Here is a 144,179-nt window from a genome sequence, read left to right as displayed (position 1 = left end):
AAACCAGAAGTACGACACCAGTGCCTTAGCTTTTGTGTATTCAACTATTTGGGTAACGTGAGCTTTATCCTCTAATTCATGGGCCTGGATTTTTTTTTCCAAAATTTCAAAAAACATGGGCTATAACCCATCGTTTTTTTCATTTTTGTCAAATCATCAAAAATGATGAAAAACGGCGCGCTATAGTATGCCGTACGATATGGGCTATAGCCCATGGTCCAAAATGATGAGAAACGAGGATAACTTTTTTTTTCAAAATTTCAAAAAACATGGGCTATAACCCATCGTTTTTGTCATTTCGTCATTTTTTTCAAATCATCAAAAATGATGAAAAACGGCGCGCTATAGTATGCCGTACGATATGGGCTATAGCCCATGGTCCAAAATGATGAGAAACGAGGATAACTTTTTTTTTTCAAAATTTCAAAAAACATGGGCTATAACCCATCGTTTTTGTCATTTCGTCATTTTTTTCAAATCCTCAAAAATGATGAAAAACGGCGCGCTATAGTATGCCGTACGATATGGGCTATAGCCCATGGTCCAAAATGATGAGAAACGAGGATAACTTTTTTTTTCAAAATTTAAAAAAACATGGGCTATAACCAATCGTTTTTGTCATTTCGTCATTTTTTTCAAATCATCAAAAATGATGAAAAACGGCGCGCTATAGTATGCCGTACGATATGGGCTATAGCCCATTGTCCAAAATGATGAGAAACGAGGATAACTTTTTTTTCCAAAATTTCAAAAAACATGGGCTATAACCCATCGTTTTTGTCATTTCGTCATTTTTTTCAAATCCTCAAAAATGATGAAAAACGGCGCGCTATAGTATGCCGTACGATATGGGCTATAGCCCATGGTCCAAAATGATGAGAAACGAGGATAACTTTTTTTTTCAAAATTTCAAAAAACATGGGCTATAACCCATCGTTTTTGTCATTTCGTCATTTTTTTCAAATCATCAAAAATGATGAAAAACGGCGCGCTATAGTATGCCGTACGATATGGGCTATAGCCCATGGTCCAAAATGATGAGAAACGAGGATAACTTTTTTTTCAAAATTTCAAAAAACATGGGCTATAACCCATCGTTTTTGTCATTTCGTCATTTTTTTCAAATCCTCAAAAATGATGAAAAACGGCGCGCTATAGTATGCCGTACGATATGGGCTATAGCCCATGGTCCAAAATGATGAGAAACGAGGATAACTTTTTTTTCAAAATTTCAAAAAACATGGGCTATAACCCATCGTTTTTGTCATTTCGTCATTTTTTTCAAATCCTCAAAAATGATGAAAAACGGCGCGCTATAGTATGCCGTACGATATGGGCTATAGCCCATGGTCCAAAATGATGAGAAACGAGGATAACATTTTTTTTCAAAATTTCAAAAAACATGGGCTATAACCCATCGTTTTTGTCATTTCGTCATTTTTTTCAAATCCTCAAAAATGATGAAAAACGGCGCGCTATAGTATGCCGTACGATATGGGCTATAGCCCATGGTCCAAAATGATGAGAAACGAGGATAACTTTTTTTTTCAAAATTTCAAAAAACATGGGCTATAACCAATCGTTTTTGTCATTTCGTCATTTTTTTCAAATCATCAAAAATGATGAAAAACGGCGCGCTATAGTATGCCGTACGATATGGGCTATAGCCCATGGTCCAAAATGATGAGAAACGAGGATAACTTTTTTTTTCAAAATTTCAAAAAACATGGGCTATAACCCATCGTTTTTGTCATTTCGTCATTTTTTTCAAATCATCAAAAATGATGAAAAACGGCGCGCTATAGTATGCCGTACGATATGGGCTATAGCCCATGGTCCAAAATGATGAGAAACGAGGATAACTTTTTTTTTCAAAATTTCAAAAAACATGGGCTATAACCCATCGTTTTTGTCATTTCGTCATTTTTTTCAAATCCTCAAAAATGATGAAAAACGGCGCGCTATAGTATGCCGTACGATATGGGCTATAGCCCATGGTCCAAAATGATGAGAAACGAGGATAACTTTTTTTTTCAAAATTTCAAAAAACATGGGCTATAACCCATCGTTTTTGTCATTTCGTCATTTTTTTCAAATCATCAAAAATGATGAAAAACGGCGCGCTATAGTATGCCGTACGATATGGGCTATAGCCCATGGTCCAAAATGATGAGAAACGAGGATAACTTTTTTTTTCAAAATATAAAAAAACATGGGCTATAACCAATCGTTTTTGTCATTTCGTCATTTTTTTCAAATCATCAAAAATGATGAAAAACGGCGCGCTATAGTATGCCGTACGATATGGGCTATAGCCCATGGTCCAAAATGATGAGAAACGAGGATAACTTTTTTTTTCAAAATTTCAAAAAACATGGGCTATAACCCATCGTTTTTGTCATTTCGTCATTTTTTTCAAATCCTCAAAAATGATGAAAAACGGCGCGCTATAGTATGCCGTACGATATGGGCTATAGCCCATGGTCCAAAATGATGAGAAACGAGGATAACTTTTTTTTTCAAAATTTCAAAAAACATGGGCTATAACCCATCGTTTTTGTCATTTCGTCATTTTTTTCAAATCATCAAAAATGATGAAAAACGGCGCGCTATAGTATGCCGTACGATATGGGCTATAGCCCATGGTCCAAAATGATGAGAAACGAGGATAACTTTTTTTTTCAAAATATAAAAAAACATGGGCTATAACCAATCGTTTTTGTCATTTCGTCATTTTTTTCAAATCATCAAAAATGATGAAAAACGGCGCGCTATAGTATGCCGTACGATATGGGCTATAGCCCATGGTCCAAAATGATGAGAAACGAGGATAACTTTTTTTTTCAAAATTTCAAAAAACATGGGCTATAACCCATCGTTTTTGTCATTTCGTCATTTTTTTCAAATCCTCAAAAATGATGAAAAACGGCGCGCTATAGTATGCCGTACGATATGGGCTATAGCCCATGGTCCAAAATGATGAGAAACGAGGATAACTTTTTTTTTCAAAATTTCAAAAAACATGGGCTATAACCCATCGTTTTTGTCATTTCGTCATTTTTTTCAAATCATCAAAAATGATGAAAAACGGCGCGCTATAGTATGCCGTACGATATGGGCTATAGCCCATGGTCCAAAATGATGAGAAACGAGGATAACTTTTTTTTTCAAAATTTCAAAAAACATGGGCTATAACCCATCGTTTTTGTCATTTCGTCATTTTTTTCAAATCCTCAAAAATGATGAAAAACGGCGCGCTATAGTATGCCGTACGATATGGGCTATAGCCCATGGTCCAAAATGATGAGAAACGAGGATAACTTTTTTTTTCAAAATTTCAAAAAACATGGGTTATAACCCATCGTTTTTGTCATTTCGTCATTTTTTTCAAATCCTCAAAAATGATGAAAAACGGCACGCTATAGTATGCCGTACGATATGGGCTATAGCCCATGGTCCAAAATGATGAGAAACGAGGATAACTTTTTTTTTCAAAATTTCAAAAAACATGGGCTATAACCCATCGTTTTTGTCATTTCGTCATTTTTTTCAAATCATCAAAAATGATGAAAAACGGCGCGCTATAGTATGCCGTACGATATGGGCTATAGCCCATGGTCCAAAATGATGAGAAACGAGGATAACTTTTTTTTTCAAAATATAAAAAAACATGGGCTATAACCAATCGTTTTTGTCATTTCGTCATTTTTTTTCAAATCATCAAAAATGATGAAAAACGGCGCGCTATAGTATGCCGTACGATATGGGCTATAGCCCATGGTCCAAAATGATGAGAAACGAGGATAACTTTTTTTTTCAAAATTTCAAAAAACATGGGCTATAACCCATCGTTTTTGTCATTTCGTCATTTTTTTCAAATCATCAAAAATGATGAAAAACGGCGCGCTATAGTATGCCGTACGATATGGGCTATAGCCCATGGTCCAAAATGATGAGAAACGAGGATAACTTTTTTTTTCAAAATTTTAAAAAACATGGGCTATAACCCATCGTTTTTGTCATTTCGTCATTTTTTTCAAATCCTCAAAAATGATGAAAAACGGCGCGCTATAGTATGCCGTACGATATGGGCTATAGCCCATGGTCCAAAATGATGAGAAACGAGGATAACCTTTTTTTTCAAAATATAAAAAAACATGGGCTATAACCAATCGTTTTTGTCATTTCGTCATTTTTTTTCAAATCATCAAAAATGATGAAAAACGGCGCGCTATAGTATGCCGTACGATATGGGCTATAGCCCATGGTCCAAAATGATGAGAAACGAGGATAACTTTTTTTTTCAAAATTTTAAAAAACATGGGCTATAACCCATCGTTTTTGTCATTTCGTCATTTTTTTCAAATCCTCAAAAATGATGAAAAACGGCGCGCTATAGTATGCCGTACGATATGGGCTATAGCCCATGGTCCAAAATGATGAGAAACGAGGATAACTTTTTTTTTCAAAATTTAAAAAAACATGGGCTATAACCAATCGTTTTTGTCATTTCGTCATTTTTTTCAAATCATCAAAAATGATGAAAAACGGCGCGCTATAGTATGCCGTACGATATGGGCTATAGCCCATGGTCCAAAATGATGAAAAACGAGGATAACTTTTTTTTTCAAAATTTCAAAAAACATGGGCTATAACCCATCGTTTTTGTCATTTCGTCATTTTTTTCAAATCCTCAAAAATGATGAAAAACGGCGCGCTATAGTATGCCGTACGATATGGGCTATAGCCCATGGTCCAAAATGATGAGAAACGAGGATAACTTTTTTTTTCAAAATTTAAAAAAACATGGGCTATAACCCATCGTTTTTGTCATTTCGTCATTTTTTTCAAATCCTCAAAAATGATGAAAAACGGCACGCTATAGTATGCCGTACGATATGGGCTATAGCCCATGGTCCAAAATGATGAGAAACGAGGATAACTTTTTTTTTCAAAATTTCAAAAAACATGGGCTATAACCAATCGTTTTTGTCATTTCGTCATTTTTTTTCAAATCATCAAAAATGATGAAAAACGGCGCGCTATAGTATGCCGTACGATATGGGCTATAGCCCATGGTCCAAAATGATGAGAAACGAGGATAACTTTTTTTTTCAAAATTTCAAAAAACATGGGCTATAACCCATCGTTTTTGTCATTTCGTCATTTTTTTCAAATCATCAAAAATGATGAAAAACGGCGCGCTATAGTATGCCGTACGATATGGGCTATAGCCCATGGTCCAAAATGATGAGAAACGAGGATAACTTTTTTTTTCAAAATTTCAAAAAACATGGGCTATAACCCATCGTTTTTGTCATTTCGTCATTTTTTTCAAATCCTCAAAAATGATGAAAAACGGCGCGCTATAGTATGCCGTACGATATGGGCTATAGCCCATGGTCCAAAATGATGAGAAACGAGGATAACTTTTTTTTTCAAAATTAAAAAAAACATGGGCTATAACCAATCGTTTTTGTCATTTCGTCATTTTTTTCAAATCATCAAAAATGATGAAAAACGGCGCGCTATAGTATGCCGTACGATATGGGCTATAGCCCATGGTCCAAAATGATGAGAAACGAGGATAACTTTTTTTTTCAAAGTTAAAAAAAACATGGGCTATAACCCATCGTTTTTGTCATTTCGTCATTTTTTTCAAATCTTCAAAAATTATGAAAAACGGCGCGCTATAGTATGCCGTACGATATGGGCTATAGCCCATGGTCCAAAATGATGAGAAACGAGGCTAACTTTGTTTTCCAAAATTTCAAAAAACATGGGATATAACCCATCGTTTTTGTCATTTCGTCATTTTTTTCAAATCCTCAAAAATGATGAAAAACGGCGCGCTATAGTATGCCGTACGATATGGGCTATAGCCCATTGTCCAAAATGATGAGAAACGAGGCTAACTTTTTTTTCAAAATTTAAAAAAACATGGGCTATAAACCCATCGTTTTTGTCATTTCGTCATTTTTTTCAAATCTTCAAAAATGATGAAAAACGGCGCGCTATAGTATGCCGTACGATATGGGCTATAGCCCATGGTCCAAAATGATGAGAAACGAGGCTAACTTTTTTTTTCAAAATTTCAAAAAACATGGGCTATAACCCATCGTTTTTGTCATTTCGTCATTTTTTTCAAATCCTCAAAAATGATGAAAAACGGCGCGCTATAGTATGCCGTACGATATGGGCTATAGCCCATGGTCCAAAATGATGAGAAACGAGGCTAACTTTTTTTTTCAAAATTAAAAAAAACATGGGCTATAACCCATCGTTTTTGTCATTTCGTCATTTTTTTCAAATCCTCAAAAATGATGAAAAACGGCGCGCTATGGTATGCCGTACGATATGGGCTATAGCCCATGGTCCAAAATGATGAGAAACGAGGCTAACTTTTTTTTTCAAAATTAAAAAAAACATGGGCTATAACCCATCGTTTTTGTCATTTCGTCATTTTTTTCAAATCTTCAAAAATGATGAAAAACGGCGCGCTATAGTATGCCGTACGATATGGGCTATAGCCCATGGTCCAAAATGATGAGAAACGAGGCTAACTTTTTTTTTCAAAATTTCAAAAAACATGGGCTATAACCCATCGTTTTTGTCATTTCGTAATTTTTTTCAAATCCTCAAAAATGATGAAAAACGGCGCGCTATAGTATGCCGTACGATATGGGCTATAGCCCATGGTCCAAAATGATGAGAAACGAGGCTAACTTTTTTTTTCAAAATTTCAAAAAACATGGGCTATAACCCATCGTTTTTGTCATTTCGTCATTTTTGTCAAATCATCAAAAATTATGAAAAACGGCGCGCTATAGTATGCCGTACGATATGGCCTATAGCCCATGGTCCAAAATGATGAGAAACGAGGCTAACTTTTTTTTTCAAAATAAAAAAAAACATGGGCTATAACCCATCGTTTTTGTCATTTCGTCATTTTTTTCAAATCCTCAAAAATGATGAAAAACGGCGCGCTATAGTATGCCGTACGATATGGGCTATAGCCCATGGTCCAAAATGATGAGAAACGAGGCTAACTTTTTTTTTCAAAATTTAAAAAAACATGGGCTATAACCCATCGTTTTTGTCATTTCGTCATTTTTTTCAAATCCTCAAAAATGATGAAAAACGGCGCGCTATAGTATGCCGTACGATATGGGCTATAGCCCATGGTCCAAAATGATGAGAAACGAGGCTAACTTTTTTTTTCAAAATTTAAAAAAACATGGGCTATAACCCATCGTTTTTGTCATTTCGTAATTTTTTTCAAATCTTCAAAAATGATGAAAAACGGCGCTCTATAGTATGCCGTACGATATGGGCTATAGCCCATGGTCCAAAATGATGAGAAACGAGGCTAACGTTTTTTTTCAAAATTTCAAAAAACATGGGCTATAACCCATCGTTTTTGTCATTTCGTCATTTTTTTCAAATCCTCAAAAATGATGAAAAACGGCGCGCTATAGTATGCCGTACGATATGGGCTATAGCCCATGGTCCAAAATGATGAGAAACGAGGCTAACTTTTTTTTTCAAAATTAAAAAAAACATGGGCTATAACCCATCGTTTTTGTCATTTCGTCATTTTTTTCAAATCCTCAAAAATGATGAAAAACGGCGCGCTATAGTATGCCGTACGATATGGGCTATAGCCCATGGTCCAAAATGATGAGAAACGAGGCTAACTTTTTTTTTCAAAATTTCAAAAAACATGGGCTATAACCCATCGTTTTTGTCATTTCGTCATTTTTTTCAAATCATCAAAAATTATGAAAAACGGCGCGCTGTAGTATGCCGTACGATATGGGCTATAGCCCATGGTCCAAAATGATGAGAAACGAGGCTAACTTTTTTTTTCAAAATTAAAAAAAACATGGGCTATAACCCATCGTTTTTGTCATTTCGTCATTTTTTTCAAATCCTCAAAAATGATGAAAAACGGCGCGCTATAGTATGCCGTACGATATGGGCTATAGCCCATGGTCCAAAATGATGAGAAACGAGGCTAACTTTTTTTTTCAAAATTTCAAAAAACATGGGCTATAACCCATCGTTTTTGTCATTTCGTCATTTTTGTCAAATCATCAAAAATGATGAAAAACGGCGCCTATAGTATGCCGTACGATATGGGCTATAGCCCATGGTCCAAAATGATGAGAAACGAGGCTAACTTTTTTTTTCAAAATTTCAAAAAACATGGGCTATAACCCATCGTTTTTGTCATTTCGTCATTTTTGTCAAATCATCAAAAATGATGAAAAACGGCGCGCTATAGTATGCCGTACGATATGGCCTATAGCCCATGGTCCAAAATGATGAGAAACGAGGCTAACTTTTTTTTTCAAAATTTAAAAAAACATGGGCTATAACCCATCGTTTTTGTCATTTCGTCATTTTTTTCAAATCCTCAAAAATGATGAAAAACGGCGCGCTATAGTATGCCGTACGATATGGGCTATAGCGCATGGTCCAAAATGATGAGAAACGAGGCTAACTTTTTTTTTCAAAATTTAAAAAAACATGGGCTATAACCCATCGTTTTTGTCATTTCATCATTTTTTTCAAATCCTCAAAAATGATGAAAAACGGCGCGCTATAGTATGCCGTACGATATGGGCTATAGCCCATGGTCCAAAATGATGAGAAACGAGGATAACTTTTTTTTTCAAAATTTCAAAAAACATGGGCTATAACCCATCGTTTTTGTCATTTCGTCATTTTTTTCAAATCCTCAAAAATGATGAAAAACGGCACGCTATAGTATGCCGTACGATATGGGCTATAGCCCATGGTCCAAAATGATGAGAAACGAGGATAACTTTTTTTTTCAAAATTTCAAAAAACATGGGCTATAACCCATCGTTTTTGTCATTTCGTCATTTTTTTCAAATCATCAAAAATGATGAAAAACGGCGCGCTATAGTATGCCGTACGATATGGGCTATAGCCCATGGTCCAAAATGATGAGAAACGAGGATAACTTTTTTTTTCAAAATATAAAAAAACATGGGCTATAACCAATCGTTTTTGTCATTTCGTCATTTTTTTTCAAATCATCAAAAATGATGAAAAACGGCGCGCTATAGTATGCCGTACGATATGGGCTATAGCCCATGGTCCAAAATGATGAGAAACGAGGATAACTTTTTTTTTCAAAATTTCAAAAAACATGGGCTATAACCCATCGTTTTTGTCATTTCGTCATTTTTTTTCAAATCATCAAAAATGATGAAAAACAGCGCGCTATAGTATGCCGTACGATATGGGCTATAGCCCATGGTCCAAAATGATGAGAAACGAGGATAACTTTTTTTTTCAAAATTAAAAAAAACATGGGCTATAACCCATCGTTTTTGTCATTTCGTCATTTTTTTCAAATCCTCAAAAATGATGAAAAACGGCGCGCTATAGTATGCCGTACGATATGGGCTATAGCCCATGGTCCAAAATGATGAGAAACGAGGATAACTTTTTTTTTCAAAATTTAAAAAAACATGGGCTATAACCAATCGTTTTTGTCATTTCGTCATTTTTTTCAAATCATCAAAAATGATGAAAAACGGCGCGCTATAGTATGCCGTACGATATGGGCTATAGCCCATGGTCCAAAATGATGAGAAACGAGGATAACTTTTTTTTTCAAAATTTCAAAAAACATGGGCTATAACCCATCGTTTTTGTCATTTCGTCATTTTTTTCAAATCCTCAAAAATGATGAAAAACGGCGCGCTATAGTATGCCGTACGATATGGACTATAGCCCATGGTCCAAAATGATGAGAAATGAGGATAACTTTTTTTTTCAAAATTTCAAAAAACATGGGCTATAACCCATCGTTTTTGTCATTTCGTCATTTTTTTCAAATCCTCAAAAATGATGAAAAACGGCACGCTATAGTATGCCGTACGATATGGGCTATAGCCCATGGTCCAAAATGATGAGAAACGAGGATAACTTTTTTTTTCAAAATTTAAAAAAACATGGGCTATAACCAATCGTTTTTGTCATTTCGTCATTTTTTTCAAATCATCAAAAATGACGAAAAACGGCGCGCTATAGTATGCCGTACGATATGGGCTATAGCCCATGGTCCAAAATGATGAGAAACGAGGATAACTTTTTTTTTCAAAATTTCAAAAAACATGGGCTATAACCCATCGTTTTTGTCATTTCGTCATTTTTTTCAAATCCTCAAAAATGATGAAAAACGGCGCGCTATAGTATGCCGTACGATATGGACTATAGCCCATGGTCCAAAATGATGAGAAACGAGGGTAACTTTTTTTTTCAAAATTTCAAAAAACATGGGCTATAACCCATCGTTTTTGTCATTTCGTCATTTTTTTCAAATCCTCAAAAATGATGAAAAACGGCACGCTATAGTATGCCGTACGATATGGGCTATTGCCCATGGTCCAAAATGATGAGAAACGAGGATAACTTTTTTTTTCAAAATTTCAAAAAACATGGGCTATAACCCATCGTTTTTGTCATTTCGTCATTTTTTTCAAATCCTCAAAAATGATGAAAAACGGCACGCTATAGTATGCCGTACGATATGGGCTATAGCCCATGGTCCAAAATGATGAGAAACGAGGATAACTTTTTTTTTCAAAATTTCAAAAAACATGGGCTATAACCCATCGTTTTTGTCATTTCGTCATTTTTTTCAAATCATCAAAAATGATGAAAAACGGCGCGCTATAGTATGCCGTACGATATGGGCTATAGCCCATGGTCCAAAATGATGAGAAACGAGGATAACTTTTTTTTTCAAAATATAAAAAAACATGGGCTATAACCAATCGTTTTTGTCATTTCGTCATTTTTTTTCAAATCATCAAAAATGATGAAAAACGGCGCGCTATAGTATGCCGTACGATATGGGCTATAGCCCATGGTCCAAAATGATGAGAAACGAGGATAACTTTTTTTTTCAAAATTTCAAAAAACATGGGCTATAACCCATCGTTTTTGTCATTTCGTCATTTTTTTCAAATCCTCAAAAATGATGAAAAACGGCGCGCTATAGTATGCCGTACGATATGGGCTATAGCCCATGGTCCAAAATGATGAGAAACGAGGCTAACTTTTTTTTTCAAAATTTAAAAAAACATGGGCTATAACCCATCGTTTTTGTCATTTCGTAATTTTTTTCAAATCTTCAAAAATGATGAAAAACGGCGCTCTATAGTATGCCGTACGATATGGGCTATAGCCCATGGTCCAAAATGATGAGAAACGAGGCTAACTTTTTTTTCCAAAATTTCAAAAAACATGGGCTATAACCCATCGTTTTTGTCATTTCGTCATTTTTTTCAAATCCTCAAAAATGATGAAAAACGGCGCGCTATAGTATGCCGTACGATATGGGCTATAGCCCATGGTCCAAAATGATGAGAAACGAGGCTAACTTTTTTTTTCAAAATTTAAAAAAACATGGGCTATAACCAATCGTTTTTGTCATTTCGTCATTTTTTCAAATCATCAAAAATGATGAAAAACGGCGCGCTATAGTATGCCGTACGATATGGGCTATAGCCCATGGTCCAAAATGATAAGAAACGAGGATAACTTTTTTTTTCAAAATTAAAAAAAACATGGGCTATAACCCATCGTTTTTGTCATTTCGTCATTTTTTTCAAATCTTCAAAAATGATGAAAAACGGCGCGCTATAGTATGCCGTACGATATGGGCTATAGCCCATGGTCCAAAATGATGAGAAACGAGGCTAACTTTTTTTTTCAAAATTTCAAAAAACATGGGATATAACCCATCGTTTTTGTCATTTCGTCATTTTTTTCAAATCCTCAAAAATGATGAAAAACGGCGCGCTATAGTATGCCGTACGATATGGGCTATAGCCCATGGTCCAAAATGATGAGAAACGAGGCTAACTTTTTTTTTCAAAATTTAAAAAAACATGGGCTATAACCCATCGTTTTTGTCATTTCGTCATTTTTTTCAAATCTTCAAAAATGATGAAAAACGGCGCTCTATAGTATGCCGTACGATATGGGCTATAGCCCATGGTCCAAAATGATGAGAAACGAGGCTAACTTTTTTTAACAAAATTTCAAAAAACATGGGCTATAACCCATCGTTTTTGTCATTTCGTCATTTTTTTCAAATCCTCAAAAATGATGAAAAACGGCGCGCTATAGTATGCCGTACGATATGGGCTATAGCCCATGGTCCAAAATGATGAGAAACGAGGCTAACTTTTTTTTTCAAAATTTCAAAAAACATGGGCTATAACCCATCGTTTTTGTCATTTCGTCATTTTTGTCAAATCATCAAAAATGATGAAAAACGGCGCCTATAGTATGCCGTACGATATGGGCTATAGCCCATGGTCCAAAATGATGAGAAACGAGGCTAACTTTTTTTTTCAAAATTTCAAAAAACATGGGCTATAACCCATCGTTTTTGTCATTTCGTCATTTTTTTCAAATCCTCAAAAATGATGAAAAACGGCGCGCTATAGTATGCCGTACGATATGGGCTATAGCCCATGGTCCAAAATGATGAGAAACGAGGCTAACTTTTTTTTTCAAAATTAAAAAAAACATGGGCTATAACCCATCGTTTTTGTCATTTCGTCATTTTTTTCAAATCTTCAAAAATGATGAAAAACGGCGCGCTATAGTATGCCGTACGATATGGGCTATAGCCCATGGTCCAAAATGATGAGAAACGAGGCTAACAAATTTCAAAAAACATGGGCTATAACCCATCGTTTTTGTCATTTCGTCATTTTTTTCAAATCCTCAAAAATGATGAAAAACGGCGCGCTATAGTATGCCGTACGATATGGGCTATAGCCCATGGTCCAAAATGATGAGAAACGAGGCTAACTTTTTTTTTCAAAATTTAAAAAAACATGGGCTATAACCCATCGTTTTTGTCATTTCGTCATTTTTTTCAAATCCTCAAACATGATGAAAAACGGCGCGCTATAGTATGCCGTACGATATGGGCTATAGCCCATGGTCCAAAATGATGAGAAACGAGGCTAACTTTTTTTTTCAAAATTTAAAAAAACATGGGCTATAACCCATCGTTTTTGTCATTTCGTAATTTTTTTCAAATCTTCAAAAATGATGAAAAACGGCGCTCTATAGTATGCCGTACGATATGGGCTATAGCCCATGGTCCAAAATGATGAGAAACGAGGCTAACTTTTTTTTTCAAAATTAAAAAAAACATGGGCTATAACCCATCGTTTTTGTCATTTCGTCATTTTTTTCAAATCCTCAAAAATGATGAAAAACGGCGCGCTATAGTATGCCGTACGATATGGGCTATAGCCCATGGTCCAAAATGATGAGAAACGAGGCTAACTTTTTTTTTCAAAATTAAAAAAAACATGGGCTATAACCCATCGTTTTTGTCATTTCGTCATTTTTTTCAAATCCTCAAAAATGATGAAAAACGGCGCGCTATAGTATGCCGTACGATATGGGCTATAGCCCATGGTCCAAAATGATGAGAAACGAGGCTAACTTTTTTTTTCAAAATTTAAAAAAACATGGGCTATAACCCATCGTTTTTGTCATTTCGTAATTTTTTTCAAATCTTCAAAAATGATGAAAAACGGCGCTCTATAGTATGCCGTACGATATGGGCTATAGCCCATGGTCCAAAATGATGAGAAACGAGGCTAACTTTTTTTTTCAAAATTTCAAAAAACATGGGCTATAACCCATCGTTTTTGTCATTTCGTCATTTTTTTCAAATCCTCAAAAATGATGAAAAACGGCGCGCTATAGTATGCCGTACGATATGGGCTATAGCCCATGGTCCAAAATGATGAGAAACGAGGCTAACTTTTTTTTTCAAAATTTCAAAAAACATGGGCTATAACCCATCGTTTTTGTCATTTCGTCATTTTTTTCAAATCCTCAAAAATGATGAAAAACGGCGCGCTATAGTATGCCGTACGATATGGGCTATAGCCCATGGTCCAAAATGATGAGAAACGAGGCTAACTTTTTTTTTCAAAATTTCAAAAAACATGGGCTATAACCCATCGTTTTTGTCATTTCGTCATTTTTGTCAAATCATCAAAAATGATGAAAAACGGCGCCTATAGTATGCCGTACGATATGGGCTATAGCCCATGGTCCAAAATGATGAGAAACGAGGCTAACTTTTTTTTTCAAAATTTCAAAAAACATGGGCTATAACCCATCGTTTTTGTCATTTCGTCATTTTTGTCAAATCATCAAAAATGATGAAAAACGGCGCGCTATAGTATGCCGTACGATATGGCCTATAGCCCATGGTCCAAAATGATGAGAAACGAGGCTAACTTTTTTTTTCAAAATTTAAAAAAACATGGGCTATAACCCATCGTTTTTGTCATTTCGTCATTTTTTTCAAATCCTCAAAAATGATGAAAAACGGCGCGCTATAGTATGCCGTACGATATGGGCTATAGCCCATGGTCCAAAATGATGAGAAACGAGGCTAACTTTTTTTTTCAAAATTTAAAAAAACGTGGGCTATAACCCATCGTTTTTGTCATTTCGTCATTTTTTTCAAATCTTCAAAAATGATGAAAAACGGCGCTCTATAGTATGCCGTACGATATGGGCTATAGCCCATGGTCCAAAATGATGAGAAACGAGGCTAACTTTTTTTTTCAAAATTTCAAAAAACATGGGCTATAACCCATCGTTTTTGTCATTTCGTCATTTTTTTCAAATCCTCAAAAATGATGAAAAACGGCGCGCTATAGTATGCCGTACGATATGGGCTATAGCCCATGGTCCAAAATGATGAGAAACGAGGCTAACTTTTTTTTTCAAAATTTCAAAAAACATGGGCTATAACCCATCGTTTTTGTCATTTCGTCATTTTTGTCAAATCATCAAAAACGATGAAAAACGGCGCGCTATAGTATGCCGTACGATATGGCCTATAGCCCATGGTCCAAAATGATGAGAAACGAGGCTAACTTTTTTTTTCAAAATTTAAAAAAACATGGGCTATAACCCATCGTTTTTGTCATTTCGTCATTTTTTTCAAATCCTCAAAAATGATGAAAAACGGCGCGCTATAGTATGCCGTACGATATGGGCTATAGCCCATGGTCCAAAATGATGAGAAACGAGGCTAACTTTTTTTTTCAAAATTTAAAAAAACGTGGGCTATAACCCATCGTTTTTGTCATTTCGTCATTTTTTTCAAATCCTCAAAAATGATGAAAAACGGCGCGCTATAGTATGCCGTACGATATGGGCTATAGCCTATGGTCCAAAATGATGAGAAACGAGGCTAACTTTTTTTTTCAAAATTTAAAAAAACATGGGCTATAACCCATCGTTTTTGTCATTTCGTCATTTTTTTCAAATCTTCAAAAATGATGAAAAACGGCGCTCTATAGTATGCCGTACGATATGGGCTATAGCCCATGGTCCAAAATGATGAGAAACGAGGCTAACTTATTTTTTCAAAATTTCAAAAAACATGGGCTATAACCCATCGTTTTTGTCATTTCGTCATTTTTTTCAAATCCTCAAAAATGATGAAAAACGGCGCGCTATAGTATGCCGTACGATATGGGCTATAGCCCATGGTCCAAAATGATGAGAAACGAGGCTAACTTTTTTTTTCAAAATTTAAAAAAACATGGGCTATAACCCATCGTTTTTGTCATTTCGTCATTTTTTTCAAATCCTCAAAAATGATGAAAAACGGCGCGCTATAGTATGCCGTACGATATGGGCTATAGCCCATGGTCCAAAATGATGAGAAACGAGGCTAACAAATTTAAAAAAACATGGGCTATAACCCATCGTTTTTGTCATTTCGTCATTTTTTTCAAATCCTCAAAAATGATGAAAAACGGCGCGCTATAGTATGCCGTACGATATGGGCTATAGCCCATGGTCCAAAATGATGAGAAACGAGGCTAACTTTTTTTTTTCAAAATTTCAAAAAACATGGGCTATAACCCATCGTTTTTGTCATTTCGTCATTTTTTTCAAATCCTCAAAAATGATGAAAAACGGCGCGCTATAGTATGCCGTACGATATGGGCTATAGCCCATGGTCCAAAATGATGAGAAACGAGGCTAACTTTTTTTTTCAAAATTTAAAAAAACATGGGCTATAACCCATCGTTTTTGTCATTTCGTAATTTTTTTCAAATCTTCAAAAATGATGAAAAACGGCGCTCTATAGTATGCCGTACGATATGGGCTATAGCCCATGGTCCAAAATGATGAGAAACGAGGCTAACTTTTTTTTTCAAAATTAAAAAAAACATGGGCTATAACCCATCGTTTTTGTCATTTCGTCATTTTTTTCAAATCCTCAAAAATTATGAAAAACGGCGCGCTATAGTATGCCGTACGATATGGGCTATAGCCCATGGTCCAAAATGATGAGAAACGAGGCTAACTTTTTTTTTCAAAATTAAAAAAAACATGGGCTATAACCCATCGTTTTTGTCATTTCGTCATTTTTTTCAAATCCTCAAAAATGATGAAAAACGGCGCGCTATAGTATGCCGTACGATATGGGCTATAGCCCATGGTCCAAAATGATGAGAAACGAGGCTAACTTTTCTTTTCAAAATTTAAAAAAACATGGGCTATAACCCATCGTTTTTGTCATTTCGTAATTTTTTTCAAATCTTCAAAAATGATGAAAAACGGCGCTCTATAGTATGCCGTACGATATGGGCTATAGCCCATGGTCCAAAATGATGAGAAACGAGGCTAACTTTTTTTTTCAAAATTTCAAAAAACATGGGCTATAACCCATCGTTTTTGTCATTTCGTCATTTTTGTCAAATCATCAAAAATGATGAAAAACGGCGCCTATAGTATGCCGTACGATATGGGCTATAGCCCATGGTCCAAAATGATGAGAAACGAGGCTAACTTTTTTTTTCAAAATTTCAAAAAACATGGGCTATAACCCATCGTTTTTGTCATTTTGTCATTTTTTTCAAATCCTCAAAAATGATGAAAAACGGCGCGCTATGGTATGCCGTACGATATGGGCTATAGCCCAAGGTCCAAAATGATGAGAAACGAGGCTAACTTTTTTTTTCAAAATTAAAAAAAACATGGGCTTTAACCCATCGTTTTTGTCATTTCGTCATTTTTTTCAAATCTTCAAAAATGATGAAAAACGGCGCGCTATAGTATGCCGTACGATATGGGCTATAGCCCATGGTCCAAAATGATGAGAAACGAGGCTAACAAATTTCAAAAAACATGGGCTATAACCCATCGTTTTTGTCATTTCGTCATTTTTTTCAAATCCTCAAAAATGATGAAAAACGGCGCGCTATAGTATGCCGTACGATATGGGCTATAGCCCATGGTCCAAAATGATGAGAAACGAGGCTAACTTTTTTTTTCAAAATTTCAAAAAACATGGGCTATAACCCATCGTTTTTGTCATTTCGTCATTTTTTTCAAATCCTCAAAAATGATGAAAAACGGCGCGCTATAGTATGCCGTACGATATGGGCTATAGCCCATGGTCCAAAATGATGAGAAACGAGGCTAACTTTTTTTTTCAAAATTTAAAAAAACATGGGCTATAACCCATCGTTTTTGTCATTTCGTAATTTTTTTCAAATCTTCAAAAATGATGAAAAACGGCGCTCTATAGTATGCCGTACGATATGGGCTATAGCCCATGGTCCAAAATGATGAGAAACGAGGCTAACTTTTTTTTTCAAAATTAAAAAAAACATGGGCTATAACCCATCGTTTTTGTCATTTCGTCATTTTTTTCAAATCCTCAAAAATGATGAAAAACGGCGCGCTATAGTATGCCGTACGATATGGGCTATAGCCCATGGTCCAAAATGATGAGAAACGAGGCTAACTTTTTTTTTCCAAATTAAAAAAAACATGGGCTATAACCCATCGTTTTTGTCATTTCGTCATTTTTTTCAAATCCTCAAAAATGATGAAAAACGGCGCGCTATAGTATGCCGTACGATATGGGCTATAGCCCATGGTCCAAAATGATGAGAAACGAGGCTAACTTTTTTTTTCAAAATTAAAAAAAACATGGGCTATAACCCATCGTTTTTGTCATTTCGTAATTTTTTTCAAATCTTCAAAAATGATGAAAAACGGCGCTCTATAGTATGCCGTACGATATGGGCTATAGCCCATGGTCCAAAATGATGAGAAACGAGGCTAACTTTTTTTTTCAAAATTTCAAAAAACATGGGCTATAACCCATCGTTTTTGTCATTTCGTCATTTTTTTCAAATCCTCAAAAATGATGAAAAACGGCGCGCTATAGTATGCCGTACGATATGGGCTATAGCCCATGGTCCAAAATGATGAGAAACGAGGCTAACTTTTTTTTTCAAAATTTCAAAAAACATGGGCTATAACCCATCGTTTTTGTCATTTCGTCATTTTTGTCAAATCATCAAAAATGATGAAAAACGGCGCCTATAGTATGCCGTACGATATGGGCTATAGCCCATGGTCCAAAATGATGAGAAACGAGGCTAACTTTTTTTTTCAAAATTTCAAAAAACATGGGCTATAACCCATCGTTTTTGTCATTTCGTCATTTTTGTCAAATCATCAAAAATGATGAAAAACGGCGCGCTATAGTATGCCGTACGATATGGCCTATAGCCCATGGTCCAAAATGATGAGAAACGAGGCTAACTTTTTTTTTTCAAAATTTAAAAAAACATGGGCTATAACCCATCGTTTTTGTCATTTCGTCATTTTTTTCAAATCCTCAAAAATGATGAAAAACGGCGCGCTATAGTATGCCGTACGATATGGGCTATAGCCCATGGTCCAAAATGATGAGAAACGAGGCTAACTTTTTTTTTCAAAATTTAAAAAAACGTGGGCTATAACCCATCGTTTTTGTCATTTCGTCATTTTTTTCAAATCCTCAAAAATGATGAAAAACGGCGCGCTATAGTATGCCGTACGATATGGGCTATAGCCTATGGTCCAAAATGATGAGAAACGAGGCTAACTTTTTTTTTCAAAATTTAAAAAAACATGGGCTATAACCCATCGTTTTTGTCATTTCGTCATTTTTTTCAAATCTTCAAAAATGATGAAAAACGGCGCTCTATAGTATGCCGTACGATATGGGCTATAGCCCATGGTCCAAAATGATGAGAAACGAGGCTAACTTTTTTTTTCAAAATTTCAAAAAACATGGGCTATAACCCATCGTTTTTGTCATTTCGTCATTTTTTTCAAATCCTCAAAAATGATGAAAAACGGCGCGCTATAGTATGCCGTACGATATGGGCTATAGCCCATGGTCCAAAATGATGAGAAACGAGGCTAACTTTTTTTTTCAAAATTTAAAAAAACATGGGCTATAACCCATCGTTTTTGTCATTTCGTCATTTTTTTCAAATCCTCAAAAATGATGAAAAACGGCGCGCTATGGTATGCCGTACGATATGGGCTATAGCCCATGGTCCAAAATGATGAGAAACGAGGCTAACTTTTTTTTTCAAAATTAAAAAAAACATGGGCTATAACCCATCGTTTTTGTCATTTCGTCATTTTTTTCAAATCTTCAAAAATGATGAAAAACGGCGCGCTATAGTATGCCGTACGATATGGGCTATAGCCCATGGTCCAAAATGATGAGAAACGAGGCTAACAAATTTCAAAAAACATGGGCTATAACCCATCGTTTTTGTCATTTCGTCATTTTTTTCAAATCCTCAAAAATGATGAAAAACGGCGCGCTATAGTATGCCGTACGATATGGGCTATAGCCCATGGTCCAAAATGATGAGAAACGAGGCTAACTTTTTTTTTCAAAATTAAAAAAAACATGGGCTATAACCCATCGTTTTTGTCATTTCGTAATTTTTTTCAAATCTTCAAAAATGATGAAAAACGGCGCTCTATAGTATGCCGTACGATATGGGCTATAGCCCATGGTCCAAAATGATGAGAAACGAGGCTAACTTTTTTTTTCAAAATTTCAAAAAACATGGGCTATAACCCATCGTTTTTGTCATTTCGTCATTTTTTTCAAATCCTCAAAAATGAGGAAAACGGCGCGCTATAGTATGCCGTACGATATGGGCTATAGCCCATGGTCCAAAATGATGAGAAACGAGGCTAACTTTTTTTTTCAAAATTTCAAAAAACATGGGCTATAACCCATCGTTTTTGTCATTTCGTCATTTTTGTCAAATCATCAAAAATGATGAAAAACGGCGCCTATAGTATGCCGTACGATATGGGCTATAGCCCATGGTCCAAAATGATGAGAAACGAGGCTAACTTTTTTTTTCAAAATTTCAAAAAACATGGGCTATAACCCATCGTTTTTGTCATTTCGTCATTTTTGTCAAATCATCAAAAATGATGAAAAACGGCGCGCTATAGTATGCCGTACGATATGGCCTATAGCCCATGGTCCAAAATGATGAGAAACGAGGCTAACTTTTTTTTTCAAAATTTAAAAAAACATGGGCTATAACCCATCGTTTTTGTCATTTCGTCATTTTTTTCAAATCCTCAAAAATGATGAAAAACGGCGCGCTATAGTATGCCGTACGATATGGGCTATAGCCCATGGTCCAAAATGATGAGAAACGAGGCTAACTTTTTTTTTCAAAATTTAAAAAAACGTGGGCTATAACCCATCGTTTTTGTCATTTCGTCATTTTTTTCAAATCCTCAAAAATGATGAAAAACGGCGCGCTATAGTATGCCGTACGATATGGGCTATAGCCTATGGTACAAAATGATGAGAAACGAGGCTAACTTTTTTTTTCAAAATTTAAAAAAACATGGGCTATAACCCATCGTTTTTGTCATTTCGTCATTTTTTTCAAATCTTCAAAAATGATGAAAAACGGCGCTCTATAGTATGCCGTACGATATGGGCTATAGCCCATGGTCCAAAATGATGAGAAACGAGGCTAACTTTTTTTTTCAAAATTTCAAAAAACATGGGCTATAACCCATCGTTTTTGTCATTTCGTCATTTTTTTCAAATCCTCAAAAATGATGAAAAACGGCGCGCTATAGTATGCCGTACGATATGGGCTATAGCCCATGGTCCAAAATGATGAGAAACGAGGCTAACTTTTTTTTTCAAAATTTAAAAAAACATGGGCTATAACCCATCGTTTTTGTCATTTCGTCATTTTTTTCAAATCCTCAAAAATGATGAAAAACGGCGCGCTATGGTATGCCGTACGATATGGGCTATAGCCCATGGTCCAAAATGATGAGAAACGAGGCTAACTTTTTTTTTCAAAATTAAAAAAAACATGGGCTATAACCCATCGTTTTTGTCATTTCGTCATTTTTTTCAAATCTTCAAAAATGATGAAAAACGGCGCGCTATAGTATGCCGTACGATATGGGCTATAGCCCATGGTCCAAAATGATGAGAAACGAGGCTAACAAATTTCAAAAAACATGGGCTATAACCCATCGTTTTTGTCATTTCGTCATTTTTTTCAAATCCTCAAAAATGATGAAAAACAGCGCGCTATAGTATGCCGTACGATATGGGCTATAGCCCATGGTCCAAAATGATGAGAAACGAGGCTAACTTTTTTTTTCAAAATTTAAAAAAACATGGGCTATAACCCATAGTTTTTGTCATTTCGTCATTTTTTTCAAATCCTCAAAAATGATGAAAAACGGCGCGCTATAGTATGCCGTACGATATGGGCTATAGCCCATGGTCCAAAATGATGAGAAACGAGGCTAACTTTTTTTTTCAAAATTTAAAAAAACATGGGCTATAACCCATCGTTTTTGTCATTTCGTAATTTTTTTCAAATCTTCAAAAATGATGAAAAACGGCGCTCTATAGTATGCCGTACGATATGGGCTATAGCCCATGGTCCAAAATGATGAGAAACGAGGCTAACTTTTTTTTTCAAAATAAAAAAAAACATGGGCTATAACCCATCGTTTTTGTCATTTCGTCATTTTTTTCAAATCCTCAAAAATGATGAAAAACGGCGCGCTATAGTATGCCGTACGATATGGGCTATAGCCCATGGTCCAAAATGATGAGAAACGAGGCTAACTTTTTTTTTCAAAATTTAAAAAAACATGGGCTATAACCCATCGTTTTTGTCATTTCGTCATTTTTTTCAAATCCTCAAAAATGATGAAAAACGGCGCGCTATAGTATGCCGTACGATATGGGCTATAGCCCATGGTCCAAAATGATGAGAAACGAGGCTAACTTTTTTTTTCAAAATTTAAAAAAACATGGGCTATAACCCATCGTTTTTGTCATTTCGTAATTTTTTTCAAATCTTCAAAAATGATGAAAAACGGCGCTCTATAGTATGCCGTACGATATGGGCTATAGCCCATGGTCCAAAATGATGAGAAACGAGGCTAACTTTTTTTTTCAAAATTTCAAAAAACATGGGCTATAACCCATCGTTTTTGTCATTTCGTCATTTTTTTCAAATCCTCAAAAATGATGAAAAACAGCGCGCTATAGTATGCCGTACGATATGGGCTATAGCCCATGGTCCAAAATGATGAGAAACGAGGCTAACTTTTTTTTTCAAAATTTAAAAAAACATGGGCTATAACCAATCGTTTTTGTCATTTCGTCATTTTTTTTAAATCATCAAAAATTATGAAAAACGGCGCGCTATAGTATGCCGTACGATATGGGCTATAGCCCATGGTCCAAAATGATGAGAAACGAGGCTAACTTTTTTTTCCAAAATTTAAAAAAACATGGGCTATAACCCATCGTTTTTGTCATTTCGTCATTTTTTTCAAATCCTCAAAAATGATGAAAAACGGCGCGCTATAGTATGCCGTACGATATGGGCTATAGCCCATGGTCCAAAATGATTAGAAACGAGGCTAACTTTTTTTTTCAAAATTTCAAAAAACATGGGCTATAACCCATCGTTTTTGTCATTTCGTCATTTTTGTCAAATCATCAAAAATGATGAAAAACGGCGCCTATAGTATGCCGTACGATATGGGCTATAGCCCATGGTCCAAAATGATGAGAAACGAGGCTAACTTTTTTTTTTCAAAATTTCAAAAAACATGGGCTATAACCCATCGTTTTTGTCATTTCGTCATTTTTGTCAAATCATCAAAAATGATGAAAAACGGCGCGCTATAGTATGCCGTACGATATGGCCTATAGCCCATGGTCCAAAATGATGAGAAACGAGGCTAACTTTTTTTTTCAAAATTTAAAAAAACATGGGCTATAACCCATCGTTTTTATCATTTCGTCATTTTTTTCAAATCCTCAAAAATGATGAAAAACGGCGCGCTATAGTATGCCGTACGATATGGGCTATAGCCCATGGTCCAAAATGATGAGAAACGAGGCTAACTTTTTTTTTCAAAATTTAAAAAAACATGGGCTATAACCCATCGTTTTTGTCATTTCGTCATTTTTTTCAAATCCTCAAAAATGATGAAAAACGGCGCGCTATAGTATGCCGTACGATATGGGCTATAGCCCATGGTCCAAAATGATGAGAAACGAGGATAACTTTTTTTTTCAAAATTTCAAAAAACATGGGCTATAACCCATCGTTTTTGTCATTTCGTCATTTTTTTCAAATCCTCAAAAATGATGAAAAACGGCGCGCTATAGTATGCCGTACGATATGGGCTATAGCCCATGGTCCAAAATGATGAGAAACGAGGATAACTTTTTTTTTCAAAATTTAAAAAAACATGGGCTATAACCCATCGTTTTTGTCATTTCGTCATTTTTGTCAAATCATCAAAAATGATGAAAAACGGCGCCTATAGTATGCCGTACGATATGGGCTATAGCCCATGGTCCAAAATGATGAGAAACGAGGCTAACTTTTTTTTTCAAAATTTCAAAAAACATGGGCTATAACCCATCGTTTTTGTCATTTCGTCATTTTTGTCAAATCATCAAAAATGATGAAAAACGGCGCGCTATAGTATGCCGTACGATATGGCCTATAGCCCATGGTCCAAAATGATGAGAAACGAGGCTAACTTTTTTTTTCAAAATTTAAAAAAACATGGGCTATAACCCATCGTTTTTGTCATTTCGTCATTTTTTTCAAATCCTCAAAAATGATGAAAAACGGCGCGCTATAGTATGCCGTACGATATGGGCTATAGCCCATGGTCCAAAATGATGAGAAACGAGGCTAACTTTTTTTTTCAAAATTTAAAAAAACATGGGCTATAACCCATCGTTTTTGTCATTTCGTCATTTTTTTCAAATCCTCAAAAATGATGAAAAACGGCGCGCTATAGTATGCCGTACGATATGGGCTATAGCCCATGGTCCAAAATGATGAGAAACGAGGATAACTTTTTTTTTCAAAATTTCAAAAAACATGGGCTATAACCCATCGTTTTTGTCATTTCGTCATTTTTTTCAAATCCTCAAAAATGATTAAAAACGGCACGCTATAGTATGCCGTACGATATGGGCTATAGCCCATGGTCCAAAATGATGAGAAACGAGGATAACTTTTTTTTTCAAAATTTCAAAAAACATGGGCTATAACCCATCGTTTTTGTCATTTCGTCATTTTTTTCAAATCATCAAAAATGATGAAAAACGGCGCGCTATAGTATGCCGTACGATATGGGCTATAGCCCATGGTCCAAAATGATGAGAAACGAGGATAACTTTTTTTTTCAAAATTTCAAAAAACATGGGCTATAACCCATCGTTTTTGTCATTTCGTCATTTTTTTCAAATCATCAAAAATGATGAAAAACAGCGCGCTATAGTATGCCGTACGATATGGGCTATAGCCCATGGTCCAAAATGATGAGAAACGAGGATAACTTTTTTTTTCAAAATTTAAAAAAACATGGGCTATAACCCATCGTTTTTGTCATTTCGTCATTTTTGTCAAATCATCAAAAATGATGAAAAACGGCGCCTATAGTATGCCGTACGATATGGGCTATAGCCCATGGTCCAAAATGATGAGAAACGAGGCTAACTTTTTTTTTCAAAATTTCAAAAAACATGGGCTATAACCCATCGTTTTTGTCATTTCGTCATTTTTGTCAAATCATCAAAAATGATGAAAAACGGCGCGCTATAGTATGCCGTACGATATGGCCTATAGCCCATGGTCCAAAATGATGAGAAACGAGGCTAACTTTTTTTTTCAAAATTTAAAAAAACATGGGCTATAACCCATCGTTTTTGTCATTTCGTCATTTTTTTCAAATCCTCAAAAATGATGAAAAACGGCGCGCTATAGTATGCCGTACGATATGGGCTATAGCCCATGGTCCAAAATGATGAGAAACGAGGCTAACAAATTTCAAAAAACATGGGCTATAACCCATCGTTTTTGTCATTTCGTCATTTTTTTCAAATCCTCAAAAATGATGAAAAACAGCGCGCTATAGTATGCCGTACGATATGGGCTATAGCCCATGGTCCAAAATGATGAGAAACGAGGCTAACTTTTTTTTTCAAAATTTAAGAAAACATGGGCTATAACCCATCGTTTTTGTCATTTCGTCATTTTTTTCAAATCCTCAAAAATGATGAAAAACGGCGCGCTATAGTATGCCGTACGATATGGGCTATAGCCCATGGTCCAAAATGATGAGAAACGAGGCTAACTTTTTTTTTCAAAATTTAAAAAAACATGGGCTATAACCAATCGTTTTTGTCATTTCGTCATTTTTTTCAAATCATCAAAAATGATGAAAAACGGCGCGCTATAGTATGCCGTACGATATGGGCTATAGCCCATGGTCCAAAATGATGAGAAACGAGGATAACTTTTTTTTTCAAAATTTCAAAAAACATGGGCTATAACCCATCGTTTTTGTCATTTCGTCATTTTTGTCAAATCATCAAAAATGATGAAAAACGGCGCGCTATAGTATGCCGTACGATATGGGCTATAGCCCATGGTCCAAAATGATGAGAAACGAGGCTAACTTTTTTTTTCAAAATTTCAAAAAACATGGGCTATAACCCATCGTTTTTGTCATTTCGTCATTTTTGTCAAATCATCAAAAATGATGAAAAACGGCGCGCTATAGTATGCCGTACGATATGGCCTATAGCCCATGGTCCAAAATGATGAGAAACGAGGCTAACTTTTTTTTTCAAAATTTAAAAAAACATGGGCTATAACCCATCGTTTTTGTCATTTCGTCATTTTTTTCAAATCCTCAAAAATGATGAAAAACGGCGCGCTATAGTATGCCGTACGATATGGGCTATAGCCCATGGTCCAAAATGATGAGAAACGAGGCTAACAAATTTCAAAAAACATGGGCTATAACCCATCGTTTTTGACATTTCGTCATTTTTTTCAAATCCTCAAAAATGATGAAAAACAGCGCGCTATAGTATGCCGTACGATATGGGCTATAGCCCATGGTCCAAAATGATGAGAAACGAGGCTAACTTTTTTTTTCAAAATTTAAAAAAACATGGGCTATAACCCATCGTTTTTGTCATTTCGTCATTTTTTTCAAATCCTCAAAAATGATGAAAAACGGCGCGCTATAGTATGCCGTACGATATGGGCTATAGCCCATGGTCCAAAATGATGAGAAACGAGGCTAACTTTTTTTTTCAAAATTTAAAAAAACATGGGCTATAACCCATCGTTTTTGTCATTTCGTAATTTTTTTCAAATCTTCAAAAATGATGAAAAACGGCGCTCTATAGTATGCCGTACGATATGGGCTATAGCCCATGGTCCAAAATGATGAGAAACGAGGCTAACTTTTTTTTTCAAAATTAAAAAAAACATGGGCTATAACCCATCGTTTTTGTCATTTCGTCATTTTTTTCAAATCCTCAAAAATGATGAAAAACGGCGCGCTATAGTATGCCGTACGATATGGGCTATAGCCCATGGTCCAAAATGATGAGAAACGAGGCTAACTTTTTTTTTCAAAATTTAAAAAAACATGGGCTATAACCCATCGTTTTTGTCATTTCGTCATTTTTTTCAAATCCTCAAAAATGATGAAAAACGGCGCGCTATAGTATGCCGTACGATATGGGCTATAGCCCATGGTCCAAAATGATGAGAAACGAGGCTAACTTTTTTTTTCAAAATTTAAAAAAACATGGGCTATAACCCATCGTTTTTGTCATTTCGTAATTTTTTTCAAATCTTCAAAAATGATGAAAAACGGCGCTCTATAGTATGCCGTACGATATGGGCTATAGCCCATGGTCCAAAATGATGAGAAACGAGGCTAACTTTTTTTTTCAAAATTTCAAAAAACATGGGCTATAACCCATCGTTTTTGTCATTTCGTCATTTTTTTCAAATCCTCAAAAATGATGAAAAACAGCGCGCTATAGTATGCCGTACGATATGGGCTATAGCCCATGGTCCAAAATGATGAGAAACGAGGCTAACTTTTTTTTTCAAAATTTAAAAAAACATGGGCTATAACCAATCGTTTTTGTCATTTCGTCATTTTTTTAAAATCATCAAAAATTATGAAAAACGGCGCGCTATAGTATGCCGTACGATATGGGCTATAGCCCATGGTCCAAAATGATGAGAAACGAGGCTAACTTTTTTTTTCAAAATTTAAAAAAACATGGGCTATAACCCATCGTTTTTGTCATTTCGTCATTTTTTTCAAATCCTCAAAAATGATGAAAAACGGCGCGCTATAGTATGCCGTACGATATGGGCTATAGCCCATGGTCCAAAATGATTAGAAACGAGGCTAACTTTTTTTTTCAAAATTTCAAAAAACATGGGCTATAACCCATCGTTTTTGTCATTTCGTCATTTTTGTCAAATCATCAAAAATGATGAAAAACGGCGCCTATAGTATGCCGTACGATATGGGCTATAGCCCATGGTCCAAAATGATGAGAAACGAGGCTAACTTTTTTTTTCAAAATTTCAAAAAACATGGGCTATAACCCATCGTTTTTGTCATTTCGTCATTTTTGTCAAATCATCAAAAATGATGAAAAACGGCGCGCTATAGTATGCCGTACGATATGGCCTATAGCCCATGGTCCAAAATGATGAGAAACGAGGCTAACTTTTTTTTTCAAAATTTAAAAAAACATGGGCTATAACCCATCGTTTTTGTCATTTCGTCATTTTTTTCAAATCCTCAAAAATGATGAAAAACGGCGCGCTATAGTATGCCGTACGATATGGGCTATAGCCCATGGTCCAAAATGATGAGAAACGAGGCTAACTTTTTTTTTCAAAATTTAAAAAAACATGGGCTATAACCCATCGTTTTTGTCATTTCGTCATTTTTTTCAAATCCTCAAAAATGATGAAAAACGGCGCGCTATAGTATGCCGTACGATATGGGCTATAGCCCATGGTCCAAAATGATGAGAAACGAGGATAACTTTTTTTTTCAAAATTTCAAAAAACATGGGCTATAACCCATCGTTTTTGTCATTTCGTCATTTTTTTCAAATCCTCAAAAATGATGAAAAACGGCGCGCTATAGTATGCCGTACGATATGGGCTATAGCCCATGGTCCAAAATGATGAGAAACGAGGATAACTTTTTTTTTCAAAATTTAAAAAAACATGGGCTATAACCCATCGTTTTTGTCATTTCGTCATTTTTGTCAAATCATCAAAAATGATGAAAAACGGCGCCTATAGTATGCCGTACGATATGGGCTATAGCCCATGGTCCAAAATGATGAGAAACGAGGCTAACTTTTTTTTTCAAAATTTCAAAAAACATGGGCTATAACCCATCGTTTTTGTCATTTCGTCATTTTTGTCAAATCATCAAAAATGATGAAAAACGGCGCGCTATAGTATGCCGTACGATATGGCCTATAGCCCATGGTCCAAAATGATGAGAAACGAGGCTAACTTTTTTTTTCAAAATTTAAAAAAACATGGGCTATAACCCATCGTTTTTGTCATTTCGTCATTTTTTTCAAATCCTCAAAAATGATGAAAAACGGCGCGCTATAGTATGCCGTACGATATGGGCTATAGCCCATGGTCCAAAATGATGAGAAACGAGGCTAACTTTTTTTTTCAAAATTTAAAAAAACATGGGCTATAACCCATCGTTTTTGTCATTTCGTCATTTTTTTCAAATCCTCAAAAATGATGAAAAACGGCGCGCTATAGTATGCCGTACGATATGGGCTATAGCCCATGGTCCAAAATGATGAGAAACGAGGATAACTTTTTTTTTCAAAATTTCAAAAAACATGGGCTATAACCCATCGTTTTTGTCATTTCGTCATTTTTTTCAAATCCTCAAAAATGATTAAAAACGGCACGCTATAGTATGCCGTACGATATGGGCTATAGCCCATGGTCCAAAATGATGAGAAACGAGGATAACTTTTTTTTTCAAAATTTCAAAAAACATGGGCTATAACCCATCGTTTTTGTCATTTCGTCATTTTTTTCAAATCATCAAAAATGATGAAAAACGGCGCGCTATAGTATGCCGTACGATATGGGCTATAGCCCATGGTCCAAAATGATGAGAAACGAGGATAACTTTTTTTTTCAAAATTTCAAAAAACATGGGCTATAACCCATCGTTTTTGTCATTTCGTCATTTTTTTCAAATCATCAAAAATGATGAAAAACAGCGCGCTATAGTATGCCGTACGATATGGGCTATAGCCCATGGTCCAAAATGATGAGAAACGAGGATAACTTTTTTTTTCAAAATTTAAAAAAACATGGGCTATAACCCATCGTTTTTGTCATTTCGTCATTTTTGTCAAATCATCAAAAATGATGAAAAACGGCGCCTATAGTATGCCGTACGATATGGGCTATAGCCCATGGTCCAAAATGATGAGAAACGAGGCTAACTTTTTTTTTCAAAATTTCAAAAAACATGGGCTATAACCCATCGTTTTTGTAATTTCGTCATTTTTGTCAAATCATCAAAAATGATGAAAAACGGCGCGCTATAGTATGCCGTACGATATGGCCTATAGCCCATGGTCCAAAATGATGAGAAACGAGGCTAACTTTTTTTTTCAAAATTTAAAAAAACATGGGCTATAACCCATCGTTTTTGTCATTTCGTCATTTTTTTCAAATCCTCAAAAATGATGAAAAACGGCGCGCTATAGTATGCCGTACGATATGGGCTATAGCCCATGGTCCAAAATGATGAGAAACGAGGCTAACTTTTTTTTTCAAAATTTAAAAAAACATGGGCTATAACCCATCGTTTTTGTCATTTCGTCATTTTTTTCAAATCCTCAAAAATGATGAAAAACGGCGCGCTATAGTATGCCGTACGATATGGGCTATAGCCCATGGTCCAAAATGATGAGAAACGAGGATAACTTTTTTTTTCAAAATTTCAAAAAACATGGGCTATAACCCATCGTTTTTGTCATTTCGTCATTTTTTTCAAATCCTCAAAAATGATTAAAAACGGCACGCTATAGTATGCCGTACGATATGGGCTATAGCCCATGGTCCAAAATGATGAGAAACGAGGATAACTTTTTTTTTCAAAATTTCAAAAAACATGGGCTATAACCCATCGTTTTTGTCATTTCGTCATTTTTTTCAAATCATCAAAAATGATGAAAAACGGCGCGCTATAGTATGCCGTACGATATGGGCTATAGCCCATGGTCCAAAATGATGAGAAACGAGGATAACTTTTTTTTTCAAAATTTCAAAAAACATGGGCTATAACCCATCGTTTTTGTCATTTCGTCATTTTTTTCAAATCATCAAAAATGATGAAAAACAGCGCGCTATAGTATGCCGTACGATATGGGCTATAGCCCATGGTCCAAAATGATGAGAAACGAGGATAACTTTTTTTTTCAAAATTTAAAAAAACTTGGGCTATAACCCATCGTTTTTGTCATTTCGTCATTTTTTTCAAATCCTCAAAAATGATGAAAAACGGCGCGCTATAGTATGCCGTACGATATGGGCTATAGCCCATGGTCCAAAATGATGAGAAACGAGGATAACTTTTTTTTTCAAAATTTAAAAAAACATGGGCTATAACCAATCGTTTTTGTCATTTCGTCATTTTTTTCAAATCATCAAAAATGATGAAAAACGGCGCGCTATAGTATGCCGTACGATATGGGCTATAGCCCATGGTCCAAAATGATGAGAAACGAGGATAACTTTTTTTTTCAAAATTTAAAAAAACATGGGCTATAACCCATCGTTTTTGTCATTTCGTCATTTTTTTCAAATCATCAAAAATGATGAAAAACAGCGCGCTATAGTATGCCGTACGATATGGGCTATAGCCCATGGTCCAAAATGATGAGAAACGAGGATAACTTTTTTTTTCAAAATTTAAAAAAACATGGGCTATAACCCATCGTTTTTGTCATTTCGTCATTTTTTTCAAATCCTCAAAAATGATGAAAAACGGCGCGCTATAGTATGCCGTACGATATGGGCTATAGCCCATGGTCCAAAATGATGAGAAACGAGGATAACCTTTTTTTTCAAAATTTAAAAAAACATGGGCTATAACCAATCGTTTTTGTCATTTCGTCATTTTTTTCAAATCATCAAAAATGATGAAAAACGGCGCGCTATAGTATGCCGTACGATATGGGCTATAGCCCATGGTCCAAAATGATGAGAAACGAGCATAACTTTTTTTTTCAAAATTTCAAAAAACATGGGCTATAACCCATCGTTTTTGTCATTTCGTCATTTTTTTCAAATCCTCAAAAATGATGAAAAACGGCGCGCTATAGTATGCCGTACGATATGGGCTATAGCCCATGGTCCAAAATGATGAGAAACGAGGATAACTTTTTTTTTCAAAATTTCAAAAAACATGGGCTATAACCCATCGTTTTTGTCATTTCGTCATTTTTTTCAAATCCTCAAAAATGATGAAAAACGGCACGCTATAGTATGCCGTACGATATGGGCTATAGCCCATGGTCCAAAATGATGAGAAACGAGGATAACTTTTTTTTTCAAAATTTCAAAAAACATGGGCTATAACCCATCGTTTTTGTCATTTCGTCATTTTTTTCAAATCATCAAAAATGATGAAAAACGGCGCGCTATAGTATGCCGTACGATATGGGCTATAGCCCATGGTCCAAAATGATGAGAAACGAGGATAACTTTTTTTTTCAAAATATAAAAAAACATGGGCTATAACTAATCGTTTTTGTCATTTCGTCATTTTTTTTCAAATCATCAAAAATGATGAAAAACGGCGCGCTATAGTATGCCGTACGATATGGGCTATAGCCCATGGTCCAAAATGATGAGAAACGAGGATAACTTTTTTTTTCAAAATTTCAAAAAACATGGGCTATAACCCATCGTTTTTGTCATTTCGTCATTTTTTTCAAATCCTCAAAAATGATGAAAAACGGCGCGCTATAGTATGCCGTACGATATGGGCTATAGCCCATGGTCCAAAATGATGAGAAACGAGGCTAACTTTTTTTTTCAAAATTTAAAAAAACATGGGCTATAACCCATCGTTTTTGTCATTTCGTAATTTTTTTCAAATCTTCAAAAATGATGAAAAACGGCGCTCTATAGTATGCCGTACGATATGGGCTATAGCCCATGGTCCAAAATGATGAGAAACGAGGATAACTTTTTTTTTCAAAATTTCAAAAAACATGGGCTATAACCCATCGTTTTTGTCATTTCGTCATTTTTTTCAAATCCTCAAAAATGATGAAAAACGGCGCGCTATAGTATGCCGTACGATATGGGCTATAGCCCATGGTCCAAAATGATGAGAAACGAGGCTAACTTTTTTTTTCAAAATTTAAAAAAACATGGGCTATAACCCATCGTTTTTGTCATTTCGTAATTTTTTTCAAATCTTCAAAAATGATGAAAAACGGCGCTCTATAGTATGCCGTACGATATGGGCTATAGCCCATGGTCCAAAATGATGAGAAACGAGGCTAACTTTTTTTTTCAAAATTAAAAAAAACATGGGCTATAACCCATCGTTTTTGTCATTTCGTCATTTTTTTCAAATCTTCAAAAATGATGAAAAACGGCGCGCTATAGTATGCCGTACGATATGGGCTATAGCCCATGGTCCAAAATGATGAGAAACGAGGCTAACTTTTTTTTTCAAAATTAAAAAAAACATGGGCTATAACCCATCGTTTTTGTCATTTCGTCATTTTTTTCAAATCTTCAAAAATGATGAAAAACGGCGCTCTATAGTATGCCGTACGATATGGGCTATAGCCCATGGTCCAAAATGATGAGAAACGAGGCTAACTTTTTTTTTCAAAATTAAAAAAAACATGGGCTATAACCCATCGTTTTTGTCATTTCGTCATTTTTTTCAAATCTTCAAAAATGATGAAAAACGGCGCGCTATAGTATGCCGTACGATATGGGCTATAGCCCATGGTCCAAAATGATGAGAAACGAGGCTAACTTTTTTTTTCAAAATTTCAAAAAACATGGGCTATAACCCAACGTTTTTGTCATTTCGTCATTTTTTTCAAATCCTCAAAAATGATGAAAAACGGCGCGCTATAGTATGCCGTACGATATGGGCTATAGCCCATGGTCCAAAATGATGAGAAACGAGGCTAACTTTTTTTTTCAAAATTTCAAAAAACATGGGCTATAACCCATCGTTTTTGTCATTTCGTCATTTTTGTCAAATCATCAAAAATGATGAAAAACGGCGCCTATAGTATGCCGTACGATATGGGCTATAGCCCATGGTCCAAAATGATGAGAAACGAGGCTAACTTTTTTTTTCAAAATTTCAAAAAACATGGGCTATAACCCATCGTTTTTGTCATTTCGTCATTTTTGTCAAATCATCAAAAATGATGAAAAACGGCGCGCTATAGTATGCCGTACGATATGGCCTATAGCCCATGGTCCAAAATGATGAGAAACGAGGCTAACTTTTTTTTTCAAAATTTAAAAAAACATGGGCTATAACCCATCGTTTTTGTCATTTCGTCATTTTTTCCAAATCCTCAAAAATGATGAAAAACGGCGCGCTATAGTATGCCGTACGATATGGGCTATAGCCCATGGTCCAAAATGATGAGAAACGAGGCTAACTCTTTTTTTTCAAAATTTAAAAAAACATGGGCTATAACCCATCGTTTTTGTCATTTCGTCATTTTTTTCAAATCCTCAAAAATGATGAAAAACGGCGCGCTATAGTATGCCGTACGATATGGGCTATAGCCTATGGTCCAAAATGATGAGAAACGAGGCTAACTTTTTTTTTCAAAATTTAAAAAAACATGGGCTATAACCCATCGTTTTTGTCATTTCGTCATTTTTTTCAAATCTTCAAAAATGATGAAAAACGGCGCTCTATAGTATGCCGTACGATATGGGCTATAGCCCATGGTCCAAAATGATGAGAAACGAGGATAACTTTTTTTTTCAAAATATAAAAAAACATGGGCTATAACTAATCGTTTTTGTCATTTCGTCATTTTTTTTCAAATCATCAAAAATGATGAAAAACGGCGCGCTATAGTATGCCGTACGATATGGGCTATAGCCCATGGTCCAAAATGATGAGAAACGAGGATAACTTTTTTTTTCAAAATTTCAAAAAACATTGGCTATAACCCATCGTTTTTGTCATTTCGTCATTTTTTTCAAATCCTCAAAAATGATGAAAAACGGCGCGCTATAGTATGCCGTACGATATGGGCTATAGCCCATGGTCCAAAATGATGAGAAACGAGGCTAACTTTTTTTTTCAAAATTTAAAAAAACATGGGCTATAACCCATCGTTTTTGTCATTTCGTCATTTTTTTCAAATCTTCAAAAATGATGAAAAACGGCGCTCTATAGTATGCCGTACGATATGGGCTATAGCCCATGGTCCAAAATGATGAGAAACGAGGATAACTTTTTTTTTCAAAATATAAAAAAACATGGGCTATAACTAATCGTTTTTGTCATTTCGTCATTTTTTTTCAAATCATCAAAAATGATGAAAAACGGCGCGCTATAGTATGCCGTACGATATGGGCTATAGCCCATGGTCCAAAATGATGAGAAACGAGGATAACTTTTTTTTTCAAAATTTCAAAAAACATTGGCTATAACCCATCGTTTTTGTCATTTCGTCATTTTTTTCAAATCCTCAAAAATGATGAAAAACGGCGCGCTATAGTATGCCGTACGATATGGGCTATAGCCCATGGTCCAAAATGATGAGAAACGAGGCTAACTTTTTTTTTCAAAATTTAAAAAAACATGGGCTATAACCCATCGTTTTTGTCATTTCGTAATTTTTTTCAAATCTTCAAAAATGATGAAAAACGGCGCTCTATAGTATGCCGTACGATATGGGCTATAGCCCATGGTCCAAAATGATGAGAAACGAGGCTAACTTTTTTTTTCAAAATTTCAAAAAACATGGGCTATAACCCATCGTTTTTGTCATTTCGTCATTTTTTTCAAATCCTCAAAAATGATGAAAAACGGCGCGCTATAGTATGCCGTACGATATGGGCTATAGCCCATGGTCCAAAATGATGAGAAACGAGGCTAACTTTTTTTTTCAAAATTAAAAAAAACATGGGCTATAACCCATCGTTTTTGTCATTTCGTCATTTTTTTCAAATCTTCAAAAATGATGAAAAACGGCGCGCTATAGTATGCCGTACGATATGGGCTATAGCCCATGGTCCAAAATGATGAGAAACGAGGCTAACTTTTTTTTTCAAAATAAAAAAAAACATGGGCTATAACCCATCGTTTTTGTCATTTCGTCATTTTTTTCAAATCTTCAAAAATGATGAAAAACGGCGCTCTATAGTATGCCGTACGATATGGGCTATAGCCCATGGTCCAAAATGATGAGAAACGAGGCTAACTTTTTTTTTCAAAATTAAAAAAAACATGGGCTATAACCCATCGTTTTTGTCATTTCGTCATTTTTTTCAAATCTTCAAAAATGATGAAAAACGGCGCGCTATAGTATGCCGTACGATATGGGCTATAGCCCATGGTCCAAAATGATGAGAAACGAGGCTAACTTTTTTTTTCAAAATTTCAAAAAACATGGGCTATAACCCATCGTTTTTGTCATTTCGTCATTTTTTTCAAATCCTCAAAAATGATGAAAAACGGCGCGCTATAGTATGCCGTACGATATGGGCTATAGCCCATGGTCCAAAATGATGAGAAACGAGGCTAACTTTTTTTTTCAAAATTTCAAAAAACATGGGCTATAACCCATCGTTTTTGTCATTTCGTCATTTTTGTCAAATCATCAAAAATGATGAAAAACGGCGCCTATAGTATGCCGTACGATATGGGCTATAGCCCATGGTCCAAAATGATGAGAAACGAGGCTAACTTTTTTTTTCAAAATTTCAAAAAACATGGGCTATAACCCATCGTTTTTGTCATTTCGTCATTTTTGTCAAATCATCAAAAATGATGAAAAACGGCGCGCTATAGTATGCCGTACGATATGGCCTATAGCCCATGGTCCAAAATGATGAGAAACGAGGCTAACTTTTTTTTTCAAAATTTAAAAAAACATGGGCTATAACCCATCGTTTTTGTCATTTCGTCATTTTTTTCAAATCTTCAAAAATGATGAAAAACGGCGCTCTATAGTATTCCGTACGATATGGGCTATAGCCCATGGTCCAAAATGATGAGAAACGAGGCTAACTTTTTTTTTCAAAATTAAAAAAAACATGGGCCCATCGTTTTTGTCATTTCGTCATTTTTTTCAAATCCTCAAAAATGATGAAAAACGGCGCGCTATAGTATGCCGTACGATATGGGCTATAGCCCATGGTCCAAAATGATGAGAAACGAGGCTAACTTTTTTTTTCAAAATTTCAAAAAACATGGGCTATAACCCATCGTTTTTGTCATTTCGTCATTTTTTTCAAATCTTCAAAAATGATGAAAAACGGCGCGCTATAGTGTGCCGTACGATATGGGCTATAGCCCATGGTCCAAAATGATGAGAAACGAGGCTAACTTTTTTTTTCAAAATTTCAAAAAACATGGGCTATAACCCATCGTTTTTGTCATTTCGTCATTTTTTTCAAATCCTCAAAAATGATGAAAAACGGCGCGCTATAGTATGCCGTACGATATGGGCTATAGCCCATGGTCCAAAATGATGAGAAACGAGGCTAACTTTTTTTTTCAAAATTTCAAAAAACATGGGCTATAACCCATCGTTTTTGTCATTTCGTCATTTTTGTCAAATCATCAAAAATGATGAAAAACGGCGCGCTATAGTATGCCGTACGATATGGGCTATAGCCCATGGTCCAAAATGATGAGAAACGAGGCTAACTTTTTTTTTCAAAATTTCAAAAAACATGGGCTATAACCCATCGTTTTTGTCATTTCGTCATTTTTTTTAAATCCTCAAAAATGATGAAAAACGGCGCGCTATAGTATGCCGTACGATATGGGCTATAGCCCATGGTCCAAAATGATGAGAAACGAGGATAACTTTTTTTTTCAAAATTTCAAAAAACATGGGCTATAACCCATCGTTTTTGTCATTTCGTCATTTTTTTTAAATCCTCAAAAATGATGAAAAACGGCGCGCTATAGTATGCCGTACGATATGGGCTATAGCCCATGGTCCAAAATGATGAGAAACGAGGCTAACTTTTTTTTTTCAAAATTTCAAAAAACATGGGCTATAACCCATCGTTTTTGTCATTTCGTCATTTTTTTCAAATCTTCAAAAATGATGAAAAACGGCGCGCTATAGTGTGCCGTACGATATGGGCTATAGCCCATGGTCCAAAATGATGAGAAACGAGGCTAACTTTTTTTTTCAAAATTTCAAAAAACATGGGCTATAACCCATCGTTTTTGTCATTTCGTCATTTTTTTCAAATCCTCAAAAATGATGAAAAACGGCGCGCTATAGTATGCCGTACGATATGGGCTATAGCCCATGGTCCAAAATGATGAGAAACGAGGCTAACTTTTTTTTTCAAAATTTCAAAAAACATGGGCTATAACCCATCGTTTTTGTCATTTCGTCATTTTTGTCAAATCATCAAAAATGATGAAAAACGGCGCGCTATAGTATGCCGTACGATATGGGCTATAGCCCATGGTCCAAAATGATGAGAAACGAGGCTAACTTTTTTTTTCAAAATTTCAAAAAACATGGGCTATAACCCATCGTTTTTGTCATTTCGTCATTTTTTTTAAATCCTCAAAAATGATGAAAAACGGCGCGCTATAGTATGCCGTACGATATGGGCTATAGCCCATGGTCCAAAATGATGAGAAACGAGGATAACTTTTTTTTTCAAAATTTCAAAAAACATGGGCTATAACCCATCGTTTTTGTCATTTCGTCATTTTTTTTAAATCCTCAAAAATGATGAAAAACGGCGCGCTATAGTATGCCGTACGATATGGGCTATAGCCCATGGTCCAAAATGATGAGAAACGAGGCTAACTTTTTTTTTTTTCAAAATTTCAAAAAACATGGGCTATAACCCATCGTTTTTGTCATTTCGTCATTTTTTTCAAATCTTCAAAAATGATGAAAAACGGCGCGCTATAGTATGCCGTACGATATGGGCTATAGCCCATGGTCCAAAATGATGAGAAACGAGGCTAACTTTTTTTTTCAAAATTTCAAAAAACATGGGCTATAACCCATCGTTTTTGTCATTTCGTCATTTTTTTCAAATCCTCAAAAATGATGAAAAACGGCGCGCTATAGTATGCCGTACGATATGGGCTATAGCCCATGGTCCAAAATGATGAGAAACGAGGCTAACTTTTTTTTTCAAAATTTCAAAAAACATGGGCTATAACCCATCGTTTTTGTCATTTCGTCATTTTTTTCAAATCCTCAAAAATGATGAAAAACGGCGCGCTATAGTATGCCGTACGATATGGGCTATAGCCCATGGTCCAAAATGATGAGAAACGAGGCTAACTTTTTTTTTCAAAATTTCAAAAAACATGGGCTATAACCCATCGTTTTTGTCATTTCGTCATTTTTGTCAAATCATCAAAAATGATGAAAAACGGCGCGCTATAGTATGCCGTACGATATGGGCTATAGCCCATGGTCCAAAATGATGAGAAACGAGGCTAACTTTTTTTTTCAAAATTTCAAAAAACATGGGCTATAACCCATCGTTTTTGTCATTTCGTCATTTTTTTTAAATCCTCAAAAATGATGAAAAACGGTGCGCTATAGTATGCCGTACGATATGGGCTATAGCCCATGGTCCAAAATGATGAGAAACGAGGCTAACTTTTTTTTTCAAAATTAAAAAAAACATGGGCTATAACCCATCGTTTTTGTCATTTCGTCATTTTTTTCAAATCTTCAAAAATGATGAAAAACGGCGCGCTATAGTATGCCGTACGATATGGGCTATAGCCCATGGTCCAAAATGATGAGAAACGAGGCTAACTTTTTTTTTCAAAATTTAAAAAAACATGGGCTATAACCCATCGTTTTTGTCATTTCGTCATTTTTTTCAAATCCTCAAAAATGATGAAAAACGGCGCGCTATAGTATGCCGTACGATATGGGCTATAGCCCATGGTCCAAAATGATGAGAAACGAGGCTAACTTTTTTTTTCAAAATTTAAAAAAACATGGGCTATAACCCATCGTTTTTGTCATTTCATCATTTTTTTCAAATCTTCAAAAATGATGAAAAACGGCGCGCTATAGTATGCCGTACGATATGGGCTATAGCCCATGGTCCAAAATGATGAGAAACGAGGCTAACTTTTTTTTTCAAAATTTCAAAAAACATGGGCTATAACCCATCGTTTTTGTCATTTCGTCATTTTTTTCAAATCCTCAAAAATGATGAAAAACGGCGCGCTATAGTATGCCGTACGATATGGGCTATAGCCCATGGTCCAAAATGATGAGAAACGAGGCTAACTTTTTTTTTCAAAATTAAAAAAAACATGGGCTATAACCCATCGTTTTTGTCATTTCGTCATTTTTTTCAATTCCTCAAAAATGATGAAAAACGGCGCGCTATAGTATGCCGTACGATATGGGCTATAGCCCATGGTCCAAAATGATGAGAAACGAGGCTAACTTTTTTTTTTTAATTTAAAAAAAACATGGGCTATAACCCATCGTTTTTGTCATTTCGTCATTTTTTTCAAATCTTCAAAAATGATGAAAAACGGCGCGCTATAGTATGCCGTACGATATGGGCTATAGCCCATGGTCCAAAATGATGAGAAACGAGGCTAACTTTTTTTTTCAAAATTTCAAAAAACATGGGATATAACCCATCGTTTTTGTCATTTCGTCATTTTTTTTAAATCCTCAAAAATGATGAAAAACGGCGCACTATAGTATGCCGTACGATATGGGCTATAGCCCATGGTCCAAAATGATGAGAAACGAGGCTAACTTTTTTTTTCAAAATTTCAAAAAACATGGGCTATAACCCATCGTTTTTGTCATTTCGTCATTTTTTTTAAATCCTCAAAAATGATGAAAAACGGCGCGCTATAGTATGCCGTACGATATGGGCTATAGCCCATGGTCCAAAATGATGAGAAACGAGGCTAACATTTTTTTTCAAAATTTAAAAAAACATGGGCTATAACCCATCGTTTTTGTCATTTCGTCATTTTTTTCAAATCTTCAAAAATGATGAAAAACGGCGCGCTATAGTATGCCGTACGATATGGGCTATAGCACATGGTCCAAAATGATGAGAAACGAGGCTAACTTTTTTATTCAAAATTTCAAAAAACATGGGCTATAACCCATCGTTTTTGTCATTTCGTCATTTTTTTCAAATCCTCAAAAATGATGAAAAACGGCGCGCTATAGTATGCCGTACGATATGGGCTATAGCCCATGGTCCAAAATGATGAGAAACGAGGCTAACTTTTTTTTTCAAAATTTAAAAAAACATGGGCTATAACCCATCGTTTTTGTCATTTCGTCATTTTTTTCAAATCCTCAAAAATGATGAAAAACGGCGCGCTATAGTATGCCGTACGATATGGGCTATAGCCCATGGTCCAAAATGATGAGAAACGAGGCTAACTTTTTTTTTCAAAATTAAAAAAAACATGGGCTATAACCCATCGTTTTTGTCATTTCGTCATTTTTTTCAAATCTTCAAAAATGATGAAAAACGGCGCGCTATAGTATGCCGTACGATATGGGCTATAGCCCATGGTCCAAAATGAAAAGAAACGAGGCTAACTTTTTTTTCCAAAATTTCAAAAAACATGGGCTATAACCCATCGTTTTTGTCATTTCGTCATTTTTTTCAAATCCTCAAAAATGATGAAAAACGGCGCGCTATAGTATGCCGTACGATATGGGCTATAGCCCATGGTCCAAAATGATGAGAAACGAGGCTAACTTTTTTTTTCAAAATTTCAAAAAACATGGGCTATAACCCATCGTTTTTGTCATTTCGTCATTTTTGTCAAATCATCAAAAATGATGAAAAACGGCGCGCTATAGTATGCCGTACGATATGGGCTATAGCCCATGGTCCAAAATGATGAGAAACGAGGCTAACTTTTTTTTTCAAAATTTCAAAAACATGGGCTATAACCCATCGTTTTTGTCATTTCGTCATTTTTTTTAAATCCTCAAAAATGATGAAAAACGGCGCGCTATAGTATGCCGTACGATATGGGCTATAGCCCATGGTCCAAAATGATGAGAAACGAGGATAACTTTTTTTTTCAAAATTTCAAAAAACATGGGCTATAACCCATCGTTTTTGTCATTTCGTCATTTTTTTTAAATCCTCAAAAATGATGAAAAACGGCGCGCTATAGTATGCCGTACGATATGGGCTATAGCCCATGGTCCAAAATGATGAGAAACGAGGCTAACTTTTTTTTTCAAAATTTCAAAAAACATGGGCTATAACCCATCGTTTTTGTCATTTCGTCATTTTTTCAAATCTTCAAAAATGATGAAAAACGGCGCGCTATAGTGTGCCGTACGATATGGGCTATAGCCCATGGTCCAAAATGATGAGAAACGAGGCTAACTTTTTTTTTCAAAATTTCAAAAAACATGGGCTATAACCCATCGTTTTTGTCATTTCGTCATTTTTTTCAAATCCTCAAAAATGATGAAAAACGGCGCGCTATAGTATGCCGTACGATATGGGCTATAGCCCATGGTCCAAAATGATGAGAAACGAGGCTAACTTTTTTTTTCAAAATTTCAAAAAACATGGGCTATAACCCATCGTTTTTGTCATTTCGTCATTTTTGTCAAATCATCAAAAATGATGAAAAACGGCGCGCTATAGTATGCCGTACGATATGGGCTATAGCCCATGGTCCAAAATGATGAGAAACGAGGCTAACTTTTTTTTTCAAAATTTCAAAAAACATGGGCTATAACCCATCGTTTTTGTCATTTCGTCATTTTTTTTAAATCCTCAAAAATGATGAAAAACGGCGCGCTATAGTATGCCGTACGATATGGGCTATAGCCCATGGTCCAAAATGATGAGAAACGAGGATAACTTTTTTTTTCAAAATTTCAAAAAACATGGGCTATAACCCATCGTTTTTGTCATTTCGTCATTTTTTTAAATCCTCAAAAATGATGAAAAACGGCGCGCTATAGTATGCCGTACGATATGGGCTATAGCCCATGGTCCAAAATGATGAGAAACGAGGCTAACTTTTTTTTTCAAAATTTCAAAAAACATGGGCTATAACCCATCGTTTTTGTCATTTCGTCATTTTTTTCAAATCTTCAAAAATGATGAAAAACGGCGCGCTATAGTATGCCGTACGATATGGGCTATAGCCCATGGTCCAAAATGATGAGAAACGAGGCTAACTTTTTTTTTCAAAATTTCAAAAAACATGGGCTATAACCCATCGTTTTTGTCATTTCGTCATTTTTTTCAAATCCTCAAAAATGATGAAAAACGGCGCGCTATAGTATGCCGTACGATATGGGCTATAGCCCATGGTCCAAAATGATGAGAAACGAGGCTAACTTTTTTTTTCAAAATTTCAAAAAACATGGGCTATAACCCATCGTTTTTGTCATTTCGTCATTTTTTTCAAATCCTCAAAAATGATGAAAAACGGCGCGCTATAGTATGCCGTACGATATGGGCTATAGCCCATGGTCCAAAATGATGAGAAACGAGGCTAACTTTTTTTTTCAAAATTTCAAAAAACATGGGCTATAACCCATCGTTTTTGTCATTTCGTCATTTTTGTCAAATCATCAAAAATGATGAAAAACGGCGCGCTATAGTATGCCGTACGATATGGGCTATAGCCCATGGTCCAAAATGATGAGAAACGAGGCTAACTTTTTTTTTCAAAATTTCAAAAAACATGGGCTATAACCCATCGTTTTTGTCATTTCGTCATTTTTTTAAATCCTCAAAAATGATGAAAAACGGTGCGCTATAGTATGCCGTACGATATGGGCTATAGCCCATGGTCCAAAATGATGAGAAACGAGGCTAACTTTTTTTTCAAAATAAAAAAAAACATGGGCTATAACCCATCGTTTTTGTCATTTCGTCATTTTTTTCAAATCTTCAAAAATGATGAAAAACGGCGCGCTATAGTATGCCGTACGATATGGGCTATAGCCCATGGTCCAAAATGATGAGAAACGAGGCTAACTTTTTTTTTCAAAATTTAAAAAAACATGGGCTATAACCCATCGTTTTTGTCATTTCGTCATTTTTTTCAAATCCTCAAAATGATGAAAAACGGCGCGCTATAGTATGCCGTACGATATGGGCTATAGCCATGGTCCAAAATGATGAGAAACGAGGCTAACTTTTTTTTTCAAAATTTAAAAAAACATGGGCTATAACCCATCGTTTTTGTCATTTCGTCATTTTTTTCAAATCTTCAAAAATGATGAAAAACGGCGCGCTATAGTATGCCGTACGATATGGGCTATAGCCCATGGTCCAAAATGATGAGAAACGAGGCTAACTTTTTTTTTCAAAATTTCAAAAAACATGGGCTATAACCCATCGTTTTTGTCATTTCGTCATTTTTTTCAAATCCTCAAAAATGATGAAAAACGGCGCGCTATAGTATGCCGTACGATATGGGCTATAGCCCATGGTCCAAAATGATGAGAAACGAGGCTAACTTTTTTTTTCAAAATTTAAAAAAACATGGGCTATAACCCATCGTTTTTGTCATTTCGTCATTTTTTTCAAATCCTCAAAAATGATGAAAAACGGCGCGCTATAGTATGCCGTACGATATGGGCTATAGCCCATGGTCCAAAATGATGAGAAACGAGGCTAACTTTTTTTTTTTAATTTCAAAAAACATGGGCTATAACCCATCGTTTTTGTCATTTCGTCATTTTTTTTCAAATCTTCAAAAATGATGAAAAACGGCGCGCTATAGTATGCCGTACGATATGGGCTATAGCCCATGGTCCAAAATGATGAGAAACGAGGCTAACTTTTTTTTTCAAAATTTCAAAAACATGGGATATAACCCATCGTTTTTGTCATTTCGTCATTTTTTTTAAATCCTCAAAAATGATGAAAAACGGCGCACTATTAGTATGCCGTACGATATGGGCTATAGCCCATGGTCCAAAATGATGAGAAACGAGGCTAACTTTTTTTTTCAAAATTTCAAAAAACATGGGCTATAACCCATCGTTTTTGTCATTTCGTCATTTTTTTTAAATCCTCAAAAATGATGAAAAACGGCGCGCTATAGTATGCCGTACGATATGGGCTATAGCCCATGGTCCAAAATGATGAGAAACGAGGCTAACATTTTTTTTCAAAATTTAAAAAAACATGGGCTATAACCCATCGTTTTTGTCATTTCGTCATTTTTTTCAAATCTTCAAAAATGATGAAAAACGGCGCGCTATAGTATGCCGTACGATATGGGCTATAGCACATGGTCCAAAATGATGAGAAACGAGGCTAACTTTTTTATTCAAAATTTCAAAAAACATGGGCTATAACCCATCGTTTTTGTCATTTCGTCATTTTTTTCAAATCCTCAAAAATGATGAAAAACGGCGCGCTATAGTATGCCGTACGATATGGGCTATAGCCCATGGTCCAAAATGATGAGAAACGAGGCTAACTTTTTTTTCAAAATTTAAAAAACATGGGCTATAACCCATCGTTTTGTCATTTCGTCATTTTTTTCAAATCCTCAAAAATGATGAAAAACGGCGCGCTATAGTATGCCGTACGATATGGGCTATAGCCCATGGTCCAAAATGATGAGAAACGAGGCTAACTTTTTTTTTCAAAATTAAAAAAAACATGGGCTATAACCCATCGTTTTTGTCATTTCGTCATTTTTTTCAAATCTTCAAAAATGATGAAAAACGGCGCGCTATAGTATGCCGTACGATATGGGCTATAGCCCATGGTCCAAAATGATAAGAAACGAGGCTAACTTTTTTTTCCAAAATTTCAAAAAACATGGGCTATAACCCATCGTTTTTGTCATTTCGTCATTTTTTTCAAATCCTCAAAAATGATGAAAAACGGCGCGCTATAGTATGCCGTACGATATGGGCTATAGCCCATGGTCCAAAATGATGAGAAACGAGGCTAACTTTTTTTTCAAAATTTAAAAAAACATGGGCTATAACCCATCGTTTTTGTCATTTCGTCATTTTTTTCAAATCCTCAAAAATGATGAAAAACGGCGCGCTATAGTATGCCGTACGATATGGGCTATAGCCCATGGTCCAAAATGATGAGAAACGAGGCTAACTTTTTTTTTCAAAATTAAAAAAAACATGGGCTATAACCCATCGTTTTTGTCATTTCGTCATTTTTTTCAAATCTTCAAAAATGATGAAAAACGGCGCGCTATAGTATGCCGTACGATATGGGCTATAGCCCATGGTCCAAAATGATAAGAAACGAGGCTAACTTTTTTTTCCAAAATTTCAAAAAACATGGGCTATAACCCATCGTTTTTGTCATTTCGTCATTTTTTTCAAATCCTCAAAAATGATGAAAAACGGCGCGCTATAGTATGCCGTACGATATGGGCTATAGCCCATGGTCCAAAATGATGAGAAACGAGGCTAACTTTTTTTTTCAAAATTAAAAAAAACATGGGCTATAACCCATCGTTTTTGTCATTTCGTCATTTTTTTCAAATCCTCAAAAATGATGAAAAACGGCGCGCTATAGTATGCCGTACGATATGGGCTATAGCCCATGGTCCAAAATGATGAGAAACGAGGCTAACTTTTTTTTTCAAAATTTAAAAAAACATGGGCTATAACCCATCGTTTTTGTCATTTCGTCATTTTTTTCAAATCTTCAAAAATGATGAAAAACGGCGCGCTATAGTATGCCGTACGATATGGGCTATAGCCCATGGTCCAAAATGATAAGAAACGAGGCTAACCTTTTTTTTCAAAATTTCAAAAAACATGGGCTATAACCCATCGTTTTTGTCATTTCGTCATTTTTTTCAAATCCTCAAAAATGATGAAAAACGGCGCGCTATAGTATGCCGTACGATATGGGCTATAGCCCATGGTCCAAAATGATGAGAAACGAGGCTAACTTTTTTTTTCAAAATTTAAAAAAACATGGGCTATAACCCATCGTTTTTGTCATTTCGTCATTTTTTTCAAATCCTCAAAAATGATTAAAAACGGCGCGCTATAGTATGCCGTACGATATGGGCTATAGCCCATGGTCCAAAATGATGAGAAACGAGGCTAACTTTTTTTTTCAAAATTAAAAAAAACATGGGCTATAACCCATCGTTTTTGTCCTTTCGTAATTTTTTTCAAATCTTCAAAAATGATGAAAAACGGCGCGCTATAGTATGCCGTACGATATGGGCTATAGCCCATGGTCCAAAATGATGAGAAACGAGGCTAACTTTTTTTTTCAAAATTTCAAAAAACATGGGCTATAACCCATCGTTTTTGTCATTTCGTCATTTTTTTCAAATCCTCAAAAATGATGAAAAACGGCGCGCTATAGTATGCCGTACGATATGGGCTATAGCCCATGGTCCAAAATGATGAGAAACGAGGCTAACTTTTTTTTTCAAAATTTAAAAAAACATGGGCTATAACCCATCGTTTTTGTCATTTCGTCATTTTTTTCAAATCTTCAAAAATGATGAAAAACGGCGCGCTATAGTATGCCGTACGATATGGGCTATAGCCCATGGTCCAAAATGATAAGAAACGAGGCTAACTTTTTTTTTCAAAATTTCAAAAAACATGGGCTATAACCCATCGTTTTTGTCATTTCGTCATTTTTTTCAAATCCTCAAAAATGATGAAAAACGGCGCGCTATAGTATGCCGTACGATATGGGCTATAGCCCATGGTCCAAAATGATGAGAAACGAGGCTAACTTTTTTTTTCAAAATTAAAAAAAACATGGGCTATAACCCATCGTTTTTGTCATTTCGTCATTCTTTTTCAAATCCTCAAAAATGATGAAAAACGGCGCGCTATAGTATGCCGTACGATATGGGCTATAGCCCATGGTCCAAAATGATGAGAAACGAGGCTAACTTTTTTTTTCAAAATTAAAAAAAACATGGGCTATAACCCATCGTTTTTGTCCTTTCGTCATTTTTTTCAAATCTTCAAAAATGATGAAAAACGGCGCGCTATAGTATGCCGTACGATATGGGCTATAGCCCATGGTCCAAAATGATGAGAAACGAGGCTAACTTTTTTTTTCAAAATTTCAAAAAACATGGGCTATAACCCATCGTTTTTGTCATTTCGTCATTTTTTTCAAATCCTCAAAAATGATGAAAAACGGCGCGCTATAGTATGCCGTACGATATGGGCTATAGCCCATGGTCCAAAATGATGAGAAACGAGGCTAACTTTTTTTTTCAAAATTTAAAAAAACATGGGCTATAACCCATCGTTTTTGTAATTTCGTCATTTTTTTCAAATCTTCAAAAATGATGAAAAACGGCGCGCTATAGTATGCCGTACGATATGGGCTATAGCCCATGGTCCAAAATGATGAGAAACGAGGCTAACTTTTTTTTTTTAAATTTCAAAAAACATGTGCTATAACCCATCGTTTTTGTCATTTCGTCATTTTTTTCAAATCCTCAAAAATGATGAAAAACGGCGCGCTATAGTATGCCGTACGATATGGGCTATAGCCCATGGTCCAAAATGATGAGAAACGAGGCTAACATTTTTTTTCAAAATTTAAAAAAACATGGGCTATAACCCATCGTTTTTGTCATTTCGTCATTTTTTTCAAATCTTCAAAAATGATGAAAAACGGCGCGCTATAGTATGCCGTACGATATGGGCTATAGCCCATGGTCCAAAATGATGAGAAACGAGGCTAACTTTTTTATTCAAAATTTCAAAAAACATGGGCTATAACCCATCGTTTTTGTCATTTCGTCATTTTTTTCAAATCCTCAAAAATGATGAAAAACGGCGCGCTATAGTATGCCGTACGATATGGGCTATAGCCCATGGTCCAAAATGATGAGAAACGAGGCTAACTTTTTTTTTCAAAATTTAAAAAAACATGGGCTATAACCCATCGTTTTTGTCATTTCGTAATTTTTTTCAAATCCTCAAAAATGATGAAAAACGGCGCGCTATAGTATGCCGTACGATATGGGCTATAGCCCATGGTCCAAAATGATGAGAAACGAGGCTAACTTTTTTTTTCAAAATTTAAAAAAACATGGGCTATAACCCATCGTTTTTGTCATTTCGTCATTCTTTTCAAATCTTCAAAAATGATGAAAAACGGCGCGCTATAGTATGCCGTACGATATGGGCTATAGCCCATGGTCCAAAATGATAAGAAACGAGGCTAACTTTTTTTTTCAAAATTTCAAAAAACATGGGCTATAACCCATCGTTTTTGTCATTTCGTCATTTTTTTCAAATCCTCAAAAATGATGAAAAACGGCGCGCTATAGTATGCCGTACGATATGGGCTATAGCCCATGGTCCAAAATGATGAGAAACGAGGCTAACTTTTTTTTTCAAAATTAAAAAAACATGACAATGACCATCGTTTTTGTCATTTCGTCATTTTTTTCAAATCCTCAAAAATGATGAAAAACGGCGCGCTATAGTATGCCGTACGATATGGGCTATAGCCCATGGTCCAAAATGATGAGAAACGAGGCTAACTTTTTTTTTCAAAATTTAAAAAAACATGGGCTATAACCCATCGTTTTTGTCATTTCGTCATTTTTTTCAAATCCTCAAAAATGATGAAAAACGGCGCGCTATAGTATGCCGTACGATATGGGCTATAGCCCATGGTCCAAAATGATGAGAAACGAGGCTAACTTTTTTTTTCAAAATTTAAAAAAACATGGGCTATAACCCATCGTTTTTGTCATTTCGTCATTTTTTTCAAATCCTCAAAAATGATGAAAAACGGCGCGCTATAGTATGCCGTACGATATGGGCTATAGCCCATGGTCCAAAATGATGAGAAACGAGGCTAACTTTTTTTTTCAAAATTTAAAAAAACATGGGCTATAACCCATCGTTTTTGTCATTTCGTCATTTTTTTCAAATCTTCAAAAATGATGAAAAACGGCGCGCTATAGTATGCCGTACGATATGGGCTATAGCCCATGGTCCAAAATGATAAGAAACGAGGCTAACTTTTTTTTTCAAAATTTCAAAAAACATGGGCTATAACCCATCGTTTTTGTCATTTCGTCATTTTTTTCAAATCCTCAAAAATGATGAAAAACGGCGCGCTATAGTATGCCGTACGATATGGGCTATAGCCCATGGTCCAAAATGATGAGAAACGAGGCTAACTTTTTTATTCAAAATTTCAAAAAACATGGGCTATAACCCATCGTTTTTGTCATTTCGTCATTTTTTTCAAATCCTCAAAAATGATGAAAAACGGCGCGCTATAGTATGCCGTACGATATGGGCTATAGCCCATGGTCCAAAATGATGAGAAACGAGGCTAACTTTTTTTTTCAAAATTTAAAAAAACATGGGCTATAACCCATCGTTTTTGTCATTTCGTAATTTTTTTCAAATCCTCAAAAATGATGAAAAACGGCGCGCTATAGTATGCCGTACGATATGGGCTATAGCCCATGGTCCAAAATGATGAGAAACGAGGCTAACTTTTTTTTTCAAAATTTAAAAAAACATGGGCTATAACCCATCGTTTTTGTCATTTCGTCATTCTTTTCAAATCTTCAAAAATGATGAAAAACGGCGCGCTATAGTATGCCGTACGATATGGGCTATAGCCCATGGTCCAAAATGATAAGAAACGAGGCTAACTTTTTTTTTCAAAATTTCAAAAAACATGGGCTATAACCCATCGTTTTTGTCATTTCGTCATTTTTTTCAAATCCTCAAAAATGATGAAAAACGGCGCGCTATAGTATGCCGTACGATATGGGCTATAGCCCATGGTCCAAAATGATGAGAAACGAGGCTAACTTTTTTTTTCAAAATTAAAAAAACATGACAATGACCATCGTTTTTGTCATTTCGTCATTTTTTTCAAATCCTCAAAAATGATGAAAAACGGCGCGCTATAGTATGCCGTACGATATGGGCTATAGCCCATGGTCCAAAATGATGAGAAACGAGGCTAACTTTTTTTTTCAAAATTTAAAAAAACATGGGCTATAACCCATCGTTTTTGTCATTTCGTCATTTTTTTCAAATCCTCAAAAATGATGAAAAACGGCGCGCTATAGTATGCCGTACGATATGGGCTATAGCCCATGGTCCAAAATGATGAGAAACGAGGCTAACTTTTTTTTTCAAAATTTAAAAAAACATGGGCTATAACCCATCGTTTTTGTCATTTCGTCATTTTTTTCAAATCCTCAAAAATGATGAAAAACGGCGCGCTATAGTATGCCGTACGATATGGGCTATAGCCCATGGTCCAAAATGATGAGAAACGAGGCTAACTTTTTTTTTCAAAATTTAAAAAAACATGGGCTATAACCCATCGTTTTTGTCATTTCGTCATTTTTTTCAAATCTTCAAAAATGATGAAAAACGGCGCGCTATAGTATGCCGTACGATATGGGCTATAGCCCATGGTCCAAAATGATAAGAAACGAGGCTAACTTTTTTTTTCAAAATTTCAAAAAACATGGGCTATAACCCATCGTTTTTGTCATTTCGTCATTTTTTTCAAATCCTCAAAAATGATGAAAAACGGCGCGCTATAGTATGCCGTACGATATGGGCTATAGCCCATGGTCCAAAATGATGAGAAACGAGGCTAACTTTTTTTTTCAAAATAAAAAAAAACATGACAATGACCATCGTTTTTGTCATTTCGTCATTTTTTTCAAATCCTCAAAAATGATGAAAAACGGCGCGCTATAGTATGCCGTACGATATGGGCTATAGCCCATGGTCCAAAATGATGAGAAACGAGGCTAACTTTTTTTTTCAAAATTAAAAAAAACATGGGCTATAACCCATCGTTTTTGTAATTTCGTCATTTTTTTCAAATCTTCAAAAATGATGAAAAACGGCGCGCTATAGTATGCCGTACGATATGGGCTATAGCCCATGGTCCAAAATGATGAGAAACGAGGCTAACCTTTTTTTTCAAAATTTCAAAAAACATGGGCTATAACCCATCGTTTTTGTCATTTCGTCATTTTTTTCAAATCCTCAAAAATGATGAAAAACGGCGCGCTATAGTATGCCGTACGATATGGGCTATAGCCCATGGTCCAAAATGATGAGAAACGAGGCTAACTTTTTTTTTCAAAATTAAAAAAAACATGGGCTATAACCCATCGTTTTTGTCATTTCGTCATTTTTTTCAAATCCTCAAAAATGAGGAAAAACGGCGCGCTATAGTATGCCGTACGATATGGGCTATAGCCCATGGTCCAAAATGATGAGAAACGAGGCTGACTTTTTTTTTCAAAATTAAAAAAAACATGGGCTATAACCCATCGTTTTTGTCCTTTCGTCATTTTTTTCAAATCTTCAAAAATGATGAAAAACGACGCGCTATAGTATGCCGTACGATATGGGCTATAGCCCATGGTCCAAAATGATGAGAAACGAGGCTAACTTTTTTTTTCAAAATTTCAAAAAACATGGGCTATAACCCATCGTTTTTGTCATTTCGTCATTTTTTTCAAATCCTCAAAAATGATGAAAAACGGCGCGCTATAGTATGCCGTACGATATGGGCTATAGCCCATGGTCCAAAATGATGAGAAACGAGGCTAACATTTTTTTTCAAAATTTAAAAAAACATGGGCTATAACCCATCGTTTTTGTCATTTCGTCATTTTTTTCAAATCTTCAAAAATGATGAAAAACGGCGCGCTATAGTATGCCGTACGATATGGGCTATAGCCCATGGTCCAAAATGATGAGAAACGAGGCTAACTTTTTTTTTCAAAATTTCAAAAAACATGGGCTATAACCCATCGTTTTTGTCATTTCGTCATTTTTTTCAAATCCTCAAAAATGATGAAAAACGGCGCGCTATAGTATGCCGTACGATATGGGCTATAGCCCATGGTCCAAAATGATGAGAAACGAGGCTAACTTTTTTTTTCAAAATTAAAAAAAACATGGGCTATAACCCATCGTTTTTGTCATTTTGTCATTTTTTTCAAATCCTCAAAAATGATGAAAAACGGCGCGTTATAGTATGCCGTACGATATGGGCTATAGCCCATGGTCCAAAATGATGAGAAACGAGGCTAACTTTTTTTTTCAAAATTTAAAAAAACATGGGCTATAACCCATCGTTTTTGTCATTTCGTCATTTTTTACAAATCCTCAAAAATTATGAAAAACGGCGCGCTATAGTATGCTGTACGATATGGGCTATAGCCCATGGTCCAAAATGATGAGAAACGAGGCTAACTTTTTTTTTCAAAATTAAAAAAAACATGGGCTATAACCCATCGTTTTTGTCATTTCGTCATTTTTTTCAAATCTTCAAAAATGAAGAAAAACGGCGCGCTATAGTATGCCGTACGATATGGGCTATAGCCCATGGTCCAAAATGATGAGAAACGAGGCTAACTTTTTTTTTTCAAAATTTCAAAAAACATGGGCTATAACCCATCGTTTTTGTCATTTCGTCATTTTTTTCAAATCCTCAAAAATGATGAAAAACGGCGCGCTATAGTATGCCGTACGATATGGGCTATAGCCCATGGTCCAAAATGATGAGAAACGAGGCTAACTTTTTTTTTCAAAATTTCAAAAAACATGGGCTATAACCCATCGTTTTTGTCATTTTTGTCAAATCATCAAAAATGATGAAAAACGGCGCGCTATAGTATGCCGTACGATATGGGCTATAGCCCATGGTCCAAAATGATGAGAAACGAGGCTAACTTTTTTTTTCAAAATTTCAAAAAACATGGGCTATAACCCATCGTTTTTGTCATTTCGTCATTTTTTTTAAATCCTCAAAAATGATGAAAAACGGCGCGCTATAGTATGCCGTACGATATGGGCTATAGCCCATGGTCCAAAATGATGAGAAACGAGGCTAACTTTTTTTTTCAAAATTTAAAAAAACATGGGCTATAACCCATCGTTTTTGTCATTTCGTCATTTTTTTCAAATCTTCAAAAATGAAGAAAAACGGCGCGCTATAGTATGCCGTACGATATGGGCTATAGCCCATGGTCCAAAATGATGAGAAACGAGGCTAACTTTTTTTTTCAAAATTTCAAAAAACATGGGCTATAACCCATCGTTTTTGTCATTTCGTCATTTTTTTCAAATCCTCAAAAATGATGAAAAACGGCGCGCTATAGTATGCCGTACGATATGGGCTATAGCCCATGGTCCAAAATGATGAGAAACGAGGCTAACTTTTTTTTTCAAAATTTCAAAAAACATGGGCTATAACCCATCGTTTTTGTCATTTTTGTCAAATCATCAAAAATGATGAAAAACGGCGCGCTATAGTATGCCGTACGATATGGGCTATAGCCCATGGTCCAAAATGATGAGAAACGAGGCTAACTTTTTTTTTCAAAATTTCAAAAAACATGGGCTATAACCCATCGTTTTTGTCATTTCGTCATTTTTTTTAAATCCTCAAAAATGATGAAAAACGGCGCGCTATAGTATGCCGTACGATATGGGCTATAGCCCATGGTCCAAAATGATGAGAAACGAGGCTAACTTTTTTTTTCAAAATTTAAAAAAACATGGGCTATAACCCATCGTTTTTGTCATTTCGTCATTTTTTTCAAATCCTCAAAAATGATGAAAAACGGCGCGCTATAGTATGCCGTACGATATGGGCTATAGCCCATGGTCCAAAATGATGAGAAACGAGGCTAACTTTTTTTTTCAAAATTTCAAAAAACATGGGCTATAACCCATCGTTTTTGTCATTTCGTCATTTTTTTCAAATCTTCAAAAATGATGAAAAACGGCGCTCTATAGTATGCCGTACGGCGTACGATATGGGCTATAGCCCATGGTCCAAAATGATGAGAAACGAGGCTAACTTTTTTTTTCAAAATTTCAAAAAACATGGGCTATAACCCATCGTTTTTGTCATTTCGTCATTTTTTTCAAATCCTCAAAAATGATGAAAAACGGCGCGCTATAGTATGCCGTACGATATGGGCTATAGCCCATGGTCCAAAATGATGAGAAACGAGGCTAACTTTTTTTTTCAAAATTTCAAAAAACATGGGCTATAACCCATCGTTTTTGTTATTTCGTCATTTTTTTCAAATCCTCAAAAATGATGAAAAACGGCGCGCAATAGTATGCCGTACGATATGGGCTATAGCCCATGGTCCAAAATGATGAGAAACGAGGCTAACTTTTTTTTTCAAAATTAAAAAAAACATGGGCTATAACCCATCGTTTTTGTCCTTTCGTCATTTTTTTCAAATCTTCAAAAATGATGAAAAACGACGCGCTATAGTATGCCGTACGATATGGGCTATAGCCCATGGTCCAAAATGATGAGAAACGAGGCTAACTTTTTTTTTCAAAATTTCAAAAAACATGAGCTATAACCCATCGTTTTTGTCATTTCGTCATTTTTTTCAAATCCTCAAAAATGATGAAAAACGGCGCGCTATAGTATGCCGTACGATATGGGCTATAGCCCATGGTCCAAAATGATGAGAAACGAGGCTAACATTTTTTTTCAAAATTTAAAAAAACATGGGCTATAACCCATCGTTTTTGTCATTTCGTCATTTTTTTCAAATCTTCAAAAATGATGAAAAACGGCGCGCTATAGTATGCCGTACGATATGGGCTATAGCCCATGGTCCAAAATGATGAGAAACGAGGCTAACTTTTTTTTTCAAAATTTCAAAAAACATGGGCTATAACCCATCGTTTTTGTCATTTCGTCATTTTTTACAAATCCTCAAAAATTATGAAAAACGGCGCGCTATAGTATGCTGTACGATATGGGCTATAGCCCATGGTCCAAAATGATGAGAAACGAGGCTAACTTTTTTTTTCAAAATTAAAAAAAACATGGGCTATAACCCATCGTTTTTGTCATTTCGTCATTTTTTTCAAATCCTCAAAAATGATGAAAAACGGCGCGCTATAGTATGCCGTACGATATGGGCTATAGCCCATGGTCCAAAATGATGAGAAACGAGGCTAACTTTTTTTTTCAAAATTTCAAAAAACATGGGCTATAACCCATCGTTTTTGTCATTTCGTCATTTTTTTCAAATCCTCAAAAATGATGAAAAACGGCGCGCTATAGTATGCCGTACGATATGGGCTATAGCCCATGGTCCAAAATGATGAGAAACGAGGCTAACTTTTTTTTTCAAAATTTCAAAAAACATGGGCTATAACCCATCGTTTTTGTCATTTTTGTCAAATCATCAAAAATGATGAAAAACGGCGCGCTATAGTATGCCGTACGATATGGGCTATAGCCCATGGTCCAAAATGATGAGAAACGAGGCTAACTTTTTTTTTCAAAATTTCAAAAAACATGGGCTATAACCCATCGTTTTTGTCATTTCGTCATTTTTTTTAAATCCTCAAAAATGATGAAAAACGGCGCGCTATAGTATGCCGTACGATATGGGCTATAGCCCATGGTCCAAAATGATGAGAAACGAGGCTAACTTTTTTTTTCAAAATTTAAAAAAACATGGGCTATAACCCATCGTTTTTGTCATTTCGTCATTTTTTTCAAATCTTCAAAAATGAAGAAAAACGGCGCGCTATAGTATGCCGTACGATATGGGCTATAGCCCATGGTCCAAAATGATGAGAAACGAGGCTAACTTTTTTTTTCAAAATTTCAAAAAACATGGGCTATAACCCATCGTTTTTGTCATTTCGTCATTTTTTTCAAATCCTCAAAAATGATGAAAAACGGCGCGCTATAGTATGCCGTACGATATGGGCTATAGCCCATGGTCCAAAATGATGAGAAACGAGGCTAACTTTTTTTTTCAAAATTTCAAAAAACATGGGCTATAACCCATCGTTTTTGTCATTTTTGTCAAATCATCAAAAATGATGAAAAACGGCGCGCTATAGTATGCCGTACGATATGGGCTATAGCCCATGGTCCAAAATGATGAGAAACGAGGCTAACTTTTTTTTTCAAAATTTCAAAAAACATGGGCTATAACCCATCGTTTTTGTCATTTCGTCATTTTTTTTAAATCCTCAAAAATGATGAAAAACGGCGCGCTATAGTATGCCGTACGATATGGGCTATAGCCCATGGTCCAAAATGATGAGAAACGAGGCTAACTTTTTTTTTCAAAATTTAAAAAAACATGGGCTATAACCCATCGTTTTTGTCATTTCGTCATTTTTTTCAAATCCTCAAAAATGATGAAAAACGGCGCGCTATAGTATGCCGTACGATATGGGCTATAGCCCATGGTCCAAAATGATGAGAAACGAGGCTAACTTTTTTTTTCAAAATTTAAAAAAACATGGGCTATAACCCATCGTTTTTGTCATTTCGTCATTTTTTTCAAATCTTCAAAAATGATGAAAAACGGCGCTCTATAGTATGCCGTACGGCGTACGATATGGGCTATAGCCCATGGTCCAAAATGATGAGAAACGAGGCTAACTTTTTTTTTCAAAATTTCAAAAAACATGGGCTATAACCCATCGTTTTTGTCATTTCGTCATTTTTTTCAAATCCTCAAAAATGATGAAAAACGGCGCGCTATAGTATGCCGTACGATATGGGCTATAGCCCATGGTCCAAAATGATGAGAAACGAGGCTAACTTTTTTTTTCAAAATTTCAAAAAACATGGGCTATAACCCATCGTTTTTGTCATTTCGTCATTTTTTACAAATCCTCAAAAATTATGAAAAACGGCGCGCTATAGTATGCTGTACGATATGGGCTATAGCCCATGGTCCAAAATGATGAGAAACGAGGCTAACTTTTTTTTTCAAAATTAAAAAAAACATGGGCTATAACCCATCGTTTTTGTCATTTCGTCATTTTTTTCAAATCTTCAAAAATGAAGAAAAACGGCGCGCTATAGTATGCCGTACGATATGGGCTATAGCCCATGGTCCAAAATGATGAGAAACGAGGCTAACTTTTTTTTTCAAAATTTCAAAAAACATGGGCTATAACCCATCGTTTTTGTCATTTCGTCATTTTTTTCAAATCCTCAAAAATGATGAAAAACGGCGCGCTATAGTATGCCGTACGATATGGGCTATAGCCCATGGTCCAAAATGATGAGAAACGAGGCTAACTTTTTTTTTCAAAATTTCAAAAAACATGGGCTATAACCCATCGTTTTTGTCATTTTTGTCAAATCATCAAAAATGATGAAAAACGGCGCGCTATAGTATGCCGTACGATATGGGCTATAGCCCATGGTCCAAAATGATGAGAAACGAGGCTAACTTTTTTTTTCAAAATTTCAAAAAACATGGGCTATAACCCATCGTTTTTGTCATTTCGTCATTTTTTTTAAATCCTCAAAAATGATGAAAAACGGCGCGCTATAGTATGCCGTACGATATGGGCTATAGCCCATGGTCCAAAATGATGAGAAACGAGGCTAACTTTTTTTTTCAAAATTTAAAAAAACATGGGCTATAACCCATCGTTTTTGTCATTTCGTCATTTTTTTCAAATCTTCAAAAATGAAGAAAAACGGCGCGCTATAGTATGCCGTACGATATGGGCTATAGCCCATGGTCCAAAATGATGAGAAACGAGGCTAACTTTTTTTTTCAAAATTTCAAAAAACATGGGCTATAACCCATCGTTTTTGTCATTTCGTCATTTTTTTCAAATCCTCAAAAATGATGAAAAACGGCGCGCTATAGTATGCCGTACGATATGGGCTATAGCCCATGGTCCAAAATGATGAGAAACGAGGCTAACTTTTTTTTTCAAAATTTCAAAAAACATGGGCTATAACCCATCGTTTTTGTCATTTTTGTCAAATCATCAAAAATGATGAAAAACGGCGCGCTATAGTATGCCGTACGATATGGGCTATAGCCCATGGTCCAAAATGATGAGAAACGAGGCTAACTTTTTTTTTCAAAATTTCAAAAAACATGGGCTATAACCCATCGTTTTTGTCATTTCGTCATTTTTTTTAAATCCTCAAAAATGATGAAAAACGGCGCGCTATAGTATGCCGTACGATATGGGCTATAGCCCATGGTCCAAAATGATGAGAAACGAGGCTAACTTTTTTTTTCAAAATTTAAAAAAACATGGGCTATAACCCATCGTTTTTGTCATTTCGTCATTTTTTTCAAATCCTCAAAAATGATGAAAAACGGCGCGCTATAGTATGCCGTACGATATGGGCTATAGCCCATGGTCCAAAATGATGAGAAACGAGGCTAACTTTTTTTTTCAAAATTTCAAAAAACATGGGCTATAACCCATCGTTTTTGTCATTTCGTCATTTTTTTCAAATCTTCAAAAATGATGAAAAACGGCGCTCTATAGTATGCCGTACGGCGTACGATATGGGCTATAGCCCATGGTCCAAAATGATGAGAAACGAGGCTAACTTTTTTTTTCAAAATTTCAAAAAACATGGGCTATAACCCATCGTTTTTGTCATTTCGTCATTTTTTTCAAATCCTCAAAAATGATGAAAAACGGCGCGCTATAGTATGCCGTACGATATGGGCTATAGCCCATGGTCCAAAATGATGAGAAACGAGGCTAACTTTTTTTTTCAAAATTTCAAAAAACATGGGCTATAACCCATCGTTTTTGTTATTTCGTCATTTTTTTCAAATCCTCAAAAATGATGAAAAACGGCGCGCAATAGTATGCCGTACGATATGGGCTATAGCCCATGGTCCAAAATGATGAGAAACGAGGCTAACTTTTTTTTTCAAAATTAAAAAAAACATGGGCTATAACCCATCGTTTTTGTCATTTCGTCATTTTTTTCAAATCCTCAAAAATGAGGAAAAACGGCGCGCTATAGTATGCCGTACGATATGGGCTATAGCCCATGGTCCAAAATGATGAGAAACGAGGCTAACTTTTTTTTTCAAAATTAAAAAAAACATGGGCTATAACCCATCGTTTTTGTCCTTTCGTCATTTTTTTCAAATCTTCAAAAATGATGAAAAACGACGCGCTATAGTATGCCGTACGATATGGGCTATAGCCCATGGTCCAAAATGATGAGAAACGAGGCTAACTTTTTTTTTCAAAATTTCAAAAAACATGGGCTATAACCCATCGTTTTTGTCATTTCGTCATTTTTTTCAAATCCTCAAAAATGATGAAAAACGGCGCGCTATAGTATGCCGTACGATATGGGCTATAGCCCATGGTCCAAAATGATGAGAAACGAGGCTAACATTTTTTTTCAAAATTTAAAAAAACATGGGCTATAACCCATCGTTTTTGTCATTTCGTCATTTTTTTCAAATCTTCAAAAATGATGAAAAACGGCGCGCTATAGTATGCCGTACGATATGGGCTATAGCCCATGGTCCAAAATGATGAGAAACGAGGCTAACTTTTTTTTTCAAAATTAAAAAAAACATGGGCTATAACCCATCGTTTTTGTCATTTTGTCATTTTTTTCAAATCCTCAAAAATGATGAAAAACGGCGCGCTATAGTATGCCGTACGATATGGGCTATAGCCCATGGTCCAAAATGATGAGAAACGAGGCTAACTTTTTTTTTCAAAATTTAAAAAAACATGGGCTATAACCCATCGTTTTTGTCATTTCGTCATTTTTTACAAATCCTCAAAAATTATGAAAAACGGCGCGCTATAGTATGCTGTACGATATGGGCTATAGCCCATGGTCCAAAATGATGAGAAACGAGGCTAACTTTTTTTTTCAAAATTAAAAAAAACATGGGCTATAACCCATCGTTTTTGTCATTTCGTCATTTTTTTCAAATCTTCAAAAATGAAGAAAAACGGCGCGCTATAGTATGCCGTACGATATGGGCTATAGCCCATGGTCCAAAATGATGAGAAACGAGGCTAACTTTTTTTTTCAAAATTTCAAAAAACATGGGCTATAACCCATCGTTTTTGTCATTTCGTCATTTTTTTCAAATCCTCAAAAATGATGAAAAACGGCGCGCTATAGTATGCCGTACGATATGGGCTATAGCCCATGGTCCAAAATGATGAGAAACGAGGCTAACTTTTTTTTTCAAAATTTCAAAAAACATGGGCTATAACCCATCGTTTTTGTCATTTTTGTCAAATCATCAAAAATGATGAAAAACGGCGCGCTATAGTATGCCGTACGATATGGGCTATAGCCCATGGTCCAAAATGATGAGAAACGAGGCTAACTTTTTTTTTCAAAATTTCAAAAAACATGGGCTATAACCCATCGTTTTTGTCATTTCGTCATTTTTTTTAAATCCTCAAAAATGATGAAAAACGGCGCGCTATAGTATGCCGTACGATATGGGCTATAGCCCATGGTCCAAAATGATGAGAAACGAGGCTAACTTTTTTTTTCAAAATTTAAAAAAACATGGGCTATAACCCATCGTTTTTGTCATTTCGTCATTTTTTTCAAATCTTCAAAAATGAAGAAAAACGGCGCGCTATAGTATGCCGTACGATATGGGCTATAGCCCATGGTCCAAAATGATGAGAAACGAGGCTAACTTTTTTTTTCAAAATTTCAAAAAACATGGGCTATAACCCATCGTTTTTGTCATTTCGTCATTTTTTTCAAATCCTCAAAAATGATGAAAAACGGCGCGCTATAGTATGCCGTACGATATGGGCTATAGCCCATGGTCCAAAATGATGAGAAACGAGGCTAACTTTTTTTTTCAAAATTTCAAAAAACATGGGCTATAACCCATCGTTTTTGTCATTTTTGTCAAATCATCAAAAATGATGAAAAACGGCGCGCTATAGTATGCCGTACGATATGGGCTATAGCCCATGGTCCAAAATGATGAGAAACGAGGCTAACTTTTTTTTTCAAATTTTCAAAAAACATGGGCTATAACCCATCGTTTTTGTCATTTCGTCATTTTTTTTAAATCCTCAAAAATGATGAAAAACGGCGCGCTATAGTATGCCGTACGATATGGGCTATAGCCCATGGTCCAAAATGATGAGAAACGAGGCTAACTTTTTTTTTCAAAATTTAAAAAAACATGGGCTATAACCCATCGTTTTTGTCATTTCGTCATTTTTTTCAAATCCTCAAAAATGATGAAAAACGGCGCGCTATAGTATGCCGTACGATATGGGCTATAGCCCATGGTCCAAAATGATGAGAAACGAGGCTAACTTTTTTTTTCAAAATTTCAAAAAACATGGGCTATAACCCATCGTTTTTGTCATTTCGTCATTTTTTTCAAATCTTCAAAAATGATGAAAAACGGCGCTCTATAGTATGCCGTACGGCGTACGATATGGGCTATAGCCCATGGTCCAAAATGATGAGAAACGAGGCTAACTTTTTTTTTCAAAATTTCAAAAAACATGGGCTATAACCCATCGTTTTTGTCATTTCGTCATTTTTTTCAAATCCTCAAAAATGATGAAAAACGGCGCGCTATAGTATGCCGTACGATATGGGCTATAGCCCATGGTCCAAAATGATGAGAAACGAGGCTAACTTTTTTTTTCAAAATTTCAAAAAACATGGGCTATAACCCATCGTTTTTGTTATTTCGTCATTTTTTTCAAATCCTCAAAAATGATGAAAAACGGCGCGCAATAGTATGCCGTACGATATGGGCTATAGCCCATGGTCCAAAATGATGAGAAACGAGGCTAACTTTTTTTTTCAAAATTTCAAAAAACATGGGCTATAACCCATCGTTTTTGTCATTTCGTCATTTTTGTCAAATCATCAAAAATGATGAAAAACGGCGCGCTATAGTATGCCGTACGATATGGGCTATAGCCCATGGTCCAAAATGATGAGAAACGAGGCTAACTTTTTTTTTCAAAATTTCAAAAAACATGGGCTATAACCCATCGTTTTTGTCATTTCGTCATTTTTTTCAAATCTTCAAAAATGATGAAAAACGGCGCTCTATAGTATGCCGTACGATATGGGCTATAGCCCATGGTCCAAAATGATGAGAAACGAGGCTAACTTTTTTTTTCAAAATAAAAAAAAACATGGGCTATAACCCATCGTTTTTGTCATTTCGTCATTTTTTTCAAATCTTCAAAAATGATGAAAAACGGCGCTCTATAGTATGCCGTACGATATGGGCTATAGCCCATGGTCCAAAATGATGAGAAACGAGGCTAACTTTTTTTTTCAAAATTTCAAAAAACATGGGCTATAACCCATCGTTTTTGTCATTTCGTCATTTTTTTCAAATCCTCAAAAATGATGAAAAACGGCGCGCTATAGTATGCCGTACGATATGGGCTATAGCCCATGGTCCAAAATGATGAGAAACGAGGCTAACTTTTTTTTTCAAAATTTCAAAAAACATGGGCTATAACCCATCGTTTTTGTCATTTCGTCATTTTTTTCAAATCTTCAAAAATGATGAAAAACGGCGCTCTATAGTATGCCGTACGATATGGGCTATAGCCCATGGTCCAAAATGATGAGAAACGAGGCTAACTTTTTTTTCCAAAATTTCAAAAAACATGGGCTATAACCCATCGTTTTTGTTATTTCGTCATTTTTTTCAAATCCTCAAAAATGATGAAAAACGGCGCGCAATAGTATGCCGTACGATATGGGCTATAGCCCATGGTCCAAAATGATGAGAAACGAGGCTAACTTTTTTTTTCAAAATTTCAAAAAACATGGGCTATAACCCATCGTTTTTGTCATTTCGTCATTTTTGTCAAATCATCAAAAATGATGAAAAACGGCGCGCTATAGTATGCCGTACGATATGGGCTATAGCCCATGGTCCAAAATGATGAGAAACGAGGCTAACTTTTTTTTTCAAAATTTCAAAAAACATGGGCTATAACCCATCGTTTTTGTCATTTCGTCATTTTTTTCAAATCTTCAAAAATGATGAAAAACGGCGCTCTATAGTATGCCGTACGATATGGGCTATAGCCCATGGTCCAAAATGATGAGAAACGAGGCTAACTTCTTTTTTTCAAAATAAAAAAAAACATGGGCTATAACCCATCGTTTTTGTCATTTCGTCATTTTTTTCAAATCTTCAAAAATGATGAAAAACGGCGCTCTATAGTATGCCGTACGATATGGGCTATAGCCCATGGTCCAAAATGATGAGAAACGAGGGTAACTTTTTTTTTCAAAATTTCAAAAAACATGGGCTATAACCCATCGTTTTGTCATTTCGTCATTTTTTTCAAATCCTCAAAAATGATGAAAAACGGCGCGCTATAGTATGCCGTACGATATGGGCTATAGCCCATGGTCCAAAATGATGAGAAACGAGGCTAACTTTTTTTTTCAAAATTAAAAAAAACATGGGCCCATCGTTTTTGTCATTTCGTAATTTTTTTCAAATCCTCAAAAATGATGAAAAACTGCGCGCTATAGTATGCCGTACGATATGGGCTATAGCCCATGGTCCAAAATGATGAGAAACGAGGCTAACTTTTTTTTTCAAAATTTAAAAAAACATGGGCTATAACCCATCGTTTTTGTCATTTCGTCATTTTTTTCAAATCTTCAAAAATGATGAAAAACGGCGCGCTATAGTATGCCGTACGATATGGGCTATAGCCCATGGTCCAAAATGATGAGAAACGAGGCTAACTTTTTTTTTCAAAATTTCAAAAAACATGGGCTATAACCCATCGTTTTTGTCATTTCGTCATTTTTGTCAAATCATCAAAAATGATGAAAAACGGCGCCTATAGTATGCCGTACGATATGGGCTATAGCCCATGGTCCAAAATGATGAGAAACGAGGCTAACTTTTTTTTTCAAAATTTCAAAAAACATGGGCTATAACCCATCGTTTTTGTCATTTCGTCATTTTTGTCAAATCATCAAAAATGATAAAAAACGGCGCCTATAGTATGCCGTACGATATGGGCTATAGCCCATGGTCCAAAATGATGAGAAACGAGGCTAACTTTTTTTTTCAAAATTTCAAAAAACATGGGCTATAACCCATCGTTTTTGTCATTTCGTCATTTTTTTCAAATCTTCAAAAATGATGAAAAACGGCGCGCTATAGTATGCCGTACGATATGGGCTATAGCCCATGGTCCAAAATGATGAGAAACGAGGCTAACTTTTTTTTTCAAAATTTCAAAAAACATGGGCTATAACCCATCGTTTTTGTCATTTCGTCATTTTTTTCAAATCTTCAAAAATGATGAAAAACGGCGCTCTATAGTATGCCGTACGATATGGGCTATAGCCCATGGTCCAAAATGATGAGAAACGAGGCTAACTTTTTTTTTCAAAATTTCAAAAAACATGGGCTATAACCCATCGTTTTTGTTATTTCGTCATTTTTTTCAAATCCTCAAAAATGATGAAAAACGGCGCGCAATAGTATGCCGTACGATATGGGCTATAGCCCATGGTCCAAAATGATGAGAAACGAGGCTAACTTTTTTTTTCAAAATTTCAAAAAACATGGGCTATAACCCATCGTTTTTGTCATTTCGTCATTTTTTTCAAATCTTCAAAAATGATGAAAAACGGCGCTCTATAGTATGCCGTACGATATGGGCTATAGCCCATGGTCCAAAATGATGAGAAACGAGGCTAACTTCTTTTTTTCAAAATAAAAAAAAACATGGGCTATAACCCATCGTTTTTGTCATTTCGTCATTTTTTTCAAATCTTCAAAAATGATGAAAAACGGCGCTCTATAGTATGCCGTACGATATGGGCTATAGCCCATGGTCCAAAATGATGAGAAACGAGGGTAACTTTTTTTTTCAAAATTTCAAAAAACATGGGCTATAACCCATCGTTTTGTCATTTCGTCATTTTTTTCAAATCCTCAAAAATGATGAAAAACGGCGCGCTATAGTATGCCGTACGATATGGGCTATAGCCCATGGTCCAAAATGATGAGAAACGAGGCTAACTTTTTTTTTCAAAATTAAAAAAAACATGGGCCCATCGTTTTTGTCATTTCGTAATTTTTTTCAAATCCTCAAAAATGATGAAAAACTGCGCGCTATAGTATGCCGTACGATATGGGCTATAGCCCATGGTCCAAAATGATGAGAAACGAGGCTAACTTTTTTTTTCAAAATTTAAAAAAACATGGGCTATAACCCATCGTTTTTGTCATTTCGTCATTTTTTTCAAATCTTCAAAAATGATGAAAAACGGCGCGCTATAGTATGCCGTACGATATGGGCTATAGCCCATGGTCCAAAATGATGAGAAACGAGGCTAACTTTTTTTTTCAAAATTTCAAAAAACATGGGCTATAACCCATCGTTTTTGTCATTTCGTCATTTTTGTCAAATCATCAAAAATGATGAAAAACGGCGCCTATAGTATGCCGTACGATATGGGCTATAGCCCATGGTCCAAAATGATGAGAAACGAGGCTAACTTTTTTTTTCAAAATTTCAAAAAACATGGGCTATAACCAATCGTTTTTGTCATTTCGTCATTTTTTTCAAATCTTCAAAAATGATGAAAAACGGCGCTCTATAGTATGCCGTACGATATGGGCTATAGCCCATGGTCCAAAATGATGAGAAACGAGGGTAACTTTTTTTTCAAAATTTCAAAAAACATGGGCTATAACCCATCGTTTTGTCATTTCGTCATTTTTTTCAAATCCTCAAAAATGATGAAAAACGGCGCGCTATAGTATGCCGTACGATATGGGCTATAGCCCATGGTCCAAAATGATGAGAAACGAGGCTAACTTTTTTTTTCAAAATTTAAAAAAACATGGGCCCATCGTTTTTGTCATTTCGTAATTTTTTTCAAATCCTCAAAAATGATGAAAAACTGCGCGCTATAGTATGCCGTACGATATGGGCTATAGCCCATGGTCCAAAATGATGAGAAACGAGGCTAACTTTTTTTTTCAAAATTTAAAAAAACATGGGCTATAACCCATCGTTTTTGTCATTTCGTCATTTTTTTCAAATCTTCAAAAATGATGAAAAACGGCGCGCTATAGTATGCCGTACGATATGGGCTATAGCCCATGGTCCAAAATGATGAGAAACGAGGCTAACTTTTTTTTTCAAAATTTCAAAAAACATGGGCTATAACCCATCGTTTTTGTCATTTCGTCATTTTTTTCAAATCCTCAAAAATAATGAAAAACGGCGCGCTATAGTATGCCGTACGATATGGGCTATAGCCCATGGTCCAAAATGATGAGAAACGAGGCTAACTTTTTTTTTCAAAATTTCAAAAAACATGGGCTATAACCCATCGTTTTTGTCATTTCGTCATTTTTGTCAAATCATCAAAAATGATGAAAAACGGCGCCTATAGTATGCCGTACGATATGGGCTATAGCCCATGGTCAAAAATGATGAGAAACGAGGCTAACTTTTTTTTTCAAAATTTCAAAAAACATGGGCTATAACCCATCGTTTTTGTCATTTCGTCATTTTTGTCAAATCATCAAAAATGATGAAAAACGGCGCCTATAGTATGCCGTACGATATGGGCTATAGCCCATGGTCCAAAATGATGAGAAACGAGGCTAACTTTTTTTTTCAAAATTTCAAAAAACATGGGCTATAACCCATCGTTTTTGTCATTTCGTCATTTTTTTCAAATCCTCAAAAATGATGAAAAACGGCGCGCTATAGTATGCCGTACGATATGGGCTATAGCCCATGGTCCAAAATGATGAGAAACGAGGCTAACTTTTTTTTTCAAAATAAAAAAAAACATGGGCTATAACCCATCGTTTTTGTCATTTCGTCATTTTTTTCAAATCCTCAAAAATGATGAAAAACGGCGCGCTATAGTTAAACATGACAGATATTTTGAAAATAGAAACGTTTATTTTGGTCTGACATTTCAAACATCTTTCTTTAGATTTTCTATTTTGAAACATGGGTACAACAATTGGGAACAGCATCTTTCACCCAAAATAGTGTGCTGTGCATTATAATAATCTCAACAAATTCTAAAAGTTTATCCAAATCAAAGATACAGTATAGCAGTGCAAAATGTAAATACAGTAATACAAGCTCCTCCTCCAGTATCCTTAATGTATTAAAGGTGTGTGTACTTTTGTATTGCTTATCTCTGCACTCAATCACATCAAAGCAGCCATTAAATATACAATTGTCTTCAATGCAAGAAAATGATAATTGCTCTGAAAATCAGAATATAAATCTCACACCAACAAAAATAAATAAAATACTTGAGCATAATTCATGTCAAAAGATTATTTAAGAATACAATTCAATGTACAATAAACATTTAATTTAAATTGCATCCAAGTTACCGGTATACTGTTCAGATTCAGAATATTGCTGTTGTGGACCACATGTGACAATACCATGGCCTTTTTACGTGTAGATCTATCCACACACTATAGTTGACCAATTGTACCACCAAACAATTCCCATTATGTGGTAACAAATGCATGATTGTTTCATGCTGGCATTTCACCTAGGTTAAAGTATATCGTAGACCAAGTACAGACCATCTGAGTTATGGATGTATACAAACTAAGATAAATAATACAAATGCAATGTTAATTAAACAGTTTGCATGTCTTGTAACACTTGAACAAAAACAGTAGTTAAAAAAAACAACAATCCTGTTTAAAATATTAATAGCCCTCAATAGGCCCCTTTCTCCATCACAACCATTATGATGAAATGGAAGGCCACTAACGTGTTTTAAAAAGTAATAAACAGGTGAAAGGTAGAGCAGTAGAATCCAAAAATGCCATTCAAAACACAGGAAAATAATCAAATAGTTAGTAATCTCTGTCCCGCTGAACACTGAAATGTTTAACATCAGCCGCATGGTCATGGACACTGTAAATGTGTGCATGGCTGTGTCTTGGTGTTGACTGTAGTAATAACAATCACCTCACACAGAGAACCCATGTCCCCCAAAAGAACATGATTTGTCAAATGAAAATTAAACATCTGTATGCAACGCATTTGACGTGAACTTTAACATGACTGACTGGAGGTTTGACCTAGTCTACAGCACCAAGATGTCCCCAGAGCAACGTTCACAGCAGTTGAAGGTAATGTTCTCATAGCGGGTGTATGGATGGAACCTGCCAATACTCTTCTTATTGTTCAGAAAGGTAGAAGAGTCACTGAGTGGGGACTCCACCTCCTCTGGACAAGGAGTGGAGTGTAAACTCTTCATTACCTGGTATGGATTTGCAAGGGAGAGAGAACAAAGAGGAAAGATGAGTGTTCATTTAACTTGGAATGAACGAAATGGTTCCATCTGTACACTCTCAAATGGTTAAATTAATATTCAGGAGTTTACTGTGTAGCTGCAATAGAGCACCGAAGTCTGACGTCAATATCGGTAGAGGGCGCAAATACACGGGTTTGTGTACTTTTTTATTTGCATTATAATCCCCATAGGGGGATTTTAGATAGACATATGTAACGGGTATAAGAAATACTCTGTTTATTGTAGTGAAATTCCTGCTAAGCTATGTCTGTATAGTTTATCCTCCTGCGTGAGTGGTTGTTTAGCGCCCCCTACTGGTAGTCTATAAAGGTGACCGGAAACGGAAGTTCCCCACAGTCTGACTAGCGCTCTGCTGTGACGTCATTACCAGTGGAGAGGCTAAACCATTTTGTTCTGTGTTATGAACCACTCATTTACAGAGCTACACCAGTAAAGAACCTCAACATCCAACCCAGCTGCCTCTGTGTGTGTCTTTCATGACGGGACGGGTACACAACCGTTACACATATAAGAACTGTGTTTGAAAAATGTCACCCCGGCTGTTTCACTCATATGGATATGAAGAATCAACTGACTGAGAGAAAACGCTAATGTTACTGCTACTGAATTAGTTACATTTTCGCTAGAAGCAGACCGTATCATATGAGTGACTGACTGTTGCAAACGATACAGAGACACCTCCCTGACAATAACGCAGAGACAGCTTGTTTATTTTTGGACCACAACACTTATATGAAACGATTTTAAGATGAGCCCATGTTATTCTCCATAGAGAAATTACTTCCGCGAACCAGGCGAATCGAAGGGATGAGCGAGTTACGTCAGGACTTCGGTGCTCTATATATTTTGTTTAGAATCGTGCTGACTAATACCACTACCTTCTCAGCCATCTTCTCAGCTGGTGTGTTGCACAATTCTGTGGGTGTGCTGCTGCCGCTCTTCACCACACTGTTCACTTTGCCCAGCAGGTGGGAGTTGATGGACTCAGCCAGCTTCTGGTTGACTATCGCCAGCTCCCCTGTGCTAAGGGACTGTGCACTGGGGTAGTAGCTCTGCTGTCTGCCCCACTGGAGGGACACTAAAAGCTGCTCAAGTGACCTGACAAATGGAATTGAATGCATGTGAGGATACAGGGTCAACTGTGCTTATAGCAAGATGCAGCTTTTATTTAATGTAGTTTGCCTGCCAGGAATTGTTTAATCCAGGTTACTGGCGCTGCTATTTACGACATTCCCGCCTTTTGTTTATGTGTTTAATCCGCCGTATTGTAATAAATAAAAATAAACTCTGTCTTTGTCGCGGAGATAGAGACTAGATGGTTTCGTTTTGATGACGAAACCGGAAATCAACACATGCTGTGTGGGCTGCTAGGTCTTCTGGGAAATTGAGGCCAATGCAAATGAATGGGGTACAACGTCTCATGGAGGCGGGTCTTGTGCTGCGTCTTCCGGCCTCCGGGTGCACCAAGACGGTGGATGGTGCGATCGGTTCATAACAAACCGAGGGACCTTTTTTCGCCGGATTTTCACGGATCAAAAGCCCAAATAATTCAGCGTATGCTCTAAAGCAGGGGTAACCAACCAGGGGTTCGCGAGCTACCCGTCGATCGCGGGAACGTTTCCAGTCGATCGTGAAGTGTCCGACCCATTTGAATAATGTCAGTGCCGCTCGTCACATGCAAATTAATTTTGAGCAGAGCGCTGTGGCTCTGAGTTTGAGAATAGACCCCATCGTCCAAGGGTGTGTGTGCGTGTGTGTGTGGTGGGGGGGTGGTATCTTAGCAACACTGAATGATCTGTCCCATTGGTCGTGTGCTCGTATCATGAGCCAATGGCTGCAGCTCTGAGCTTCCCAGACCAGGTTCACATCAAGGTTCACAACAAGCCGTAAAGAGAACTGACAGGTCAGCCACAGGGCTGCTACCATATTAGCAGCTGTGAGCGCTCTTCTCTTCTCGTGAAGAAAGCAGGACAGAGTTGTCAAATAAATCCCGCCGTCATTCATACTGTATTTATTCTCCGACCCGACATTAAAATACGGAACAACGTGCGTTCATTACGGGCTTGTGACAGGTTGCAGACACTTGAGTTGGGACTACTAGCCGATAGCGCCCTGCTCCTTCAGTTTTCGTTGTTCGTTGTTATAATATTTTTTATTATTGGGATTTGATCATTGATGCAAATTCTAAACATATGGATGCAGCTGCAGAAGTTGTGTTGCTTAAAGGAATGCATAGTTGCGTTCTCCTCAACTGCTGCGCAGCAACAACAAAAATATAAAAATGAGAAAAATATACTGAATATACCAGTCTGCAATGCAAACTAATAGGCGAGTGCACTCCAGGGCATATGCAAAGGGAAAGAATGACTTCTGTCCGTGACAATAATCAATGCTACAGTTTGAATTCTGTACACATGCACACATAGAGCAAAAAATATGATAAATATGAAATATGAAAATTGAAAACTTGTTGAAGTACAACACATGAGTCAAGTAGCTGCTTTTGTATCAAACCCTTTCCTCTTTACTGAGCCTACTGTCATTGAACTGCTGTCCGATAAAATGCAGGATGTGTTTGCATTAACTTCAGATATTTAAATGGAGATTATTGGATTAGTAAGTGACTGTCACCTGCAGGTCAGAGCTAAAGAGAAGGAATTTTGTGTCATTTGTGTCGTGTGCACTGAAGCTGCATGCCTATACTTTGGTTCCACGTACTTATGTGAAATGGCCTTTTCACAAATGAAAATAATAAAATCCAAGTTTAGAACTCGTATGACTGACTCACATCTTAATGACACCCTCAGACTGGCAATCACTAAATATGAACCAGATTTCAAAACGCTTGCAGATAAAGTGCAGTCACAGCAGTCTCATTAAAGGTGGGCTGACCCTGAGAGTATGTCACCATATCTGTGCAAATATATATGGTCATGTTATGCCTATGTCATTTGAACATCTGCCAATGTGAATATTCATTGAAATGAGAAACAAAATATTTCTAATACTAATTATTTCTAATTTGTCTTAATATTATTTGACATTGATAATATAACTTACTATAAGTATTTATTCTAATTTAAGCTTTAGTCTTTGTGTGGATGTGTGCACATGCATTGAGCCTGTCAGAAATAGCAAAAAAACAAGTGTTTTTTCTAACACGTTTTAGTGGTAGATCTTGGCTTACAATTGGGAATAAAATGGGCTCTTGGGCTTGAAAAGGTTGGTTACCACTGCTCTAAAGGTAATACAACAATCTCGGCAGCGTAGGGTATTTGATTAAAATTCGGGGTTACGCGTTTAAAATCAGTCAAACTGTTAATAATATGCTTGTTGTCTTGGCAGTCTTATTTGTATTGTGCTACTGAACAGTGCATGTACCTGTGTGTGATCATCATGTCCCGATAGAACTCTTCTCTCTCTGACAGAAGGTCGTGAATAGCACCTTGGGCTTCTCTGGTCTGTCGTTGCAGAGCTGCTCTCGCATTGGTCAACTCCTCTGCCATGACTCTGGACGGACAAGTTTAATTCAACTACCGTTATTCATTAACCCATTCTGACCTGAGATCTGATTCATACGAGGTTTCCACCGGACACACACTGGTCTGATTAACCCGTTCTGACCTGAGATCAGATTCTAAAAAAATGTCAGTCGCTCTTCGATTTTTCAAAAATAGCAGACCTACAAGCTCGTAGCGCGCCACTCGGTGGCGCGCTATGAGCTTGTAGATCTGCTATTTTTCAATAGCTAAAGCATAACATGATGCCAACACCAAAACGGGTTCCCGGTCAGAATGGGTTAAAATTAACACATCATTATATAATTGGTGCTTGCTTGTATGTAGAACAATATTGAACAATAGTTGATCATTTATCATTTTAAAAGTATGTGATCTACCCATTTCTATTCCTCAAATACAAACACCTATCCCCCTACAGTTTTAGTGTAACTATCTACTCAAACTGCACCTGCTGGCCAGGAACTTGCTCCTCCAAACATCACATTGGATGCTCATGCGTTCCAGTTGCTCAGCAGTGTGTGCCCAGTTCCTGCCCAGAGCTTCATTCTCCAAAATCAACTGGTTCTTCTCCCGCGACAGACGTTCAAAATGGTACTGCAGGTCATCACCCACTGAAGCCACCAGCAGCTTCTTTAGTTCACGATTCACCTAGAAAAATGGAAGAAGCAGGGTTGAAAATGTGATTGGTGAATGTCTCGGGCATGGATAAATACCACAAAGTGAATATATACACAAAATAGGTCTGGTCAATGGCATTTAATGTTTGTGGGTTACATTACATACACCAAAAGCTGGACATAGGAGGGGCTATTGCCCCTAAAACAATATATCTCCACGAGTCCAATGCTATTTTTAACAACATGGAGGCAAGCCGGTGTGTGGCTAATTTCAGTCCCAATAGAGCGCCGCAGTCCCTCCCCCTTTCAGAAAAACGGGTGGCCCAGGAAATGAAAACCCAATGCATTCTCCCATAGGCACTTCTTATTTAATTTATTTAAAGACGGTTACGCCGCGGACAAAGCCAACTCGGATCGTGACAAATCATGACAATGAACACAATGTTTTGGGGCGATCAAATAATTTATTAGACGAAAAACAAAACAAATAGTGTTGTCTCCTGACTTTCTTTTCTTCTTTCTAATGATTTGATCGGCCAAAAACATTGTGTTCATTGTCATGATTTGACATTTGTCTTGTGCACTCTTCCCAGCAGGCCATGGAATTGAAATATATCCCTGAATGTTTTACAGTGATTTTGTGTGAAAGAAATCTCACAAAATAAAACCACTCGACCACACTGCCAGTCTGCCACTAGGCTAAAATAAAACCACTCGACCACACTGCCAGTCTGCCACTAGGCTAAAATAAAACCACTCGACCACACTGCCAGTCTGCCACTAGGCTAAAATAAAACCCCACATATTTGTTTAATGTGTACTATACACTATCTATAACTTTATAATGGAAGTCAAAGGGGCTCGGACTGCAGTGCACACACACACACACACACACACACACACACACACACACACACACACACACACACACACAAGACCCCATCTTGGTTTTAAGTTTGAATATTTGTCACATTTTTGAATTACTATTCTCAGATCCACCTTCCTTCCATTCCTCCATATTTTAGCAAGACTGATTTTAGTCGACTAAATCTACAGTTGATTTAGTTGACTAAAATGCATTTTGGCAAGCCTTGATGCCGTCGTAATGGCAGATTTTACATATGCTGAAAATAGCAGATCTACAAGCTGACAACGCGTCGACGCTTGTAGATCTGCTATTTTCAGCATGCAACCAAGTGTAAAATGACTTACACTGGATCTCTTGTCCACTAGTCCCTTCCTAACATTTTTGTCTAGTTTTTATTTGTTGACGAAATTGTCAGTATATTTAGTCTTAGTCATCATAGCGTAGTTTCATTTAGTTTTCGTTGGTGAAAAAAGGTAGCCGACGAACATTTTTCGTCTTAGTTTTAGTCGACGAAAACAACACTGATCTGTACATTCAGTGAAATTGCTTTTATAGAATCATAGTGGGAATTTTGCTGAAATAATAACAATAGCTTCATTGGGGTCTTACCTCTGTCTGGACACGGAGCTGATTGGAAAGGCCTTCTTTATCCTGCAGGAGCCTGCGTTCAGAGTTCTGTAACTTCTCTAATGCTCCCCTCCAGTCCTCCACCAGAGGCAGGGAGTGTGACGGGTGCTCCTCAGCCTGGTGCCCAGCCTCCCCTTTGCCCTCAGCAGGTACTACACGTCCATGGCGGCTAATGGCAGTACGTGGGACTACGATCCTCACAACCTCCAACTCTGTGCAGGCCTCTCGGCTCACCTTGCCCAGGTGAAGCACGCCTGGAGGCTGCTGCGGTACCCTGTGAGCTGATCTCGAGCCGTGTTTGGGGCTCACCATCTTTAGCAGGGGAAGCACGACAGCCTCTGGGGGGAGTGTATCCGTGACAATCTCGACCACGACTGGTGGTTTATCCGTTTCCATTCCATCGCCAGGGCCCCTGACAGGCACATGGGCAGAACCTGGAAGAGGGAACAAACTTACAAAGCGAGTCTTCTCTGGATAATTATCTTTTACTCCACAGCACTCTCACACTCTCAAAATCAAGCTGGATCAAGAGGAATTTAAATTCCTGCTCACTCACCTCCTCAATGTTATTGTGAGCACAAGACATGAAAAGAGAATAAAGGGGTATGGGCGACATGTCTACAGAAGGAGACTGTTTTGTCTAGAGTTTTATCAGAACTGCTCATCGTGCTGCCTGTGACTGGCTGAGCAGGTATAGAGAATGTAAACACAACGTGTTTGTGTGGTGCTTCAGATCACCCGATGATAGGCCCCTTTTCGGGACCACACTGTATTTTGGACGGAGGTACCGCGGTCCAAAATACAGAAAAGGGGGCTACTGATATGAACTTTATTTGTATTAATTATGACCTTAACATGGATCACACAGAGTGATACAGTCTTCTCCTCATGTTTATGGAAACACTGGAGGCAATGTTTATATGTTTTTAATTGACAAGGACTGCCTGGAGTGAAAATAGCCTGATACATAGGCTATCTCTGTGTTGTTGTTTTGTATTTACTGTCATGTTTTTCCCTGTTGTTTGTATATGGACCCATTGTGTCTTCAATCAATTCAATCAATATATGTATAGTGCTTTTCAAAACATAGTTCCAAAGTGCTGCACAGAACAAGATTAAAAACAACAAGAAACACACAGTAACAAAATTATAATGGCACACAAAACAATAGCAAGCATGTATGTACAATTGGCTAAATTAAGTAGTATAAAATTAAGGTGGGTTGATACTACATCGGGTGCACAGATAGTGTCTATTACATACCTCTTACAGCTACTGCAGTAGTCATGATGGAAGTGGCTTAGAGTAGAACAAAAAGTCGTGTCAGTCGTTCTCTTTAACCTAGAAAATAATACAAATGCACATTTATAACAGTTCGTCCCAACGCCAGCAGACACCAACACAGACTACGATTATACTACATGTCATCTTGGTCAAATCTAGGGTTGAAAAACGGAGACAAACAAGTCACTATGTAGGCCTATGTATGGACCAAAGGTCCAGGTCCTTCCATCGCTGCTGGTGTGAATTCAACGAGTTAATACAGACTAGTGCTAGTTGGCAACAAAAAGAATGATGAATATTAAATTGGTAACGTAACGTTACGTCCACCAAATAATTTGAGTTCCGATAAGCTAATACGGAGAAAGGATACGTTCAAAACAAACATACCTACAGAGAGTGTGCGTCCCTAATGTCGTCAACAACACAACTGGACGGTTAATTATTTTCGTTTAGCTATTGTTAACGTTCACTGTTTTTATTCCGGGTTTCCATCAATGCCGTCGCCATCTTGTCTCTAGCCCTGCTCTCCGGACCGGATGTTGTTGGCCAACAAGTTAAACGCCGACGCGACAGTTCCAGCGGAACTAGACCCAGTGGGGGTGGGGGGGGGGAAACAGTACCGATCTGGGATCAGTTGCTGTTTTTTCATAAACATATTGTGCCAATATTGAGCCAGGGAACGTTTAGTTTAATCTGATCTGAGTTCAGGTTAAGAAAGATCGTGCTCGGCTCGAGCACACAGTGTAACGCACTAATATAACCGGCCCAATACATTATTCTACACGGATCGGAACCATAGAGACTGGAACCTTCAAATGGGGGTGTAGTGTCTGCGAACTGAAACAACAGACAGTGACACCGCACCAGAATCTGAACCACATCGGGGTTCAGCGAGTCGTCTCCATTTGAACTACAAGTACTGTCTAAATTGGTCAAAGAAATGACTCAAAGTCCGACTATAGACAGTACAGCATTTCTTATCGCTACACAATTTTACGCACATGTAAATACGTGTCCCTGTTTTGAGCCAACCGCCGTTTAAACAACAATAAGAAGTGTACATGCAATAATAACCCATCTGTGTGCGGTAATAACCATGGGAGTGCACGGACTGTGGAGACTCCTGGAGAGTACTGGGAAACCCGTCAACCCAGAGACACTGGAAGGAAAGATCTTGGCTATTGGTATCCTTGATTGACTGATGGTTATTTTATGTTTTTAATGTGCAGGATTGATTGAATACTTTATCAGGCAGAAATGTAAACAGTACGTGGTACAGACAGACATTAAGGCTAAAAACTAAACGGATAATGCAAAAACCGAAAAACGTCCTGGAGACGTAGCTGTTTCCATTGTGATCCTTCTTTTGAGGACAGAGAGCCACTGTATATTAATACCTGTTCTGATATTTATAGCTCTGTGCGTGGTGTTTGTGGAATGAATCTATCTACCCCCATGTATTGATTTGCTTTCATATCACTTGAGTGGTAAGTATATTGTGTCAACTTAAGTCATATCCTTAACCAAGCTTCCAGACATCAGCATTTGGCTCAATCAGGCAGTGAAGGGAGTCAGGGACCGGGAAGGAAACAGCGTTCAGAATGCCCACCTCCTCACTCTCTTCCACCGTGTCTGTAAGCTGCTCTTCTTCCGCATAAAGCCAGTGTTTGTGTTTGATGGAGATGCACCTCTACTGAAGAAGCAGACTCTGGTACGTGGAGAGGATCTCTATATTTCATTTTATCAAAATAAATGGCGAAAAAATCCCCCAAAAAACCCAGTTATGAATTGGGCTACGGACCGTCGGACTAAAATAACTTCAAAAAGTGTACTACAAATAGACCCGGTTGTATTTGTTCCATCTTTACAGTTGAGTTAACTGAGGACCCCCCGGAACCTCCTTATTAACATAGGACCTCACATTGAGTTAGCCGAGGACCCCCTGGAACCTCCTTATATAGGACCTAGTGATCTATTTTAGTTTGTGTCCTGCTTCTTGTCACAGAGAGATCTCTGAGTCTGACTATGTCTAAATGGTTTACACTAGAGGTGACTTCACAGCTTTATATGCTGCTGTGTGTGATCCTTGTGTCTGAATGTCCTTCCTGGGCCCTGAGGAGACAGAGTGTGTGATCCTTGTGTCTGAATGTCCTTCCTAGGCCCTGAGGAGACAGAGTGTGTGATCCTTGTGTCTGAATGTCCTTCCTAGGCCCTGAGGAGACAGAGTGTGTGATCCTTGTGTCTGAATGTCCTTCCTAGGCCATGAGGAGGAGACAGAGTGTGTGATCCTTGTGTCTGAATGTCCTTCCTAGGCCCTGAGGAGACAGAGGAAGGAAGAGCTGAGTCGTGAGTCCAAACAGACCAATGAGAAACTCCTCAAGACGTTCTTAAAGAGACAAGCCATCAAAGCTGCACTTGGAGACCGCAGGTTAGGAACATGAAAATCAGCAGGAATAGACAAATGAGAAGACTTGACAAAATGTGAAAGATGAAACCGTTGCTTTTATCTTCCTCCACCACAGTAAAGACCCTCTGCCCAGCATCTCCGACGTCAGGAGAGATGAGGTGGATGACATTTATGTTCTACCAGCCCTGCCACCGGCAGAGGAGAAGGACAGGAACAGGTGAGTTATAGAGAGAGAGAGAGAGAGAGGCTGCTTGTTATATTTCTGGATGATGTATAGATTAGAAAAGGACAACCAACGTTATCTTCTCCATCCTTTCTTTATTGCTAATAGCTCAGAAGAGGAGGAAGAGCGAGTGCAGGAAGAGATGACTGAAAACTACCTCATGTATCAGGTAACATTACAACTATATGTTAAAACTGATCTGAAAACTACCTCATGTATCAGGTAACATTACAACTATATGTTAAAACTGATCTGAAAACTACCTCATGTATCAGGTAACATTACAACCACCATGTTAAAACTGATCTGAAAACGACCTCATGTATCAGGTAACATTTACAACCACCATGTTAAATCTGATCTTTGGGCGCTGATAGCCGAGTGGTTAAATGGTTTTTCGTGGCTTTCGCCTTTATTTTAAAACAATTTTATGGAGGGACAGACAGTAGGCTGACACGGGGAGAGAGATGGGGGGGTAAGACATGCATTGGGAGTCGAACCTGCGGCACACTGCCAGACTGGATTACCAGCCAAGGTGCCTGGACCGCTGAGCCACGGCCCAGGCCAATAGCCAAGTGGTTAATGCACATAGCAACCATAACAATGGATGGGACGTCTATATGAAGTGTACATTTTAGATGTAGAACAGTGTGAATAATTGATATTTGAAAATCCAGATGCCCTCTTTTTGTTTTCTCCTCAGGAGGAACTGTACGAGCGTCCCAACTCGGTGGACATCAACTCAGAGGGCTTCACCAGCCTGCCTCCTGAGATGAAACACGAGATACTCAAAGACATGAAGGAGCTTAGCAAAAGACGCCGAACCATGTACCACAAGCCTCCAGAGGTGAACACTCACACATCCATACTTCAGTACAATGTGCTGGATGCTTTTTTTAAATGGTCTCTTATTACTATTAACATTTTCTATTTATTAAAAAAAAACACACACACACACAATTCTAGTTTATTTTGCTAGCTTCAGTTATAATAATCATTTCTTCTTCTGTTTTCTACATGAATATAACCACATTATAACCATATAAAATGAAATGGGAGTTAAATGCTGCAATTTGTAAAAATGGCAAAAATATGACTCCTAACGTCATTGAAGTGGGACTCATAAAATGTCCCTGGGACTCATCTACTGTAAAAGACCATCACTGCATGAACGCACGCACACACACACACACACCAACACCAACACACACAACACACACAGCTGTGATCTTGTAGATGGGCTACCCCCAAAAGGGATACCGGTATTTCACTTGTATTTTATTTGCAGATGTTATTCACATTTACAGTGCAGGGGTTTATATGTCATATCGTCATGAGGGGTATTTCACTTTAACACGTTTGTGTGCACTGACCCCAGGCAGTTTTTAAGTTGCTTGATTCAATATTTAGATATTTGATATTCACTTTATCAGACATGTCCCCTATATAAACCCATTGCAGCTTCAAACGCCAATTTGAACCATGTTGGATAGGGTTTGGGTCTCGAGCTGGAACAGTTTAAGCCCTTGTTAATGCAGGTAATTCCCATTCTGTTCCGTCAGCAATCAGGAGACTTCTCCCAGTACCAACTGGCCGGTCTGCTGCAGAGGAGCCATCTGAACAAACGCCTTGAGGAGGTGGAACGAGAGATGGGCCAGCAGAGTGCTGGCTGGGCTCCACAGATCCTGGGTCCGGGTGGAGAGGAGGGGGAGCACAGTGTGGAGTCACGCAGGGTCCTCTCCGAGGACTCTGCCCACTATATTCTCATTAAAGGTGAAGCCATTCTGTCAGATGATTTAAGCATTGACACGTGACCTGACCAGTCGAAATTATTTGTACTTTGGACTTACCCCCAATACCCCCAAATTGAGTGCCAAGCAGAGAGATATTGCATTGTGAATGTGTACCATTTGACCCGGAGATTGAACCCGCGGCAACTGATGGTCAGGTCGTCCATAATAATGTTATTAAAGTTGTTGTTGCTCACTATGCTTGTCAATGTCATAGTTTTGGTCAAAGGATATCTAATGGCGCCTGTGAGCCCGACGGATGGGGAGATTAGATTGTAGTTATTATCTCTTGTGTAAAAGTGAGGAGACGAGACAAATGTACATGAGCTGACTAAATCATATATTTGAATTAAATTCCAAGTTTCACAATTACATAATTATAAAATTACTATACGGAAACACAGAAAGGAAACACTTTTTCACATTTATAGCAATATGATTATCTTTGCTTTTTATTTCTCAGGTTCTAAGAAAAGTGAGAAGGCTCCAGAGAGCCAGCCGGCAGCCCAGCCCTGGTCTGGGGGACCCCTCTCACGGGGACCCCTCTCAGGGGGACCCCTCTCACGGGGAAGGAGAGATCGACCCGAGCCCCTGTGGCGTCCTGTCGCCGAGGAGGAGGACGAAGAAGAACAGGGTCCCTCTTCAGCCCCCAAGCCGTCTATATCGAATCCTCCCCTTTCTCCCGAGAGGACCGCTGACCCTGCTTCACCGCGCACTCTGAGGGCCATCCAGGAGGCTATGGATGACAGCTGGGACGAGGACATGGGTGAGGTCAGTGAGAAGAGGAGTGGCAGCGTGTCCCCTCGCACACGACTGGCCATCCAACAAGCCTTCGCAGAGGACGAGAACGGCATGAGTGAAAGAGAGGCTCTGATTGTTAGAGCGCCAAACGAGGCCCTGCCAACGAGTCGACATCCTGCACCACGGCTGATCATAAGCAGCTCAGAGGAAGAGAAAGAAGTCGACGATTACCTTCAGTGTGTTGATTCTGAACACACGGGGAACAAATCCAACCAAAATGTTCACGCCAGAGATGCGTTGTTGGACAGTAGTTCTGAAGATGAGTTGGAGATGAATAGAGCATTTAGTGCTACAGTGCTGACACATAGTGATGGACAGTTTGGACACCCTAACATAGAAGAAAGTCAGAATGAGAGCGAAGCATCGATGGAGTTGGAAGAGCAGACAAAGCGAAAGACATTGATTCGTGTGGGCAGTGGAGGAGAGGACGACGGAAAGGAACGCAAAGAAAGAGGAGTATTAGAACGTGAACGGACAGGAGAGGACATGGGACATGGTTCAGGTCAGTCCCAACGGACAGGAGAGGACATGGGACATGGTTCAGGTCAGTCCCAACGGACAGGAGAGGACATGGGACATGGTTCAGGTCAGTCCCAGAGAGTTGCCTCAGGTCAAAGGGACATGATGCTCTCTCCTCTGAACAGGAGTGACGTCTCGGAGGAGAGACACGGAGCGGTGCTGAAGAAGAAGGACGACGAGAGGAGCGATTCAGAAGGTGTGTGTCCTTCTGGATCGCTGTCATTTGTATCATTTGTATCCTTTTTGATTTAGAGTCAAGTGTTGTGGTCTTACCATCTGCTCTTCCAGAAAGCTTCATCGAGGTGTCCGATGGGGAGGAGTCAACAGAGGAGGATGCAGGTGACTCCCACGTCCAGGATGAGGGGTTGGAGGCTGGAGATGAAGAGGAGGAGGCTCTCAGCAGCCCAGCGGATGAAGAGGAGAAGGAGGACAGCCCCACACCTGTCGCCAATGAATGGGAACACATTGATGCTGTAAGTATGAAATCAGATCCCAACCAATGCCAGATTTTGGGTTCTGATGACGATCCCGAGTTTGGAGAGTCCTATTACCAATGTTTTGACCAATATTTTGTCAAATAGTGCAACATGATCTATTCAGTTGGAAAAAACTAAAACATTTAACTTGGAAGCAAACAAATTGATAAAATGAACTTTATTTTATTGAACCACCTAAGCAAAAAATAAAGAATTGCTCATCTACAAGGTCACAATGCAAACATTCTGGAAAATATTAGAAACATTCGCCTATGATAACAAAAAATAGAGACGCTAGGTTGAAAGTGGTTGAAATCAGGACACGTCGTCTGCATACTGATATCGATCAAAAAGTCAAATAATGACAGATTTATCAGTCTGGCTCTGTATGAAATTCCAAGATAATGCATAAACGTGGAGCCCTCAATGTATACAAGTGAGAAATAACATTGTATATGCATGACATGTCATATATAGACACAGACACAGGGCATTTCCTTCACGTCTGCAGGATGCCGGTCAGACAAGAAGAACAACAACACATCAAATTAGCCCATATAATGTTACTGAGCACCTAAGAAGGGCCAGGCCCATATCGTAAAGAAAGCTACAGACGATGGTTGAAGAGTCTTAACATGTTGGGTCTTCTGTATCGTTGTAATGTCTGGTGTGTGGTGAATGATGCAGTACCTGTGTCCTCCTGCAGGAGGAGCTGGAGGCACTGGAGAGCTCTCTTCAGGTCCAGCAGAGCAGCCTGAAGGAACAGAGACAGCAGCAGGAGAGGATGGCTGCCACCGTCACGGGACAGATGTGTCTGGAGAGCCAGGTGAGGAAACGCTAACCCTATAGACTAGCGTCAGTCCCGCCCCCTCAAGAGACCCGGAAAATAAATCCCCGTTCATTTTCCTCGTAGACATTTCAAAAAGTATTTATTTAAAGACCTTTTAAGCCTCGTACGAAGCCAACTCTTGTCGTGACAAATCATGACAACAAACACAACTTTTCGGGCCGAACAAATAATTAGAAAGAAGAAGAAAACGGCAGGTTAGAACACTTTGCTTGTTGGTTTTCTCCTTTGTAATTATTTGGTCCAAAATGTTGTGTGTGTTGTCATGATTTGTCACGACTCGAGTTGGCTTTGTACGACGCTTATAAGGTCTTTAAATGTCTATGGGAAAAATGCATTGGGAATTATTTCCTGGGCCTGGTGTCATCATGAAAGGGGACGGGACTGCAACGTATCAGCTCTATAGACACATGCACAACATCAGTGCGTACAGGTGTGTGTGTGTGACACACAATTTCTCCTTTCATTGTCAAATATTGAGACGTGTGGGGACAAGATTTGGCAGACATTTAACCTGTCAAAAGCTGTATATAGGAGGGGCTAGCGCCCCTCAAAAATATGTATACAAACCAACAGACAGACAGACCAATACAAGCTCACAACGCGTGCGATATGTTGCCAGCCTGCAACGTGTAACAGGCAGCCATTATGAATACGTTTTCTTTCTCTGCCGTCATAACAGGAGCTGCTGAGGTTGTTTGGCGTTCCCTACGTGGTGGCGCCCATGGAGGCGGAGGCTCAGTGTGCAGCGCTCGACCGCTCCGACCACACCCACGGGACCATCACGGACGACTCCGACGTCTGGCTGTTCGGAGGGAGACACGTCTACAAGAACTTCTTCAGTCAGAGCAAATATGTGGAGCACTACCAGTACATCGACCTTCAGAACCAGCTGGGTCAGCGCTGTCACCAATTCACTATGTCTGTGACCACTCCTTATAACCCATTCTGACCTGAGATCAGATTCTAAAAATGTCTATTACATCCTGACAGTTTCATTATTAACCCATTCTGACCTGAGATCAGATTAAAAAAATGTCTATTACATCCTGACAGTTTCATTATTAACCCATTCTGACCTGAGATCAGATTCTAAAAATGTCTTCGATTTAAAAAAATAGCAGACCTACAAGCTCGTAGCGCGCCACTCGGTGGCGCGCTATGAGCTTGTAGGCGGCTACAAGCTCATTAGGGCGGCTATGGACCCCCGATTTAATGGCATTTCTACCTCTGGTACCCCAATTTATATTGTAAAACCACTGTTAATTTAACTCTGAGAGTGTACAAATGTTTGTACACTCACAAAATACAGACCCATAAAGGTCCATTTGGTTCCAAACTATCATTTAGCTGGGGACCCCCTGGAACTCCCTCAGGTACCACAGGGGGTCCCCGGACCCCACTTTGGGAACCACTGGCTTATAAATCTGAGCTACATACTGTATCTGATCATGAATTCAAATATTATGCCAAGTTCAGAGTACTCTTGTCTAATGTTTCTCGTTGAAGTTTTAACACCCGAGCAGGGTGCTAATCTGGGATGTTTATCCAGCACATGGCATTACAGTGACAGGCGTTGAAGTCGGTAATGACTGACATGCAGTCAGGGAGAACAACACACTTGGGTGGGAACCCCTTTTGGTTTTTTAACACATTCTGACCTGAGATCAGATTCTAAAAATGTCTTATACATCCTGACAGTTTTCTGAAAAAGCTATGTTTCTATGTCAGTCGTTCTTCGATTTTTCAAAAATAGCTAAATTATAACCTAATGCTTAAAACACCAAAAGAGGTTCACACTCAGATCTACAAGCTCATAGCGCACCACCGAGTGGCGCGCTATGAGCTTGTAGGTCTGATATTTTTAAATAGCTAAAGCATAACGTAATGCTAACACCAAAAAAGGTTCCCGCCCAAAGTGTGAACCCCTTTTGGTGTTTTAAGCATTAGGTTATAATTTAGCTATTGAAAAATAGCAGATCTACAAGTGCCGCGCTACGAGCTTGTAGGTCTATTTTCTTAAATCGTGAAAATGTGGCGCACATTTGGAATATATATTCTTTCAGAACGTTTTTAACTCAAATCTTTGCTTCTGAGGGGTTCCTGGAATAACATATTTTCAGATGGGGGTCGTTGGCCAATTACATATAATTCTGGGGGTCCTGACATGAAATATTTAGAAAGCCACTTACAGAAACATAGGGTTTTTCAGAAAAACTGTCAGGATTTAGAAGACATTAGAATCGTTCCCAGGTCAAAATGGGTTAACGGTTCAAGTCTTGAGTGCTCAGAGTTCTCAAATCCTTCATTCACATAGCTGTCGGTAAATAACCCACACAAAGAACCCTGAGGGTCCCTGACACTCCGCTATAAGACCCCTGAGGGTCCCTGACACTCCGCTATAAGACCCCTGAGGGTCCCTGACACTATCAGCTATAGTTCCTCACTGCATCCTGTCCTTCCTCGCCCCCCCCCCCCCCCAGGTCTGGACAGGAGCAAGCTCATCAACCTGGCCTACCTGCTGGGGAGCGACTACACCGAAGGAGTCCCAGGAGTGGGCCATGTCACTGGGATGGAAATCCTCAACGAATTCCCTGGGCCGAGCATGGAACCACTGGCGCAATTTAGGTAGGTATGTGAGTGTGCACGTGTGTGCTGTAATGGGAAAATGATTGCCAACAATGGGTATATTAGTGTTTTCTGTCTTGTACAGTATGTATTTTAAAAGGGATTTGCCCGTTTGCTCTTTCTGCCTTCCAGTGAATGGTGGTCAGAAGCCCAGAAGAACAAGCGTTCGGTGTCTGACCCACGGGACTCCAAGGTTAAGAAGAAACTGCGGGCCCTGAAACTGCAGCCTGGCTTCCCCAACCCCGTCGTAGCCCAGGCCTACCTGCACCCAGCGGTGGAACAGTCCGATGGCTCCTTCAGCTGGGGACGTCCAGACCTCCACCTTATCACAGAATATCCTTTATTTTATTTTTATTTTTTTATATATATATTTTTTATCCCACGATTTTGTAACCCATTTTTCACCCCTGTGTCAATCATCTACTGTGATCCTGGGCTCTACACACCCTCCGCCAACCAGGGGAGAGCAACGGACTTAACTTCATGCTTGAGTGTCCAAGTTGTTCCTTTACACCTGACAGGGGGGAGTTTCCCTGGTTGGACGTAGCGCGTGGAAGGAACACGTTATTCCAACCAGTTCCTTTCCCCTCCATCAGGCGCCCCGGCTGGCCAGGGGGAGGCAGTTTAGAGACCAGGATTAATGCATGTTTTTTGTGAGGGTACCTACCCTAGGGGACACGGGGAGAACATGTGAGGGTACCTACCCTAGGGGACACGGGGAGAACATGCAAACTCCACACAGAAAGGCCCTTTCGCCGAACCCCGCCTTCGGGTATGGGCACTGATGACGCGGAGGAGGAAACACGCCGCCAGCACCCACAGTGCCCCGAGCGGGAATCGAACCCATAGAAATCCTTTATTTCTATGTGTGGGCGTATTAGATTCCACTATGTGTGTGAATGAAGGTATTTCCTTAACCATTTTTACATTTTGTCAAAGTCGCTTCGGGTGGAGCAGTCGGAAGGCAGAGGAGACCCTTCAGCCTGTACTGAAACAGCTCAATGTTCACCAGGTACTTGGAAGAGAAAGACATGCCAGCCCAACCTGTCAGGGGGTCATGACTGTTAAAGGGCCACTTCACCCCTTTTGCAAGAAGATCTTATTTTTAATTATGTTTGGGAGACAAGAAACACTTTCCTGTGGTTTTTATGTGGGTAATTTGTGTTTTTAGATATTTTAGTATTTCAAAAGTGTCCATGGACTCCATTATGTCACGGACACTGGGCTCACTTACTTCCTGGCATAGATATATATATAAGAAAGCTAGATGGCGCTAGACCCGCGCTCTGGCCAATGGAGAGGCGGCCATCTCACTGAGGGGCATATTGTTTCCCTTTTCACAGTGTCCCGTTTGACTGTAATGTTGAAAAAGGTTCTAGCTAACATTACTAACGTTCTCATTTCTATCTACTGTTTGACTGTAATGTTGAAAAAGGTTCTATAACAAATCTGTTTGTCTGCAGACTCAACTGCGCATTGACTCGTTCTTCCGCATGGAGCAGCAGGAAAGACAGGCCATCCGCAGCCAGCGTCTCCGCCGCGCGGTCACCTGCCTGAAGCGAAAGGAGAGGGAGGGAGAGGAGGAAGAGGAAGAGGAAGAGATAATCTCCCCATCAAAACTGAGGAAAGGGAAGTCAGTGGAGCGTAAACGGAAGCTCGGAGGGGAAATGGAGCGAGATGCAGGGTCTGTGATGGGAGGAGGGTCTGTGATGGCAGGAGGCTTCATGGGGGGGTGTGCACCAGTGGTCGATGCCGAACCTCCTCTTGGTTCTCTAAAACATGTGACCAGTGGCAGCGATGACATGGGTTCTCTAAAACATGTGACCAGCGGCAGCGATGACAGGGAGTCCCTCGCCATAACTCACCGGCGCATTCCTCCAGCCATTGAACCCAAGAGCCTCCCGAAGGTAACGAGGCAAAGCAGCAGCGGCTCCTCTGAGGATAGCGACGGGGGCGGTGGCGTTCCCATGGTGACCGCACGATCTGTGTTTGAGAAGAAACGGCGAGGTCGCGGTGGGACAAGTGCCAGGGGGAGGGGGAAGGGGAGGGGGAAAGGCCGGGCGAAGAAACTATGATCTCCATGTCTGTTCATTGGGTCTTGGATCAGAATTGGAACATTGGAAGATTACCGTTGATGCATTTGTTAATTGGTTGATGAATTTCTATTTTTGTACGATTGGTGTGTCCACTCCAGACCAGACCAGTGTTGACATGGTGAAATAGTCGGACTGAGGCGGTCGGTGACTCAACATCCCTTTCATTGTTGTTTTTTTGTTTTTTTTGAGAGAGAGAGAGAGAGGCGCTAGCCCTTCCAACGCATGGCTGTCTGAAATTACATCTTGGGCCAGCCAAGTCTATGGACTTTAATGTTTGTTTAGGGCAGTACATGGCAATGTAAGACATCATCTGGCTGATATAAATACATCTTGTAACATGAGAGCATTAACCCATTCTGAACGGGAGCCCATTTTGGTGTCAGCATCATGTTACGCTTTAGCTATTGAAAAATAGCAGATCTACAAGCTCATAGCACGCCACCGAGTGGCGCGCTACGAGCTTGTAGGTCTGCTATTTTTGAAAAATCGAAGAGCGACTGACTTTTTTTAATCTGATCTCAGGTCAGAATGGGTTAATCAGACCAGTGTGTGTCCAGTGGAAACCTCGTATGAATCTGATCTCAGGTCAGAATTAATCAGACCAGTGTGTGTCCAGTGGAAACCTCGTATGAATCTGATCTCAGGTCAGAATGGGTTAACATGCCCCCAAAGATCTTGGCGCCTTTCACTTCACTCAATGTGTCATTGTTTTCTATTGCAGTCTCACCTCCTGTCATCACTTTCACTCACATCTCTCTAGTGTCTCCAACCACACCACCACAACCACATGCACTCAAAACACTCCATGTCATCATGAGAAAAATGTGAATAAAATACTACTGCTCTCATTATGCCAGCTGGTATCAACTGTCTTGATTTCTAATTCTGTACGATATGCAGAATGAGCAACATTTAACGCAATAGTTATTGTTCCATCATGTCAATCTGTAGTGTAGAATGTGCAGCTGCTGTCGTCTGTCAGCCTGACCGTCGGCGCATTGCTCAGCATGCGTGCTCCGCATGCTGCGTGCTCAGAGTGAGAGAGAGAGAGAGCGATACACAGAGAGATTAAAAACACTGTATGTTACCGTATGGGGTAAGTGGAGTATGATAAAACTACAGGTGACTGTTTGTTTTGGAGGTGTGATGGAGGGGAGGCCTCTTACCAAGCCACTCTCCAATTTGTACCGGGTTTCCAGGACCTTTTTCTGGGACTACAGAACCAGGAACGGCAATATGCTAAAAATATTGTGTAACTCATACTGTTGTTAATGCTCTTGGACCCTTACTGGCAGACACGGATACCCAGCTGCTGTCGGCCATGGAGGACTCGAGGAACGGAGAAAACAGTGAGTGTTTCACTTAGGAGTGGGTAGTAGTAGTAATAATAATAATAATAACGGGGCAAATGCAACATTTAGTTTTGCTGTGTGGACACTTTCAAATTAGAGTAAACTGCTTTAATTTATGGTGGTGTCTTCTGTTTTAACCCATTCTGAACGGTTGGTGTTATGCTTTAGCTATTGAAAAATAGCAGATCTACAAGCTCATAGCGCGCCACTGAGTGGCGCGCTACGAGCTTGTAGGTCTGCTATTTTTGAAAGATCGAAGAACGAATCTTCTGATCTCGGGTCAGAATGGGTTAATCAGACCAGTGTGTGTCCAGTGGAAACCTCGTATGAATCTGATCTCAGGTCAGAATGGGTTAAACATTCAACTTTATTTTCACCCCTAAATCTACTTACCGTTGCGTGGCCCCTCGTGGGTGGGTGGTCCCCATTACCTTCTTGTACAGTATGTCTCTGCTGATGATGTATGTCCTATGTGTAAAAGAATAAAAGAACCCATTTAGGCCTGGAGAAAAAAAGTCTTCTGAAAGAATATATTATTCAAAGATTTGTGCCGCATTTTCACGGGTTTTTCAAAAATAGCAGATCTACAAGCTCATAGCACGCCACTCGGTGGCGCGCTATGAGCTTGTAGATCTGCTATTTTTCAATAGCTAAATAATGCTTAGTTAAAACACAAACGGGTTCCCGTCCAGAATAAAATAAATCACACTCGTGTGAACACTGAGGGGCGCTCTTATACATCATCACATTCCGGCCAATCACTTTTGGCGTCCTCACTTTTGGCGCCCTCAGCCAATCAAATCATCACTATGGGGGCGGGTACACACACACACAAAGCTGAGCATGGGAGGGGCTAGCGGCTATCACCCCTCAAGAAATCACACCCGTGTGAAGTGAGGGGCACTATACACTATATACTTTTATGACGTAATTATGAGACAAACCTAACATTAAACTCTGTCCATGTCAATGAGGTTTGTTTAAACCCATTCTGGGCGGGAACCCCTTTTGGTTGAAGTGGTGTTTTCTAATCAAAATTCTAATCTCCACGCTGTGAGAGAGGGGTTAAGACTGAACCTTTTCAACCCCTCTCTCACAGCGTGAGAGAGGGAGGGGTTATAAGTAAACATAAGGTTACCTCTTAGGTGGATTTAGGACAAAGTCATGCCAGCTCAGCTGTTCAGAGTTTACATTATGTTCAAGTATGTGAAGTAGCCGTAACTATAATTCATTACTCCATTTTCAGGTGTTGCAGTGGATGCAGACCTTCCAGGTGTTGCAGTGGATGCAGACCTTCCAGGTGTTGCAGTGGATGCAGACCTTCCAGGTGTTGCAGTGGATGCAGACCTTCCAGGTGTTGCAGTGGATGCAGACCTTGTCAAGGATATCACATCGCGACAGTACCGCCCGACTCTCATTGGCAATGAGGCCTGGGAAGGCTACACCTTCGCTAACCTACAGATCCGCATCAAAGAGTCCAACGACCTCTATGGATGTGTGCTCTGGCCCTCGGTACAAAAAAAAGGCCTCCTATACATCATCATACATAACCATAGTATTGTCATCTTTCATTTATTATACGCCATTAATTTGCTTTGAATGACGACAGAACTGAATTCTAACATCCCACAACAGGCTTCGGTGCTGTGTCATTTCCTTGATACCAACCGTGACAAGTACAACCTGACAGACAGAAATGTCATTGAGCTAGGAGCTGGAACTGGGCTGGTCACCATAGTGTCCAGTCTGCTAGGTATGTGGACAATAGTAACAAAAGCAATTGTTTATTGCAAGTCGTTTGATTCTAATGCTTTTTCTTTTAGTGTCTCTCTCTCAGATTATTTTTAACTTAAACTGTATGAAATACTTGCAACTGTATTAATTGATTGCCCGAGTCCGGCGTACGGTTGACCAAAACCAGAGCAGAACTCCCACCACGGGACTCGGGCAATCAATTAATACAGTTGCAACCATTATATTAATGGCAGTATTTCCATACAGCTTAAGTTAACTCTTAACTGTACCACTGCTTGTCAGGGGCCAAGGTAACCTCCTCAGAACTATCCCTTTAACTCTTAACTGTACCACTGCTTGTCAGGGGCCAAGGTAACCTCCTCAGAACTATCCCTTTAACTCTGAACTGTACCATGCTTGTCAGGGGCCAAGGTAACCTTCTCAGAACTATCCCTTTAACTCTGAACTGTACCATTGCTTGTCAGGGGCCAAGGTAACCTCCTCAGAACTATCCCTTTAACTCTTAACTGTACCACTGCTTGTCAGGGGCCAAGGTAACCTCCTCAGAACTATCCCTTTAACTCTGAACTGTACCATGCTTGTCAGGGGCCAAGGTAACCTCCTCAGAACTATCCCTTTAACTCTTAACTGTACCACTGCTTGTCAGGGGCCAAGGTAACCTCCTCAGAACTATCCCTTTAACTCTTAACTGTACCACTGCTTGTCAGGGGCCAAGGTAACCTCCTCAGAACTATCCCTTTAACTCTTAACTGTACCACTGCTTGTCAGGGGCCAAGGTAACCTCCTCAGAACTATCCCTTTAACTCTGAACTGTACCATGCTTGTCAGGGGCCAAGGTAACCTCCTCAGAACTATCCCTTTAACTCTTAACTGTACCACTGCTTGTCAGGGGCCAAGGTAACCTCCTCAGAACTATCCCTTTAACTCTGAACTGTACCATGCTTGTCAGGGGCCAAGGTAACCTCCTCAGAACTATCCCTTTAACTCTGAACTGTACCACTGCTTGTCAGGGGCCAAGGTAACCTCCACGGACATACCAGAGGTGTTGGGGAACCTCCAGCACAATGTGCTGCGGAACACTAGAGAGCGATGCAAGTACATTCCACTGGTAGGTCTATAAATAACTGTGTGTGTGTGTGTGTGTGTGTGTGTGTGTGTGTGTGTGTGTGTGTGTGTGTGTGTGTGTGTGTGTGTGTGCGTGCGTGTGCGTGTGCGTGTGTGTGTGCGTGTGCGTGTGTGTGTGTGTGTGTAAACAGAACAGTACTGGAGTGACAGAAAACTGTGGAAAGAACAGCATGCGCCGCTGATCCCCTGAACCGTGGGATGTTGCCAATGCCATCATGTGATTAACGCTCTACTGGTGTGAATAATTCACATGGTGTGAGATAATTATTTAGTACCATATATATATATATATATATATATATATATATGGCTGCTCTGTAAGAAATATTACCTCATCTTCATATACTCGCTTCAAGGGAGGACATTTATTTACATAATAATAATTGTTATAACAGGGCCCGGGGTAAAGGGGGTGGGGGGGACTCAGACTTTACAGGGGCCATGCAGTTTCGAATTGTAGCCGTTATAACATTGTTAGGTCATGCCCCAAATAAAGAATAAAGATGTCAGGTTGAAAGTGGTTAAAACAAACCAAACCTATATGTTCATTCAGGTCACAGAGCTCTTCTGGGGCCAGCAAGTGGAGCAGAGATTCCCAAGTGCCACCCATTGTTTTGACTACATCCTGGCAGCCGACGTGGTCTATGGACACGCGTACCTAGACGAGCTGTTGGACACCTTTGACTACCTGTGCCAGGACGACACGCAGATCCTGTGGGCCATGCGCTTCCGCCTCGACAAGGAGAACAGCTTTGTGGGGCGCTTCCAGAAACGCTTCAACACGGAGGAGCTGTACGACCTTCCTAGTCTCAGCATTAAGCTCTACCGAGCCTGGAGGAAAGACAAATGGACCGCCCGCTCCACTGCTGCCTGACCTACTGCTACCAACCAGACACTCTAGGACTGACCTACTGCTACCAACCAGACACTCTACTGACCTACTGCTACCAACCAGACACTCTAGGACTGACCTACTGCTACCAACCAGACACTCTAGGACTGACCTAATGCTACAAACCAGACACTCTAGGACTGACCTAATGCTACCAACCAGACACTCTAGGACTGACCTACTGCTACAAACCAGACACTCTACTGACCTACTGCTACCAACCAGACACTCTAGGACTGACCTACTGCTACCAACCAGACACTCTAGGACTGACCTACTGCTACCAACCAGACACTCTACTGACCTACTGCTACCAACCAGACACTCTAGGACTGACCTACTGCTACCAACCAGACACTCTACTGACCTACTGCTACCAACTAGACACTCTAGGACTGACCTACTGCTACCAACCAGACACTCTAGGACTGACCTACTGCTACCAACCAGACACTCTAGGACTGACCTACTGCTACCAACTAGACACTCTACTGACCTACTGCTACCAACCAGACACTCTAGGACTGACCTACTGCTACCAACCAGACACTCTAGGACTGACCTACTGCTACCAACCAGACACTCTAGGACTGACCTACTGCTACCAACTAGACACTCTACTGACCTACTGCTACCAACCAGACACTCTAGGACTGACCTACTGCTACCAACTAGACACTCTACTGACCTACTGCTACAAACCAGACACTCAAGGACTGACCTACTGCTACCAACCAGACACTCTAAGACTGACCTAATGCTACCAACTTTTTATTTTATTTTTATTTAACCTTTATTTAACCAGTAAAATCACATTGAGACTGCGTCTCTTTTACAAGTGGGAACTGGCCAAGAGGCAGAAATAAAAATTACACTTCAATACCACATCGTCAATGTTACATTTTGAACCAGCAAATACAACATCCATAATACACCTTAAAGTACCTATGCACACAACACACAAGTCACCTGTCCTACTTTTTAGTAGCATAATAAATATATAGGCATGAACATATAGGCTAGTACATATCCAAACATGTGCAGGTGTTGGATTGTACATCAAAGATGATCCTTTTGAAACTTCTCAAGGGAACTTTCAAAGCCAATTTTTGTCTGGACTGTAGATCGTTCCACGACCAAGGGCCAAAGAAGGCCAGACATTTTTTACCCCCCTCGGATTTGAATGCTGGTCCTACACACCGCAGCCTGTAAGACGGCAGGTCACCCAGAATGTCTTTATAAATGAAAATATGCCAATGTTGAAGCCTGCAAGCTGCCAATGAGAACCAACCGACTGCAGCATACACCGTGCAGCGAAAGGTGAATTTGTTATGAATCTCAATGCAGCATGGTACAAGGGATCCAATTTGGTCAAGGTTGAAGAGCAGGCAAACCTATAAATGGTATCACCATAATAATAATCCAATTGGGACAGAAAGAGACCAATGACCAGGTTTTTACGAGCTGAACAAGCCTTCAATCTGTAGAAGAAACCCAGAGTGTGAATTTAAGCTTTTTGCACAAGGAATCAATGTGAAATTTGAAGTTGTGTTTATCCAACCAAAAGGCTAAAGGTATTTGTAGCGTTCCACCCACTCAATGGGAGTTCCATCGAGAGTGGAGATGCTCATTGGTACATGTGGTACCTAGAGTGCTTTGATTGACTACCGATGTTGTTCACATACAGAAGAAAGAGTAGGGGACCTAATATCGAACCCTGTGGGACACCTTTTTCCAAAGTTGCAGGATCAGACACAATGTCGCCTATTTTGACACACTGGGCTGTATTTTGCGTGTCTTAAGTACCAGGTCTTATTCCCTAACTTGAGTAAACTAAAGACCTGGAGGCGTGATCAATGCTCTTTGGCCACTCAGAATAGCCAAATGGAAATGGCATTGATCACGCCTCCAGGTCTTTAGTTTACTCAAGTTAGGGAATTAGACCTGGTACTTAAGACATGCAAAATACAGCCCACAGTGTCCGACCCAGCAAGTAACATTTAAACCAGCTTATCGCATTTTGACCAATGCCTAAATTGGAGTATCAAGCAAACTGGTGGTGGTGGGCTGGCTGGGTTACCAATGCGTTCCCCACATGCAACATTGATTTTAATTGCGCAACTTTAATTGCTTGTACACTTGGACATATCCTACCAATTTCATATGACATGCCTTTAAAAAATATATTGTTTTCACGTGTAATACAAGTTTTATATAATACATTTAGAAGTGAATACATAGGTTTAGATGCCTGTGACAGCTTGTCTACGACAGAAAAACGTGTGAGGACAAAGCCTTACGACAGCTCAACACAACTTAATAATGACAACCAAACAACCAACACAACTTACAGCTAAGACCAAACAGTAGCTGCTCTAATGTCTATAAAGGGTTTCTTATCTTCAGTATGTCTATTGTCTACACCTGCCCCAAGACCAGTAGGGGGCAGCAACACCACGGAGTACCGGGGGGGATATCCAGATATCTGTTACATCATGTTTGGCTGTGATTAATTTGGCCATAGTATTAGTAAGAAGACATTAAAGAGGTGGATTATTATAGTTTCCTAATAGACTTAAGGTCCTTTATGAATGCCAAAGAGGGCATTTGGACTGTGAAGATTCAATATCAAGCCAAATCGAGGAAGGATCCGATTTAAGCCAATTCGTAAGCACAGCTGAGGTGCGCGGCCAGTTGGTAATGCAGCCTTGCTGCCTTATATTGGGCAGATCTAGACCACCATCTGCGCTATCCATTTGAAGTGGTTGGCCAATTTCAGCCGAGGCTTCCTCCCACTCCAGATGAAAGTACTTATCCAGCCTTCTAGTACCTTGATAACCTTGTTTGTCAACAATACAGGAATAATTTGCAATGGATAAAGTATTCTGGGGAGAATATAAATTTTGTATTATTATAGTTATAGTGAAGCCAAAGAGAGACGAGCATCTTGTATCTGATAAGACTCCACTGTATAAGTTGGAGGTGGAATAAGCTGTAAGTTATGTGATGTCGGAGGCTGCTCTCCGTATGTCATGACATTGGGCAACTTTGACGATGGAGAGGGGCCATTATATTTCCATACTCATTCCAGAGGGGCCACATTTCATTTCATGCAAAAATAACCGATCTACAAGTTCAAACCGCTTTGCATCGCGGCGCGTTTTGAACAGCTATTTTTTACTATATTTGAATTGAAATCCTGAATATGTTTTTGCTATTTTTAATTGGGATCCTGAACAGTCATTTTAACTAAATACAAATATATTGGACATAAAAAAAAGACAATAACATTATTTGTAATACTACTCGGCAAGCTACTAATTTAGACTAAGTAATTAAAGTGGGTCATGTTTGCATGTTTGGAATTGTAAACAGCTGAAACCAATACTTCAGTAGGCTATTCCTTAACCTGAGGGCCACATTGAGTGAAGGTGGTGGCCGCATGTGGCCCCCGGGCCGCCGCAGTTGCCCATGTATGTCATACAGGGAGCAGCCTTTATCCAAATAAGGAGCTGCTCCATTAGCAACAATGTATAACAGAAACTTGTCACTGACCTCATATCCATCCCTCGCATTTTCTGGCAATTCTGAACGAGATGGTCTCACGCCCCTTACACAAATCATCTGTCAGAAATAGATACCAAACAGAATACCAACTTAAGGAGTGTGTCAACGTTTATACTGTCTAAAACTCTAAATAACAGTAATGGAGGGTACTTTGTGTTGCAGTAACTCATGGTTTTTTTAGGGTTTGCATGGCATAACATGCATCTTGTTACTCCTACTGTATGTGCTAAAGCAATTGGGGTCATGGTGACATGGTAGCTAAGTGAGGGACCTGCAGGCACACACCATGCACATGTGCGTTTCAAACTATCTGGTTTAACTTTTAAATAGTCATGGAAACCTTTGGCTGTGATATTTAGTCATCAGAATCATAAGTCAATGCCGTTTCAAAGTTTTGTCTTTTGCCTGAAGGTCAGTAGACCGAAAGCTTGCGAATAAAATGATTGTGCACAGATTTGAGTGGAGCTTCCCTTTATTATCCTTTTGTGACTCCAGCACCTCAAAGTTAAGTTTTTTTCAGCAGATGAGCGTAAAAGGTTTTGTCTTTTCAAATCATCCGTTGAGGACAACAGATGGAATATACTGTAGAGTCCAGTTCTTCATGATTATTGTAAATACATACATGTTCAAAATCAAATTAAGTGAATAGTTAATAGAAATTCAAGGTAATATATGCATGCAGAAGACATTATAATGTTCAACATATTTGTATTTCTTTGTTTGTTGTTGGTGCTGCTGCTGCATAATTGTAGCCTACTTGTAGCCTTTTTCAAGCATCACTTTATTAATAGGCGACTATTTGTTATACATACAGTAGGGGCCGGGTTTGAAAAATGAAGTGACCCTTTGGGGAAAAAAAGAGTATGACCCCCTGCTGATTTGTGCCTGGAAACGGCACTGGTAGAGTCTGACTTAGCTTACGAATCGTGCTTAACATCTGAAAACTAATATACCAGGCAGGCTGGCCAAAAAAAGTAATTCAGTCATAATGTAACTATAAATCAACTTGGCTCCAACCTGAGAAGGCTCACTTGTCTCTCTGCGTCTATTTGTAGACAACGAGGAAAGCAGCAGGATTTTGTAGCTTAAACTGACTTAAATATGAACCCACAACAATGTACACCATAGATGCTTATTATTTCATATTGTTAACGTCAACTCCTGTAATACATTTAGAATGGAACAGAAGGCATTCTTTCCTTAGCACATGTTGATATTACAGTCAACATGGCATTGCACTAATATTACAGACAGTCAACATGGCATTGCACTAATATTACAGACAGTCAACATGGCATTGCACTAATATTACAGACAGTCAACATGGCATTGCACCCTCGAAATGTTCAAAAGCACACTCAAAACCCACCTTTTCAAACTGGCTTTCCCTACATAACCCCCCCCCCCCACACACACACACACACACACACACACACACACACACACACACACACACACACACACACACACACACACACACACACACACACACACACACACACACACACACACACACACACACACACACACACACACACACACACACACACACACACACACACACACACACACACACACACACACACACACACACACCCTTCTTGTTTGTCCCTCTTTTGATTTTGATTTCTAGTTTTTAACCTTTTAAACCTTTTTAAATATTTTTCTAATAAATATGTCTGTACCTCTTTCTGTAAAGCCACTTTGGGTACCCAGAAAAGCGCTATATAAATCGTATATATTATTATTATTATTATTATTATATTACAGACAGTCATTGCACTAATATTACAGACAGTCAACATGACATTGCACTAATATTACACAGTCATTGCACTAATATTACAGACAGTCAACATGACATTGCACTAATATTACACAGTCATTGCACTAATATTACAGACAGTCAACATGACATTGCACTAATATTACAGACAGTCATTGCACTAATATTACAGTCAACATGGCATTGCACTAATATTACAGACAGTCATTGCACTAATATTACAGACAGTCAACATGACATTGCACTAATATTACAGACAGTCATTGCACTAATATTACAGACAGTCAACATGACATTGCACTAATATTACAGACAGTCATTGCACTAATATTACAGACAGTCAACATGACATTGCACTAATATTACAGACAGTCATTGCACTAATATTACAGTCAACATGGCATTGCACTAATATTACAGACAGTCATTGCACTAATATTACAGTCAACATGACATTGCACTAATATTACAGACAGTCATTGCACTAATATTACAGTCAACATGGCATTGCACTAATATTACAGACAGTCATTGCACTAATATTACAGTCAACATGACATTGCACTAATATTACAGACAGTCATTGCACTAATATTACAGTCAACATGGCATTGCACTAATATTACAGACAGTCATTGCACTAATATTACAGTCAACATGACATTGCACTAATATTACAGACAGTCATTGCACTAATATTACAGTCAACATTGCATTGCATCAATCACAGAAGCTTCTCGAACGTCCGTAGAGAACGTATGCAGACAGCAGTGGTGTAAAGTAACTAAGTACTTTTACTTAAGTACTGTACTTAAGTACATTTTTGAGTTTTTTTTTTTTTTTGTTTTTACTTGAGTTTTTTTTAATTTACAGTACTTTTACTTCTACTCCACTACATCTCAGAGCCAACATTTGTACTTTTACTCCACTACAATTATTTGAAAACTTTAGTTACTAGTTACTTTGGAGATTTTAATTTTGATTAGAAATCATACATTAACCACTTCAACCCTATACATTTCGGCCATTTGAAAATAGCCGATTTTCAATAGATTTTGTACACATTCTGCACAATGAAGTACTTTTACTTTTAGTACTTTAAGTACATTTTTTTTTTTTACTCAAGTTCATTTTCAATTCCGTACTTTCACTTGTAACCGAGTAGTTCTAAATTGCAGTATTGGTACTTTTACTTAAGTAAGACAATTGAGTACTTTTTCCACCACTGTCAGGCAGAGGTATTGAATATCCCAGCTGTTGATATTGTGACATTTCAGTATTTTGCTCCCTCTCTCTCTTACCTGCTACTGTATAGAGAGCATGCACCGTGACATCATCATCAAACCCGGAGGTTATGCAGGAACGCCTACAGAGTGGCAAAACACTACTTTCTGGCCTCGACAGCCCATTCATCCAGACAGAAAGTCCTCTCTGATTGCATTAGCAACATTAATTAAACAATGTTAATTAAACTCACTTTGCATGTTGCTTTTTGCCACTCTATGTGCCATTCACTTTAACCCATTCTGAACGGGAACCCGTTTTGGTGTTGGCATCATGTTATGCTTTATCTATTGAAAAATAGCAGATCTACAAGCTCATAGCGCGCCACCGAGTGGCGCGCTACGAGCTTGTAGGTCTGCTATTTTTGAAAAATCGAAGAGCGACTGACATTTTTAAAATCTGATCTCAGGTCAGAATGGGTTAATCAGACCAGTGCGTGTCCAGTGGAAACCTCGTATGAATCTGATCTCGGGTCAGAATGGGTTAAGCATGCGCATGTCTGCCAATGGGTGTGTTACAGTGTTTATGTTTACTTCACCTCTCTAAAAATAGCCTTTGCCCTTGTACTGATGATGGGAGTGTCCTGCAGGATGCTACTTCTCTATAATCTCCTGGACGACGGTCCCATTTTCTGGAAATTGCAGTAGGTTACTGACAGGAAACTAAAGGTGTACAAATCTGAGCAGAAGGTATATGTTTGCTGTTGTTCTGTGAATTTACAAAAAAATCCGACTTGAAGAAGAGCTGCTGGGAAATATACTGGAGGCAACGAAAGATACAAGATACTGTTAAAACGGAGCATATTTTGAAGTTACTGTTGTTTACCTGTTGAAGCGTTTTAAAGTGGAAGGAGGCAAGGCAAGGACCGTAAACCAGACTGCTTCTCCTGCAGGGATTCTTGGCTGGATGAATACTTGCTGAACATGGAACAAGCAGACTATATAAAATGATTTGATAAGAGCAAAGGGACACAATCCACAAGGTAAGTGTTGTTTAATCGTGTAATAATTTACCCGTTACATTTATCCTAGCAAGTAAGAAGTGTTTTTGCCTTTGGGTCACTGGGCGTCACCCTCTGTCATGATGCATCTGTTGTTTTGTTGTACTTTTCTGTGTCGTCTTATACTGTACATTTACTTCTTGATTGTGTTGTGTAAAACTTTAAAAAAAGGAATTTAAAACTATAATAGTAAATAAATGCAAATACTTAATGGCTTTTCTTTTCTCCTTTTGTTTTTTTCCCCCCACACACCTGATACATGATCCTGTCAACAGAGATCATGGCTACGTTGCTCACGTCATACGGTGTGGGGGGACGGCGGGGGGGGGAGAGCGACGACATGAACATGGAAGAGGCTGAGGAGGGACACGGGGAGAAGTCCAGGGAAGGTCAAATGACCTTCGCTGTCCAGAGAGCGGACAGGGCTCCCAGTTTCTACTTCACGGCGGATAAAGAGACGTATTGCTATGCAGGACACCAGATCACCATCACTGGCTCTCTGGACTCCATTGCAGGCACGATATGGCCAGCGGTGAGGAGAACCTTTTACATTTAGCCTTTTCTTCCACTAAAATATTAACCCATTCTGACCTGAGATCAGATTCATACGAGGTTTTCCACTGGACACACACTGGTCTGATGAACCCATTCTGACCTGAGATCAGATTAAAAAAATGTCAGTCGTTCTTCGATTTTTTCCAAAAATAGCAGACCTACAAGCTCGTAGCGCGCCACTCGGTGGCGCGCTATGAGCTTGTAGATCTGCTATTTTTCAATAGCTAAAGCATAACATGATGCTAACACCAAAATGGGTGCCAGGTCAGAATGGGTTAAATGAACATTTCATAATTATGCATTATTTCCGTCTAGATTTATACATTTACACAATTAAAAGTGATTATATATATAATAATGACCCACAGGCTCTGGCGCTCTGCCGGTACCTCGAGACTCACCATCAACAGCTGAGTCTTCGGGACAAGGCGGTTCTGGAGGTCGGTGCTGGGACCGGTCTGGTGTCTATTGTAGCCACGCTGCTTGGTGAGTCAGAGGAACGCACTGGCCCACCCAAAAGGCCCACCTCACTCAGAGACGTGGCCCACCCAAAAGTCCCACCTCACTCAGAGACGTGGCCCACCCAAAAGGCCCACCTCATTCAGAGACGTGGCCCACCCAAAAGGCCCACCTCACTCAGAGACGTGGCCCACCCAAAAGGCCCACCTCACTCAGAGACGTGGCCCACCCAAAAGGCCCACCTCACTCAGAGACGTGCTGGCCATTGGGAGATTCGGGACAACTCCCGAACGGCCGGTCCAGTACAGGCCGGCCTGGGCCAGCCGTTTCTTTTTAAATATATAAAAAAAAGAATATCATATATTTAATTTCGTAGATACACAATTATCTTTTAACAAGGTAACAGCCTATATAATCATGTTGCTTTGTGACATAATAATGTTGTGCACAGCAGCTGCTCTCAGCCATCCTGGCTGCAACGCAGCCTGTTAGGTCACTGTAGGACTGACCTAAAATGCACTCGCATGCCCTTGATTCGTCAGGGTTTCGTTTCGCCTATAGAGGGCCTCCGCAACTCCACTTCCCCGGGGCTGAATTATGGGCCCACGACATCCTGTCCTCACTTCACATGACATGATGACATATCTGATACACTGTGTATGTGCTTTGAGAGGTCCTCTAAAGTCTAAACTTTGGTTTTCAGGTGCTTGGGTGACGGCCACAGACCTTGAGGATACCCTGAGCCACCTGGGATGGAACCTGTCCAGGAACACCAGGGGACGATGCAGGTACACCCCCCAAGTGGCAGCTCTGCCCTGGGGTTACGACCTGGAGAGCAGCTACCCTAAATCCGTCTATAACTATGACTATGTACTGGCGACGGACGTGGTCTACCATCATGACCACCTGGATGAACTACTGGCCACCATGAAACATTTCTGTCAACCAGGAACCACTCTGATATGGGCCAATCAGATGAGGTTTCACACCGATCTGACCTTCACTGAGAAGTTTAAAAAGGCCTTCCACACAGAACTGCTGGTTGAAGACGGGAAGATGAAGATCTTCATGGCGACGTGCCGGGAGGGAGAGACGGAAGACGACCTGGTTGAGGAAACACAAGGCAGACTTCATGAGGAGCGGAGAGAGGAAGAGGAGGAGGAGGAAGGAGAGAGGGAGGAGTGTCCCGAATGGCTTCACTGTGTCAGTACTGCAGAGACCATGGCTGATGGAGCAGTACCAAACAGTCTAAACGAAGACAGAACAGAACATAAGTCAAAGCAGGCCCAGGAGAGAGTGGACTATAAAGAACAGGATGAGGAGGAAGACGAGTGTAGCCAGGCATCTGTGCAGAACCAGAACCTGGATCTAGAGGAAGAACGCCGCAAAGACACTGAAACAGAAAACAATGACTCAACATGTGGCATTCTGACCAATCAGGATGAAGACACAGGAAGCGGTGAGTCATTGGCTGCATGAATGAAAACATATTGGTGGAAAGTATCCAAGTACATTTAAGTACTGTATTTATGTAGGAATTATGAGGTCATTTTTGCGAACGCAGTGAGCACTTACTATGAGACCTAGCAGATCATGTCTGTCTGTCTGTCTGTCTGTCTGTCTGTCTGTGTGTGTGTGTGTGTGTGTGTGTGTGTGTGTGTGTGTGTGTGTGTGTGTCTGTCCCGCTATCCAAATATGGAGTGTGTTGCATCAGCAATCACTCAGCTCCATATATGGACACAAAAGGGGCCAGGTCCACTCAGCTCCATATATGGGCACAAAAGGGGCCAGGTCCACATATACAGTAACAGCGGGACAGACAGACAGACAGACAGACAGACATGATCTGCAGGGTCTCAGCTGCGTTCGCTTCCCGCGTTTGCGCGTCTTACTCGTTTACTTACTTTACTAGGCTATATCTCAGAGGCAAATATTGTTTGTTTGTATGTTTAGAGCTTTTTACTCCACTAAAACTATTTGACAGCCATAGTTACTATAGTTACTTTGCAGATTTAGACGATTGATTCAAAACATATACATTAACGGTAATAATTATAGTTTAACCACATAAACCATAGAGGCCTTTATATACGAAGAGAGCTGATCTACAACATCATTGCAATGTGTTGTGAGCTTGCAGATTGCCTACTTTTGACTGGTGTAGCGGGGAAAAAGAAGGGGCCTAGTATAGTCCCTGGTGGACTACGGTCAACGAAGGATATACAGTAGGGCTACATGAGTAATTACAGTTACCAGCTGAAACATTAAAGGAGCATTCAGTGATTTGGGTGATTTGGAAACCCCCCCGGTCTGCAATCTCCATTTACAGAAAACAATTGTGTGATTTGATCAATTTACTACATGTGTGCAGCAAAGAAGGCCACAGAGCAACTGCCCTGGGCTCCTACGTGCTACACCACGTTTACACCACAAGACATCTACTACTACGTAGGAGAGAAGATCAACATTCATGAAGCCTTTGACTCCTATGGAGCGGTAATGTGGCCAGCGGTGAGTGTCTCTCTGCCAACATGGAAACAGACAATACAAATTACAGTGTTGAGTTCCATATCATCACATGTTACTGGTTCCCTCTGTCTCACATGTCTCAGTCCTACTGGTTCCCTCTGTCTCAGTCCTACTGGTTCCCTCTGTCTCAGTCCTACTGGTTCCCTCTGTCTCAGTCCTACTGGTTCCCTCTGTCTCAGTCCTACTGGTTCCCTCTGTCTCTCAGTCCTACTGGTTCCCTCTGTCTCAGTCCTACTGGTTCCCTCTGTCTCACAGGCATTGGCTTTGTGTTCCTACTTGGATAACAACAGGCAGGAGGTGAACCTGACGGGGAAGGAGGTTCTGGAGCTGGGATCAGGAACCGGCCTGGTTACCATCGTGGCCAGTCTGCTGGGTATGACTTGTATATAATGTACGATATGTGGGAAAACCAAACACTCAGGGGAAAAAAACACACCGGCCAAAGGGAGATATTAGGCTGTTTAGGGCTGTGCGTATACTCTGCTACAACTACCATCTACGGTAGTTTAAACCGTGTTTTACCTTTGAATCTGAGTTGTACTTATAACCATAACTTTAATTATTTAACAGTTCAAATTATAGCCTTTTGTGCAATTCTTTAATGGTCATAGTAGTCTGAAAACCTACCTCTTCAGACTCCACCATGGCCCGTAGCACTTGCCCTAGCCTAGCACCTTAGATAGCACTTTATGTAGACTTAGATAGTATTTGACAGACTTATATAGCTCGTTATGTAGACAGCACTAGAATTGCATTTTATGTAGTCATAGCACTTTATAGTACACATGTATATTGTATAATATATAATATAGTATAGTATGTATAGTTGACATAGATACTCCACTATTACGTTCTTAGTTTACACGATTCATGATATAACTACTTTTTATATAATGTGATGTATGCCATGCTTTTGTTTTTGCTTAAATGTAAGTTGCTCTGGATACATACCTTCGTCAGGCAGCCTCTGTAGACATTTTTAAAGCTCAGCTCAAGACCCACTTCTACAACATTGCTTTTAATTGATCTTTTATTTTTTATTTTTGTTATTCATGTCCTCACTGTATTGCATTAGGCTACTGCTTGTTTTTAATGTTGTTGCCTTGCTTTTCTTTTATTCTCCATTTTTCTGTAAAGCACTTTGAGCTGCATTTCATGTCATGAAAGGTGCTATACAAATAAAGTTTTATTATTATTATTATTAAGAGCGTCTGCTAAATGCCTAAATTGTAAATGGTCATATCTTTTCAGGGGCCTCAGCGACAGCTACTGATTTACCCGACGTGTTGGGTAACCTGAGGTTCAACGTGATGAGGAACACCAAGCGGTGCCGGTACACCCCCCAGGTGTCCGTCCTGTCCTGGGGTCACGACCTGGAGACCACCCACCTTAAATCACTCCATCGCTACGACTACGTGCTGGCGGCAGACGTGGTCTACCATCACGACTACCTGGACGAGCTGCTGGCCACCATGAAACACTTCTGTCAGCCAGGAACCACTCTGATCTGGGCCAATAAGGTGAGGTATGAGGCGGATCTGACCTTCACGGAGAAGTTCAAAAGGGCCTTCCACACGGCCCTGCTGTTTGAAGACGGGGAGATGAAGATCTTCGTGGCGACGTGCCGGGAGGGAGAGACGGAAGACGACCTGGTTGAGGAAACACAAGGCAGACTTCATGAGGAGCGGAGAGAGGAGGAAGAGGAGGAGGAGGAGGGAGGAGAGAGGGAGGAGAACAGAGAAGATTGTGTGAAGGAGGTAAAGGAACTGGGTCAGAATCCATTAACCAACGGCATGGAAATGTGTCTTGATCCAGAGGAAGAACGCTGCAAAGACACCGAAAACAATGACTCAACATGTGGCACTCTGACCAATCAGGATGAAGACACCGGAAGAGGCGAGTCGTAATGCACATGAATGTTTTTAAAAGCAAAACCATGCCATACATTCTATAAATCTACCTCAACTGCAGGCAAAGCCTCCACTTATGATGTTATTATCAATCTGATCCGTGCAGCAAAGAACACTGAGCCGATGGCTGCCGCTGTGCTGCAGCAGAGCAGACCAGCCTGGGCTCCTACGGTCCAGAGCGACAGATGGGGAAAGGATATTTATTACTATGTAGGAGAGAAGATCACCATTCATGAAGCCTTTGACTCCTATGGAGCGGTAATGTGGCCAGCGGTGAGTGTCTCTCTGCCAACATGGAAACAGACGATACAGATTACTGTGTTGGATTCCATATCACCGCATTGGTTCACAAAGTGACGTGTTACTCAGTCTTACTGGTTCCCTCTGTCTCATATAGGCATTGGCTTTGTGTTACAACCTGGATAACAACAGCTGGCAGGAGGTGAACCTGATGGGGAAGGAGGTTCTGGAGCTGGGAGCAGGAACCGGCCTGGTCACCATCGTGGCCAGTCTGCTGGGTAGGACTTGACGAACACATATTTAACAGTTTAGAAACAACAGAATCAATATAATCATGCCTCATGGAAAAGGAATTTGGACTTGACTAAGTGATCACAGCGCAACACACAATTACTAACAATTTAGGCATTTAGCAGACGCTCTTAATCCAGAGCTACTTACATTAACCCATTCTGACCTGAGATCAGATTCATAAGAGGTTTCCACTGGACACACACTGGTCTGATTAACCCATTCTGACGTGAGATCAGATTCTAAAAATGTCAGTCGTTGTAGATCTGCTATTTTTCAATAGCTAAAGCATAACATGATGCGAACACCAAAATGGGTTCCCGTTCAGAATGGGTTAAGCAAGAACAAAAAGCATCATACATCACATGAAAAAACATTTATCATGAAACATGCGTAAGCTATAAGAACGTAACAGTGGAATATCTATATAATGAAACTATATACATGTACTATGACGTGCTATGGCTACATACAAATGCAATTATGCAAATGATAACCTGTGTAAGATAATCATGACTTGATGATCACATCTTTTCAGGGGCCAGAGCAACAGCCACTGATCTGCCCGATGTGATGGTGAACCTCCGGGACAACGTGACGAGGAACACCAGGGAGCGGTGCCGGTACACACCCGAGGTGTCGGTCCTGTCCTGGGGTTACAACCTGGAGCGCACGCACCCTAAATCAGTGTATCGCTACGACTACGTTCTGGCCACGGACGTGGTCTATCATCACGATTACCTGGACGAGCTGCTGGCCACCATGAAACATTTCTGTCAGCCAGGAACCACTCTGATCTGGGCCAATAAGGTGAGGCTCGTCACCGATCTGACCTTCACGGAGAAGTTCAAAAAGGCCTTCCACACGGCCCTGCTGTTTGAAGACGGGGAGATGAAGATCTTCATCGCAACGTACCGGGAGTCCGGGACTCGAAGACGCCAGTGGGATCTGGTTTAGAAAGAAATAGATCTGACTTTCACTGATCTACAAGCGAAAACATGCACTTCTCACATAACCCTGCTGTTTCTTAAAAGGATAGTTCAGATTAATTTTTTAACTTAAGATGTATGAAATACTTGCCCTTAGTATAGTGGTTGCAACTGTATTGATTGATTCCCCCGAGTTCCGTGGTTGGAGTTCTGCCCATCGTCAGGACGTCCTCAGACGTGCCTTCCATCGTCAAATATTCGGTGTAACTTATTGATTGGATGAAAGTGTAATAAGCCATGAAGCCCGTCATTGACTACATGCGTAAATGTAATTTGTATTTAATGCTTTCTCCCTTTGTTAACCATTGCTGTACATTTTTGCATAATTCATTATAAATGTCTATCTGATTACTTCACTGGTAGGACAGCTTCTTTTTGCAATGCTTCCTGTACAAATTACTGATCAAACAACTTGACAAACATGACCGATATGGTGATAGTATAGGCAGATATGAACCCGCAGAGAAAGTCTCGCTATACATGAAAATAAATGAAAAAATAGGGCAGAATCAAATTCTTCCAAATCCTTTTATTGTCATTTTCCTTGCGTGTGACATAGTTCCGTACAGGTGATCACAAAATACTGTGACATAGATAGGGTCCTTCTTCCCATGTCATTGAGGAATAATGGTTATAAAATATTACTATGAACATACAACCTTATCATAACATTCCTTAAAATATTGGCATTTTACTATAGGTTTTTTTTTTAGGATACTACATATAAATACAAGTTGTTTGGACACCAGCAGAGTGGGAGCGGTAAAGAATAAAGATATGAGAACTCTGCTATAGCGGTGTCCACGATGGACGGTACAGTCCTGTGGTGAAAACCCCCCCCCCCAAAAAAACAATTAAGGCCATTTCCGGCTGTCATTGGCAACGTGTAGTAGACAGCTGAACCGTGAACATAATGCCTCGTTTTAAGTCTGACTTATGTCGACTCGTACGCCAGTGTCTGTCGTGCACCTAAAATAGCCTAAAAGCTCCCAATGCGTTGATAACGTCAGTATGCACTCCGGCTGCAGCAGGACGTGACGATTGACAAGAGCAGATCGCAGAGTTCTTGTCGGTATAAGCGAAGCGATAATTATAGCGTATACATTTGAGCTTAATTTAGGTCTTGACTTTAAAATGAGTAGGCGCCGTGGAGAGTGGAGACATCATGCCGAGGATAGAGGTATACAGATTACTGAACTCTGACCTTTGGAGGGATAGAGCAGAGCAATAACTCAAATGAGCTCCACCTGCACTAACCCGCTACGAGTTGCATATCGCCATCGCCGCGGGGAGGAAACCGCCCTACTTTTAGATTCCCTCCTAAAGCCCATTATGGACGGGAAACCCTGTTGGTGTTTTAACCCATTCTGACCTGAGATCAGATTCATACGAGGTTTCCACTGGGACACACACTGGTCTGATTAACCCATTCTGACCTGAGATCAGATTCTATGAAAATGTCAGTCGTGAAAATAGCAGACCTACAAGCTCGTAGCGCGCCACTCGGTGGCGCGCTATGAGCTTGTAGATCTGCTATTTTTCAATAGCTAAAGCATAACATGATGCTAACACCAAAACGGGTACCCGTTCAGAATGGGTTAACTAAGCATTATTTAGCTATTGGGAAATAGCAGATCTACAAGCTCATAGCTACGAGCTTGTAGGTTTGCAATTTTTTTCTCTTTTCGTGAAAATGTGGCACAAATATTTGAATATATATTCTTTCAGATTACTTTTTATTTATTTCGACGTCAGGCCTAATAGCCAATAACCCCCCCCCCCCCCCATAAATCAACACTATTGAACACCTTTACGTCTGTGTTCTGGTTAAAACAATATTGAACCAATGAAAAGTATTTAAAAAGTGCTTCAAATCGCTTACTACTCCGTTGTACCCTCAAGACGGTGTTAAAGCAACTCACAATACCAACTTAAAGAGGCAGTATTGCATAGTTTTAAAAAATAAGGTTTTCTTCATTTCCTGAAAAAAATAAAAAATAAACATTTTGGGTTTCTCCCCCGACAGCAGAGATATGCAACTATACATACAGGTTAGGTTATACTGCCAATAAGGAAAAATGTCCCTATGTGCTTGGCATAGTTTCTACAAGCGTCTAGGGGTCTTGTGGGAGGAGAAGAGTATACAACACTGCCCACTGCTCCTTCCATGACATCTTCCACCATTAGTTGGGTTGATGAATGGAATGGGAAAACCATCACCATTCCAGATCTCCCACAGGTGTCAAGTGTCAAGTTGAGAAGTGATCTGGCGAATACATACAGGCTACACATTGCGGTCATGCAATTAGCGCTAAGCAACACATTGCCTGGGGGGGGGGGGGTGAATTGGGTGTGAATCGAACTAGAATAGAAGAAACAGGCCAATAGGGAGGTCATGGTCATTTCCCTCTCTCTCTTAAGGGGCTAATTGGGAGTCAGCTTTTCCAGAAGAACGTACCCACGCCACTGCCTAGTCTCACAGAGCCAGACAACTATTGCACAATCTCTGAATGCTTTTATCGAAAGCATTTGAAAATTGTGGGAGGGCAACTGCCTGGCCATACGAGACCACTACCACCACCCACCACCCACTGACTAACTTAGGGACATAAATATAACTAAATGTGAGGCTGGGCCCAAGAAGAACTACCCTCAGTTCAACTCGGTTACATCAACTGCTCTCTAGCATACATACATATAGCAAATGCACACAGAGTCCACATTTTTTACAGTACTCAGGTCAGGTGTTTGTAATAGGATGGTCCATATGGTCCCTACACGGTCCCTACACAGGGACCAGAGAGGTCCCCATGGTCCCTACACAGGGACCAGAGAGGTCCCCATGGTCCCTACACAGGGACCAGAGAGGTCCCTATGGTCCCTACACAGGGACCAGAGAGGTCCCCATGGTCCCTACACAGGGACCAGAGAGGTCCCCATGGTCCCTACACAGGGACCAGAGAGGTCCCCATGGTCCCTACACAGGGACCAGAGAGGTCCCCATGGTCCCTACACAGGGACCAGAGAGGTCCCCATGGTCCCTACACAGGGACCAGAGAGGTCCCCATGGTCCCTACACAGGGACCAGAGAGGTCCCCATGGTCCCTACACAGGGACCAGAGAGGTCCCCATGGTCCCTACACAGGGACCAGAGAGGTCCCTACACAGGGACCAGAGAGGTCCCTATGGTCCCTACACAGGGACCAGAGAGGTCCCTATGGTCCCTACACAGGGACCAGAGAGGTCCCTATGGTCCCTACACAGGGACCATAGAACACTTCCAAACCATGGACATTCGTTGTGGATGAGAGGAAAAACCAAACATGCTTCATCAAAGAAAAGATAGATCTGACGGCAGACTTGCTAATGACACTTTCACTGGAACATTCTTTTACGCAAATACACTTACTATAGTATACTGTTACTGTATGTACAGTCATTCACAAACACACACACACACACACACACACACACACACACACACACACACACACACAGCCCCCCCATGAAAATAATGACATTGGGAAATTCGGAAGTTTCTACGGTTAAAAATCTCTTCCTAAATTTAGATAAAACTAAAATATCCTTTCAAAAAAATCAAATGTTTCCATATATCCTAGAAGACAAGACATGCATATATTCAAAATATGTTAAGGAGAATATTTGTTTTGTATACTTATATTGCCTCTCTGTCTTTATAAATGTGTATATGATGTGTGTGTATGTACAGTTAGTCTGACTGATTGCAATATTATTTCATGTTGCCGAGAAAAGGCTCAAATACAGTGTTTCTCTTTGTCAAATCAAAAGGTGAACATGTTTAGTCCATGTCTGCATGCCCTGCATTATGCATGTGCATTATATAAAACGCACACGGTAAAAATGGCTGTTTTCCCAACAGAATCTTCTGTTGGGCAAAGATCAGAAGATGAGGTGCTGAGCCTAGCTCAGCAGCCATGCATGTATAGCCTCTTAGAATAGTGACTAGACACGACAAACTGCTGAAATGCCTCTAACATCAACACGCCAAAAAGGCTTATGGTTGAAATGAACTGAATGCATTTCTTAACCACTTTAACGCTGGTGTACCTATTCTGGGGCACATCATGGGCAAAAATGTAACAATTTGGAATACAGGGCTTAAATGGTTAATATATTGGACAACCTAACTGCTTCTTATGGACGAATAAATAAATGAATGCCCCAATGTGTCATTAAACGTGGTATAAGGGTATACAAGGCACCTCGAATTGGCTTGTCCTTTGAGAGGATGATTACATATTCTAGCATCAAGTGTGGACTAGACTGAGGGGATGAGAACATATACTAGCATTAAGTGTGGACTAGACTGAGGGGATGAGAACATATACTAGCATTAAGTGTGGACTAGACTGTGGGGATGAGAACATATACTAGCATTAAGTGTGGACAAGACTGAGGTGGTGAGAACATATACTAGCATTAAGTGTGGACTAGACTGAGGGGATGGGTACATAACTAAATATACCACACCCTGATTTAAGTGTAGACAAGACTAAAGACGGGAATAAAAAGACCATCTTGTGTCGGCAGACCTGACTGACTGACATGCTGTACCGATATCACACGCGGAAGCATCTTCCACCCAAGTGTCCAAAATAAGGGACCTAATTTATACCGTTTTTCAATTCATAAAATCGGTTCATTTTCGGTGAACGATGGAAATACAATTCAGGCGTACTGTATATAAGCCAGGGATGGATTGAGAAAACCAATCAGAAGAAGCATAACATGGTTATCTGGGGTGGGGGGGGGGGGGGGGCATGCAGATATCAGGGTCTTCGTTGGCCTTAGTATTGCATTAATGATATGAGACTACCGTACTTCCTAGAGAGGAGGCGTCTAACAGTAGGTTAGATGTTGGAAACATTCAGCTCTACAAGAAACTACCAAGATAAGAATAGGAAACACCTGAAGCATTGAGCCATGAATTCAGATTTGATCATAGCGATGTTCCAGCTGGAGATCTGGCAACTGTTTGACGGTCAACAAACCAACCAGTGACTGAAAGACAAGCTCCACGTTCTGCCTTTAGAAGAGACCATTCTGCCTTTAGAAGAGACCATTCTGCCTTTAGAAGAGACCATTCTGCCTTTAGAAGAGACCATTCTGCCTTTAGAAGAGACCATTCTGCCTTTAGAAGAGACCATTCTGCCTTTAGAAGAGACCATTCTGCCTTTAGAAGAGACCATTCTGCCTTTAGAAGAGACCATTCTGCTTCCTCGTAGTAGATCAAGGTGACCACAGAGGATGCACCGAACGTACTGGAATCCTTCACGCGTTTCCTTTATTTTGGTGATTGCTTGTATAATTGTTTTTAAAGAAGCAGCTGGTAGGCCAGACGGGTAGACGATGTGATCTTGGGGAATATGAAATATGTGTGAACCGGATATGGCCTTTGTGTTGCTTTGTGTGCGTTTGCTTGTGGCGCTTGTGGTCTAGAACGGTGTGTAGTCTACAGGGTACATGACAGGAAGCCAATTCTCAGTGAAGACGGCACAGTGCGTCCATCCAAGATGACGCATCAACTGGAAAATAAAAAAGGCAAGTGAGAGGAAGTGATGTTAATAGTCTGCATCTAGATTTTGCATTTTTCTTTGCTGGTATGTTTAAGTTACTGCAACAAACTTTGGTTTCCGGTTGCCGACCGACTCTATTAAATATGCGCGACTCATATTATTTTATTATAAATAAATAAAAAAGCTCAGAATGCGACCGAGTAAAAGACCCAAAAGGTCTTTATTAAAATTAAAATTCTCTTTGATGAGACCATCGGGACGCGCAAAGTCAAAATAAAGTTTATGATAAGTTAATGTTAAGTATATTTATTTAAATATCGCAATATGCGCAAATGTTTTGGAATGCGTCATCGCGAGGAGACACACAACCCAACACAACACAACACAACAGTGACAACACAGCATATGGACCTGTGCACGGTGTCTGTCCTCTGCCCGTGCAAAGCACCGCCACAGAGAGATCATACGATTGAGTACAAAAACATTTGAAGACATAATTAAGGAGGTGAAACCGTGCCGGTGTCGGTTTAAGTCCGCAGAAGGGAGACACGACCGAGCAGATAAATAGACTATCATCTCAGCCGACAGAGCTACAGAATGAGCGTAGTGAGAGTGCACATATGGGGCTAACGTTAGCCATGTTTTTGTCTTTTAACCACTAGCACTATAGCTAGCTATGTTGATGCCAGCAACACGTTCTAACTTTTTATAATCAAACATGAGCTGGAAAGCAGAGGTTGTTTTACGTTAGGTGGGTTGTTGCTGACACCAATGTAGCCACCGTTGTCCGTTACCTAAAACTGGATGGCCAATAATAAATGAAGTACGCGTGATTTCACAATGTTTACAAGCATGAAAGATTCATGCCACCCCCAAACACAGGCGCAACTAAATAAAATAGGGGGCTTGCAAATGTAGTCTTAGACCTGCCATGATTCCACAGTTCAAATGAACTGAGTTGCAGGCAGGAGGAGGCGCAGCAGTTTGTGTACTTGAACCATTCATTATTTAAAAGATGGTATTTCAGGCAAATATTGAAGTTATTAAAAAAGAAGCCTATCCATCATTGCCGTAGGAAAGGAAAAAAATCCTTGCTACCCATCCTTCCCACGAAAAAATAAATAAAATAAAATAAATTCCTTGCTACCCATCCTTCCCACGAAAATAAATAAATAATAAAATAAATAAATAAATTCCCTACCTACTCAGCCCAAAAATGACAGCCAATCGGAAACCGGAAAGTTTTTTTTTTGTTAGGCCTAAAACAAAATACACATTTAGAGATACAGTAAAAGTTAACGAGGGGAGGAAAAGGTCATTTTTGCTTCATACCTGAATGCAGTTTTTCATGTTTTCTTTGCTGGGCTTGTCCTCAACTATCTTGGAGGCGTACTTCAAGGCCCGGCCATACATCTTAGTTGCCAGAGCATGCTTATAGGAAAATGTCAAGACCTGAACAGAGAGGAGACCAGATTAAAAAAAAAAACAACAATAAGAGGGTTAAGCTTTTAGCATACAGTAGTTCTTCAGAATGAGTTCGTCTGGATGGAGGGGTCTGACCACGTAAGACAGACAGACAGTCATGATTCATATTCATATCTTACATCAGGGGTTCCCAAAGTGTGGCGCACGAATGCAATAATACGCTGCATTACTTGCCATATATTGGCATAATATGTTAATGTATTTAAAATAAAACCACAGCACCAACATTAGACATTTCATGTCGCGCACCCCCTAGAAGGCACCACAAGGGGGTGCCACGCAGCACAGTTTGGTGAACCGCTGCCTTAGATGAATGGCTAAACCTGACAAGAGAGTGGTGGCATTATAAACCAGAAGTACTGGTCACTAGAAGAAATGTTGGCTGCAGTATGGCGACCCATAGCATTAACACCAGGTACGTATACGTTGGCTGCAGTATGGTGACCCATAGCAGTAACACCAGGTATACGTTGGCTGCAGTATGGTGACCCATAGCAGTAACACCAGGTATACGTTGGCTGCAGTATGGTGACCCATAGCAGTAACACCAGGTATACGTTGGCTGCAGTATGGTGACCCATAGCAGTAACACCAGGTATACGTTGGCTGCAGTATGGTGACCCATAGCAGTAACACCAGGTATACGTTGGCTGCAGTATGGTGACCCATAGCAGTAACACCAGGTATACGTTGGCTGCAGTATGGTGACCCATAGCAGTAACACCAGGTATACGTTGGCTGCAGTATGGTGACCCATAGCATTAACACCAGGTACGTATACGTTGGCTGCAGTATGGTGACCCATAGCAGTAATACTAACACCAGGTATACGTTGGCTGCAGTATGGTGACCCATAGCATTAACACCAGGTATACGTCGTTTGCATAGAGGTGCAATTCCCCCCACCCCCTATTTGTTTTCTATGGACCCCCGCTCTTGTCTGCTGAGTTTGGGCCTAGAGTTCCATGTTGAGTGGTTGAGCATTCAAAACGTTGGCAACATGTTCACGTCCGGTTCATTTCCAGTTGCATCCGTTGCGTTGCAACCTAGAACCATTCATACATTGGCAAAGAGCACTATCATAAACCACTGATAAGACCACGTGACGGAGATCGGCCGTCAACGGCAGGTGAATGGGTTAATAATTGAACTCAGTTTGTTGTGTGCGTTTACCTTGGCGTCAGTTAGCTCCGCCCACTTCTGCACTTCCCAAAATGTGTCTGTGAGGGCTTTGGTGACAGACTCCTGGGTGTCATCAGAGCTGCTTCCCACCGGCTCCCCCTCGGTCTCTAGAGCCGGCGTAGCGGTACTGAGCACCGGTACCGAGCCCTCGGCGCTGGCTCCTTCCTGGGGCTCAGGGGGAACCAGGAGCTGGTCGGCCAGAGCCACGCCCTTCCTGCACAACGCATCGAGCAGCGATGACTTCTGCTTCTCCATGTCACTGAAACACAACCATGGAGGTGTCAGTCAGATTCAACTCTGTAACCCTTTTGGTGTTTTAAACATCGTTATACTTTAGCTATTGAAAAATAGCAGACCTACAAGCTCATAGCGCGCCACCGAGTGGCGCGCTATGAGCTTGTAGGTCTGCTATTTCGTTTAAAAATGTGCGTGCAAATCTTTGAATATATATACTTTCACAGCGAACATTTTTAACTAAAAGCTTTGCTTCTGTCGGGGTCCCTGGAACCACATATTTTCTGATGGGGGTCGGCGGCCAAATACATTTAATTCTACGGGTCCTTGACATGAAATATTGATCACCACTGATATAGAAAATTGTCATGATTTCGAAGACATTTTTTAAAATGTCTACGTCAGGTCTAAATGGGTGAACTCAATCCCTGCCATAATTAATTAATAACATGCCAGGATATCAGCCTCAACTCTGTAATCCTGGTCTGCATGTCTAACAACGTACTCCTCTCATCAGCCAGTTCAATCTAGCCTGGTTAATAAACCAGACCGAATCAGCCGTTGGCAAAAAAAATATTGCCTGCCGGCGGATTACGGTCTGGAGAGGCTCAATTGTACGCCCATTTCCTACACCAGAGAAATGGGGCGGCCAATCGGGACACGGTATGCAATATGGGCGGGCTTTGGTACAGTGACTTTCAATGCTTGAGACCTTTGACTGACAGTAGCTCTGACCAATTGCGTCAAAGAGAAAATGTTTCAACCCTCTCATGGTCTGCATGTGTAACAACGTACTCCTCTCATAGTCTGCATGTCTAACAATGTACTCCTCTCATGGTCTGCATGTGTAACAACGTACTCCTCTCATGGTCTGCATGTCTAACAATGTACTCCTCTCATAGTCTGCATGTCTAACAACGTACTCCTCTCATAGTCTGCATGTCTAGCAACGTACTCCTCTCATAGTCTGCATGTCTAACAACGTACTCCTCTCATAGTCTCCATGTCTAACAACGTACTCCTCTCATAGTCTGCATGTGTAACAACGTACTCCTCTCATAGTCTGAATGTCTAACAACGTACTCCTCTCATAGTCTGCATGTCTAACAATGTACTCCTCTCATGGTCTGCATGTCTAACAACGTACTCCTCTCATAGTCTGCATGTCTAACAACGTACTCCTCTCATCAGCCAGTTACAAACCTCTTGATGGTCGCAGCGTCCGGCCGGGGGTCCGTCTTCATGGTGAGGTGGACGGCCAGGGCCGTCTGGTCGATGTTGGACATCACGATGTCAGCGGCTGACACGACCTCATCCAGGCGTTTTAAACGCTCCTAAGGACAAACAGTAGGTTAGGTCAGAAACCACTCTGTCTCATAGGAGGGCTGTGAGCAGTTCAGAAACCAGTCTGTCTCATAGGAGCGCTGTGGGCAGTTCAGAAACCACTCTGTGTCTCATAGGAGGACGGTTCAGAAACCAGTCTGTGTCTCATAGGATGGCTGTGGGCAGTTCAGAAACCAGTCTGTGTCTCATAGGAGAAACCCGTCCACCAGTGACATCATCGATGGGGAATCCAAGCCAATAGAAACTACAGGCTTTCTAGTCCTGAAAAGTTGCAATGCGAAAAATGGAAGCCATCGTTCGGGCGCTAATAAAAATCGAAACATTTTTGTGAATAAATCTTGTTTAAAAATAAATCTGCCTAACGATGATGTCACTGGTGGGCGGGTTTCTGAACTGCCCACAGCCCTCCTATGAGAAGCAGACAAGAGTAGAAAAAAATGGTGCCATTTTATCATGATTATTCGTGAGGACCTATTATATGAAGATAGGTTGAAAAGTGGTGAAGTGGTCCTTTAAAGAAGTACCTAGTACAGAATGTGAGTGACGCCCTCATTCTCTTTAGAGTTAGAGAAATCTGTGGTGTGTGTGTGTGTGTGTGTGTGTGTGTGTGTGTGTGTGTGGGCGTGCAGGTGTGTGTGTGTGTGTGGGGGGGCGTGTGGGTGTGTGTGTGTGTGTGTGTGTGTGTGTGTGTGTGTGTGTGTGTGTGTGTGCGTGTGTGTGTGTGTGTGTGTGCGAGCGCGTGTGTGTGTCTGTGTGTTAAAACCTTTTCCAGGTCCAACTGATGTAGTCTTTGCACATGCAGAGGGAGGTAACAGGGGTGCGTTTCCTTCAGCTCATCATAGAGGGCGCCGCTGTCCAACCTGAGAAACAGAGACACAACAACAGCATCAATAACCCATTTAGGTCTTCTGAAAGAATATATATTCAAAGATTTGTGCCGCATTTTCACGATTTTTCAAAAATAGCAGACCTACAGGCTCGTAGCGCGCCGCCCACTACGAGCTTGTAGATCTGCTATTTTTCCAATAGCTAAAGCATGACATGATGCCAATTGCCGACACCAAAAGGGGTTCCCGTCCAGACAGGGATGTTAAAGGGACACTTCACCCTTTTTGCAAAAGAATATATGTTAATGACGTTTAGGAGCTTTAGAACACTTTCCTGGGGGTCTTTATGTGTGTAATATGTGGTTTTAGATATTTTAGATTGTAGCAGTGAGCCTGTTGTCTCTGATGTCATGGACACTGGGCTCACTTCCTTCCTGGACTACATGTTGTCTCAGTAAGACAGCTCTCCCCCCTATCCACAAGGAGGAGCAGTGCACCAAATAATTATGGGAATTGTAGTCCAGGAAGGTAGTGAGACCAGTGTCCATGACATCAGAGACAACAGGCTCACTGCTACAATCTAAAATATCTAAAACCACATAAATACCCCCAGGAAAGTGATCTAAAGCTTCTAAACCTCATTAACATATATTTTTTGCAAAAAGGGTGAAGTGTCCCTTTAAGAGACTTCTTCTTACTTTGTCATCCACTGAATCTTGAGGTCTCTCAGAGCCTCTGCGTACTCCTCCTTCACGTCCTTCTCCTTCTCCACCTCCTTGTCCTTCTCCTTGGCTCCGTTCTTGGCCTTGTTGGGCGCAGGGATCAGGTGGTAGATGACTGGAACAATATCCTGCGTGAACACACACAAAATGCTGAGGTCAAAACAAAATTAATACATAATCCACAAGAAGTATCTATTGCAAACCACACCATAGTAAAAAAAGAATTAACTCTATTTACGTATATAGCTATTGAGAATATGCCAGTAGACATGGACGTAGAACAGATGACGTGTGCCAACTATACCAAGTGTCATTTTAGACAAAACATAAAAAAAATTGTCTTTACAAAGTAGATTCTTAAAAAGTTGTGCCATTTCACTGACCACCAGAAACACACAATGCACCTCAAAAAAACAACACGTTGACAAGAATTATGTTGACGGATTTTACATCATTAAGAAGAAAGAGAAAGAGAAAAAATAAAATAAAAGTCCATAATCTCCCCCAGGGTGATTTCCCCTCTGAAGCCAGTAGGTGGTGGCAGAGCACACACAATGCTCTGTGTTGTTGAACAGTGAATGCTAGACTCATCGCAGTACCTTTTTAAACTTTCCATGTCGTTTTGCAGAGGCCTGCCCCTGGTGGTCAGAATAACACACAGTAAGGAATAGAGAAAAAAACACAAAACACACCAAAAAGGATTCTCTTCATTCATCTTTAGACCCGCCAAGTGGTTCCGAAATCTATTCGCCTACCTTTCAAAATGTTTTACAATTTATCATATCCCCATATTTGTGTGCTCATATTGGCCATTGCAGCTTAGTGAGAGTGACTGCCCTCCTGTGGCCATGTGTTACACTGCCCCCCTGTGGCCATGATGTGTCACACATGTTATCATAACTTTCCCCCTCTATCCACTCTGCCACAAGGGTCAATTCTGCACCTCTACTGAGTGAGTGGTTCCACCACTCCAGTAGTAAAATCTTGATACACATAAATTGGAAAACAGTGACAAACAGACATAGAACCATCATGTCAGCACAATGAATACTAATATAGAACTTGTAGTAGAATAGTCAAAAATACAATGTTGTAAGAAAGAAACTGTTGAAAGACTTCCCTATTCTGAGTAACATTTTGCCCATCTAAAAGCTCAAAACGAACTGTGTTTGCGACACAAGTTTGAGTTTGTAAATCAGCTAAGAAGAGATTTGGTGTACAGACCAAACTCCGGAGTTTACCACATATAAGTGGATTTGGAAGTAGTTAACCCCTTTTGGTGTTTTAAACATTGTTATACTTTAGCTATTGAAAAATACCAGATCTACAAGCTCATAGCGCGCCACCGAGTGGCATGCTACGAGCTTGTAGGTCTGCTATTTTTGAAAAATCGTGAAAATGTGCGTGCAAATCTTTGAATATATATACTTTCACAGCAAACATTTTTAACTCAAAGCTATGCTTCTGTCGGGGTCCCTGGAACCACATATTTTCTGATGAGGGTCGTCGGACAAATACATTTAATTCAATACATATAGGATTTCATCACAATCTACTCCAGCCAACTGAAGTGACTATACTACAGTAACTTGAAAATGACTGAAGACATGATGTTTACTGTCACAGACACCATGTAGTGGAAACTCCTGTAACTGTAACCAGAAAAATAAATCTAATTTTGATTTGCTTCTGCTTCATCTCCAGGTGTACTCATTCTATGACCGAATAAAAAAAATCACAAATTCACGGAAATGAAAATGCAATGCCATTTTATTTTCTGTCATAGAATGAGCACACCTGGAGATGAAATGTAAATACTATTGCATTATATATATTCACTTAAATGCGTTCACTATCCGAAGGTTAAAAAGCATTCATCTTATTTCATTTGAAATTTTCTAAATTGCATTTTCATTTTAATATTGTCCACTAATTAGTAGGGCATTCTTTTTTTAAATTGAAAATCAAATTATCATTTGAATTGTCTCATAGAATGAGCACTGTAGATTAAATGTAAATGCTATTGCATTTTAGATGTATTTTTGTCTCAAGAAATGCGTTAATGACCTGAAAATTAAAAAGCATCTCTTATTTCAATTGACTCTTCCTTATTTTGCCATTTCGTTTGAATTTTAGCAGCTTTATGCTTCCATACCTGAGAGGGGGATTTGGAGACTAAAAGCGACTGAAAGCGTGCGTGAACACACACGTGCCGTGTGCACAATCAAGATGGTGCAGTCCAGTGTCTAAGCTAACAACAGATAGCCACCCGAAGCTAATGTGAGTATAGCCTTTCCACTAGATCGGATCAAACACGTTTATACAACTGAATAAACGTAGCCTACGTATTTTAACAGCGTCGCTTCCCGACATACAGTATAACGCAGGCTACGTTCTTTTGGCGGGGAAACGGTTAATGGGAATGACCTTGCAGTGGCTACTTGAAAAACCCCAAAATAGCAACTGTTGGACAGTACGGTTACATTACATAGTCCATTGCATTGGTTTCTTTGAAGGACAGTACGGTTACATACATGGCCCATTGCATTGGTTTCTTTGAAGGACAGTATGGTTACATACATGGCCCATTGCATTGGTTTCTTTGAAGGACAGTATGGTTACATACATGGTCCATTGCATTGGTTTCTTTGAAGGACAGTACGGTTACATTACATAGTCCATTGCATTGGTTTCTTTGAAGGACAGTACAGTTACATTACATAGTCCGTTTCTTTGAAGCAGGCAAGTGAGACAAAGCAGTGGATAAACTAATTCAAATATTTACAGCAGGTATAGTAATGGAAGTAATCAAATAATCTTAAGTAATAAGAATTTCCAACCCTTGAAATAGAGTTGGTATAGTTTTGATGTCTTCATCAAAAATCACACATTTAAAGTGATATTTCACTTTGACTTGATTGACATTTCATTTAAATTTGCAGATTTTGGCACACAACACATTATGTTATGAAAGACACACTTCTGGTGTCTTTGCAAGGCATACAGTATATGTGTTTTCACCATTGCCAGAAGCATTAATAAGCCTATGATCACTTTAGTATTTTATGTAAATGTAATGCACAACACAATACAGTGCCGTTATTGACATATTTTTCGTTTTTCCATTATCGCATGAATCCACAACTACAAGAAGTTATTTAGTTTAGGGTCACAAGATACTAACTGGCTACGGGTAATTATTCCTCTGGGCTGTTGGCTTTTTGTGACCCTTGAAGAAATTAATAACTTGCTATGGTTGTGCACAGGCATCTTACAAGAGGAAAATAAAGGTAGGTATTTCAGTGACAACATCTGCACTGTGCTATTCAAAAGAACAGATCTGTACATACCGTAAGATAAAGTGGAAGTACATTAGAAATGTTTGTGAAAACCTCCTGATGACCTGTAATTATGCCAGGTGCTTCCCTTCTTTGTGTCCAACATGTATTAATTAACTGAAGCATTGCAACCTGACGGGAAATATTAATTTGTATGTATTGTTTTTCAGGCTTGGTTATGTTCAATAAGGGACAACTTGAACATGAACGTGTCGAATAATATACAGTTTCCCAGAAGATTGACTACGTGTTCAGGTTAAACATTGATACTAAACATCGCTTTAAGATCCAGTGAATTAGGGTGGATACAATTAACAAAAACAAAAAAAGATAGTATGATTAGATCTGACAGAGGTGATGGTGATGATGGGATCCTTAACCCATTCTGAACGGGAACCCATTTTGGTGTCAGCATCATGTTATGCTTTAGCTATTGAAAAATAGCAGATCTACAAGCTCATAGCGCGCCACCGCGTGGCGCGCTACGAGCTTGTAGGTCTGCTATTTTTGAAAAATCGAAGAACGACTGACATTTTTAGAATCTGATCTCAGGTCAGAATGGGTTAATTAGACCCAGTGGGTGTCCACAGTGGAAACCTCGTATGAATCTGATCTCAGGTCAGAATGGGTTAAATGTGAAAACCATCTGCAAAAATACAGGAATATAATGTATACAGGAAGAAAACAGAAAGACATTGAGGCCAAGCCCCGGCTGAAATGGAGTAAAGGAGAACATAAAGAGTGGAAACAAAATGACAGCCTGGAGCCCAGAGATTTACACTTACAGCTTTCTTGCCAAATTCCCCCTTGGGCACAACGAGAGAACCTGTCAGATAGCATCCTGGACATGTGCCCTTAGGGACCCTGCAGAGACGGAAATGACAGACGAGTGAGATTAGAAAGAGGGAGACGACAGGGGAATAGAAGAGGACAGAGTTAGACACATCCAACATCTCATTAAAACCCTTTAGAGAGATGTTTTTTTACCATGCCAATGATGTCATGACACATTTATGGCACTATGGTTGTCTATGTAACGGGTCCCAGGACCCAAGGGCGGTCTTTTCCCAAGGACAGTTTATATGAGTCATTTTAAACAAAAGGGCAGCGTTCAACTTGTGTTTGATCTTTCATGGTTATAATATGGTCATGTACGTGTAGAAAATGTGTTATGAAAGAATTCCAAAATCTGGAATACTTTTAAGTTTAATATTTGTAAAACAAAAGTATATGCAAACATAGAACAGTAGGCCTAACTAGCACCGAAATAAAATAAGGCATTTTTAATGTGGTGACATTTTGCACCACACAAGAATCATGTTTTTAACAGGGTTCCAATTAATGTGGTGACATTTTACACCACACAAGAATCATGTTTTTAACAGGGTTCCAATTAATGTGGTGACATTTTACACCACACAAGAATCATGTTTTTAACAGCGTTCCTACATATTTGGAATTTCAAAATAATATATATTTTTTCCAGACTAAGCTCCAGGTGTTCTACTAAAAAGTGTGCCCTATAAAATCACGTCAGCTCACAGAGACATCAAACGTGTGACCCTATACAATCTTGTCAAACTGGCTGTATCCACCGATATCTGTTGTTTCTATTGTGCTATTTAGGTGGTTTCTACATGCATTGTGTTGATCATAGCTCAAAATCTACTTTAATTTCCGTTTTCCCGGCTCGGAGACCAGGAACAGCTAATATTAGCAATAGCTGGGCCCTATGATTAAACGCATAACTGAATTAACCCATTTAAACCGGGGTTAAAAACATTCACTTTGAAAGAATATATATTCAAAGATTTGCGGCACATTTTTACGATTTTTCAAAAATAGCAGACCTACAAGCTCGTAGCGCGCCACTCGTTGGCGCGCTATGAGCTTGTAGATCTGCTATTTTTCAATAGCTAAATTATAACAATGTTTAAAACACCAAAAGGGGTTCCTGCCCAAAATGGGTTGAAGACGCTACAGCAGTGGTTCCCAAACTTTTTCGTGTAAAGGACCCCCAAATCAACATTTATTAGACCACGGACGCCCCATTTGAAAACATATGCCAGTGACCCCGATAAGCGAGGATTTTTACGGCTCTAGCAGTGATAAAGAAACATTAATTTCATGGACCCCCCCCCCCCCAGTTTCACACGCATTATGCTACAGACCCCCGATTTAAATGGAATTTCTACCCCTGGTACCCCAATTTATATTGTAAAACCACTGTTAATTTAACTCTGAGAGTGTACAAAACTCTCAAAACTCATCTGTTCTCCCTCGCCTTTAACCGCACCTGATTTACCTGTATATTGATTTCCTGCTCTGTGCTATTTATGCTCTGTTTTATATTTTACTGTCTCTTTTCATTGTTTTATATTGCTATGCTCTACTGTCTTGTTTTTACTCTGTTCAGCACTTTGGTCAGCTTTGGCTGTGTGAAGGTGCTATAAAGTTTGATTTGATACGATTTGAACTATCTCTAATTGAGCTAAAAGGTACCCCCTGGAACTCCCTCAAGTACCCCCAGGGGTCCCCCGGACCCCCCTTTTGGGAACCCATGCCCCTAACCGAGGTCACCTCCAGTCTCCTCTCCACTCACTTGTCGTCGGGCAGGGCTGTGACGTAGAAGGGCTGAGAGGCCCCTGGACAGAGGGTGATGGAGTCACTTACTTGTCGTCGGGCAGGGCCGTGACGTAGAAGGGCTGCGAGGCCCCTGGACAGAGGGTGATGGAGTTGGCCTTCTTCTTGGCCATGAGCGCGGCGCGGTGGCTCTCGTAGACGTCCAGACTCAGCGTGGTGGACAGACGGTGGGACACCACGAACGGAAGGTCCTTCAGCCGCTCCAGCTCACTGGAGAGCTCGTGGCGCACCTGCAGCCGCAGCGTGTAATCACCCTTCTCCAGCTTCAGAGAGTACTGGAGAGAGAGAGAGAGAGAGAGAGAGAGAGAGAGAGAATAGAGTTACTGTACAATCTGAGAACAGACACGCTGATATAAAACCTTCGCCATTGACCACGCTGATATATATCGCTTTAATCTCTTGGGAAAAACTTTCCCAAACACCACTTTTGCTTCAAAATATATTTTTATTTTATCAGATAGCCGTTGTGTTTGTCGGTTATTCATTTCTTAAGGGATAACGGTTATGGGTTGGCCATCTATAGTCCAAAGTTATATTCTGAATGAATGCTTTGGTCATCATCATCATACTATAATTCAGTCAATGTCTGTCTGTGTGTCTGTGTATCAGAAACACCGCCGTAGCTCCTCACTGCCTGCACCAATCGCTTTTTTCGTTTTGACACATTAATGATTAATAATGAATTTATTAGTGAATTAAAAATGCGAAAACGCACCCAGGGCGCAGTACCCCCCATGGCCTAGAGGGGGGGGGGAATATATCACAACGGGTAAGAGCTAGTGTAAACAATTGAGGAATAGGAATACTTGTCCCCTGAGCCCAGTAGATCGTACCTGGTGTGGGTAAGCATTCCCTGAGCCCAGTAGATTGAGCCCAGTAGATCGTACCTGGTGTGGGTAAGCGTCTCCTGAGCCCAGTAGATTGAGCCCAGTAGATTGTACCTGGTGTGGGTAAGCGTCTCCTGAGCCCAGTAGATTGTACCTGGTGTGGGTAAGCGTCTCCTGAGCCCAGTAGATTGTACCTGGTGTGGGTAAGCGTCTCCTGAGCCCAGTAGCCTCTTGTTCTGGTCAAAGAGCATCCATAGCTGGCTGTCGAACTCAGACTCATAAAGCAGCTCACAGAGCATGGGACAGCTAGGCGTAACCTCTCCACTCTTGGGCTGAAAACAGTGATGAAATTAATTACACAAAAGAAGAAACCCCCAGTGTTTGCTTAGGCCTCACTCACACTGTTGCAACATGCATACAACGTGTATGTCTTGTGTCTTTTGCGTGTTTAGTGGCCCCGCCAATGCATTTCCAATGGAGGTCACATGGTTTGACAAAACATTTGTTTGATGCGGGGGAGGGTTGCACCACACAGCCATCAAACAAAAATGTTTTGTCAAACCATGTGACTTCCATTGGAAATGCATTGGAGGGGCCATTAAACACGGACAAGACACAAGACACATGTTGCAACAGTGTGAGTGAGGCCTTAGTATGAATGTGTCAACATTACCTGGTGAAAGCTGTAGGTGAGAACGACCTCATACAGCTGTCTACTGTTGGGGAGAACATCCCTCACTCCTAAGGCTTTGATCTTAGAACTTATAGGTCTATGAAAAACAAACAGAACCCACAGTTATGATATATATATATATATATCTTTTCTATGATGAATTCCCAAGTGTCTATTTGTACGTCTCTAAATGTTTTGATGAATTGAACATGGTGGACCCTCTTGTAAACAAGTGAAAATGCTTAATTGGGTCGTCCCACTCACAGTTAACAGTCTTTGTATTGAGTTTGTGCTTGAAATGTACTGTTATTCTGCAAACTGTTAATAAATATTTCAATCAATCAATCAATAGCAAGACACACTGTGTGTGTGTGTGTGTGTGCGTGTGCGTGTGCGTGTGTGCGCGTGTGTGTGTGTGTGTGTGTGTGTGTTACCTGAGGGGCTGAACCCAGGACTTTAGGGTAATACTCGGCGACACATCCTCATATCTCAGAGGAGAAAACACCTCAAAGCTCGTTATACCTTCTGATGCATTCTGGGAAGGAAGGCAGACATGGCGTTACAGACAGAACACGGATAACACCCCGTGTTACGTGTTCATTCACTAATGCACTACTTAACCCATTCTGAACGGGAACCCATTTTGGTGTTCAGCATCATGTTATGCTTTAGCTATTGAAAAATAGCAGATCTACAAGCTCATATCGCGCCACCGAGTGGCGCGCTACGAGCTTGTAGGTCTGCTATTTTTGAAAAATCGAAGAGCTACTGACATTTTTAGAATCTGATCTCAGGTCAGAATGGGTTAATCAGACCCAGTGTGTGTCCAGTGGAAACCTCGTATGAATCTGATCTCAGGTCAGAATGGGTTAATATATGCATGGGAGAGGGAGATGTGTTACGTGTTCATTCACTAATGATGCACTACTAGTGGTGTCTGTGCACTACTTACTATATGCATGGGAGAGGGAGTCGTGTTGAGGCCATGGAAGGAGACGTTGTAGTCCACTGTGACATCACCGAGGCTCGCCCACCAGCGCGCGACGCACACCTCCACGATTTTACCTGACTGCGAGGAGAGAGAGAGAAGACACACAGTACCGTACACTTAATAATGTAATTAGTGGATAAACATACCGAGTGTATAAACAGTATATATATATATATAATTATATATATATATATATGTACCAGCACAGGGAAAGCCTCGGTTAAGGAGCCCCTCTCCAGTAGCGAGGAGAACTTGTAGAATTCATTGGCTCTGTAGGCTTTCTGCTTGACCAGGTGCACTGCATGAAGAACAAACTTAGAAGACACGTCCCCCGAGTGAGAGGTCAATGTGATCTCTGTGAGAGAGAGAGAGAGAGATACAAAGAATAAAGGGATTTAAGTAAATAAAAGGCACAACAAAACAATGACAAAAAGGCAAGACAGACTAAACACTAAACTGCTGCTGCTTCTGTGCAACACTGTCATAGTGTGCCATTAATTTATGAAAAATACATTTAAATATGATTGATATGGAGATACAAGGCCTCACAGCGATGATTAGCAGACAACACACACACACACCTGCCCAGGAGGCTCCTTGTGGAACAGTGAAGAAGTGTCGTCTGATCTGCCCGGGTCTGAAGTGGACGTCTGAGAAACAGACCTCCTGGTTACGACTGTCAGGAACTCTGCCAGAGGAGAAGACACAGCTGTCACACAGAGACCACCTCCACAACACAGTCAGCACGGGCACACTGGAGCCGACACAGAGACCACCTCCACAACACAGAGACCATCTCCACAACACAGAGACCACCTCCACAACACAGTCAGCACGGGCACACTGGAGCCGACAGGCGCTGGCCAAAAGGAAGCAGACTCCCGACGTCTTTTTATTCAGCTGGAGGATGGAAAAGAAGCTCCACCGGCCAGATTCCCGGAACCTGCCGCGTGGGCGGAGCTTCTTTTCCATCCTCCAGCTGTCTTAAAAAGCCGGAAAAAGACGTTGGGAGTCATGGCTTCCTTCGGCCGCGCCTGTCGGCTCAAGTGTGCCCATGCTGACTGAAAGATTAAAAAAAACTTGGCAAAGCATTGTGGGTAAAACTACTTACTTGGTAGGAATGATGACGGTGATGGGGACTCTGAACAAAGGACCCGAGGTGGGAGCAGCAGTGTCGTAACCACACACCTAACCATACACACACAACATTAACACAGTATCATAACCACACACCTAACCATACACACACAACATTAACACAGTATCGTAACCACACACCTAACCATACACACACACAACATTAACACAGTATCATAACCACACACCTAACCATACACACACAACATTAACACAGTATCGTAACCACACACCTAACCATACACACACACAACATTAACACAGTATCATAACCACACACCTAACCATACACACACAACATTAACACAGTATCGTAACCACACACAACATTAACACAGTATCATAACCACACACCTAACCATACACACACAACATTAACACAGTATCGTAACCACACACAACATTAACACAGTATCATAACCACACACCTAACCATACACACACAACATTAACACAGTATCATAACCACACACACACAACATTAACACAGTATCGTAACCACACACCTAACCATACACACACAACATTAACACAGTATCGTAACCACACACCTAACCATACACACACAACATTAACACAGTATCGTAACCACACACCTAACCATACACACACAACATTAACACAGTGTCATAACCACACACCTAACCATACACACACAACATTAACACAGTATCGTAACCACACACCTAACCATACACACACAACATTAACACAGTATCGTAACCACACACCTAACCATACACACACAACATTAACACAGTGTCATAACCACACACCTAACCATACACACACAACATTAACACAGTATCGTAACCACACACCTAACCATACACACACAACATTAACACAGTATCATAACCACACACCTAACCATACACACACAACATTAACACAGTATCGTAACCACACACAACATTAACACAGTATCATAACCACACACCTAACCATACACACACAACATTAACACAGTATCGTAACCACACACAACATTAACACAGTATCATAACCACACACCAAACCATACACACACAACATTAACACAGTATCGTAACCACACACCTAACCATACACACACAACATTAACACAGTATCGTAACCACACACCTAACCATACACACACAACATTAACACAACTGAACATAACAATAATATACTGTACATAATATTATATTCATCAAGTGTGCGTCCGATGAGGGACGCACACCTCTGTATGATGCAGTCAAGGTCTTCCACAGCTGGCCTGGCTTTGCCAAAAAAAATGGCAACTAAAAAATACGGGGAAGCAGCTTTTTGCTTCTACGGGCCGACGGCGTGGAACAAGCTCCCACTGTACCTTCGACAGGCAGCCTCTGTAGACATTTTTAAAGCACAGCTCAAGACCCACTTCTACACCCGTTAATCATGTCCTCACTGTATTGCATTACTGCTTGTCTTTTAATGTTTATGCCTTGCTTTTCTTTTTTTTTCCTCTATTGCTCTGTAAAGCACTTTGAGCTGCATTTCATGTCATGAAAGGTGCTTCACAAATAAAGCTTTATTATTATTAATATACCTCTGTATGATGCAGTCCCTCTCGGAGTCCCACGGGGTCGATGCGGACGTTGACGTGACGACACTGGTTCATGAGCTCCAGGTGGGAGGGGCACTGGACCCAGGGGGCGGAGCACGTGAGGGCCAGGTGTAGCTGAAGGGAGATTCGCTCTTTGTTGTCTGGAATGGACAAAATGAGGTTTAGTACATTTTGTAGTAAAATAAGTTTCCAATTGCATTTTCTTTTTTCAATTAACTAATCAATTAAAATGATTAGTTTGGTTAACTGTTGCACCCCTAAAGCAATTCTGGACTCTCTCTACGCGTGTGTGTGTGTGTGTGTGTGTGTGTGTGTGTGTGTGTGCGTGCGTGTATGTGTGTGTGTGTGTACCTGTGTTCTCAGGGAAGATGGGTTCGATGCCCACTCCGTGGTCCGAGGGTGCCAGAACCTGCACCGGGTCCCTGAGGTAGATGCCCCTCTGTGTTCCCACGGTTACAGAGAAACCCAGGTGGCTTGTGGGTAAAGCGGCGTGTTGAGTGAGGTAGTCTAATGCCCGGTCCACCTAACAGAGAATTAAGAGCAAAGCATTAAAGCAAGGACATTGCCCGGGAAGAAACAAGAAAGGAAGTGAAAGGGAAACTGAATGATGTGGCATTAATAATAGAATAGAATTCATAACAAACTGAGAATGTCCTGTGACGCTACCTGGATGATTCCATGTCCCTGTGCAAACACCTCGATGTCTTGCACCTTCAGAGCCGTGTTCTCCAGCGCTCTCCTCACAGCAGGAACCGATGGTTGGATCCCGTTCTGCTTCAGGCCTGCATCAAGTAGTACGTGTTCAATGGTGCATTCATTTACAGTAGTGCCTTTATCCAAGGCGCTATACATAGATTGTGCATCAATTCACCCATTCACACACACATTCATACACCGATGGCGGCGGAAACCAATGCAAGGCACCAACCTGCACATCAGGAGCAATTAGGGGGTTCAGTGTCTTGCTCAAGGACACTTCGACACCAACTCTGGGGGAGCCCACAGGGTTAGAACAGGCGACGCAACGCACACAAATTAAAGTAAGGAAGGAAAGGAACACACAATCCTGGGTATAAACACTCATAAACACATAGTCATAATATACGCCCAGACAAGTCGACACAACCTATAATTCTCCACTGCCGTGTGACAGACAGTCAACCCCAAACCCACAACAACACACCTGACAGGACCCCAAACCCACAACAACACACCTGACAGGACCCCAAACCCACAACAACACACCTGACAGGACGAGGGCGATGCCTCCACAGGCGTTGGGAGACGACATGGACGTCCCGTTCATCAGCTGTGTGCCGCGGAGGGTCCAGTTGGGCACCGACGCGATGGCCCCTCCGGGGGCACTGATGCTGACGCCGAGGGCCCCGTCTGTGCTGGGGCCCCTGGAGGACCAGGTGTACTGGTTGGGAGGCAGCTTTTCCCTCAGCGAGTACTCCGCCACCATCATGTCCGGGGTCACATAGGCTCCTACACCTGTGGATATAGTTAGATTAGTGAGTACACTGCCTTAGGTTGAGCACCACTGACATAGAAACATGGGTTTTTCAGAAAAGAATATTAGGATTTAGAAGCCTTTTTTTTTTTTATCGACCTCAGTCCAAAATGGGTTAGTCTAATATTGGAGGCTAATCGGTCCCTATGACAATAATGTACTGATAAAGTCAGGCATGTACAGCAACTAGTGTAACATGCATGATGTGTGTATGTTTGTGTACCGATTACACTGCTGGTGGTTCCTCCAGGACAGCCGACAGTGGAGAGACAGGGCCCGTTGTTTCCTGCACTCGATACAAACATAACGTTGTGCTTCTGCACAGCCTCTGTTATCACTTCACAGATCCTCCTAGTAGAAAAAATATTAAAAAAAAAAAATATATATATATATATATATATATACACACACAGACACAATATTTTTCACTGCTTGTACCTGTATGAGTGACAAATATACATATATTAGTATAGTAAGTGACAGATACGTACAATCGTACATACATATATATATACACAAAAAAACAAGATACACACTTACCCTGAATTGGGCCAGTGTGTGGCTTCACCATAGCTATAGTTTACCAAGTCACACTTATGGTTGATTACTTCAATCATCTTCAATCAGGATAAGAGACAGAGAGAGGGACAAAGACAATTAAAGAGAAAACAAAGATATCAGTGATAAACAAACGCAGTTGTGTCAATAGCAGAAGTAGCAGAATTGTTTTTAATATTATTTTAACTTCTTGTTACATACAGCACGGATAAGACCTGTGCCCGTCTCCATGGTACTGAGGCGCGTGTCTCCGATCTTCAGAGCGAGGATTTGGGCACCGGGGGCGACGCCGTTACGCTCCGACTCATCGGGGAAGTAGCCCGCCGCTATGCTCGCCACGTGTGTCCCGTGAGCCCCTTGGGGGGGGGGGGGAAACCACGCAAAAGCAATTATGTCTGACTGCACCACAGGATGAGTTTATTAAGAGTTGGAGAGCGGAGCTGTAAAACAATGAAGATGATTCTGTACATGTGACTAAATTTGACTGAGGGGCTGCCATTGGATTTTTTTTAAATGTTCGTTTTTTCATGTCATATGAAAGCAGGGAACCATAGCTTCAAATTGACATATTGGTTGTTCAGTTTGACCCACCAGTTTTGGAGATAAGGCTTATAGAGTAATGTCTTGCAGAAAACAGGCTTGAAAGGTTCACTTCTGTGGTCTCTAACATTACACCTAGCTACATGTTTAAGCATTTATTTCATATTTGTATGTCAATTTCAGCTCTGACACTTATTTCAGACATGCTCTAGTATGTGAAGAGTCTGCCTGTGCTATTAACTAATTTAAAAAAATAAAAAATAAAGCTGGATTTTGCGCGATGGCAGGCTCTCAGTCAAATGTGGTCACACATCTCCAGTTTACACTGGAAACAGCTCACCTCCACTGGTGACGATGCAGAGTGTGTTTCCCTCGTCGTAAACATTGACGGAGTAGTTGAGCATCTCGGCACTTCCCAGCGTGGCGTACTCCTGTGTTTCTCTGTAGGAGCACAGCACGGTACACTGGGAAAGCTCTCCCGTCTCTGAGGTGTCCACCACAGCCCTGAGGAGAGAGAAAAGCTCTAAACAGTGTTGTTTTTGGCAGCACATTTTGATTTTAGTTTTTGTCATAGCCTCTTGAATAGTTTTCATTTAGTTTTGGTCATAGTCTCTTGAATAGTTTTCATTTAGTTTTAGTCACATTTTAGTCACCTGGAATGTGTTAGTCAAGTTTTAGTCGACTAAATCTAGTTGATTTAGTCGACTAAAATGTATTTTGGTGGGCCTTGGATGTTGTCGTAATGACCGATTTTACACTTGCTGAACATAGCAGATCTACAAGCTCACAGCGCGTCGCGCTGCAACGCGTTGTGAGCTTGTAGATCTGCTATTTTCAGCATGCAACAAAGTGTAAAATGACTCATACTGGATCTCTTGTCCACTAGTCCCCGTCCTAGCATTTTAGTTTGTTTTTAGCTGTTGACAAAATTGTCGATACATTAGTCTTAGTTTTAGTCATCATAGCTTAGTTTATTTAGTTTTCGTCTTAGTTTTAGTCAACGAAAACAACACTGGCTCTAAAAGGTAAAACCATACCGTAATCACTGTGTTTCATAGAAGAGAGTAACCAGGCGTAAATGTGTACTAACCTCCATGTGATGCTGTCATGCCAAAGCACACAGTCGTAGACCGGCCCTGGGTCAGTTGTACTAACCTCCATGTGATGCCGTCATGCCAAAGCACACAGTCGTAGACCGGCCCTGGGTCAGTTGTACTAACCTCCATGTGATGCCGTCATGCCAAAGCACACAGTCGTAGACAGGCCCTGGGTCAGTTGTACTAACCTCCATGTGATGCCGTCATGCCAAAGCACACAGTCGTAGACAGGCCCTGGGTCAGTTGTACTAACCTCCATGTGATGCCGTCATGCCAAAGCACACAGTCGTAGACAGGCCCTGGGTCAGTTGTACTAACCTCCATGTGATGCCGTCATGCCAAAGCACACAGTCGTAGACCGGCCCTGGGTCAGTTGTACTAACCTCCATGTGATGCCGTCATGCCAAAGCACACAGTCGTAGACTGGCCCTGGGTCAGTTGTACTAACCTCCATGTGATGCCGTCATGCCAAAGCACACAGTCGTAGACCGGCCCTGGGTCAGTTGTACTAACCTCCATGTGATGCCGTCATGCCAAAGCACACAGTCGTAGACTGGCCCTGGGTCAGTTGTACTAACCTCCATGTGATGCCGTCATGCCAAAGCACACAGTCGTAGACAGGCCCTGGGTCAGTTAGTTGTACTAACCTCCATGTGATGCCGTCATGCCAAAGAACACAGTCGTAGACCGGCCCTGGGTCACTGTACTTCTTCTCTAAAGACGCTAAGGCCTCGGATTGACTCTGAAGCTCTTCCTTCTGCAGCTTTTCAATCTAAAGGATGGAGAGTAGAGATGAGACCATTTAGGAATAGCATACAAAAAGAATAGCCTAATGCCTGCTCTGTATCCAGTTAATGACAGCACAGAAACATCAGCTGTTGACCTGTGAGGGTGAGGGGTGAGCGATATCGAACTCTTCCGTCCGGCGGCTGACTTCAGCGAGGGCAGCTCTGAGTGCTGGGTCCCATGTCTTCTCTTTACGCTCTTTCTGTTGGTGCAAAGGAACAGCAGTTTACAAGACCATGCCAGTGGTCTGACATATTTAGCACACCTACCGTACAACTTATTGTACTACTTGTATACATTATTGCTGATCATACCATAGCTTCTTTGTTATTTCATGGTAAACATTAATCCATTCATTTCCGCACAGAATGAAAATAAACATGCTTTAGATAGTTAATCCAACACACCAAATTTCCCTGCAGATTATTTCTTATTAAAATGAAAGATCGTCGGCCTGAACCGTGGCTCGGCGGTCCAGGCACCTTGGCTGGTAATCCAGTCTGGCAGTGTGCTGCGGGTTCGACTCCCGATCCCGACGGACTTTACTGCATGTCACCCCCCCCCCCCCCATTTCCTGTCAGCTTACTGTCTGTCCCTCCATAAAATATATAAAATAAAGGCGAAAGCCAAAAAAGAAAAAGAAAAAAAAAACATAATTAAAGAAATTAAAGATAGTCGTTAATGCTTTCTAAAGGGCTCATTGATTTGAAAAGTCGAGCTGAAAATAGTCACTGGAAAAAAGATTGATTATTTCCCCCATATTTTTACAGCATGGCAGAACAGTCTACAAATGTGTCTACTGACTCTCCTCCTGTTTGGAATGCGGGAGCTGGCCAAAACGTCTGGTACGATCAATGCAGTGTCAACTTCTTGTGCACACTGGTAACGATGTCAATGCCATTATGCTTTTTTTTTTTTTTTTTACATCAAAACTTGATGTCAACTCAATAACACTTCAAACTTGCTTTAGATGAGTTAATACAACACAATAAATGCACCATTAAATAAAGGCTTCGTCAAGAATAGTGCTTTATATTTTAAGAACATTAACCCATTTTTTGTATATTATGCAGTTCTCTTATATCACTCATATCTACCATAACAACTATGAATGAACAGTACCTGTATTCTCTCTTTAAGTGCCTTTGGGAAGAACTCATAACCATTTTTAACTCCAATGCGATATTTCCCTGATGGATTGACCCAGGAAGGAGGGATCTAGGGGATAAAAATATTATTAGAGTCATATCAGTGTGTAAGAGAGAGAGAGAGAGAGAGAGAGAGAGAGAGAGAGAGAGAGAGAGAGAGAGAGAGAGACAGAGACATTAAAGCAGGAGACAAGAGGCAGAATGTGAGAAACAGTTTGTTTGCAATTCTCAGGAATTTACAATATTACATAGATCTATGAAAGTAGATTCGAATCGTAAAACAATATAGATCTATGAAAGTAGAATAGAATCGTAGAGAATGGTCAATTAAAATCAGACTCCTTCCCGTCAAGCAAAGGCGTATTAAAGGACTAAACTAAAAGGCAAACATCTTACGCATTTAACCACAGTAATGGTAAATCATGACGGGACATTTAATCAGTTGACATTTTGATGCATCTTGTTGTTTTCTGTATAACCAATTCTGGACGGGAATCCCTCTTGGTGTTTCAACTAAGTTACTATGTTATACTTTAGCTATTGAAAAATAGCAGATCTACGAGCTTGTAGGTCTGCTATTTTTGAAAAAAGAATCGTAAAAATGCGGCACAAATCTTGGAATATATATATTCTTTCAGACTCAGAGCGAATGTTTTTTTTATTTCGACGTCAGGCCTAAATGGCATAAATAACCCATTTTGGGCGGGAACACATTTTGGTGTTAGCATCATGTCGTGCTTTGGCCATTTAAAAATAGCAGATCTACAAGCTCATAGCGCGCCACCGAGTGGCGCGCTACAAGCTTGTAGGTCTGCTATTTTTGAAAAGTCGAAGAGCGACTGACATAGAAGACATTTTTAGAATCTGATCTCAGGTCAGAATGGAAAACTGTCAGGATGTAGAACTAAGACGTTTTTTAGAATCTGATCTCAGGTCAGAATGGAAAACTGTCAGGATGTAGAACTAAGACGTTTTTAGAATCTGATCTCAGGTCAGAATGGAAAACTGTCAGGATGTAGAACTAAGACGTTTTTAGAATCTGATCTCAGGTCAGAATGGAAAACTGTCAGGATGTAGAACTAAGACGTTTTTAGAATCTGATCTCAGGTCAGAATGGAAAACTGTCAGGATGTAGAACTAAGACGTTTTTAGAATCTGATCTCAGGTCAGAATGGGAAACTGTCAGGATGTAGAACTAAGACGTTTTTAGAATCTGATCTCAGGTCAGAATGGAAAACTGTCAGGATGTAGAACTAAGACGTTTTTAGAAGATCTGATCTCAGGTCAGAATGGGATGAGGAAGGAAGGAGGAGTGCAGACCTTCAGCGTTCTCCCAGAGAGCCCGGCGACTGTTCCGTCTTTGGGCTCCACTGCTGTGGTCATGTTCACGTCGCCACTCCCTGTCGTGTCAATGATGTCAATGATCTTTGGCTTGCCTTCAGTCGTGAGCTGAAAGGAATACAAGATGATGAGCAGAAATCTACTGAAGTGGGTGTGAATGAAATACAGTAAGTATATATATATATAGCACGGTAATTGTAATAATAATACAATTATGTGTTCGATCATTCTTATTTGGTGTAAAAAAATACAATTAAGTTTAACATGGTGAACTGAGTGGCATACGGCAGGGGTTCCCAAAGTGGGGTCCGGGGACCCCCAGGGGTACCTGAGGGAGTTCCAGGGGGTCCCCAGCTAAATGATAGTTTGGAACCAAATGGACCCTTATGGGTCTGTAACCCATAAGGGTGTAGAAATGGAACCAAATGGACCCCGTTAGGGTTCCATTTGTATACACTCTTGATTTTACAATATAAATTGGGGGTCCCAGAGATATAAATGCCATTAAATGGGGGTCCGACTCCGTAGTAGACTAATGCATGTCAAACTGGGGGTCGGTTGAGAATTACTGCTAGAGCCGTAAAAACGTCTCTTATGGGGGTTCCCTGGCATATCTTTTCAAATGGGGGGTCCGTGGGCTGATTAGTGTCAATTTGGGGGTCCTCGACTTGAAAAAGTTTGGGAACCACAGCCACTGGATACGGTTATATATTCAGCTACCATATGTCGCAGTCGCTGATATACAATAAGACAAATTTGCCCAAGCATCTCAGCTTTTGCATGTGATGTGACAGACAAGAGACAGTGCACTTTACTGATTTATTTGATTCTATTTCTCATACAAAGATGCCATTGCCTGGCCCTGTATCGCAAATGGTCAAAGAACTATTTGATTAAGGAATATTATATATATGCCTTTTGTATTCATTCTGTAAAGTCTAGATTTTTGTGTTAGACATTGAGGGAAATTGAGATTCTCCTTTTTTTTAAAACACTGCTTATCAACTAACCGGTTAATCAATCGATAAGCTTATCAAAACGTATTACTATTAACTGTTAATCGATCATTCCATGTGCATTCTCACATCTGGGATTCAAAATGGCCCGTGATTTTGAACTTAAGACATCGATCAGCCTAGATCAATAAGTCTGCTCCAAGATAGACTCTCAGAAATGATTGTCACTTGTCAGTGTCAATCCTCACATTTGTAGAATTGAATTTGTAATTGCATTTTAGCTGGTAGGTCCTGGTTAACTGACCATGTGCTTTACAAACTAAGTTGACAGCGACCCAAACGTGACTTGGCAGTTGGCTGTCATGTGTCCACTCTGTCCAGCTCACCTAAGCAAACATCATAAAGACACCATGGTGTATAATATGTGCTTGGTAACGGCGGTAGGGAGCGAGATTACACGTGTTAACATGGGGAGGGGAGGGGAGGGGAGGGGGGGGGTTTAATGACAACTACAAATTAACTGGTTGAATATAGTATTATTTACAACTATGGTTTAATCCTGTACCCCCGGCAATTAAAAATGTTACCAACGTCAACTATACCAGCCTTGACACCATGTTTGGCTCAAATAACGGGACACAATCCTTTGGTCCTTTACAGTTTCGTGTGGCATTAACCAATACAGGTGTTGTTGTTGTTGTTGGTAGCTTGTGGTTGCCCACCCCATTGTCAACGTTATGTTAGCATAAAGCTAGCTACCCATGCTAAATGTCTGAATGAGTCAGGCCTATTCCAAGATAACGGATACGCCGCCGGTTGTGTTTTTACCTGCATGCCAGGAGCCCCCGGGTCCACGCCGGTGTCGAGGATAGCGATGAGGACACCTCGTCCATCGTACTCGGGGAACCTGGTGAGATAAGACGCGGCGCCGGTCTCCTTCTTGGGCAGCAGCCCGTGAAAGGGGAACGGTTCCTCGGTAGTGTGAGCAGCCATGATCAGCAGAGTGGCAATGAAAACAAAGCTACGAAATGGGGATAGAGACAGTATGGTCTGTTCACGCGAGATCTATAACGTGAGCGCGAGCAGTGAGCACTCAGAAGAGGAGGAGTTAATATATCAAATATTGTTTACTTGTAAGCCTACGACGCGCTCACTCGTTGCATGTCATGAAATAAAAAACGTATTAAAATAATAGAAACCTTACCTATAATATTTGCTCAATCGCCAACACTGTCCATTCACTAGTGCTATACTGCTAGTGCGATATCAAAACTATAACACTAGGTGGATTACCCTCTAGGTAGACTACCTAGTAGTACCCTCTCTAGGTAGCCATGGGGAAATAAAAGAGAGCAAACATTAGATGGCGCTATAACACTACTACTTATTTCATGAGTCCAAACCACAGTCTATGTTCCAAACCATAGAGTCGTTATGTGCCTTTTTTTATCTCTCATTCTTCATCCAACAAAATATCAGTTTATCTTTGCTTGTAAAAAAAGACACCAAATTGTTTGTAAAGTATAGCAGCCGTTTAAGCAACCAGTAAAGGGCAGGAGGACCATAATATTTAACTCGACTATATGGCTTCTCTGATGTTTGATTAGAGTTGATGTAAATCAATTGGTCCCTATTTGCATTCTTTCTTTCACTATCATTCTTTAGGAATAGGATCCCCATGACATGTGCACTGCACAGACAAAATATTGTCCCCCTCAAGTGCTGGAAGTAGCCTACAGATAATGAATTGTATACTTCTAAATAGGTGTGGACGTCAAAACATTCTGTGCCCAGGGAAATCTGCGTAGTCTACTTACAGAACATGGGTTTTGTATAAATAATAACAATCTGCAAAGGATGGAGAGAAAGTTGTGTGTAATGGAGCATGGCTGGAGGAAAGAGACCAGGTGATCAGCATACTACATTGTGTCGATAGCCTTATTTTGCCCAACCGGCAACTATAGCCTATATGAATGATCATGTTGCTATGACTTAACCACATGAAACCTAGCATCACTATTCTGGGCATGTCATAGCTAAGGTTTTGCAAAAAATAGAGGAACATTCTCAGAAAATAGCATATCTACAAGCCCACTGCATGGTTTTGACACCCTATGAGCTGGCGGGTGTTCTATTTATTTCTGATTTGAACATTTGGTGTAGAGTAGACTAGAGGCCAATGGGGTCAAGTATACACTCCTGACCAAGGTCTGTTCCATCTCTATAATACAGGAATTCACTTTGACATGATGTCAATCACCATTCATTAGTATTCCACTTGTATTTTCTATGTTCCTATATTTGTCTGTGTGTCTCTGTCTGTGTAAATTATTCCGTCCATCCTTCAACACACATCGCTCCAACGAACTGCAGCGGCCAATGAGGCCTCTATTTTTTAAATATCTATGGGCATGTATGCATGCATGCATGCATGCATGCTGGGGTAAGAACGGTGGTCCCTGATTGGCCGAGGGACAACACCGACATACGTGGCCGATTGAGATGTACAGTATGTACGTGATGGTCTCCACCGAGTCAGCAGTAGGTTGCGCACTCTGCTTGCGCACAAGTAGGCCAAATCATGGCCTACTTGTGTCCAAAGCACAAGTTGGCAGCTCAAGTGCATTTCTAGTTATTGTCTGCGCCAGGCCAAAAGGCATGGCCGAGACTATGTTTTGCACCCTGTCCGTCCGTCCGTCCGTCCGTCTGTCTGTGAGCAGCTAATCTCCGGCACTGTTGGCCCGTCGGTATATATATATATATATATATATATATATTACATAATAATATAACGTCATTAAACGAAACAGGTCTTTCTGATTTTTCATATTACATCCTGATTGGCTAAAATTGGCTTCTAGCCCACAATAACCTGTACCTGACCTGGCTCCAAGGAGCACTTTTTCTAGTTTTCAGTAGGCTGTTGTGCCTCACATGTCCCCTTGTCCCCTTGTCCGTCCTGTGGTTGTTGACGTGTATTAAAAAAATATTGAGCATCCTTTCACTAATCTGCTTAGAATCACCATCTGCCTCTCTTGCTGGGTTTCAACATCGCCCACACACACACACGTGCACGCACACACGCTCACACACGCGCACACACACACACACACACACACACACACACACACACACACACACACACACACACACACACACACACACACACACACACACACACACACACACACACACACACACACACACACACACACATTTTGCAACATACAATAATGAAGTAATCATCATTAGTCAACATATATATCTCCAAACCAAAGATTTCCTTTTTGTCTCCATGTTGAACGCACACACGCACAGTCGCACGCGCACACACACACACACACACACACACACACACACACACACACACACACACACACACACACACACACACACACACACACACACACACACACACACACACACACACACACAGCACACGTTATACTGTTCACACAGGCCTGTGGTTTACCACAGGGTGTAGCCATCCTGGCTAAGATGAAGTAAATGCATGTCATAAATGTATTTCAAACACTATTTCCATATATGTGCTGCTGTAAATCCAGCTCAAAGCATTCTGCACCTCTACATTATTTGAAAGCTAATTCTGACTAATTCACGTATCTCATAAATAACTATTAAACTGCATGTGCATTTTGCTTTGCCTGCCTTTACCATGCTTTTTCCCCGTCCATACATGCAAGGTAATAATATAGAGTAGAGACTACCGGTATGTGTCCTAAGGTGCTGTGTAAGTCACAGTTGTTTATGTGGGGAAAGTGTTAGTCGAGGACGCTGCAACAGGTTGACGAGACTCCAGAGAGATGAGACATATAGCCAATAGCCTAATTAGATTTAGGGCTGTTCTAAAAAAGTCACAGCTAATCCTAAAGGCCTTGGCCACCGGAAGTGCTGTGGCCAAATAACTTTCTTGGTAGAGGAACTGTCAACCGCTCTGCTGTCCCACTCCCACATCACTGCTGGGCTGGGCTTGGAGTGCAGTGCTATTTTGAGGAATGTGGTCATTATACTGTTGGGCTGTTTTCAGAGTCCTGGCCGGCCCAATGAGCTTAAGAAGCATGGACTGACGATGAACCTTCTCCTTTTTCCTAGGTGGCTCTTAAAAAGTTAAATCCATCCCAGACATGCGCTATCCTTATACCATCACACCATTACAAGGCCTATATACTCTCCATTCATCTCATCTTTTAGATTAGACCCAATTTAGTTCAGTGTCAATGAAGTAACAAGGTCTGTTGTGAATTGTGATATCTTTCTGCTCTAGAGTATACTTGCATTTAGTGAATGTGCCTGGATTTAAAATGTTACATAGTTGAGCTGATTAAGTCAATCATGAGTTAATTGTTATTAATAATTGTTATTATTACTCGTAATTACTTAGTAATTTGAGAGAATGGATTAGAAGTATGACAGGGTTTCTTTGGGGGTATAGTGGAAGTTATAAAGATAAGATCAACTTTGCATGTGTTATACTGATGCAAAGTTTGATGATCAAATGCTATGTTGATGTGATGAATGAAGGTGGGAAACAGATATAACTACCAGAGAATGGCTTTTGAATACTTGAATATCTAAAATATATTTCATGTTAGGTTCTCAAAGTGGGGCCAGGGCGGGCAGTTCCAGGGGTCATTGAGGGAGTTCGGGTTCCCCAGCAAAATCCCACCTATGTAAATCTAATCCAACAACTAGCTCTTAATTGTCCCTGGCACAAATATTTTCAAATGGGCGGTCTGTCGTTGTCCTTGATATGAAAATGTTTGAGAACCACTGCTGTACGTCAGGCCCTACTATCAGCCTTTATTTGCTTATGGTCGCAAATGTAATCATTCACTTTAAATTCCAGATGCTTGAAGTGATGGAATTCTGTGGCCAGACAATTAAGCTTTCAAGGTCATGGATAATATGATTTAAGTCAAGACTGTTTATAGAGCGACTACACACTGGGTCCAATCAATGTAGAGATTGGGAGATCAGCCATTTATTCTGTGAAATGAAATTAGTTCTTTATTCGTTCAGTTGTAAATTCCTCTTGCACCATGCATGCACGATGCACTGTCTATAGCCTACAATACACACAGCATGGCATGCCACATATTGAGGCTGGGACTTCACTTAACAATGAACACAAATGTAGGCTATACTGTTCAGTCTGTTCTCTAATGTGTTGTGTTTGTGTAGGCTAGAGTTGAAATTGGGATACTGTCAATCAGTATGCCAACTCGCTGAGTTGGTTCCACATTTTAAATCTCTACTTAAAATTCATTTTTGCAGACTATAGCTTTTAGTCCTAATTTCTCCTGATTGTGTTCTATTGATTGTTTACTCTGCTTTAGCTTCCTGTTTCTACTATTCTGTATACGGAATTGATATTATTATTGTTTGCATTGCATTGTTTTTAAATTTTCCTGCCTTACGTGTGCCGTTTACTTTTGATGTTTCCTTTTGTAAAACACTTTGTAACAAAGGTGCTATAGAAATAAAGCTTTATTTATTATTTATTATGAATCAATATTCCCCCAAATCTCCCGAGAGCAGATCCCCATTCCCAAACATATTGGATGATTGATAAGCATATATAGTGTGTACTATCATAACGTGACACTTTGGTGTTGCAGTTGTTAGCCTATTATCCATTTAGCTAAGTGAGTGATTGATTTGAGATAGAGGAGGTGGTGGAGGTGGCACGGATCAATGGCATGATGATGATGTGTAAGGGGTCATCCCTATGTCCCCCAGGTTCTATGTCCCCCCACTCAACTCACTCAATCCCCACAACTCAACCATAGGAGGTTGCTGTGGACAGTCCAGATGTCCGCCTACCAGTGACATCATCATAGGGGCTTTCTGTTCATGGAAAGTTAACGTGCATGTCATTATGGAAGGCATTGTTCTCACGCTGCAAATACAAATTTAATATATTTGATTGATTGAACGCCCAGGCCATGATAACTAACTGGCCAAAATAATAAATGCGCAAAATGATCTCTGACGTGTTTTTCACTTCACATCCTGTACACTGTGAACCGTTTTCTTTTCCCGCGCCGGTTGGTTCCTCAGTGCCAATCCAATTCGTGCATGCGATGAAATGAAACCACACAGTCATGACGATCCGTTGGCACTACTGGGGCGTAAAGGAGGGAGGGAGGGTGGCGTGGCGCTGGCGTGGCGTAGAGTGTGGGACTGGGACCACGCCCCCGCTGGCACCGCTGAGCGCTCCGTTCTGTTCCCAGCCTCACAGCCAGTAGCAGCGGTCGGTTGGGGACGGACGGAGAGTCATGATCGCTGCCCTGGTGGAAGCATAGATGTACAAAACCTCTGGAATAGCCGTGCGCTGGAGAGGCCGAGACCACCAGGCGACCATTCACCGTGGAGGATAGAAGTATTCGTCTGGTAGGCTAAAAGGGGACCACCGTGCGGAGCCACTAGCGCAAGCATGGCGGTGGAAGAGGAAGGTCTCCGAGTTTTCCAGAGCGTTAAAATAAAAATAGGTAAGCAACACAACACAACAGAGGCAAAGAAGGGATTCCCTACCCCCAGTCTGCTGTGCTCTGTGCGCGGCGCGT

The 144,179-nt window shown here is 39.8% G+C and overlaps 6 protein-coding genes across 15 annotated transcripts in view; 4 read left to right on the top strand and 2 right to left on the bottom strand.

The window, feature by feature from the left end:
• Positions 1 to 67,277: 67,277 nt before the first annotated feature.
• On the bottom strand, positions 67,278 to 76,131 carry blzf1 (basic leucine zipper nuclear factor 1). Of its 2 annotated transcripts, none has more exons than XM_080765916.1 (7): positions 75,989 to 76,131; positions 75,581 to 75,658; positions 74,300 to 74,751; positions 72,654 to 72,853; positions 72,066 to 72,194; positions 69,563 to 69,782; positions 67,278 to 68,630 (listed from the first exon to the last, which is right to left on the bottom strand). In XM_080765916.1, exons 2-7 carry the CDS (start codon positions 75,603 to 75,605, stop codon positions 68,454 to 68,456), a joined length of 1,203 nt encoding a protein of 400 aa, XP_080622042.1. In that variant the 5' UTR covers positions 75,606 to 75,658; positions 75,989 to 76,131; the 3' UTR covers positions 67,278 to 68,453. The 2 variants fall into 2 exon arrangements, with proteins under 2 accessions (XP_080622042.1, XP_080622043.1); XM_080765917.1 differs by having other exon boundaries at positions 75,993 to 76,120.
• A 253-nt stretch (positions 76,132 to 76,384) lies between these two features.
• ercc5 (excision repair cross-complementation group 5) lies at positions 76,385 to 88,239 on the top strand. Its single transcript, XM_080758981.1, has 15 exons — positions 76,385 to 76,785; positions 77,137 to 77,312; positions 77,914 to 78,029; positions 78,124 to 78,225; positions 78,340 to 78,400; positions 78,935 to 79,078; positions 79,794 to 80,004; positions 80,485 to 81,537; positions 81,630 to 81,814; positions 82,524 to 82,643; positions 83,347 to 83,560; positions 85,148 to 85,292; positions 85,425 to 85,625; positions 86,220 to 86,304; positions 86,756 to 88,239. Exons 1-15 carry the CDS (start codon positions 76,698 to 76,700, stop codon positions 87,365 to 87,367), a joined length of 3,513 nt encoding a protein of 1,170 aa, XP_080615107.1. The 5' UTR covers positions 76,385 to 76,697; the 3' UTR covers positions 87,368 to 88,239.
• Positions 88,240 to 88,378: 139 nt separating this feature from the next.
• Positions 88,379 to 92,717, top strand: mettl21e (methyltransferase like 21e). 4 transcript variants are annotated; one of them, XM_080758947.1, is made up of 6 exons: positions 88,379 to 88,484; positions 88,684 to 88,737; positions 89,987 to 90,252; positions 90,376 to 90,493; positions 91,506 to 91,603; positions 92,174 to 92,717. In XM_080758947.1, exons 1-6 carry the CDS (start codon positions 88,409 to 88,411, stop codon positions 92,492 to 92,494), a joined length of 933 nt encoding a protein of 310 aa, XP_080615073.1. In that variant the 5' UTR covers positions 88,379 to 88,408; the 3' UTR covers positions 92,495 to 92,717. The 4 variants fall into 4 exon arrangements, with proteins under 4 accessions (XP_080615073.1, XP_080615074.1, XP_080615075.1 ...); XM_080758948.1 differs by having other exon boundaries at positions 88,380 to 88,484; positions 90,068 to 90,252; positions 92,174 to 92,710; XM_080758949.1 differs by having other exon boundaries at positions 88,449 to 88,467; positions 92,174 to 92,712.
• A 7,097-nt stretch (positions 92,718 to 99,814) lies between these two features.
• Positions 99,815 to 107,502, top strand: mettl21ca (methyltransferase 21C, AARS1 lysine a). 2 transcript variants are annotated; one of them, XM_080772663.1, is made up of 11 exons: positions 99,815 to 99,838; positions 99,984 to 100,131; positions 100,425 to 100,681; positions 101,073 to 101,190; positions 101,867 to 102,622; positions 103,535 to 103,674; positions 103,948 to 104,065; positions 104,944 to 105,588; positions 105,709 to 105,875; positions 106,000 to 106,120; positions 106,672 to 107,502. In XM_080772663.1, the coding sequence occupies exons 3-11, from the start codon at positions 100,430 to 100,432 to the stop codon at positions 107,088 to 107,090; spliced, it is 2,736 nt and encodes a 911-aa protein (XP_080628789.1). In that variant the 5' UTR covers positions 99,815 to 99,838; positions 99,984 to 100,131; positions 100,425 to 100,429; the 3' UTR covers positions 107,091 to 107,502. The 2 variants fall into 2 exon arrangements, with proteins under 2 accessions (XP_080628789.1, XP_080628788.1); XM_080772662.1 differs by having other exon boundaries at positions 99,815 to 100,131.
• Positions 107,503 to 109,463: 1,961 nt separating this feature from the next.
• tpp2 (tripeptidyl peptidase 2) lies at positions 109,464 to 138,590 on the bottom strand. 4 transcript variants are annotated; one of them, XR_013964221.1, is made up of 30 exons: positions 138,421 to 138,590; positions 136,616 to 136,744; positions 135,270 to 135,365; positions 134,245 to 134,349; positions 134,009 to 134,133; positions 132,605 to 132,768; positions 131,926 to 132,080; positions 131,707 to 131,783; positions 131,390 to 131,517; positions 130,899 to 131,147; positions 130,320 to 130,435; positions 130,005 to 130,176; positions 129,636 to 129,793; positions 128,058 to 128,134; positions 127,528 to 127,634; positions 127,147 to 127,301; positions 126,908 to 127,024; positions 126,390 to 126,490; positions 125,956 to 126,052; positions 125,477 to 125,614; positions 124,486 to 124,730; positions 122,598 to 122,676; positions 119,074 to 119,112; positions 118,451 to 118,602; positions 117,689 to 117,785; positions 116,785 to 116,915; positions 115,339 to 115,606; positions 114,013 to 114,132; positions 110,581 to 112,689; positions 109,464 to 110,546 (listed from the first exon to the last, which is right to left on the bottom strand). XR_013964221.1 is itself a non-coding variant. In XM_080765836.1 (29 exons), exons 1-29 carry the CDS (start codon positions 138,583 to 138,585, stop codon positions 112,600 to 112,602), a joined length of 3,852 nt encoding a protein of 1,283 aa, XP_080621962.1. In that variant the 5' UTR covers positions 138,586 to 138,590; the 3' UTR covers positions 109,464 to 112,599. The 4 variants fall into 4 exon arrangements, 2 of the variants coding, with proteins under 2 accessions (XP_080621962.1, XP_080621963.1); XR_013964222.1 differs by having other exon boundaries at positions 110,597 to 112,689; XM_080765836.1 differs by having other exon boundaries at positions 109,464 to 112,689.
• A 5,262-nt stretch (positions 138,591 to 143,852) lies between these two features.
• Positions 143,853 to 144,179, top strand: part of rasa3 (RAS p21 protein activator 3) — a 77,684-nt gene continuing 77,357 nt past the window's right edge. For both annotated transcript variants that reach the window (XM_080765863.1, XM_080765862.1), the window contains exon 1: positions 143,853 to 144,104. In XM_080765863.1, the coding sequence (XP_080621989.1) occupies positions 144,050 to 144,104 (55 nt within the window). In that variant the 5' untranslated portion in view covers positions 143,853 to 144,049. The remainder of the gene's footprint in view (positions 144,105 to 144,179) is intronic.

The sequence above is a fragment of the Protomyctophum bolini genome, assembly GCF_963924005.1.
Source record: "Protomyctophum bolini genome assembly, chromosome: 1".
NCBI classification, from domain to species: Eukaryota; Metazoa; Chordata; class Actinopteri; order Myctophiformes; family Myctophidae; genus Protomyctophum; species Protomyctophum bolini.
This window is presented reverse-complemented; position numbering and strand designations above follow the sequence as displayed.

Coding starts and splice junctions, on each gene's coding strand:
- mettl21e (XM_080758947.1), top strand. CDS start 88,409: ATGCTGCGTGCTCAGAGTGAGAGAGAGAGAGAGCGATACACAGAGAGA. Junction 90,253..90,375: donor GATGTGTGCTCTGGCCCTCG/GTACAAAAAAAA, acceptor ATCCCACAACAG/GCTTCGGTGCTGTGTCATTT. Junction 90,494..91,505: donor CATAGTGTCCAGTCTGCTAG/GTATGTGGACAA, acceptor ACTGCTTGTCAG/GGGCCAAGGTAACCTCCACG.
- ercc5 (XM_080758981.1), top strand. CDS start 76,698: ATGGGAGTGCACGGACTGTGGAGACTCCTGGAGAGTACTGGGAAACCC. Junction 78,401..78,934: donor AAAACTACCTCATGTATCAG/GTAACATTACAA, acceptor TTTTCTCCTCAG/GAGGAACTGTACGAGCGTCC. Junction 83,561..85,147: donor CGACCTTCAGAACCAGCTGG/GTCAGCGCTGTC, acceptor CCCCCCCCCCAG/GTCTGGACAGGAGCAAGCTC.
- mettl21ca (XM_080772663.1), top strand. CDS start 100,430: ATGGCTACGTTGCTCACGTCATACGGTGTGGGGGGACGGCGGGGGGGG. Junction 102,623..103,534: donor GGATGAAGACACAGGAAGCG/GTGAGTCATTGG, acceptor ACATGTGTGCAG/CAAAGAAGGCCACAGAGCAA. Junction 104,066..104,943: donor CATCGTGGCCAGTCTGCTGG/GTATGACTTGTA, acceptor ATATCTTTTCAG/GGGCCTCAGCGACAGCTACT.
- tpp2 (XM_080765836.1), bottom strand. CDS start 138,585: ATGGCTGCTCACACTACCGAGGAACCGTTCCCCTTTCACGGGCTGCTG. Junction 135,366..136,615: donor TCTCTGGGAGAACGCTGAAG/GTCTGCACTCCT, acceptor TTTATCCCCTAG/ATCCCTCCTTCCTGGGTCAA. Junction 131,148..131,389: donor AACCACCAGCAGTGTAATCG/GTACACAAACAT, acceptor CTATATCCACAG/GTGTAGGAGCCTATGTGACC.
- blzf1 (XM_080765916.1), bottom strand. CDS start 75,605: ATGACTACTGCAGTAGCTGTAAGAG. Junction 74,752..75,580: donor TACTGCAGTAGCTGTAAGAG/GTATGTAATAGA, acceptor TCCCTCTTCCAG/GTTCTGCCCATGTGCCTGTC. Junction 68,631..69,562: donor CTGAGAAGATGGCTGAGAAG/GTAGTGGTATTA, acceptor AATCCATACCAG/GTAATGAAGAGTTTACACTC.